The 144,179-nt window shown below is 41.6% G+C and overlaps 2 protein-coding genes across 3 annotated transcripts; both read right to left on the reverse strand.

Annotated features, from left to right (window-relative positions):
• Nucleotides 1-57,284: 57,284 nt before the first annotated feature.
• KAT14 (lysine acetyltransferase 14) lies at nucleotides 57,285-111,577 on the reverse strand. Of its 2 annotated transcripts, XM_064275751.1 has the most exons (11): nucleotides 111,318-111,577; nucleotides 109,343-109,461; nucleotides 108,998-109,087; nucleotides 95,466-95,587; nucleotides 89,399-89,580; nucleotides 87,172-87,588; nucleotides 86,469-87,037; nucleotides 65,504-65,640; nucleotides 64,137-64,312; nucleotides 62,639-62,829; nucleotides 57,285-60,494 (listed from the first exon to the last, which is right to left on the reverse strand). In XM_064275751.1, exons 1-11 carry the CDS (start codon nucleotides 111,574-111,576, stop codon nucleotides 60,321-60,323), a joined length of 2,436 nt encoding a protein of 811 aa, XP_064131821.1. In that variant the 5' UTR covers nucleotide 111,577; the 3' UTR covers nucleotides 57,285-60,320. The 2 variants fall into 2 exon arrangements, with proteins under 2 accessions (XP_064131821.1, XP_010589817.2); XM_010591515.3 differs by lacking the exon at nucleotides 108,998-109,087.
• A 290-nt stretch (nucleotides 111,578-111,867) lies between these two features.
• Nucleotides 111,868-116,045, reverse strand: LOC100676511 (protein PET117 homolog, mitochondrial). The gene is made up of 2 exons (XM_003411403.4): nucleotides 115,910-116,045; nucleotides 111,868-112,026 (listed from the first exon to the last, which is right to left on the reverse strand). The coding sequence occupies exons 1-2, from the start codon at nucleotides 116,003-116,005 to the stop codon at nucleotides 111,877-111,879; spliced, it is 246 nt and encodes an 81-aa protein (XP_003411451.1). The 5' UTR covers nucleotides 116,006-116,045; the 3' UTR covers nucleotides 111,868-111,876.
• Nucleotides 116,046-144,179: the final 28,134 nt, after the last annotated feature.

Below are 144,179 nucleotides of genomic sequence, written 5' to 3' on the forward strand. Positions count from 1 at the left end.
AACGATGCAGAAGAGAAACCAGACAACTAGGAGCTCCTAAAAATCAAACACCAATGCTCATCCAAAGACTTCACCAAAAGTGTAAAAATATTACCTACAGACTGGGAAAAAGTTTTTAGCTATATTTCCGATCAGCGTCTGATCTCTAAAATCTACACGGTACTGCAAAAACTCAACCACAAAAAGACAAATAACGCAATTAAAATATGGCAAAGGATATGAACAGACACTTCCCTAAAGAAGACATTCAGGTAGATAACAGATACATGAAATGCTCATGATCATTAGCCATTAGAGAAATGCAAATCAAAACTACAATGAGATTCCATCTCACTCTACAAAGGCTGGCATTAGCCCAAAAAACCCAAAATAATAAATGTTGGAGAGGTTGTGGAGAGACTGGAACACTTATACACTGCTGGTGGGAATGTCAAATGGTACAATCGCTTTGTAAATCAATTTGGCACTTCCTTAAAAGACTAGAACTACCATATAATCCAGCATTCCCACTCCATGGAATACATCCTAGACAAATAAAAGCCTTTACACAAAGATATATGCACACCCATGTTCATTGCAGCACCGTTTACAATAGCAAAAAGATGGAAGCAACCAAGATGCCCATCAATGGATTCGTGGATAAATAAATTATGGTATATTCACACAATGGAATATTATGCATCGAGAAGAACAGCAATGAATCTGTGAAACATTTCGTAACATGAAGGGATCTGGAAGGCATTATGCTGAGTGAAATTAGTCAGTTGCGAAAGGACAAATATTGCATAGGACCACTATTATAAGAACTTGAGAAATAGTTTAAACAGAGAAGAGAATATTCTTTGATGGTTACGAGAGTGGGAGGGAGGGAGAGGTTTTCACTAATTAGTAGATAAGAACTATTTTAGGTGAAGGGTTCTCTGTTGGAGCACCGATCTTATGGGTAAGAGCCTTTATTTTGTTTGCTGCTCTGCTATTTTGCTAAAGGGTGATCTCAGGGCATAGGCTCCAGTCTAGGTTTTAAGGGTGCCTCAGGGTGATAGTCTCAGGCAGGGTGATAGTCCTCTGTTCTCTAATGTTCCAGTTTTTCTAGCTTTTTTTTTTTTTTTTTAATAAGAATTTGAGTTCTGTTTCACAGTTTTCTCCTATTCTATCTGGGACCAACTATTGTGACCCCAGTTAAAATGGTCAGTGGTGGTAGCCAGGCACCATCTATTTCTTCTGGTCTCAGAGTAGATGAGGTTGTGGCTTGTTTCTCCCCTGAGCTTTTGAACTGCTGTTATTGTTAATAGACCAAGAAAGAACACATATCACCTGCTATTAAAAATAGTTTCCTTAAAAATAGAAGGATTCTTTGAAAAGTAATCCTGAAACACACTCAAAAGGTAAAAGCAGGGACTACTCAGCTCTTTTCAATCTCTCAGTTAAACCGATCGATGTCCTAGGGCGCTTCGTTTCATGGATGCAGTACAAAAGGCACCATCGGAATTTCCTGCCGTTGGTTACTGTGATTTTCATAACCCTGATGACCTGCAAACCTTTCTTTTACTTGAAATTTGATTTTTCTCTCAGAAGGGCATACAGTTTTGTAGAGAGGGAGAAATGCCTTGTTCTTTATTTTCCTTCCTATTGACATGTCCCCATAACCAAAGTCTTGCATTAAGGTATAAAGTCTTTTTGGACTTGGTCGGAGGACCCCAGTGTACCAATGTGAGATCAGAAGTTATAAGGCAGATGTGACATCTGATTCAGGCAAACAAACATCATACCAGCTGTTTTTTAGTATTGATTCAATTTTTACAGCAAAGTATTGTATGAGCCATATTACCCCAAGCAAACAGTAGTAATTACTTGTAACACTCATGAGCTAGGAACAAACCTGGGAAACCAAGATGACCTGGTAACACTGAATCAGCAGTGGGTGAAGCAAGAACATAAGTCTCAGTTACTTTGACAGGCAGTTTTTGTTCCTTCTCTGTAGACACACAGGTTGTCTCTCGCAATGTACATTCAGTTCATGATGAACAGGTGTTTTATAAAACCAGATCATTCTGAACCTTTAAAGGCACATCTTTTTCTATGGAACCTAAAATAGACCTGCTTTAAAATGTCACTTAAAAAAAAATTTAGACTTACAAAGTTGTAAAAATAATACTGAGGGCTCCCATTTTCCCTTCACCCAGCCTCTCCTAATAGTAACATCTTGCATAAACAAGTCAAAATTAAGAAACTGACATTAGCACAATACTATCAACTATCTAGAGACTTTATGTGGATTTCAACAGTTTTTCCACTATTGCATTTAGATGTCACGTATCCTTCTCATTGAGACTCATAGCCACCCTATAGGACGGAGTAGAACCTCACCATAGGGTCTCCAAGGCTGTAATCTTCACAGAAGCAGACTGCCACATCTTGTCATGAAGGGCACCTGGTGGGTTCAAACAGCCCACATTTCAGTTAGCAGCCAAGTGCTTTACTGCTGCACCACCAGGGCTCCTCAAGTATCCTTAACTCCTCAAATCTGACAGTTTCTGAATCTTGTCATTTCTGACTTTGACACTGTTGAAAACGACTGGTCAGCTATTTTGTAGAATATCCCTCAATTTGGATTTGTCTCAAAATTAGACTGAGGTGAAGCAATTTTGGCAGAACACCCCAGAAGGGATATTGTGTCCTCCTAAGTACATCAGGGGAACATCATGTTGACAGGTCTTCCTGCTGATGTTACCTTTGATCACTTGGTTAAGGTGGTATCTGCTGGATTTCTCCACTGTAAAATTACTATTTTCCTCTTTGTAATTAATAAACATCTTGGGGATCTACATGACAGGACTAAAATTATATCCCAGAGCTCTATCTTACCACCATTTAGGAACACTGTAATTAGGTATAACGGTTTTATTTTACGTTTTTGTTCATTTAAGTAACACCTAGAACAATGCATGACAAATAACTGCTTATAAATATTTGTGGAATCAATGACAACTTGTACCAAACACTGTATTATGCTCAGTGTTTTCTTAACCCAGTACGTAGTTGAGATTCAGGAAGTAAAACCGTCACAAAGATTGGCAAAGGAAAATAACCTCTCTGAGAACACATATGCTCTGTGCTATCATTTTTCTTTCTTAGCCTCAGAGGAATTATCCACATGGCTAAATCTGGGGTTCTCTTCTTCCTTTAGGACACTGGAGAAAACACATCGCTGTTGAATCACATTGCTGCTCACCTCAGGTCTTCTGCTCAGAACAACCCTAAATTCCAGACCTTAATTGCAAAAGCCAAGATGGAAAAGGTAAAGAAAAAGATGCATGGCACTGGGGCATTAGAAAGAGGGTCAGAAAGTCACACCTCAGGAGGGCTGCCAAGCCTGCTGGCCGGACCTTGCTAGCTCATTTTCCAGGTTGGATTTTTTGCCCCCTCGATGGGCTCCATCTCAACCCCAGTGCTGCTTAGATCTCGAAGAGAAAGAGCAAGAAAGCAAAGCAAGTGAACATAGGGATTTTCCATGCCAGTATTCCCTAGTCTCAGTCCAGACAAGAAAAACATCTGATCCAAGGAGTCATCATCGTTTGGCTCAGAGGTTTTCTTATATTGCAGGCAGGGGTAACAAAGTTAGAGGTTTTGGTTGAATCCCAGTCTTTGGGGTCCTCAGTCTACAGCTAACTGCTAACTCATCTGAAGTTTGGGGTGGGGCAACACCAGGCCTATCTGCCAAGGGAGCAGGTAGGAAAGCCAGGTGGTGTTCAAGAAAAAGCAAAGCAAAAACAAAAAGCCATGAAGACTGAAGCAAGAGAACCCTCCACATGAGTCAGCATAGAGCTCAGAGGCAGCATAAAGCCAGGCTAATGCAAAGACACCACCTACTCTCTGGGTCCTTAAAATTGATTTTGTTGGTTCTATTAGCCAATAGGAAACCCTGGTGATGTAGTGCTTAAGAGCTATAGCTGCTAACCAAAAGGTCAGCAGTTCAAATCCACCAGCTTCTCCTTGGAAACCCTATGGGGCAGTTCTACTCTGTCATATAGGGTCATGATGAGTTGGAATAGACTCGACAGCAATGGGTTTGGTTTTTTATTATTAGCCAATACAAAATGGCATAGCAATAATATTAATCCCTAGGGTCATGCCATCAAATGTAGTTAAACATGGGGCTCTTGGTATAAATACAGTTTTTCCAACCATCAATAGCGACTGCTGCAAAGAAAGCGTTTTTTTAAATATTAAGAAAAAAGCAGGTGAGTAATGTTTAAGAAAATTCTTGTATTTCTTTACTTGTCTATAATTCCTGGTCTCTGGTCGGGGAAACTCAGAGGCATAACGTACACTCTTGAGTTCCCCACGGGAGCTAGTTGAAACTGCAGGACTTTGCCTGACATCACAATTTTGCTTAGCTTCTCTCTCTTCCTTCTTTTGCTTTTCTTACTTCCACACCAGCTTTCTGAGTGAGATGTTCTTCATTAACCACTTGCACTCAAATCCTCAATTCAGAGTCTGTTTGTGGGGCACCTAACGTAAGACAATAAACTTCTAAACATCTCATGCAGAGATACCATAGAATATTGAAGTTCTGACGGTCAGAGGTAAAAGAATTGACTAGATTATGCATTTAAATCATTCACTATTTTAACATCTATAATAATGATAATGTTGTTATCGGCCATTGAGTCGGCCCCTGAATCATGGCAACCCCACATGCAAAGGAATGAAATACTGCCTGGTCCTGCATCACCCCCATGATCAGTTGTAGATCAGACCATTCTAATCCATAGGGTTTTCATTGGTTGAGTAGGTATCCAGGCCTTCCTTCCCACTCCATCTTAGTCTGGAAACTCTTCTGAAACCTCTTCAGTGTTACAGCAACATGCAATCCTCTGCTGATAGACAGATGACAGCTGTGCTTGAGGTACATTGTCCAGGAATTAGATTCATGGATGTTGATTTTATTCTGTGATTTATAATCCAGCATTGTTATTTATTGAACTCAAGTCTTCTGCATGGAAGGCAAGAATTCTACCATTGAACCACTGCTGTGCCAATAATCGTAACAGCAACTACTTATTCATACACCTAATATCTGCATAATGCTCAACTCTAATCTTTATGATCAACATACAAGATAGGTAGCTTTATCCTTGTGATAGTTTAAAAATTTTTACTCTCTCCCATCAAGAGGTGAGGTTTATGTCCCCTTGAATTCTGCTACTTTTAGAAAAACCTGCTTGATGGTAATAACTTATCCCTCAATTGCCAAGACCTGGCCACCCTAGGATACTCTTTCCTAGATGAGGACATCCAGCCATATGAGTTGATTAAATTTAAATAAATTGCATCTCTGTAGACAGGATGAAGATGAGTCTTGCTTTTGTATCTAATCTGACATTCTCTTCCTTTCGATTGAAGTATTTAGTTTGTTTATATTTAATGTAATTATTAATAGAGTTAAAATTGGGTTCTACCATTTTATTTTTTATTTGTCTCATTTTGCTTTTGTTTCTTGGTTCCTCTTTTTGTGCATTCTTTTGGTTTAATAACATATTTTACTAAACTTAGAATTTAGAATCTCAAATTTTCTAGGCTATTGCTCAGGTCAGTGAGCCCAAAACCCAGGGTTGTGAACTCTCCTTACTTATTTATTTATTTTTTAAAATAACATGTTTCCTTACATATTGATGTTTTTGAAGTCAGCCTCCGGTTGAATTATATTCAAGCCTTAGACAAAGTAGATGAAATCTTCAGAAGTTACTCATTTGGGAGTTGAATGAAACCGTAATTTGTGGGTTATTATTGCACAGAAATGCTTCCATCTAATCCACAGAAGGTAGAAGTTACATAGCATAAGATAAAAAAGAAATGGGCTAAACCTTAGGAAAGGCAGCTTGAGGACAAGTGAAAATGCAGAAATAACGGAAATTACCACCCACTCTGTTGGTACTGTATATTTCAGGTTTATTAGTGCTCTCCACAGCCATATGGCATGTCGGTAATAAATTTGATTTGGGGATGGACTGACAAAATTGTTTGCTGATACATACTTTGATCTATTTACCTTATATAAATAAATCAAACTTTTTGGCCATGTGTGATGGCCTTGACCTATGGAAGCAGCAGTCAAGAAATCAAATGAAGTATTCCATTGGGGAAATCTGACGCAAAAGACCCCTTTAAAACTTTAAAAAGCAAAGATGTCACTTAAATGACTAAGGTGTGCTTGACCCAAGCCATGGTGTTTTCAAACGCCTTATATGCATGCAAAACTGGACAATGAAAAAGGAAGAAAGAAGAATTGATGCATTTAAACTGCGGTGTTGATGAAGAATACTGAATATATGGGGTGCCAGAAGAATAAACAAAGAAATACAACCAGACTACTCCTTAGAAGTGAGGATGATCAGACTGTGACTCACTTACTTTGAACTCATCAGGGAAGACAAATAACTAGAAAAAACGTCATGTTTGATAGAGGGACATCAAAAATGAGGGAAACTCTCAATGAGATGGATTGACACAATAGCCACAACCATGTACTCAAACGTAGCAACAATCATGAAGATGGCACATGACAGGGCAATATTTCATTCTGTTATACATAAGGTTGTCATGAGTCAGAGCTGACTCAATGGCAACCAACAACAACAACATCCCTTGATCTTCCCTCTTATAGGGTGGCTAGGGCATTGCCACAAAGCCCAAAAGTGTCTAACAAACATGAATTGATTGATATTTGCAGCTTTAGTTCTATTGGATAAAATGTAGAATACGCAAAAAATTAATTACTGCAACTTGGTGATCGAGTAAACATGGGAAAGGAAAGTAGTAAAATGAGGACAATTAACATTTTCAGGTCCTAGATATGTTTCCAGCAAGATGCTAGGAGTGTCTATAGAATGAGGATAGATATGAGGGGGGCTAAGAATATTAAATAGGAAAATGCATGTGAAAGCTCTTTGAAAACTATTAAAGTGGTAAATCCTCAGACTTTGGTTGGGGTTCCCAGAGCAGACACTGAGTCAGGGAGTCAGGAGCATGGGATTTACTGAGGAAGTGAACTCAGGAGAAAGAAAGGGAGGGAAGCTCTGGGTCTTTATTTTCTCATTTGTATTTTAGGGACAAGTATCAGAAATTATTCGCTTGTTTGATAAATGTTTTTGAGCACACTGTATCCCAGACATGGTGTTAGGTAATGGAAAGAAAACAAACAAAAGAAGCAAGGGCCTGGCCCTCACGGAGCTGACATTCTCATAGGTTCTATTACTTCCGGGTATATTCTTCTTTAAAGAATAGAATTAAGCATAAACAGAGTCTGCCTACAACACTCCCTGGTGGATTAATGACTAAAGTACCTTGTTCTGAGGCACTCTACCCTAGAGCAGGGAGGCCACAGCCTGGACCTGGCATCTTCTTCTGAAAGGCTCAGAGTCCTTGACTGATGTCCTCATCCACATGGCTTCCCAGTCAGCTAGGGAGGAGGTAGGTATTATATCTGCTTTACAAACTGGGAAGTGGTGGTCTTGTGGTCTCCCCACAGTCATCCCTGGGATCCAATGGCAGGAACATACTAAAAGTAATGTCTCCTCCATTGGAAATTACAATTGAACTACTTAGACAAATCACATAGAATCTGCTTTAAGTGATAATTCTCTGGGACCCAGTCATTATTATGACCACAGAGAACAGTTTGTGGCATTATTTGGCCAACTCATGTTACTGAACCCAGGAAGGTGGGTCCTTGTCCAGCACACTCGGAGTTGCCAATTATCTGGACACCAGTCTTTGAGAAAGTAACTTTATTGCAATGTGCAGAGCAAGGAGCGGAGACAAAGTTCCTCAGATTTGACTCCCCAAGTTATGGGGAAGTAGGGCTTATATGTGATTTGGCAGCAAGATGGCAGCCACACAGGCATACTAAGGAGGAAAAATTCTAGAAGGTGGCCAGGAAACAGAAGGTCATATGGTTCTTGTCAGACCTCTCGCTTTGGAATAGAGTCCAGGTGATCGTTTTCCTTCTGATTTGCTCCACCTGCTGCTGCACCTCTGTTGAGGCCAGTTAGTGGTCACGGCTGGCCCTTCTTCTCATGTGGGGTGGGCCAGATCTGGCTTGGGCTGGTTTAAGAACTAATGGAAATTTCGTAGGGTCTGGTTACCACTTGATAACTAAAATGCTTAAGTCTCCAGGCAAACCTGCTGAAGGAAGTCAGACCTGCAGGGGGAGGAAGAGCCTCCACAACTGAACAGCTGCATGATGAAATGACTGTAACAAAAGGCATGAGTCTCTGAGGATTTTTAACCTGCATTGCACGTATATCTCTTTCAGGTGGAAGTTTTGTTCAATAGTGTGATAATCACTCAAAACTCAAACCAGTAGCTGTTGAGTCTTATTTTGACTTATGGTTATCAATCCCATGTACTTCAGAATAGAACTGCACTCCACAGGGTTTTCTTGGTTGTAACCTTATGGAAGTAGATCACCCGGCTACAGAGGCAGATTGCCAGGCCTTTCTTCCTCAGATGCTGGGAGGATTTGAACCACCAATCTTTCAGTTAGTACTAAGAGTAAACAATTTGTACCAGCCAAGGACCTTGTGATAATCACAGTGCCATTTAATTAAAAACTGTTTGAAATGGATTAAATGACTAGTCAAAAGCTTTACGTTACCTGAGGAAGAATAGGGAGTGGCTGCTGAACTACTAATGTATACAAGGTCCCTTTGGGGGATGATAAAAATGTTCTGAAATTTAATTATGGTGATGGTCGCACAACTCTGTAAATATGCTTGGAAATTGAGTTGTAAACTTAAAATGGTAAACGTTATGGTATGTAAATGATAACTAAATAAAGCTGTTGGGGGAAAAAAGCTTTTGTTAATTGCCCCAGCTTTTCCCTGTGGAAATATGCCTACAATGTTAATGCAGAAAGAAAATGTTTTACAGTTGTCTCCAGGTTATAACACTGCTGGGGAGGAGGCTGATATATCTGAGTTCTCCCCAGTTTTCTGGTGCCTGGGTTCTCCAGCTGAGAGACGATTGAGAGACACCAGTCATGTTGGATGTTTTGTTCCTAGCCTTGTCCTGCCTTCTCACCTTCTCTCCCAGCCTTGTGATTTCATAGCACATAGTATTCACTTCATAAATGGCACCTACAACTATTTGTAGCCAGCAGTACTCCAATTTGGGTGGAGAGATTAAGATGGGAACATTATTATTATTATTCATAGTGAGCCCAAAGATGTATCATATGCTTTATTTATATTTCTCATTTAATCTTGATAATAACTATAGATATGGGTGTAAATATTGCTCTTGTGCATACTGGAAACTGAAGTTAAGCAAGGTTAAGTAAATTTTCCAATGTCACACTGCTAATAAACAGCTGGTAAATAGTAAAAAAAAAAAAAAAAAAAAAATTTTTTTTTTTTTAAATAGTAGGCATCAAACTCAAGTCTTTTGACTCCACATCCAGTCCTTTTTCCCACTACACCTCAATGCACTAGAGGGAAGAGTGTCATGGATTGAATTGTGTCCCCCAAAAATATGTGTATCAATTTGGCTAGGTAATGATTCCCATTATTTACGATTGTCTACCATTTTGTTATCTGATGTGATTCCCCTATGTGCTGTAAACCTTATCACTATGGCATTAATGAGATGGGTTAGTGGAAGTTAGATTGATGAGATCTACTACATTAGATAGTGTCTTAAGCCAATTTCTTTTGAGACGTAAAAGAAAGAACCAGGCAGAGAGACATGGGGACTTTATACCACCAAGAAAGCAGTACCAGGAGCAGGGCGCATCCTTTGGATCCAGGGTCCCTGCACCTGAGAAGCTCCTTGACCAGGGGAACATTGATGACAAAGACCTTTCTCTAGAGCCAACAGAGAGAGAAAGTCTTCCCTTGGAGCTGATGCCCTGAATTTGGATTTGTAGCCTGCTAGACTGTGAAAGAATAAATTTCGCTTTGTTAAAGACATCCACTTGTGGTATTTCTGTTAGAGCAGCGGTAGATGACCAAAACAGAATTTAGTACCAGGAGAGGGGTGCTGCTCTAACAGATACCTAAATGTGGAAGTGGTTTTGAAACTGTGAATGGATGGAGGGCTCAGAAGGAAGCAAGGATAACTCTTAATACCAGAGAAAGTGCAGATGGTGAGAAGAAGCAGCAGAGGACCGGCATCAACATAACCAGGAGATTAGCAAAAGAGCGCTGGAGCTGACTCACAGAGTGAGAGAGCCGAGTGCTTTTGTGCTGGAGGCTTCCTGGTGGAATGGGGTGCCACTGAGCACTTAATGGTGGAGCTAGGCTTGCCAAACCACAGAGCAAGAGAGCTGAGTGCCTTCTGGCCGAGTTTACTGGTGGAGTGGGGGTGCCTCTAGGCACTTATTGGTGGAGCTACAGAGCTTTGAAACACTTGTCCCAGCAGAAGAGATGTGGGCATGAGGCCAGAGAGGCCAAGAGGCCAAGGAACCAGGGACCAGAAGCTAGAGAGAAAACACAGGAAGCCGAGCTGCCTTAGTCTCAAAGGTAAGGCCAGGGGGTGGGACCAAGACGGCGGAATAGTCAGACACTTCCGGTGATCCCTCTTACAACAAAGACCTGAAAAAAACAAGTGAAATGATTATGTTTATGACAAGCTAGGAGCCCAGAACATCAAAGGTAAAGTTAGAAAATGGACTGAGCAGCAGGGGGAGGGATAAACAGTTCAGAAGCAGAGAGGAGTTGCCGGACCTGAATCACCGGAATCCCTCAGGCACCATTCCCTGGAGTGACTGTGAAAGGCTGGTAGTAGCATTCGGCCTCAGTTTCCTCAGGGAGAAACAGTCAGCTGCACAGCCTAATCACACCTCTGGAACCAGAGAAGAATGGTGCTCTCGGCAAAAGCTAAGTACTTGCATATATTTAACTGCTCTGCCCATCCCCAAGCTGGCTTCAGTGGCTGTTGATTTCCCTGGGCCTGACATATGCTTTGCTGAGTACCTTGAGCTATTCTCCCAGCTTCAGAGAAGGAATAAATTCACAGTTAGGAGAAAAGATAATCTGCCAACTCCACTAAGCTAGGGAGCTCAGGACAGAAGCCGCTCCTGTCCAGGCATAAATGGTCTGTAGACTTTGAATACCATTTCACCCTTCATGGACCTGTGTAGGCCTATTTCAGGAGAATAGGCCCTTGCTGGCAGACTGCAACTGCTTCAACTGTGCAGTAGAGAGGTGGGTGTTTGATGTTTGACACTGCTTTGCCTATTAAACAGGGTCTTCACCTACCCACATCAGGGGCCAGAGGACTGGTGGCTCCACTGATGTCAACCAGCCACCCATGACAGGGGTCCAAGGATAACTGGTACCGCCCAGTCCTTACAACCAAAAGCACTGGGTGCCTATGGTCTGTCTGCAGAACCCACGCACCTGTGCACTCTAGAAAACAGAGACATGCTTCCCTCACAGACATTAGGGGGATGGTTGTCAGCCCCCTTCCTTGTTGACAGCATGAGCCACTGCTGCAACCAGATACCTGTACCTACACCAATCACCCCTGCCCCTCTAAGACTATAGGACAGAGCCTGTACTACACACTTGATGACCAACAAATTGGACAGCTGAGCTGAATCCATACAAGAAAATTGAATGGACTCCTAGGCTTATATACCTGATAACAACTCTGGCCACCTGGTGACAGGATGTTAGAGCTTCAAAGGCGAAAATAATCAAGCTGGCTAAACGCAAGAACCTATTTGGGCATATCAAAACAAAACAAAGAATGAAACTAGGATACAGTAAGCAAACATAAAATAAACTAATACAATAGCCTATAGATGGCTCGGAGACAACAGTCAATATCAAATCACATAAAGAAGCAGACCATGATCACTGCACCAAGCTCTCAAAACAAAGAATCAAGGGATCAAGGGATGAAGGTGCATTCCTGGAATTACCAGCTGCAGAATACAAAAGATTAATATACAGAACTCTTCAAAACATCAGGAAAAAGATCAGGAAGATCAGCGAATATGCAGAACAAGCCAAGGAACACACAGATAAAGCAGTAGAAGAAATTAAAAAGCTTTTTCAAGAACATAATCAAAAATTTAATAAGCTGCAAGAATCCATAGAAAGCAATCAGAAATTAAGATTAACAATAAAATTACAGAATTAGACAACCCAATAGAGAGCCAGAGGAGCAGAACTGAGCAAGTGGAAGCCAGAATTAGTGAGATTGAAGATAAAACACATGGCACCAATATAATTGAAGAAAAATCAGATAAAAGAATTAAAAAAAAATGAACAAACCCTAAGAATCATGTGGGACTCTATCAAGAGAAATAACCTATGAGTGATTGGAGTACCAGACCAGGGAGGGGTAACAAAAGTAGAGAGAATTGCTAAAGATTTGTTGGCAGAAAAATCCCCTGATATCATGAAAGATGAAAAGATATGTATCCAAGATGCTCATCGAACTCCACATAAGGTAGGTCTTAAAAGACAGTCACAAAGACATATTATAATCAAACTTGCCAAAACCAAAGATAAAGAGAGAATTTTAAGAGTGGGTAGGGATAAACAAAAAGTCACCTACAAAGGAGAGTCAGTAAGAATAAACTTGGACTACTTGGCAGAAACCATGCAGGCAAGAAGGCAATGGGATGACTTATATAAAGCATTGAAGGAAAAAAAATGCTGACCGAGAGTCATATATCCAGCAGAACTGTTTCTCAAATAACGTGAAATTAAGACATTTCCAGATAAACAGAAGTTTGGGGGTTTCATAAAACCCAAACCAAAATTATAAGAAATACTAAAGGGAGTTCTCTGGTTAGAAAATCAATAATATCAACCCAACACTAGAACACAGGACAGAGCAAACAAATGTCAACCCAGATAGGGAAGTCACAAAAATAAACCAAGACAAAAAACACTCAAAACAGAAACAGCAATGTCATTATGTAAAAGAAAACAACACTAAAACAATAAAGGGGAACTAAGAAATGAGTCATAGATCTTTCATATGTAGAGGAAGACAAGGTGATATAAAGGAATAAAAGTTACGTTTAAACTTAGAAAAATAGGAGTAAATATTAAGGTAACCACAAAGGAGACTAACAATCCTACTCATCAAAATAAAATACAAGAAAAAAAATAAAGACTCTGCAGAAACAAAACAACAGGGAATAAGAGGAAAAGGCAATATATAAAGATAAACTACTCAGCACAAAAAATTAAGTGGGAAAAAGAAAGTGTCAACAACACACAAAAAAAGACATCAAAGTGACAGCACTAAACTCATTCCTAACCATAATTATGTTGGATGTAAATGAACTAAATGCACCAATAAAGAGACAGGGAGTGGCAGAATGGATAAAAAAAACACGATCCATCTATATGCTGCCTACAAGAGACATACCACAGATTTAGAAACAAAAGTAAACTAAAACTCAAAGAACAGAAAAAAAATGTATCAAGCAAACAACAATCAAAAAAGAGCAGGAGTGGCAATATTAATTTCTGACAAAGTAGACTTTCAAATTAAATCGACCACAAAGGAAAAGGAAGGATACTACGTAATGATTAAAGGGACAATATATCAGGAGGCTATAACCAGATTAAATATTTATGCACCCAATGACAGGGCTGCAAGTTACAGAAAACAAACTCTAACAGCATTGAAAAGTGAGATAGACAGCTCTGCAATTACAGTAGGAGACTTCAACATGCCACTGTTGGTGAAAGACAGGACATCCAGAAAGAAGCTCAATAAAGACACAGAAGATCTAAATGCCACAATTAACCAACTTGACCTTATAGACATATACAGAACACTCCACCCAACAGCAGCCAAGTATACTTTCTTTTCTAGAGCACATGGAACATTCTCTAGAATAGACCACATATTAGGTCATAAAGCAATTCTCGGCAGAATCCAAAACACTGAAATATTACAAAGCATCTTCTCTGACCATAAGGCCATAAAAGCAGAAATCAATAACAGAAAAAGCAGAGAAAATAAAACAAACACTTGGAAACTGAACAATACCCTGTTCAAAAATGACTGGGTTATAGAAAACATGAAGGATGGAATAAAGAAATTCATAGAATCCAATAAGAATGAAAACACTTCCTGTCAGAACTTTGGGACACAGCTAAAACAGTGCTCAGAGGTCAATTTATGGCAATAAATGCACACATCCAAAAAGAAGAAAGGGTCAAAATCAAAGAATTATCCCTACAACTTGATTGAATAGAAAGAGAGCAGCAAAAGAAACCCTCAGGCACAAGAAGAAAGCAAATAATAAAAATTAGAGCAGAATTAAATGAAATAGAGAACAGAAAAACCACTGAAAGAGTTAACAATACCAAAAGCTGGTTCTTTGAAAAAATTAACAAAATTGATAAGCCATTGGCCAAACGGAGAAAAGAAGAACTGGAGAGGAAGCAAATAACCTGAATAAGAAATAAGATGGGCGATATCATAATAGACCCAATTGAAATTAAAAGAATCATATCAAATTATGATGAAAAATTGTACTCGAGCAAATTTGAAAACCTAGAAGAAATGGATGACTTTCTAGAAACACACTACCTACCTAAACTAACACAAACCCGTAACAAAAGAAAATATTGAAAAGGTAATTAAAAACCTCCCCCGCCTTCCAAAAAAAAAAAAAAGCTCTGGCACAGACGGCTTCATTGGAGAGTTCTACCAAACTTTCAGAAAAGAGTTAACACCACTACTACTAAGGTATTTCAGAGCATAGAAAAGGATGGAATACTCCCAAACTCATTCTATGAAGCCGGCATATTCCTGATACCAAAACCAGGTAAAGACACCACAAAAAAAGATAATTACAGACCTATATCCCTCATGAACTTAGATGCAAAAATCCACAACAAAATTCTAGCCAATAGAATTCAACAACATATCAAAAAAATAATTCGCCATGACCAAGTGGGATTCATACCAGGTATGCAGGGATGGTTCAACATTAGAAAAACAATCAATGTAATCCATCATGTAAGTAAAACAAAAGACAAGAGCCACATTATCTGATCAATTGATGCAGAAAAGGCATTTGACAAAGTTCACCACCCATTCATGATAAAAACTCTCAGAAAAATAGGAGCAGAAGGAAAATTCCTCAACATAATAAAGGGCATTTATACAAAGGCAACAGTCAACATCATCCTAAATGGAGAGAGAGTCTGAAAGCATTCCCCTTGAGATTGGGAACCAGACAAGGATGCCCTTTATCACAACTCTTATCCAGCATCGGGCTTGAGCTCCTAGCCAGAGCCATTAGGCTAGATAAAGAAATAAAGGGCATACAGATTGGCAAGGCAGAAGTAAAACCATCTCTATTTGCAGATGACATGATCTTATACACAGAAAACCCTCAAGAATCCTCAAGAAAACTACTGAAACTAATAGAAGAGTTCAGCAGAGTAACAGGATACAAAATAAACATACAAAAATTAGTTGGATTCCTCTACACCAACGAAAAAACATCGAAATCACCAAATCAATACCATTTACAGTAGCCCTCAAGAAGATAAATACTAAGAATAAATCTTACCAGAGACATAAAAGACCTATACAAAAAAACTACAAGACTCTACTACAAGAGATCAAAAGAGACCTACATAAGTGGAAAAATATACCTTGCTCATGGATAGGAAGACGCAACATTGTAAAAATGTCTATTCTACCAAAAGCAATCTAGAGATACAATGCAATTATATTCCAAATTCCAATGACATTTTTTAATGAGATGGAGAAACAAATCACCAACTTCATATGGAAGGGAAAGATGCCCTGGATAAGTAAAGCATTACTGAAAAAGAAGAGCAAAGTGGGAGGCCTCGCTGTACCTAATTTTGGAAACTATCATACTGCCACAGTAGTCAAAACTGCCTGGTAACTGGTACAACAACAGATATATAGACCAATGGAACAGACTTGAGAATCCAGACATAAATTCATCTGCATATGAGTAGCTGATATTTGACAAAGGCCCAAAGTCAGTTAAATGGGGAAAAGACAGTCTCTTTAATAAATGGTGCTGTCATAACTGGATATCCACCTACAAAAAAAATGAAACAAGACCCATACCTCACTCCATGCACAAAAATGAACTCAAAATGGATCAAAGACCTAAATATAAGATCTAAACCAATAAAGATTATGGAGGAAAAAATAGGGACAATGCTAGGAGCCCTAATACATGGCATAAATGTATACAAAACATTACTAACAATGCACAAACACCAGAAGAGAAACTAGATAACTGGGAGCTCCTAAAAATTAAACACCTATGCGCACCCAAAGACTTCACCAAAAGAGTAAAAAGATTACCTACAGATTGGGAAAAAGTTTTTAGCTATGACATTTCCGATCAGCATCTGATCTCTAAAATCTACATGTTACTGCAAAAACTCAACCACAAAAAGACAAATAACCCAACTAAAAAATGGGCAAAGGATATGAACAGGCACTTCACCAAAGAAGACATTCAGGCAGGTAGAGAAACATGAGGAAATGCTCACAATCATTAGCCATTAGATAAATGCAAATCAAAACTACAATGAGATTCCATCTCACCCCAACAACAACAAAAAAAAAACCCAACAAGGCTGGCATTAATCCAAAAAACACAAAATAATAAATGTTGGAGAGGTTGTGGAGAGACTGGAACACTTATACACTGCTGGTGGGAATATAAAATGGTACAACCACTTTGGAAATGATTTGGCACTTCCTTAAAAAGCTAGAAATAGAACTACCATACGATCCAGCAATCCCACTCCTTGGAATATATCCTAGATATATAAGGGCCCTTACACCAACAGATATATGCACACTCATGTTCATTGCAGCAGTGTTTACAATAGCAAAAAGATGGAAGCAACCAAGGTGTCCATCAACGGATGAATGGATAAATAAATTATGGTATATTCATACAATGGAATACTACATATTGATAAAGAACAATGATGAATCTGTGAAACATTTCATAATATGGAGGAATCTGGAAGGCATTGTGCTGAGTGAAATTAGTCAGTTGCAAAAGGACAAATATTGTATGAGACCATTATTATAAGAACTCAAGAAACAGTTTAAACAGAGAAGAAAATATTCTTATATGGTTACGAGAGTGGGGAGGAAGGGAGGAGAGGGGTATTCACTAACTAGATAGTAGACAAGAACTGTTTTAGGTGAAGGGAAAGACAAGACACAATACAGGAGAAGTCAGAACAACTGAACTAAACTAAAAGCAATGAAGTTTCATGAATAAACTGAATGCTTTGAAAGCCAATGTAGCCAGGGCGGGGGTTTGGGGACCATGGTTTCAGGGGACATATAGGTCAATTGGCATAACAAAATCTATTAAGAAACCATTCTACATCCCACTTTGGAGAGAGGCATCTGGGGTCTTAAACACTAGAAAATGGCCATCTAAGATGCACCAATTGGTCTCAACCCACCTGGTGCAAAGGAGAATGAAGAAAATCAAAGATACAAGGTAATTATGAGCCCAAGAGACAGAAAGGGCCACATAAATCAGAGACTGTGCAGGCAGCTCCTGTCTAGATGGGAGATGAGAGGGCAGAGGGAGTCAGAAGCTGGCTGAATGGCCTGGAAAATATAGAGTGGAAAGAGGGAGTGTGCTGTCTCATTAAGGGAAGAGCAACTAGGAGTATATAGCAGGATGTGTATAAGTTTTTATATGAGAGACTGACTTGATTTGTAAACTTTCTCTTAAAGAACAATAAAAATTAAAAACAACAACAACAATTCAAACAAATAAACAAACAAAGGTAAGGCCAGGACCTCTGGGTTTGAAAGGATAGAGCCATGGCCTCTGATGTTTCTAAGGGTGGACCAGGAGAATGGTGCACCTAAAGCCGAGGGAGCAGAGTTGCCATCCCGGTGGATCTGGAAGGTGGAGCTGAAGCCCAGGCTGATGGGCCTCCATTCAGAATCCAGAGACTGTGGCCAATACCTAGAGTCTGGAGGGCAGGGCTATTGTGTGAATGGTCTCAGAGAACAGAGGATTATTTTCAAGCCTTGAGGACTAAAGTAATGTGTTTTGCTAACTTGCTTGGTGCCTGTTATGCCTTCTTTCCCTCCAATTTCTGTCATTTGAAATGGAAATATCTAACTTGTGACTGTCCATTGCACCACTGTACCTTTGGAAGTAGATAACTTGTATTTGAGATTTCACAGACGAGAAAGAATTTTTGGACTTGGAGTTGATTTAAGACTTTTGTTATGATACAATGGGGTGAATGTGTTTTACATGTGGCAAAGACATGAATTTTGGGGGGCCAACAGATAGAATGTCATGGATTGAATTGTGTCCCCAAAAAATACGTGTATCAATTTGGCTAGGTCATGATTCTCAGTACTGTATGATTATCTACCATTTTGTCATCTGATATAATTTCCCTATGTGTTGTAAATCCTATCACTATACTGTTAATGAAATGGATTAGTGGCAGTTATATTGATGAGATTTACAACATTAAATAGTGTCTGAAGCCAATCTCCTTTGAGATATAAAAAAGTAAAGTGAGCAGAGAGACATGGAGACCTCATATCAGCAAGAAAGCAGAACTAGGAGTAGAGTGCATACTTTGGACCCAGGGTCAATGTACCTGGGAAGCTCCTTGGCCGGGGAAGATTGACAAGGACCTTCCTCCAGAACCAACAGAGAGAGAAAGCCTTCCCCTGGAGCTGATGCCCTGAATTTGGACTTGTAGCCTACTAGACTGTGAGAGAATAAATTTCTCTTTGTTAAAGCTATCCACTTGTGGTATTTCTGCTATAGCAGCACTAGATGACTAAAACAGGAGAGTATCAGTCAAGCAGTCAGGAAAACTAGAACAGCCAGTTTATGCCTTATGGATTTACTCAAAAGTTCTCTCTCTATGTCTCATCAACTTCTGAAATAATTCAGAATCCCTGCCCCCACCAGCTAAATTGGGAATATTATTAAGCTATACAAAATGTATTTTCAATGAAGTCCAGTATATATTTTCTTTTTCTAATGGTCAATGATTTTTGCCTATTTCAAGATTATCTTATAGAAGCTTTGTTGTTTTTGCTTTTTACATTTATGTCTATAATTCACCTGGAATTGATTTTTGTGTATGGTGTGAGGTAGGGGAACAAGATTCTTCTTTTTTTCTATATGGCCATACAATTGACTCCGCAGCATTTATTGAAAAGTTGATTGTGGTGAGATGAGTTTCATTATGTAGCCTTTTGCCTTGGTTCTGTGAAAAACAGAAAAAGAATACAGCTTGGGAGATATTTCCCCTGGGTCCTGAGGAGTTGTTACAGTTGCCCTTGTTATAGTTGCCCAGGGAAGAAGCCAGTTCCTGCTGGCAGAAAATGTCAGCTGTTATGCAAATAGATGGGAGCCACTTGTGAGGGATTTGGCCAGCTGAGTCCAGAGAAGGGGATCGGTGAGTTATTATACAAATATAGTGCATAAAATCCACCCAATAGGATTGAGCCATATGCCTATATAAGTAACCATTCCACAAAGCTTGAGGGAGGACCTCACTACTATCAAGAAGAACAGCCTGGATTTTGTTAAAAAGACTGTCTTGCTAGAGGCCAAGATGGCTGACTAGGTAGAAGCTGCCTCGGATCCCCCTTGCAACAAAGACTCGGAAAAACAAGTGAATTGATCACATACATGACAATCTATGAACCCTGACTATCAAACACAGATCTAAAGAGTTGACAGAGACTCAGCCAGTGCAAACAGACTGCACACTGACGCGGCTATGGAGAGAACGAGCAACCACAGGGAAGCAGCGACTGTTTTCGGAGCCTGGAGCCAGCGTCCCAGTCAGAAAACCTTGGCACCAGGCTTTGGACTGGGAGCAGCAGAGCTGAGCACGGCATCCTGAGATGGCGCAAACACAGGTCACAGCCCTAGCCCCCAGAAGTGACCTCAGGGGAAGCCCAGCCAGTGTACGCAGGCAGCGCAGTGATGCAGCTGACAGGAGGAGAAGCCACCAGGAGGCAGCGACTGGTTTTGGAGCCTGCAGTGCGGCGTCCCAGCCAGGGAACCTTGGCGCTGGGCTTTGGACTGCGAGCGGAGGAACTGACCACAGCTTCTGAGACAGCACAAACACTGGACGTGGGCCTGACCCTCGGGGACAATCTGGACCCAGCCAGCACACACAGGTGACACGCCCCACTGGAATCTCAGAAAAAACAGTCATCGTCAAGCAAGATAAGTAACTTTGTCTATACTCCTGGGTGCTACTCTCTCCTATCTATCTGATCCCTCCCCTCCCCTTCCCAGGCGGCTTCATTAACATTGGAATTCCCTGGGCCAGAGAGTGAAGTGCTCTGTGTTTTTTTTTTCTTTTCTTTTTGTCTTTTCCTAACCCATTCTCCTGGCCTGAGAGAAGCAGCTACAAAAACCCAGGGACCAAAAATCTTTCCCTGACTTCCTGAAATTGGACTAAAAATACAGAACCAGCTCCAGCCAAGCATATGAGATCCACGGTCTAGGGCTTTCATCCCTACAGGGAACAAGGTGGCTATTATAATGCAAAGGCAATTCTGATAGTGATCTGACTGTAATTGTTTTAGCCAATTACTGGAAAGACAGGTTTCCCAGGTCTGATATCTCCACCTATTAAACAGAGCCCTCACTGACCCACAATGGGGAACTGAGGGCTGAAGCTCCACCCAAACCACTTAGCCTCCTGCCATAGGGGTCTGAGGATAGTGACACCTACCAATCTGTAGAGGTACCTGCATTGGGTGCCTAAGGTACATCTGCAGAGCCCACCCACGAAAGTAATAGAGAAACACCTATCTCACTGGCACTTGGGGGAAGCCTGTCAGCATCCTGCCTCCCCTGGAGTGTGACCCCCTTCTGCTACTAGAATCTGCTGCACACAACTATCACCACTACTCCTCTAAGTGAATAGGTGACAGTCTAAACCACACACCTGGTAACCCAAAATCAGATTCTACTCCAGAATAATGAATGGACTCTTAGGCTTATATATCTGGTAACAGCCCAAACCCACATAAGTGATTCAAAGCCTACAACAATCAAGACAATGCAATCTAGTAGCCCATCTACGTATATTGAAAGAAAACAAAACAAGATAAGACTCAGTGAGCAAATATAAAATAAATCATTACAATATACATGGTTCGGAGACAGCAGTCGATATCAAACCACATAAAGAAGCAGACCATGATTGCTTCTACAAATCCCCAAATTAAAGAATCAAAATCTTTCCCAAATGAAGATACAATCCTGGACTGGCCAGATGCAGAATATAAAAAAACTAATTTAGAGAATGCAAAAAAAAAAAAAAAGTTTTTTTTTTCAAGACATTAGGGATGACCTCATAAATGAAATATAGCAATCTACAGAAAAAGCCAAGGAACACACTGATGAAGCAGTTGAAGAAGTCAAAAAGATTATTCAAGAACATAGTGGAAAAATTAATAAGCTGCAAGAATCCATAGAGAGACAACATTCAGAAATCCAAAAGATTGACAGTAAAATTACAGAATTAGACAACTCAATAGGAAGTCAGAGGAGCAGAATCGAGCAATTGGAATGCAGAGTGGGGGACTTGGAGGATAAGGGAATTGACACCAATATAGTTGAAGAAAAATCAGATAAAAGAATTTAAAAAAATGAAGAATCCCTAAGAATCATGTGGGACTCTATCAAGAAGAATAACTTGTGTGTGATTGGAGTTCCAGAACAGGGAGGAATAACAGAAAATACAGAGAGAATAGTTGAACATCTGTTGGCAGAAAACTTCCCTGACATCATGAAAGACGAAAGGATATCTATCCAAGATGCTCATCGAACCCCATATAAGATTGATCCAAAAAGAAAATCACCAAGACATATTATCATCAAACTTGCCAAAAACAAAGATAAAGAGAAAATTTTAAAAGCAGCCAGGGATAAAAGAAAGGTCTCCTACAAAGGAGAATCAATAAGTTCAGACTACTCAGCAGAAACCATGCAGTCAAGAAGACAATGGGATGACATATATAGAGCACTGAAGGAGAAAAACTGCCAGCCAAGGATCATATATCCAGCAAAACTCTCTCTCAGATGTGAAGGTGAAATTAAAACATTTACAGATAAACAAGAGCTTAGAGAATTTGCAAAAACCAAACCAAAGCTACAAGGAATACTAAAGGAAATTGTTTGGTCAGAAAATCAATAATACCAGATACCAACACAACACAAGGTCACAGAACAGACCATCCTGATATCAACTCAAATAGGGAAATCACAAAAACAAATTAAGATTAATTTTAAAAAGAAAAAAATGCTCAAAACAGGGAATCATTGAAGTCATTATGTAAAAGAGCACAATAATAAAAAAGAGGGACTGAATACAGAAGGCATAGAAATGCCATATGGAGAGGAAAACAAGATGATATACGACAATACAAGTTAGGTTTTTACTTAGAAAAATAGGGGTAAATATTAAGGTAACCACAAAGAGGTATAACAACTCCATAACTCAAAATAAAAACCAAGAAAAACATAACGACTCAGCAAACATAAATTCGACTACTATGAAAATGAGGAACACACAATTTACAAAGAAAAAAGTCTCAGCACAAAAAAACTAAGAGGAAAAATGAAATTGTCAACAACACACAGAAAAAGGCATCAAAATGACAGCACTAAACACATACTTATCTATAATTACGCTGAATGTAAATGGACTAAATGCACCAATAAAGAGACAGAGAGTGGCAGAATGGATAAAAAAAAAAAAAAACACGATCTGTCTATATGCTGCCTACAAGAGACACACCTTAGACTTACAGACACAAAGAAACTAAAACTCAAAGGATGGAAAAAAATATATCAAGCAAACTACAATCAAAAAAGAGCAGGAGTAGCAATATTAATTTCTGACAAAACAGACTTCAAAGTTAAATCCACCACAAACGATAAAAAAGGACACTACATAATGATTAAAGGGACAATTGACCAGGAAGATATAACCATATTAAACATTTATGCACCCAATGACAGGGCTGCAAGATACATAAAACAAACTTTAACAGAACTAAAAAGTAAGATAGACACCTCCGCAATTAAAGTAGGAGACTCCAACACACCACTTTCGGAGAAGGATAGGACTTCCAGTAAGAAGCTCAATAGAGACACGGAAGACCTAATTGCTACAATCAACCAACCTGACCTCATAGAATTATACAGAACACTCCACCCAACAGCTGCAAAATATACTTTTTTTTTCTAGTGCACACGGAACATTCTCTAGAATAGATTACCTATTAGGTCATAAAACAAACCTTTGCAGAATCCAAAACATCGAAATATTACAAAGCATCTTCTCAGACCACAAGGTCATAAAAGTGGAAATCAATAACAGAAAAATCAGGGAAAAGAAGTCAAATACTTGGAAACTGAACACTACCCTGCTCAAAAAAGACTGAGTTATAGAAGACATTAAGGAAGGAATAAAGAAATTTATAGAATGCAACGAGAATGAAAACACTTTCTATCAAAACCTCTGGGACACAGCAAAAGCAGTGCTCAGAGGTCAATTTATATCAATAAATGCACACATACATAAAGAAGAAATAGCCAAAATCAGGGATCTGTCCCTACAACTTAAACAAATAGAAAGCGAGCTACAAAAGAATCCATCAGGCACCAGAAGAAAACAAATAATAAAAATTAGAGCTGAACTAAATGAATTAGAGAACAGAAAAATAATTGAAAGAATTAACAAAGCCAAAAGCTGGTTTTTTGAAAAAATTAACAAAATTGATAAACCATTGGCCAGACTGACTAAAGAAATACAAGAAAGGAAACAAATAACCCGAATAAGAAACGAGATGGGCAATATCACAACAGACCCAACTGAAATTAAAAGAATCATATCAGATTCTTACAAAAAATCGTACTCTAGCAAATTTGCAAACCTAGAAGAAATGGATGAATTCCTAGAATAACACCACCTACCTAAACTAACACAATCAGAAGTAGAACAACTAAATAGACCCATAACAAAAAAAGAGATTGAAAAGGTAATCAAAAAAATCTCAACAAAAAAAAAGCCCTGGCCCGGACGACTTCACTGCAGAGTTCCACCAAACTTTCAGAGAAGAGTTAACACCACTACTACTAAAGGTATTTCAAAGGATAGAAAATGACTGAATACTACCTAACTCATTCTATAAAGCCACCATACCCCTGATACCAAAACCAGGTAAAGACACCACAAAAAAAGAAACTTACAGACATATATCCCTCATGAACATAGATGCAAAAATCCTCAACAAAATTCTAGCCAATAGAATACAAGAACATATCAAAAAAATAATCCACCATGACCAAGTGGGATTTATATCACGTATGCAAGGTTTTTTTTTTTTTTTAATGCAAGGTTGGTTTAATATTAGAAAAACCATTAAAGTAATCCACCATATAAATAAAACAAAAAGCAAAAACCACATGATCGTATCAACTGATGCAGAAAAGGCATTTGACAAAGTCCAACACCCATTCATGATAAAAACTCTCAGCAAAACAGGAATTGAAGGAAAATTCCTCAACATAATAAAGGGCATCTATACAAATTTTTTTTTTTTTTTTTATTCAAAGCCAACAGCCAACATCACCCTAAATGGAGAGAGTCTGAAATCATTTCCCTTGAGAACGGGAACCAGACAAGGATGCCCTTTATCACCGCTCTTATTCAACATTGTGCTAGAGGTCCTAGCCCGAGCAATTAGGCTAGACAAAGAAATAAAGGGCATTCGGATTGGCAAGGAACAAGTAAAATTATCTCTATTTGCAGATGACATGATCTTATACACAGAAAACCCCAAGGAATCCTCCAGAAAACTACTGAAGCTAATAGAAGAGTTTGGCAGAGTCTCCGGTTATAAGATAAACATACAAAAATCACTTGGATTCCTCTACATCAACAAAAAGAACATCGAAGAGGAAATCACCAAATCAATACCATTCACAGTAGCCCCCAAGAAGAGAAAATACTTAGGAATAAATCTTACCAAAGATGTAAAAGACCTGTACAAAGAAAACTACAAAGTACTGGTGCAAGAAACTAAAAGGGACCTACATAAGTGGAAAAACATACCTTGCTCATGGATAGGAAGACTTAACATAGTAAAAATGTCTATTCTATCAAAAGCCATTTATACATACAATGCACTTCTGATCCAAATTCCAATGATATTTTTTAACGTGATGGAGAAACAAATCACCAACCTCATATGGACGGGAAAGAAGCCTCGGATAAGCAAAGCATTACTGAAAAAGAAGAAGAAAATGGGAGGCCTCACTCTCCCTGATTTCAGAACCTATTATGCAGCCACAGTAGTCGAAACAGCCTGGTACTGGTACAACAACAGGCACATAGACCCATGGAACAGAATTGAGAATCCAGATATAAATCCATCCACGTATGAGCAGCTGATATTTGACAAAGGCCCAGTGTCAGTTAATTGGGGAAAAGAAAGCCTTTTTAACAAATGGTGCTGGCATAACTGGATATTCATTTGCAAAAAAATGAAACGAGACCCATGCCTCACACCATGCACAAAAACTAACTCCAAGTGGATCAAAGACCTAAACATAAAGACTAAAATGATAAAGATCATGGAAGAAAAAATAGGGACAACCCTAGGAGCCCTAATACAAGGCATAAACAGAATACAAAACATTACCAAAAATGATGAAGAGAAACCCGATAACTGGGAGCTCCTAAAAATCAAACACTTATGCTCATCTAAAGACTTCACCAAAATAGTAAAAAGACCACCTACAGACTGGGAAAGAATTTTCAGCTATGACATCTCCGACCAGCGCCTGATCTCTAAAATCTACATGATTCTGTCAAAACTCAACCACAAAAAGACAAACAACCCAATCAAAAAGTGGGCAAAGAATATGAACACCCACTTCACTAAAGAAGATATTCAGGCAGCCGACAGATACATGAGAAAATGCTCTCCATCATTAGCCATTAGAGAAATGCAAATTAAAACTACGATGAGATTCCATCTCACTCCAACAAGGCTGGCATTAATCCAAAAAACACAAAATAATAAATGTTGGAGAGGCTGCAGAGAGATTGGAACTCTTATACACTGCTGATGGGAATGTAAAATGGTACAACCACTTTGGAAATCTATCTGGCGTTTTCTTAAGTTAGAAATAGAACTACCATACAACCCAGAAGTCCCACTCCTCAGAATATACCCTAGAGAAATAAGGGCCTTTACATGAACAGATATATGCACACCCATGTTTATTGCAGCTCTGTTTACAATAGCAAAAAGCTGGAAGCAACCAAGGTGTCCATCAACGGATGAATGGTTAAATAAATTGTGGTATATTCACACAATGGAATACTACGCATCGATAAAGAACAGTGACGAATCTGTGAAACATTTCATAACATGGAGGAACCTGGAAGGCATTATGCTGAACGAAATTAGTCAGAGGCAAAAGGACAAATATTGTATAAGACCACTATTATAAGATGTTGAGAAATAGTATAAACTGAGAAGAACACATACTTTTGTGGTTACGAGGGCGGGGAGGGAGGGAGGGTGGGAGAGGGTTATTTACTGATTAGTTAGTAGATAAGAACTACTTTAGGTGAAGGGAAGGACAATACTCAATACAGGGAAGGTCAGCTCAACTGCACTGGACCAAAAGCAAAGAAGTTTCCGGGATAAAATGAATGCTTCGAAGGTCAGCGGAGCAAGGGCAGGGGTTTGGGGACTATGGCTTAAGGGGACTTCTAAGTCAATTGGCAAAATAATTGTAGTATGAAAACATTCTGCATCCCACTTTGAAGTGTGGCGTCTGGGGTCTTAAATGCTAACAAGTGGCCATCTAAGATGCATCAATTGGTCTCAACCCACCTGGAGCAAAGGAGAATGAAGAACACCAAGGTCACACGATAACTATGAGCCCAAGAGACAGAAAGGGCCACATGAACCAGAGACCTACATCATCCTGAGACCAGAAGAACTAGATGGTGCCCGGCCACAACCGATGACTGCCCTGACAGGGAACACAACAGAGAACCCCTGAGGGAGCAGGAGAACAGTGGGATGCAGACCCCAAATTCTCATAAAAAGACCAGACTTAATGATCTGACTGGAACTAGAAGAATCCCTGCGGTCATGGTCCCCAAACCTTCCGTTGGCCCAGGACAGGAACCATTCCCAAAGACAACTCATCAGACATGGAAGGGACTGGTCAATGGTTTGGAGAGAGATGCTGATGAGGAGTGAGCTACTTGTATCAGGTGGACACTTGAGACTGTGTTGGCATCTCCTGTGTGAAGGGGAGATGGGAGGGTAGAGAGGGTTAGAAACTGGCAAAATGGTCAGGAAAGGAGAGACTTGAGGGAGGGAGCAGGCTGACTCATTAGGGGGAGAGTAATGGGAGTATGTAGTAAGATGCATATAAGCTTATATGTGACAGACTGACTTGATTTGTAAACTTCCACTTAAAGCACAATAAAAATTATAAATAAAAAAAAAAAAAGCTAGAAATAGAACTACCATATGATCCAGCAATCCCACTCCCTGGAATATATACTAGAGAAATAAGAGCCTTTACACGAACAGATATATGCCCCCCATGTTCATTGTAGCACAGTTTACAATAGCAAAAAGATGGAAGCAACCAAGCTGCCCATCAACCGATGAACGGATAAATAAATTATGATATATTCACTCAATGGAATACTATGCATCGATAAAGAACAGTGAGGAATCTGTGAAACATTTCTTAACATGGAGGAATCTGGATGGTATTATGCTGAATAAAATTAGTCAGGTACAAAAGGACAAATATCGTATAAGACCACTATTATAAGAACTTGAGAAATAGTTTAAACAGAGAAGATTATATTCTTTGATGGTTACGAGAGGGTGAAGGAGCGGGGCTGGGAGAGTGGTATTCACTAATTAGATAGTAGATAAGAACTACTTTAGGTGAAGGGATAGACCACAGGAAATACAGGCGAGGTCAGCACAAATGGACTAAACCAAAAACAAAGCAGTTTCCCTAATAAACTGAATGCTTCGAAGGCCAGAGTAGCAGGGGAGGGGGTTTGGGGACCATGGTTTCAGGGGACATCTAAGTCAATTGGCATAATAAATTCTATTAAGAAAACGTTCTGCATTCCACTTTGGAGAGTGGTGTCTGGGGTCTTAAATGCTAACAAGCGGCCATCTAAGATGTATCAATTGGTCTCAACCCACCCGGACCAAAGGAACGTGAAGAACACCAAGGACACAAGGTAATTATGAGCCCAAGAGACAGAAAGGGCCATATAAACCAGAGACTACATCATCCTGAGACCAGAAGAACTGGATGGTGCCCAGCTACAACTGATGACTGCCTTGACAGGGAACACAACAGAGAACACCTGAGGGAGCAGGAGAACAGTGGGATGCAGACCCCAAATTCTCATAAAAGACCAGACTTAATGGTCTGACAGAGACTAGAAGGACCCTGGTGGTCATGGCCCCCACATCTTCTGTTGGCCCAGGACAGGAACCATTCCCAAAGCCAACTCTTCAGACAAGGATTGGACTGGACAATGGGATGGAGAGGGATGCCGGGGAGGAGTGAGCTTCTTGGACCAGGTGGGTACTTGATACTATGTTGGCTTCTCCCATCTGTAGGGAAGATGAGAAGGTAGAGGGGGTTAGAAGGTGGCGGAATGGACATGAAAAGAGAGAGTGGAGGGAGGGAGCGGGCTGTCTCATTAGGGGGTGAGCAATTGGGAGTATGTAGCAAGGTGTATGTAATTTTTTGTGTGAGAGACTGACTTGATTTGTAAACTTTCACTTAAAGCACAATAAAAAAAAAAGAACAGCCTGGAGTGGAGAGTGTCTTTTGAACCCAGGTCCCTGTGCTGAGAACCTCCTAGACCCAGGAGACAGAGAGAGGTGTGACACTGGAGCAGCAGCAGCAGCAGAACCAGGAGAATGGTGCAAGACAAGCATGGTGGGCTTCCTGGTCCACAGAGCAAGGAAGCTATGGTGGGCTTGCTGACCCACAGAGCAAGAATGCTGAGCTCCTTCAAGCAAGAAGTTTGCTGGTGGAGTGGGATGGCTCAGGCGCTTGTTGGCAGAGCTAGATTGTCTTCTTGATGCATGGTGGGAGAGGGCTTAGGGCCTTTAGGCAGAAGGCTTACTGGCAGAGTGGGATGCCTCCAAGCACTTGTTGGCAGAGCGGAAATAGTTGTGATACTTGCCTTAGCGGGGCAGGGGCTGAGAGGAGGCCTGTACTGAGGGGGCCGAGAGGAGGCTTGGATGGCCACTCGAGAGAGAGAGAGACAGAGAGAGAGAGAGAGAGTGGGGAGGGGGTGGGCAGGGAAAAGGAGAGAGAGAGAGTTGTCCTACACTAAAGAAGGGAGGGTTGTGCTCTTCACTTTGGGGGAGACTTCCAGACCTTGCCTGTGTGCTTTCTGATACTGAATCTGTTCCTGTTACTTCCAAGTTAACCCTGATCCCATGTTATTTCCCTAATCAACCAGGTAACTGTGAATATAATCTTTGAGTTCTGTGTGGCCATTATGATGAGTTATCTAACCCATCAGAGAAGTAGAGGGTGCCATGGAGAGGACAGCTGACGTCAGAATTGCTAAAAAGGTTAGAAGTGGCGGTATGTCTGACCTCCAGCTCATTGGGATCCGCTTTGAGTTGATGCTGATTCTCATTCTGCCTGATGTTAGACAAGCTCTGACATTGTTGCTACCACATCACGACAGTCCTTTCCTTATTGCTTTGCGAGTGCCACCTCTCTCATGAGTCAGCTGTCCACGTACGTGTGTGTGTCCATTTCTGGGCTCTATTCTGTTCCACTAATTCTCTGCCTATCCTTGTCCCATTACCATTCTTCCTAAATCGCTGTAGCTTTACAAGTTTTGATGTCCAGTGACGCAAGTCCCCCAACTTTCTTCTTCTTCCAGATTACTTTAGCTATTGTTGGTCCTTTGCCTTTCCATTTAAGTTTTAATTCACCTCATCAACTTACACACACACACACTCAAATTTTTATTGAAATTACATTGAATCTATAGGTCACTTTAAAGGAAATTGGCATTTTTACAATATTGAGTCTTTCAATCCATAAACACTGTATCTCCATTTATTTAGGTCTTTTAAAAATTTCCCTGTTTCTTAATATTATACTGATGGAATCATATAGATTGTTCTTTTTATGCTGGCTTCATTTGCTCAACATTACGTTTGTGAGATTCATCCAAGTTGTTGTTTTTAGGTATAGTTGGTTCCTTCTCATTGTTAAGTGTATTCCATGTGTGAATAATTCACAATTTATCTATCCATTCTCCTGTTGTTGATGTTTGGGTAATTTCCAGTTTGGAGTTATTACAGAGCTGTTATAGACATTGTAGTATGTGTCTTTTGATGAATATACTGACACATTTCTGTTGGATCTATATCTAGGAGTACAGTTGCTGGCTTAAAGGATCTATGTATGCTCAGGTTTAAGTAGATACTGTCAAACTTGTTTCCAGAGTGGTTGTACAAATTTACATTTCCGGGACCCCTGGGTGGCACAAATGATTAAGCACTGAGCTACTAACTGAAACGCTGGCAGTTCACACCCATGCAGAGGCTCCTCAGAAGTAAGGCAATTTGCTGCTGAAAAGTCACAGCCTTGAAAGCTCTATGGAGCCGTTCTACTCTGCACCTGTGGAGAGACCATGAGTCAAAACCGGCTCAACAAAAACTAAAAGTAACCAGCAGAGAATGAGAGTTCTGGCTGCTCCACATTCACTTTGTTTTCATAAGTATAGAATTTTAGATTGGAAGTTATCTTCTTTCAGAACTTAAAGCATTTTTCTCATATTATCATAGACTCTTTGTAAACATAATTGTAAATGGTTCCATTTTATAATATTTACTTTGCCCTTGTATTTAAATGTCTTTTTCTTTATCATAAATAATGCTGTAATGAACATCATTATGCCTATTTCCCATTGCTTAGAATAGTGACAGATGTAATTATAGTTCAGCAAATAGTTATTGCCCTCCTGCTCCTCTTAGGAAGAAGTATGCTTCTGGCTCTATTGACTTTGAGTTTAGCTATACAACTTCCTTTTGTCCATGGAATGTCAGTGGTGTGACACAAGCAGAGAGTTTGAAAAGCTCATGTTTGAAGGAACACAGTCTCTACTGCTCCCATGATCCCCCATGGTAAGAGCATGCCCTAGGCAGCCACTGGTCCCAGAAGAAAGTGGAAACGATGAGCAGCTGATATCTGACAAAGGACCAGTGTCAATTAATTGGGGAAAAGAAAGCCTTTTTAACAAATGGTGCTGGCATAACTGGATATTCATTTGCAAAAAAATGAAACAGGACCCATACCTTACACCATGCACAAAAACTAACTCCAAGTGGATCAAAGACCTACACATAAAGACTAAAACGATAAAGATCATGGAAGAAAAAATTGGGACAACCCTAGGAGCCCTAATACAAGGCATAAACAGAATACAAAACATTACCAAAAATGATGAAGAGAAATCCGATAACTGGGAGCTCCTAAAAATCCAACACCTATGCTCATCTAAAGACTTCACCAAAAGAGTAAAAAGGCCACCTACAGACTGGGAAAGAATTTTCAGCTATGACATCTCCGACCAGCGCCTGATCTCTAAAATCTACATGATTCTGTCAAAACTCAACCACAAAAAGACAAACAACCCAATCAAAAAGTGGGCAAAGGATATGAACACACATTTCACTAAAGAAGATATTCAGGCAGCTAACAGATACATGAGAAAATGCTCACGATCATTAGCCATTAGAGAAATGCAAATTAAAACTACGATGAGATTCCATCTCACACCAGCAAGGCTGGCATTAATCCAAAAAACACAAAATAATAAATGTTGGAGAGGCTGCAGAGAGATTGGAACTCTTATACACTGCTGGTGGGAATGTAAAATGGTACAACCACTTTGGAAATCTATCTGGCGTTATCTTAAACAGTTAGAAATAGAACTACCATACAACCCAGAAATCCCACTCCTGGGAATATACCCTAGAGATACAAGAGCCTTCATACAAACAGATATATGCACACCCATGTTTATTGCAGCTCTGTTTACAATAGCAAAAAGTTGGAAGCAACCAAGGTGTCCATCAACGGATGAATGGGTAAATAAATTGTGGTATATTCACACAATGGAATACTACGCATCGATAAAGAACAGTGACGAATCTCTGAAACATTTCATAACATGGAGGAACCTGCAAGGCATTATGCTGAGCGAAATTAGTCAGAGGCAAAAGGACAAATATTGTATAAGACCGCTATTATAAGATCTTGAGTAATAGTAAACCTGAGAAGAACACATACTTTTGTGGTTAAGAGGGGGGGAGGGAGGGAGGGAGGGTGGGAGAGGGTTTTTTATTGATTAATCAGTAGATAAGAAATGCTTTAGGTGAAGGGAAAGACAACACTCAATACATGGAAGGTCAGCTCAGTTGGAATGGACCAAAAGCAAAGAAGTTTCCGGGATAAAATGAATGCTTCAAAGGTCAGCGGAGCAAGGGCGGGGGTCTGGGGAACATGGTTTGAGGGGACTTCTAAGTCAATTGGCAAAATAATTCTATTATGAAATCATTCTGCATCCCACTTTGAAATGTGGCGTCTGGGGTCTTAAATGCTAACAAGCGGCCATCTAAGAGGCATGAATTGGCCTCAACCCACCTGGAGCAAAGGAAAATGAAGAACACCAAGGTCACACGACAACTAAGAGCCCAAGAGGCAGAAAGGGCCACATGAACCAGAGACCTACATCATCCTGAGACCAGAAGAACTAGTTGGTGCCCGGCCACAATCGATGACTGCCCTGACAGGAAGCACAACAGAGAACCCCTGAGGGAGCAGGAGATCAGTGGGATACAGACCCCAAATTATCATAAAAAGACCAAACTTAATGGTCTGACGGAGACTAGAGGAATCCCGGCGGCCATGCTCCCCAGACCTTCTGTCGGCACAGGACAGGAACCATCTGCGAAGACAACTCATCAGACATGAAAGGGACTGGTCAGCGGGTGGGAGAGAGATGCTGATGAAGAGTGAGCTAATTATATCAGGTGGACACTTGAGATTGTGTTGGCAACTCTTGTCTGGAGGGGGGATGGGAGGATAGAGAGAGAGAGAAGCCGGCAAAATTGTCAAGAAAGGAGAGACTGAAAGGGCTGACTCAAGAGGGGGAGAGCAAGTGGGAGTAGGGAGTGAGATGTATGTAAACTTATATGTGACAGACTGTTTGGATTTGTAAACGTTCACTTGAAGCTTAATAAAAGTTAAAAAAAAAAAAGAAAGTGGAAACGTGGAGCAGAATGACTTCAACCCACAGCTGGAATCAAATTCAGCTGACCCACAGCTTGAAGCTGAGCCTCAACAGCTGATCTTCAGACCTGTTGCTGGGAAGCAATTTTCCAAGGGTATCTTGTATTTGCATGTCTCAGGAGCAAGACATTAATTGCCCTTTGTACTGAGCTCTCTTTTCAAGGATGTTTGTATAACAAACAGCCTCAGAAAATAGAGATAATGTCTCTCTTTGGAGCAAAGAACAGGCATGCTTCCAAAAAACACCGGTTGCTGTGGAGTCAATTCTGACTCATGGCAACCCCGTGTGGGTCAGGGTAGAACAGTGCGCCATAAGGTTTCCAATGGCTGATTTTTCAGAATTAGATCACCAGGCCATTCTTCTGAAGCACTTCTGAGAGTACTCAAACCTCCAACCTTTCAGTTAGTAGCCAAGCATGTTAACCATCTACACCAACCAGCGACTGGATCCAAGGCATTCTTAAAACCAAAACAAATGAAACCCATTGCTGTTGAGCCAATTCCAACTCAGCAACCTTGTAGGACACAGTAGAACTGCCGCACAGGGTTTCCAAGGCTGTACATCTTTACGGGAGCAGCCTGCCCCATCGTTCTCTCCGGGAGCAGCTGGTGGGTTCAAACCACTGACCTTCGGGTTAGCAGCTGAGTGCTTTAACCACTAGGACTCGTTCATGGCATGCTTACTGCCCATTATAAAAAATGTGAGTTCCTCAAAGTCAGGATTCCTTTCCTGTAATGCCACCCACAGCACCTACAGGTATCACCTGGCTGTAATCGTGTTGCCTGTGGGAAATGGAACTTGGGGAACTAGTGCAAATGCTGAATCTCTGGCCATTGCTGTCTGTGACTAATAAACTCTCCTCCGTCTCAGACCCAGGAGACTGATGTCTTCTACCAGCCTCCAAGGAACACAGGCTAACTTAACCTGCAAATAGGATTAAATTGCAGACTCTCACAGTTCTTGAGACCTCTGCGCAAGAAAACTGTTCATTACTGTAAACCACTGAGTTTCAGGTGTTTGTTACACAGCACAATTGTGGCAATAGCTGACTCATTTCATTAGTGTGATTTGGCAGATTTGGTCAAAAGCTATCACTGTTTTTTAAAGCTTGATACATATTAGCAAGTTGCCTTCCAAAACGGTTGCCACGCTCCAGTGATATTTGAGTGGATTTTTCCTAATAAATTGTTGTGGTCTCTGTCCTTCCCCATGCCGCTCCCCCATATATAAGTTTTGCCTTCCTGCCTTTTATTTTTTTTGGTTGGTAATAGGACCCAAGTGATGTTTACATAATAATGTGTTCACTTTGGACATGTCATCAGGAAAGACCAATTGCTAGCTAGGAAAGGACATCATGCTTGATAAAGTAGAGGGTCAGCAAAAATGAAGGAAATCCTCAATGAGATGGATTGAAACAATAGCTGCAACATGGACTCAAACATATCAATGATCATGAAGATGGTGCAGGATTGGGCTATGTTTCATTCTGTTATACATAAAATTACCATGAGTTGGAGTCAACACACCGCACCACAACTAAGGACAAGAAGTAGGAATCAGGAAATAGAGCAACACCCTGAGTGTGTGGGGCCCAGGGCCTGTTAAGTGGCTTGCAGACTGCGTGGGCAGGGCAGTTCCCACAGAATAGCATTACTGGGAGCCTTCGCTGGAGCCCTAGTCAACCTACGGTCTGCTAAAACCAGCCCCAGATTTACATAATAAATTAGATCTCATTATCTTCTCTGTGGCACCTTCCTGAGTAATCGCCAACACAAACTTGGTGGAAAGTGCTAGATGAAACGACAGGCTTGCCAGAGCTTGGCCCTGAGGCCAACACGGAATAACCCACTTCAAACAAGACTGTTCCGTGAATGTACTGGGTTTGTCGGGAGAGCAGGCGGCTTCTCTCTGTGTGGGCAGGCCTCTAATTCTCAGAGGGCACATCTGCTCTATTCTCACCTGTCCCACTCTTAGCAATCACGAGTTCAAACCCAGCCCACCTCCCCCCAGCAAAAGGCCACCAAAGGCTCAGCCCATAGGCAACCCTCCAGGACAGGGATGAAGGCAAAGGAAGTCCTTGGGAGTAAGGTCATTTTCGTGCAGAGAGTTGAGCCATTTAAACATCTTGCAGCATCCACAGGAACCATGCCTCCCCCTCCCCACGTCAGAGCAGTTTGCATTAAAACTGCAGCACAGCCTTGTAGGTGGGGGGATTAGAAACCTCAGGGCAGGGTCAGCAACCTTGTTCTGGGAAGGGCCAGATAGTAAACGTTTCAGGCTTTGGGGGCTGTATGGTCTCTGTTGCGACTACTCAGCTTTGCCATTGTAGCATGAAATGAGCCATAGGAAACATAAACCAACCTGTGTTCCAATAAAACTTTATTTTTAAAAGCAGGTGGTGGGCAGGCTGTAATCTGCTGACCCCTGACTCGGGGTGGTGGTTAAAAAAGAAGGCTAAACCCCGCTGTCACTGCTGAGGTAGAAAATATATATTTTCATGTCTTCATTTAATAAACATTCATGCAGCACCACTACGTGCTAGAAGTCTTAAAGAGCTTTATAAACATTGGTGCATTTAATTACCACAATGACTCTATAGAACCACTGGGTGGTGCAAACAACTCACTCAGCTGCTAGCCAAAAGGCTGGAGGTTCGAGCCCACACAGAGGTGCCTTGAAAAAAAGTCCTGGCAATCTCCTTTCAAAAAATCAGCCATTGAAAACTCTACAGAGCACAGTTCTACTTTGACACATGTGGGGGTCTCCATGAGTTGGAGTCAACTCAAACCATGATTTAAATGCAGGCAGCTGTTCCTTTCCCATCACCCATGCTGTGAAGAGAGGGCTTTCTCTTCCAGTAATGAACACTTACTCTGCACTTGTTCTGCCTTAGCCTTTGGGATGGGGGCACAGAGGTGATTAAGACCTAGTCCCACCCTCAAGGAACTGCCAGCCCTGTGGGGAAGAGAATACACAAATAAGCAATTAGTGTAACTATAGAAAATGATGGGATCCCATAATGGTCCCCTTTATATGAAAGTCAAGAATCGGTAAAACTCATCTATGAGGGTAAAGACCAGAAAGATGGTTACCTTGAAGGATAAGGACTAGGAGAGGCGCAGGGAACCTTCTGTAGCACTGGAAAGAGTTTACATCTTTAGCTAGGTATCTGGCACACAGGTGTATACCTAGATAACAAATCATCAAGCTGACTCAATAAAATATAAAAAAATAAGATTAAAAAAAAAAAAAAAGAGTACATGGAGAGTATTCAGCCCTGTCTGATGGCCTCCTGAGGAGAGTCTGGAGTCTTGTTGGAGGAGTTCCCTGGAGTGGAAGCAGTGCCCAGGTAGGGGACTACATGGGTAAGCTCTGGAACACACTGATGAGAAAGGCCTTGTCCTTGCTTTCAAAGCTCTTGCTGGGCCAGGAGCTGAGATAAGGGGAAACCAGGCCCAGGAAAGTCTACTGTGACCCACCTGTTTCTTCAACCACAAACCATTACAACACTGGGCTTCTTGTTCCTGCTGAAAAGGAACCAAGAAGCAGCTTTGCCGGTGTGGCGAATATTTCAGGTGCCTCTGCTGCTTCTCCAGTAATGGGATATGTCAGTGGTGCTATGTGATGGCCTTCTCTTCCCGTCCCCTGGCTGCATTATACATCCCTGGTTCTGAAGATAAGAACTGTGGGCAGATGCTGGGAGGAACCTGGCAGATGTGGACTTAGGTGGAGAAGCAGCTGCTCAGGCTTCAACTCCTGAAACTTCACCTGGAAAGCTATCGCAGCAGCCCATCTGGGTGCTGGAGGGCTCCTCTGCCTGCTCCTATCTCCTCAGAGCTCTATAGGATAGAAATGGAGTCATGGACCATGGCCTGATGAGCTATGGACCAGTGCATTTAGGGGTAACATTGATGGCCTCACTTGGCAGGCAACCCCAGCTGGGGGCAGAGGGTGGGGAGCTTCCAGGCCAGAGTAGAGGTCTTTGCCACAAACCCCTCAGGTTGGGCTGGGCCCTTAACACAAAGCCTGGTAATAGACGTGGGGTCCACAACAAAGTCATCTAGGAGATCCCATGAGGAAGGATGGAGAAGGCCTCTATTTGGCCACCAGCCAGGACTTGAGCCTGCAAGGTGTGTTCCTGACCTTCATGAGGCCCTGTAAGGGGGGACAAAGATTGCAGACTTCTTTAGGATAAGAATCCTCTTGGTAATTCCTGCACATTGCACAGGCATGGGAAATGATCGGCCCAAATCCTGAAACTGAATAACACCTTTTAAAATGGTCTGTGTTCATTCTCTCCTCTGAAAGAAGGTAGGCTCAGCACTCAAGATCCCCAGCTTAGAGGTCCAAAGTTGCTCACATCCTCTTGATTGGAAAGGCTGTCTCGCCCCAGTGCTGACCTCAGACTTTTAGCCCAGCCTGAAGTCCCTAAGGGAGGCCACATGAGGGCTCAGATTTCTTTACTTCCTATTCCTCAACTTCAGCAAAACTCAAGCAGATATGAGGTTCTGTACTTGTCAAAAATTCATCCACCCATCCATCCATGTACCCAACCACCCATCCATGTACCCATCTACCTATCCAAACAACCATTCATCCATGTACCCATTCACCCTTCCATTTACCCACCAACTCACCCACACATCCATCCAATTGTTCACTCAACCACCCATTTACCAAACTATCCATCCACAAATCCACTAGCACACCATCTCCAGTGTCTGTCATACATATCTCCTTCAAGGAGCTACTGGTCTTTCAAAGGAATATCTTCTTGAAGTCAACTGTGTGTGCTGGGGATTTTCAGAGAGGGAGAGATAATTGAGAGCTGCAGTGGTCAGGAAGCTTTCACAGACACAGAAATACCGGAGGGCGGAGGGACTGAATGCTTAGGTGCTAGTGTCTGACTGCCCAGCTCAAATCTGCCACTGACAGGCTGTGTGAGCTTGGGCAATTTAAGTAACATCTTGGTTCCTCATTCTTCTGACCTATAGAAGCAGGTGAGGTGAGTACAAAAATGTCCACAGACTTTCACTTCTCCTTGTATTCATGCCCTTTTCAATGTAACTTTGCAGGTCCTCCCATCAAAATGTGGAGTCTATTTTCCTATTTTGAAGGGCTGGCTTTGTGTCTTGCTTCAGCCAATAGAATGTGGCAGAAGTGATGTTGTGCCAGCTTTGACCCTTTGTATTTCCCCCAACTCTCTTTTTCCCTTTCCTTCTCTCCCCCCTCCCCAAGCCCCTCCCCTGCCCCCACCATGAGAGTAACTGTGGGCTAGCTTGTTGGGCGTCTTATCGCTTGCTTTGGACATGTTATTAGGAGGGCCCAGTTCCTGGGGAAGGACATCATGCTTGTTGGAGGATCAGCAAAAGAGAGGAAGACCCTCAACAAGATGGACTGACACACTGGCTGCAACATGGGCTCAAACATAGCAATGATTGTGGAAGATGACGCAGAACCAGGCAGTATTTCACTCTGTTGTGCATGGAGTCGCTATGAGTTGGAAATGACTTGATGGCACCAACAACAGCTCGTTGGAGGATGAGAGGTCACATGGCTCAAAAACCCTCATTGCTCCAGTCCAGAGTCAGCCCACTCCCCGAAGTAGAGCTGCCTGGCTGACCTGTAGCTGACCACAGACACAGAGAGAGCCCAGCTGAAACCAGAACCGCCCAGTTGAGCCCAGCCTAAATTACCCACCCACAGGATCACAAGTAAATAATTGGTTGTTGTTTTAAGTCACTAAGTTTTGGGGTTGTTGGTATGCAGAATTATTGTAGCAATGGGTAACTGATAGGGTTACGAAAGTGTCCCACTAGCAACTTGCAGAGTTGGGGAGGGAATTAAATGAGACAGTCCATGTAAAAGTGCTTCATTAAGTGCCTGGCATGAGGCACCATTCTATGCATATTAACTATTATTCTTGGTGCGAGGCATTGTGTCCCACGTGGAGATCAAAACTATAATCTCAGGTAACTGTGCTATATAAATGGACTCCACCTGAGCATACAATCAGCTGCTTAGGGACCGTATGTGGCCCCACCTACAGAAGCCTGGGTGCTGCCTAAATTTCTAGCAAAATCTTTTTTAAGTCGTATAATTAGCTGGCACCAATGAACTAGCTGAGAAGCAATGGATGAAGTTTGGCCGATGTACAGAAATGTTGGACTCACCTGCCAAATATGGGGCACCTGCCAACAAGATAGCAGACAGGTTTTGACAGTTTCTTCATGTCCAAAGAGAAACTTGGTGCACCCAGCTTCCTAGTGGATGTTCCAGCATCATCTGGAAAATACTGGGCTCATATTCAACTAGACCTGAGTGTGAGCATATGGCCTTGGGACATCAGCCTTACTCCTACGGCAGAAGAATTTGTGGTGCTACTTGATGCTGATTGAAATTCTAATTTTAGAAGCAATTCACAGGTTTTGCACCAATACTACAGACTATATGTACAAGGACTCTTTTTGCTGCCTTGTTTATAGTGCAAAAAACCTGGAGACTGCCAGATTATCCATCAGCAGGTGGAGGGTTGAAGAATTGTCACACATAGACAGCATGGAGTATTATGTAGCTCTGTTTAAAACTAAATTAAATCTATGTCATTTGATCTGGAGGGATGCCTATGATGTATGCCTAAGAGAGAAGATCAAGCTCCACAATAATTAATGTCTAAAGAATGATCCCATTTGTGTAAAACAACAAAATCCCATCTAAGTGTATAGATATTAGTATATGTTTGTGTAGGCAACATAGCCATGGAGAAGGGGTGGAGGGACACACATCCAGAGGAACGGAGTGGGGGAAGATTATTACCTTTTCCTTTCTTTTTATTTTTTGTTTGGAAATAATTTCAAACAAAGAAAAGCTGAAAAATTAAAATAGTACAAAGAACACCTCTAAATTCTTTACCCAAATTCACCTACTGTTAACATGTTACTCCAGTAGCTTTATGAAGTGTGTTCTCTGTCTCTCTCTCCCCATACCACCACACACACACACACATTCTGACCCACTTGAGGGTAAATGACATGATCATGGCAATTTAACCATAAATACTTCAACATGTATTTCCTAAGAATAGAGATATTCTCTTACTAAACCACAACACCTTCGTCAACTTCAGTGAATTTAACACTGATACAAAGTATGCTTTCTGATTAAATGAGAATTAAACTAGAAATCAATAATAGAAGAATATATGGAAATTAAATGACCCACTTCTACTAACCCATGTATCAAAGAGAAAGTCACGTGGAAATCTGAAAATATTTTGAATGGAATTTAACAATGTTAAATAATAAAATACTTTAAACAAAAACCAAATCAATTGCCATTGAGTCAACTCTAACTCATAGGGACCCCATGTGTATCACAGTGGAACTGTGCTCCATAGGGTTTTTTTTTTTTTAATTAACTTTTATTAAGCTTCAAGTGAACATTTACAAATCCAATCAGTCTGTCACATGTAAGTTTATATACATCTTACTCCCTTCTCCCACTTGCTCTCCCCCTATTGAGTCAGCCCTTTCAGTCTCTCGTTTCGTGCCAATTTTGCCATCTTCCCTCTCTCACTATCTTCCCATCCCCCCTCCAGTCAAGAGTTGCCAACACACTCTCAAGTGTCCACCTGATATAATTAGCTCACTCTTCATCAGCATCTCTCTCCCCTCCGCTGACCAGTGCCTTTCATGTCTGATGAGTTGTCTTCGGGGATGGTTCCTGTCCTGTGCCAACAGAAGGTCTGGGGAGCATTGCCGCCGGGATTCCTCTAGTCGCAGTCAGACCGTTAAGTATGGTCTTTTTATGAGAATTTGGGGTCTGCATCCCACTGATCTCCTGCTCCCTCAGGAGTTCTCTGTTGTGCTCCCTGACAGGGCAGTCATCGATTGTGGCCCGGCACCAACTAGTTCTTCTGGTCTCAGGATGATGTAGGTCTCTGGTTCATGTGGCCCTTTCTGTCTCTTGGGCTCTTAGTTGTCGTGTGACCTTGGTGTTCTTCATTTTCCTTTGCTCCAGGTGGGTTGAGACCAATTGATGCCTCTTAGATGGCCGCTTGTTAGCATTTAGGACCCCAGACGCCACATTTCAAAGTGGGATGCAGAATGTTTTCATAATAGAATTATTTTGCCATTTGATTTAGAAGTCCCCTCAAACCAAGTTCCCCAGACCCCCTACCCTGCTCCGCTGACCTTTGAAGCATTCATTTTATCCCGGAAACCTCTTTGCTTTTAGTCCAGTCCAATTGGGCTGACCTTCCTTGTATTGAGTGTTGTCTTTCTCCATAGGGTTTTTGATGGCAGATTTTTTGGAAGTAAAATGCCAGGAATTTCTTCCCAGGAGCCTCTGGGAGGACTTGAACCTCAACATTTGGCTTAGCAGCTGAGCGTGTTAACTATCTGCACCACCCAGGGACTCCTTCATCTAATCTAGTGACTAATTTTTCCTTTATGCGCTGTTTACAATTCTCCACGTGATCTTTGCCACGTGACTTCACACTACCACCCCTTGGATCTGGGGAGGTTCCTTCCCCTCCTTGCTAATATTAGGCTGAGAACATGACTTGCTTTGATCAAAGGAAAGGGGGCAGAACTGACAACATGCTGGTTCCTGACCCAGGCCTTGTGCTCTTCCATTATCTTGCCCTTGCCATGCGAAGAGCTTTCCTTGTGTCTCCCCGCATCACCCTGAGACCCAAGAGAAACACATGTGGAACAGATCTGAGCCCCCCAGCACAAGGAGCTACATCCAGCTCAACTCTGTCTGAGACTGTATCTCACCCTTCCTGTTCCATTCCTTTTTGTAGACTAGCCCCCACTCAAAACAAAATCAAAGAACAAGTGTACCCCCCCCCCCCACCAAGCTGTGCACTCTGGCCACTCGTAGTACCCTTGCTTTAATTTCCTAGCATGGATGAGGTGTCCACCCACTTCCCCCAGGGGGAGTCCAAGCTGGGTAGCTGCCATCTGGGAGACAGAACTTCAGATGACTCTTCTGTGATGGTCCCTGTGGCTGACTATACTTTGGTAATCCCTGTAATGAGTCACAAATCATTGTATTCATGCCTGTTGTACCCCTGGACAGTGAGGCATTAGTAAGCATGTTTCAAACAAAGACTCGATACCCGTTGCCATCGAGTCAACGCTGACTCACAGCCACCCTATGGGACAGAGTAGAGCTGCCCCATATGGTTTCCAAGGGTGTATTCTTTATGGGAGTCGACTGCCACATCTTTCTCATGCAGAGTGACTGGTGGGCTAGAACTGCTGACCTTTTGGTTAGCAGCCAAACACTTAACCACTGCGCCACCAGGGTCCCTTAGAGACTTGATAAGCACTTGCAATCAGGGCTAGTCCTCTTGGAATGCCATGAGGCCGTCCAAGAGCCACATGGACAGGCCCTCCTGGAAGAGAACTGAGAGCCCTGGGCCAGCCCCCGCTGAGCTCCCAGGCACTTCCAGATAACTGCAGCGACCCCAGCGCCCCAGCCCATATGAGAACCTTTAGAAAATAAACTGTTGTGGTTTTTAAGCCATTAGATTTTGTGGTGGTTTCTTGTGTAGCAACAGATAATGAAGACTTTCTCTATTCTTTTTCTAATTGGGAAAGTTCCGGTAAGTGTTGAGGGGCACACCTCATAACACGCACTGTCACTGGTACTGGCGCTGAACTGGAGGGCGCTTCTAGGTACTTCCGCCCTCCACAGCACTCCTGTTCTACTTTTGCAGCGGCAGTCAGAATGCAGGAGAACTTGCTGGCATTTTACTAAAAAGTAACACATGTGAAAAACTCACTCGGTGTGCTGGACGCTCACTCAAATTCCAAGCACTGCAATACCAAAGAACTGGATATTGCTGACCCGGTTCTAGAAGCACCTTCCTCAAAGAGGCCTGTGACGCTCTTCTCTTCAAAAGTGACAAGTGCATTGTTTAGAAGCTAAAACTAGTCATCAAAAGTTTGAAGAGTATCATGATATCTAAATAACCTCTGTTAGTTGCCCTTGAGTCAGAATTGGCGACCCCATGTGAACAGGGTACAACTGCTCCACAGGGTTTACAAAGCTACCTTTCAGAAGCAGATCGCCAAGCTTGTCTTCCTAGGCACCTCTGGGTAGGTTCAAACTGCCAACGTTTTGGCTAGTAGTTGAACACTTACCCGTTTGGCCACCCAGGAACTCCTGTCTTCCGTAGTATAGAGGCAATTATAGAACCACCTAAGGGGGTGTTGGGAGAAATAAGGGCTCAGAAATGGGAGCTCCATTATTTTTGTATTCTTAGTGGCTGGTATGTGTCTGCTCAATGCCGTGTAGACTGCCTGTTCCCAGCAGAGCCCAACCTAGATCGGCTAGGCAATGCTGGGTAATGTTCCACTCCTCCACTGCATGCAAACACTCAGGGTGAGGCCACAGCATGAGACTCAAGCCCCAGAGGCCTGAGTTGCCAACCATCCTTGCTTTTCCAAGAAACTTGGCAATCAGGCCTTTGCTTTTCACCCCACTTGAAGCTTAATGCTCTTCCCTGGGCATGCCTTTTAATTTAATTTAGCCTTGAGCCACCTTCGATTTAACTAGAACACTAGACATTTGGCCACATATGTACATACTAGTAGTATGTTTGCTTTTAAGCTGCCTCTCATCTTCACCTCCAAGTTCTCTCAAAGTGTCATTCAAAGTGAAGGTAGTTCCTGAACTCCCTGAGTTACTGAGGGAAAGAATGAGAGTTCATTTCTGTGGGGCACACACATACCCTGAGAGCTGGAGACTAGTCAAAACAACAGGTTTAATCTGATCCATCTCCCTGGAGTGTCAGTCCACCTAAAGCTTTGGGGTGAAAAAAAATCATTATTTTTATATTTAAAAACAAAAAACAAAACAAAAAAACAGATACATTTAGAGTAGAATATAACATACTTGTAATTTTTTAAAATAATATTTTATTGTGTTTTCGGTGAAAGTTTACACAGCGAATTAGGTTCCCATTTAACAATTTCTACATAATTTGTTCAGTGACATTGATTACGTTTTTCACAGCCTGTCAAGTTTCTCATTTCCGTTCTGGTTGTTCTCTTTCCAGTAATCTAGTTTTCTTGCCCTCTTGCCTTCTCATCTTTGCTTTAGAGTAAATATTGACAATTTGGTCTCTTATAGGTGATTTTTAAAAAAACTCTATTGTGCTTTAAGTGAAAGTTAACAAATCAAGTCAGTCTCTCATACAAAAATTTATATACACCTTGCTATATACTCGATGGCAATGGGTTTTTTGGTATATACTCCCAGTTGCTCTCCCCCTAATGAGACAGCACACTCCTTCTCTCCACCCCCTGTATTCCTGTTCATTCAGCCAGCTTCTGACCCCCTCTGCATTCTCATCTCCCCTCCAGACAGGAGCTGCCCACATAGTCTCATGTGTCGACTTGATCCAGGAAGGTCACTCCTCACCAGTATCATTTTCTATCCCATAGTCCAGTCCAATCCCTGTCTGAAGAGTTGGCTTTGGGAATGGTTCCTGTCTTAGGCTAATAGAAGGTCTGGGGACCATGACCTCCGGAGTCCTTCTAGTCTCAGTCGGACCATTAAGTCTGGTCTTTTTAGGGGAATCTGAGGTCTGCAACCTATGGCTCTCCTGCTCCCTCAGGGGTTCTCTGTTGTGTTTCCTGTCAGGGCAGTCATCAATTGTAGTCGAGCACCATCTAGTTCTTCTGGTCTCACGCTGATGTAGACTCTGGTTTATGTGGCCCTTTCTGTCTCTTGGGCTCATAATTACCTTGTGTCTTTGGTGTTCTTCATTCTACTTTGCTCCATGTGGGTTGAGACCAATTGAGGCATCTTAGATGGCTGCATGCTAGTGTTTAAGACCCCAGACGCCTCTCTCCAAAGTGGGATGCAGAATGTTCTCTTAATAGATATTATTATGCCAATTGACCTAGATGTCCCCTGAAACCATGGTCCCCAAACCCCTGCCTCTGCTACACTGGCCCTCGGAGCATTTGGTTTATTCAGGAAACAGCTTTTGGTTTAGTCCAGTTGTGCTGACCTCTCCTGTATTGTGTGTTGTTGTCTTCCCCCTCAACTAAAATAGTTCTACTATCTAATTAGTGAATACCCCTCTCCCTCCCTCCCTCCCCACTCTTGTAATCATCAAAGAATATTTTCTTCTGTGTTTAAACTATTTCTCAAGTTCTTTATAATAGTGGTCTCATACAATATTTGTCCTTTTGCAACTGACTAATTTCACTCAGCACAATGCCTTCCAGATTCCTCCATATTAGGAAACGTTTCACGGATTCGTCATTGTTCTTTATCGATAGGTAGTATTCCATTTTTTTTAGTATTCCATTGTATGAATATACCATAATTTATTTATCCATTCATCTATTCATTGGCACCTTTGTCACTTATGTCTTTTTGCTATTGTAAACACTGCTGCAATGAACATGGGTGTGCATATATCTTCGTGTAAAGGCTCTTATTTCTCTAGGATATATTCCAAGGAGTGGGGTTTCTGGGTCATATGGTAGTTCTATTTCTAGCTTTTTAAGGAAATGCCAGATTGATTTCCAAAGTGGTTGTACCGTTTTACATTCCCACCAGCAGTGTGTAAGTGTTCCAATCTCTCCACAACCTCTCCAACATTTATTATTTTGTGTTTTTTGGATTAATGTCAGCCTTGTTGGAGTGAGATGAAATCTCATTGTAGTTTTGATGTGCATTTCTCTAATGGCTAATGATCGTGAGCATTTCCTCATGTATCTGTTAGCTACCTGAACATCTTCTTTAGTGACGTGTCTGTTCATATCTTTTGCCCATTTTTTAATTGGGTTATTTGTCTTTTTGTAGTTGAGTTTTGGCAGTATCATGTAGATTTTAGAGATTAGACGCTGATTGGAAATGTCGCAGCTAAAAACTTTTTCCCAGTCTGTAGATAATCGTTTTACTCTTTTGGTGAAGTCTTTGGGTAAGCATAGGTGTTTGATTTTTAGGAGCTCCCAGTTATCTAGTTTCTCTTCTGGTGTTTGTGCATTGTTAGTAAAGTTTTGTATACTGTTTATGTCATGTATTAGGGCTCCTAGCATTGTCCCTATGTTTACTTCCATGATCTTTATCATTTTAGATTTTATATTTAGGTCTTTGATCCATTTTGAGTTCGTTTTTGTGCATGGTGTGAGGTATGGGTCTTGTTTCATTTTTTTGCAGATGGATATCCAGTTATGACAGCACCATTTGTTAAAGAGACTGTCTTTTCCCCATTTAACTGACTTTGGGCCTTTGTCAAATATCAGCTGCTCATATGTGGATGGATTTATGTCTGGATTCTCAATTCTGTTCCATCGCTCTATGTATCTGTTGTTGTACCAGTACCAGGCTGTTTTGACTACTACGACAGTATAATAGGTTCTAGAATCACAAAGTGTGAGGCCTTCCACTTTGTTCATCTTTTTCAGTAATGCTTTACTTATCCAGGGCATCTTACCCTTCCATATGAAGTTGGTGATTTGTTTCTCTATGTCATTAAAAAATGTCATTGGAATTTGGATTGGAATTGCATTGTATCTATAGGTTGCTTTTGGTAGAACATTTTTACAGTGTTGAGTATTCCTATCCATTAGCAAGGTATATTTTTCCACTTATGTAGGTATCTTTTGGTTTCTTGCAGTAGTGTCTTGTAGTTTTCTTTGTATAGGTATTTTATCCTAAATATTTTATCTTCTTGGGGATTACTGTAAATGGTATTGATTTGGTGATTGCCTCTTCGATGTTCTTTTTCTTGGAGTAGAGAAATCCAACTGATTTTTGTATGTTTATCTTGTATCCTGATGCTGTGCTGAACTCTTCTATTAGTTTCAGTAGCATTCTTGAGGATTCTTGAGGGTTTTCTGTGTATAAGATCATGTCATCTGCAAATAGAGATACTTTTACTTCTTCCTTACCAATCTGGATGCCCTGTATTTCTTTATGTAGCCTAATTGCTCTGGCTAGGACTTCCAGCACAATGTTGAATAAGAGCGGTGATAAAGGGCATCCTTACCTGGTTCCCATTCTCAAGTGGAATGTTTCAGACTCTCTCTATTTAGGATGATGTTGGCTGTTGGCTTTATATTAAAAAAAAATTTTTTTTATAAATGCCCTTTATTATGCTGAGGAATTTTTCTTCTATTCCTATTTTGCTGAGAGTTTTTAACATGAACGGGTTTTGGGTTTTGTCAAATGCCTTTTCTGCATCAATTCATAAGATCATGTGGTTCTTTTCTGTTGTGATGGATTACACTGTTTTAGTGTTGAACCATCCCTGCATACCTGGTATGAATCCCACTTGGTCACGGTGAATTATTTTTTTTTTGATATGTTGTTGAATTCTATTGGCTAGAATTTTGTTGAGGATTTTTGCATCTAAGTTCATGAGGGATATAGGTCTGTGATTTTCTTTTTTTTGTCTGGTGCCTTTACCTGGTTTTGGCATCAGGGATATGCTGGCTTTATAGGATGAGTTTGGGAGTATTGCATCCTTTCCTATGCTCTGAAATAACCTTTAGTATTAGTCGTGATAACTCTTTGAAACTTTGGTAGAACTCTCCAGTGAAGCCCTCCGGGCCAGAGTTTTTTTGTTGGGAGTTCTTAAATTGCCCTTTCTATCTCTTCTTTTGTTATGGGTTTATTTAGTTGTTCTAACTCTGTTTGTGTTAGTTTAGGTAGGTAGTGTGTTTCTAGGAATTCATCCATTTCTTCTAGGTCTTCAAATTTGTAAAGAGTACAATTTTTCGTAGTAATCTGATTCTTTTAATTTCAGTTAGGTGTGTTGTGATATCGCCAATCTCATTTCTTATTTGGGTTATTTGCTTCCTCTCCTGCTTTTATCAGTTTGGCCAATGGTTTATCAATTTTGTTAGTTTTTTCAGAGAACCAGCTTTTGATCTTGTTAACTCTCTCAATTGTTTTTCTGTTCTCTATTTCATTTAATTCGGCTCTAAGTTTTATTATTTGCTTTCTTCTGGTGACTGAGGGTTTCTTTTGTTGCTCTCTTTCTATTTATTCAAGTTGTAGGGACAGTTCTTTGATTTTGGCCTTTTCTTCTGTTTGGATGTGTGTATTGAGATAAATTGACCTCTGAGCACTGCTTTTGCTGTGTCCCAAAGGTTCTGATAGGAGGTGTTTTCATTCTCATTGGATTCTATGAATTTCTTCATTCCATACTTCATGTCTTCTATAATCCAGTCGTTTTTGAGAAGGGTATTGTTCAGTTTCCAAGTGTTTGATTTCTTTTCCCTACTTTTTCTGTTACTGATTTCTACTTTTATGGTCTTATGACCAGAAAAGGTGCTTTGTAATATTTCGATGTTGTGGATTCTGCTAAGGCTTGCTTTATGACCTAATATGTGGTCTATTTTAGGGCATGTTCCATGCACACTAGAAAAGAATGTATACTTGGCTGCTGTTGGGTGGAGTGTTCTGTATAAGTCTATGAGGTCAAGTTGGTTGGTTGTGGCATTTAGATCTTCTGTGTCTTTACTGAATTTCTTTCTGGATGTTCTGTCCTTCACCGAAAGCTGTGTGTTGAAGTCTCCTACTATTACTGTGGAGCTGTCTATCTCACTTTTCAATGCTGTTAGAGTTTGTTTTATGTATCTTGCAGCCCTGTCATTGGGTGCATAAATATTTAATATGGTTATATCCTCCTGGTATACTGTCCCTTTAATTATTATACTGTGTCCTTCCTTATCCTCTGTAGTAGATTTAACTTCAAAGTGTATTTTGTCAGAAATTAATATTGCCACTCCTGCTCTTTTTTGACTGTTCTTTGCTTGATATATTTTTTTCCATCCTTTGAGTTTCAGTTTGTGTCTCTAAGGTGTGTCTTGTGGGCAGCATATAGACAGATCATGTTTTTTATCCATTCTGCCACTCTCTGTCTCTTTATTGGTGCATTTAGTCCATTTACATGCAGCATAATTATGGTTAGGTATGAGTTTAGTGTTGTCCTTTTGATGTCTTTTTTTGTGTGTTGTTGACAGTTTATTTTTCCCACTTAATTTTTTGTGCAGAGTAGTTTATCTTCATATATTGTCTTTTCCTCTCATTCGTTGTTGTTGATTTTGTTTCTGCTGAGTTTCTATTTTTTCTTGTATTTTATCTTGATGAGTAGGATAGTTAGTCTCCTTTGTGGTTACCTTAATATTTACCCCTATTTTTCTAAGTTTAAACTTAGTTTTATTTCTTTATATCGCCTTTTCTTTCTCTCCATATGAAAGATCTATGACTACATTTCTTAATCCCTCTTTATTGTTTTAATGTTGTCTTCTTTTACATAATGACATTGCTGTTTCCCTCTTTTGAGCATTTTTTTAATCTTGATGTATTTTTATGATTTCCCTATCTGGGTTGACATCTGGTGGCTCTGTCCTGTGTTCTAATCTTGGGTTGATATATTATTGATTTTTTAACCAGAGAATTCCCTTTAGTATTTCTTGTAGTTTTGGTTTGGTTTGTACAAATTTCCAACTTCTGTTTATCTGGAAATGTCCTAATTTCACCTTCATATTTGAGAGACAGTTTTGCTGGATATACGATTCTTGGTTGGCTTTTTTTTTTTTTTAATTTCATTGCCTTCTTGCCTGCATGGTTTCTGCCAAGTACTCCGAGCTTATTCGTATTGACTCTCCCTTGTAGGTGACTTTTCATTTATCCCTAGCTGCGCTTAAAGGTCTCTTTATCTTTGGTTTTGGCAAGTTTGATTATAATATGACTTGGTGACTTTCTTTTAACATCTACCTTATGTGGAGTTCGATGAGCACCTTCAGTAGATATCATCTCATCTTTCACAATATCAGGGAAGTTTTCTACCAAAAAATCTTTAACAATTCTCTGTATTCTCTGATATACCCTCCCTATTCTGGTACTCCAGCCACTTGTAGGTTATTTCCCTTGCTAGAGTCCCACATGAATCTTAGAGTTTCTTCATTTTTTAAAATTCTTTTATCTGATTTTTCTTCAAATATATTGGTGCTAAGTGCTTTATCTTCAAGTTCACCAGTTCTGCCTTCCAGTTGCTCAATTCTGCTCCTCTATTGTCTAATTCTGTAATTTTATTGTTAATCTTCTGAATTTCTGATTGCTGTCTATGGATTCTTGCAGCTTATTACATTGCTGATTATGTTCTTGAATAACCTTTTTAATTTCTTCAGCTGCTTTATCTCTGTGTTCCTTGGCTTGTTCTGCATTTTGCCTGATCCTCTGCCTGATGTCTTGAAGAGTTCTGTATATTAATGTTTTGTATTCTGCATCTGGTAATTCCAGGACAGCACCTTCATCCAGTAGATCTCTTGATTCTTTGTTTTGAGAGCTTGTTGAACTGATTATGTCTGCTTCTTTATGTGATTTGATATTGACTGTTGTCTTCGAGCCATCTATAAGTTATTGTATTAGTTTATGTTTGCTTACTGTATCCTACCTTCTTGCTTTGTTTTGTTTTGGTATGCCCGAATAGGCTGCTTGAGCGAGCTAGTTTATTTTCACCTTTGACACCCTAACATCCTGTCACCAGATGGCTAGAGCTGTTATCAGGTATATATATGAGCCTAGGAGTCCATTCACTTTTCTTGTATGTATTCAGCTCAAGTGTCCAGGTAGCTAATCATCAAGTGTGTGGTACAGGGTCTGTCCTACAGTCTTAGAGGGGCAGGGGTGATTGATGTAGGCACAGGTATCTGGTTGGAGGAGGGGGTCACATTCTGAACAAGGCAGGGGTGCTGACAACTGTCCTGAGTGTGAGGAAAGTGCGTCCCTGTTTCCTAGAGTGCACAGGTGGATGAGTTCTACAGACAGGTCATGGGCACCCAATGCTTTTGGTTGTAAGGACTGGGGCGTACCAGTTATCCTTGGACCCCTATTGCGGGTGGTTTGGTGACGTGGGTGGGGCCACCAGTCCTTAGGCCCCTGATGTGGGTGAGGACCCTGTTTAATAGGCAAAGTGGTGTCAAACATCAAACACCCAGCTCTCCACTGCACAGCTGAAACACTTTCAGTCTGCCAAGGGCCTCTTCTCCTGAAATAGGCCCACACAGGTCCATGTAGGAGGGAAAGGTATTCAAAGCCCATGGACCTTTTATGCCTGGACGGGAGCTGCTTCTCTCCTGAGCTCCCCAGCTTAGTGGAACTGGCAGAATATCTTTTCCCGCAATTGTGAATTTATTCCTTTTCCAAGGACAGGAGAACGGCTCAGAGTGCTCAGCAGAGCCTATCTCAGGCCCAGGGTAATCAACAGCCACTGAAGCCAGCTTGGGGGCTGGGAATGTGGTAAATTATATGCAAGTTCTTAGCTTTTGCTGAGAGCGCCGTTCTTCTCTTGTTCCAAAGGTGTGAGTAGGCATTTGGCTGGCTGTCTCTCCCTGAGGAAATTGCGTCCTGAACGCTACTGCCAGCCCTGCTGCGGTCCCTTCAGGGAATGGTGCCTGCGGGTTGATGGCAACTCAGGTCCAACAACTCTCCACTTCTGAACCGGTTCTCCCTCCCCCTGCTGCTCATTCTGTTTTCTAACTTTGCCTTTGATGTTCAGGGCTCCTAGCTTGTCATAAATATAATCATTTCACTTGTTTTATCATGTCATTGTTGTAAGAAGGATCACCAGAAGTGTCTACTTCGGCAACTTGGCCCTGCCTCTATTGGTGATTTTTTAAAGAAGCACAGTACTCAAGAGTGATATTGTCTATGAGCCAATCTGTTATTTAGCTAAAAAAGATGGCCTCATGGAATAATTTCAGTTCAAGTTTTAAAGAATATCTCAGGGCAATAGTCTCGAGGAGTCTGCCAGTCTCAACTGGTCCAATAAATCTGGCCTTTTTAAGAATTTGAGTTCTGTTCCACATTTTGATCTCATTCTATCAGGATGTATTGTGTTCCTGATAAGAACTGTTGTTATTAGTGGTAGTTGAGCACCATCTACTTTTTCTACATGGTGCTCAGTGTGGATGAGGCCGTGGTTGGTGTAGACTATTCCTCCTGAAACCTAGTTTCTTCTGAGTCTCTGGTTTCCTTCTTTCTCTTTTACTCTGGATGCGGACAGATCAATAGTTGTATCTTAGATGGCCACTTGCAAGCTTTTAAGAACCCACACACTACTCACCAAACTGGGATGTAGGACACAGACTTTATGTATTATACTATGCGAATTGACTGAGTTGTCTGATGAGACTAAGAGCCTAAGACTTCAGACCCAGTAAACCAATGTTTGTCTTATGTGTTTTATTGTATATATGAATATATATGAATGCATACACTTACATATTTACACCTGCGTATAGATACATCTATATGTCCGCATCCTGGCGGCGCAGTGGTTAAGAGCTACATCTGCTAACCAAAAGTCTGCAGTTCGAATCTACCAGGTGCTCCTTGGAAACTCTATGGGGCATTTCTACTCTGTCCTATAGGGTTGCCATGAGTCAGAATCAACTCAATGGCAATGAGTATATGTCCACAGACACATATACATACCTATACATTTGTATGTATACATACATACACATGTAACCACACGTATTTTTTAGTTGCTGCACAGTTGTATTTGTCACAGCATTTACCCAGAATGGCCTTTTTTCTTGTGTACTTCTTATTAACATCATTTACCTTGGTCAAGCTGTGCACACTTCACCAATATTTGGTGTTAACCTTTCCCACCACCAAAAATAACAAGCATCTACCATCTAGACAGTGATCCCCCTCACCCCCCACCAATTCCTGGTAACCACCAGTGAACACTGGTTTCAGTATGTATACCTATATTTGTCTTTTTATAATAGTTAGATCATAGTATTTGTCCTTTTGTGACTGCCTTATTTCACTCAGCATAACGTCCTTCAGATTCATCCACATTTTGAGAGCTCATCATTATTCTTAATGGCTGCATAGTATTCCATCATATATGCATGTACCACATTTTGTTTATCCATTCATCCACTGACAGGCACTTAGGTTGTTTCCATCTTTTTGCTATTGTGAATAGCGCTGCAACGAACATAGATGTGCGTATGTCTGTGTCTTTAGTATTAGATCTCTAGGGTATGTACCTAGAAGTGAGATTGCTGGACCATAAAGTAGTTCTACTTCTAGTTTTTTGAGGAAGTGCCATATTGTTTTCCATACAGTGCTTGTGTATCATTTTACGATCCCACCAGCAGTGGATAAAGGCTTCAATTCCCCACATTCTCACTGGCATTTGTTGTTGTTTTTAAATCCGTGTCAATTCAGCAAGGGTGAGATGGTTATCTCATTGCAGTTTTGATTTGCATCTCTCTAACGGCTAATGATCTTTTCGTGTGTTGGCCACTTGAACGTCCTCTTTTGTGAAATGTCTGTTCATTTCCCTTGCTCTTTTTTTAATTGGGTTCTTTGATTTCTGTCATTAATGCATTAATATTTGTGTTTGATAATCAAAAAAAGAAAATTAGGTGCCATAGTTTTGTCCCTATGTTTTTTCCCAAGAACTTTACAGTTTTAGCTTTAACATTTAGTTTTGATCAATTTTGAATTTGTTCTTGTGCATGGTCTTAGGTCTGGGCACTGTTTCATACCCAATTTTGTCAGCACCATTTGTTAGAGACTCTTTGTTCCCCCACTGAATGCATACCTGTAAATTTTTTAAAGCTAAACCTTACAAGACTTGAGTGTGTGTCTGGTTATAGCTGGTTCCTCCTTTTTTGGAGTTCTTTTTGTAGGGCAAAGCTGGGATGTGCTGGTTTAGCTTCAGTGACAGGAATCCTTTCATGTTTCTCCGATGCACTGGATGACTCGCAGCAAATCACTTAACCTCTCTGAGTGTCTTTCTCAAAATCAAATCCAACTTTCTTCATTTCTATAACAACCGTTCCCATACAGGCTGCTTGACTCTTTGGGAAGGGAATAATCTGCCCAGAGGACTCAGTCTCTGGCAGTCAGCCATCGCTGCTTCAGGAAATTGGCAACCAGGGTCTGCCCAGCCCTAGGCCAAGCACTGGGAGGACAAGACTAGCACATGGCTCCCAGGGAGCTCCAAATCTGGCTGATAGGGACAACAGTGCCCGCCCCAACTCAATACGCGGTACAGGTACTGATACAAACTAAACTTTACAAAGCAGAGGCTATTAGTAATCCCCAAATGAAATGTAAGTTGGGGAGTCCTCCAGCACATGGCCTCTCAAATAGTCCCTTAAATCCAGTTTTTTTTCTGATGTAAGCTGTGTCCATTTTTAAAGATATGCTAAAAACAAATAGCTTGTTGTTGTGTGCTGTCAATTCCAACTCATAGTGACCCCCACAGGACAGAGTAGAACTGCACCATAGGGTCTCCTAGGCTGTAATCTTTATGGGAGCAGATTGCCAGGTCTTTTTCCCCCGTGGAGTAGCTGGTGGGTTGAAACCCCAACCTTTCTGTTAGCGGCCAAGGACTTAACCATTACACCACCAGGGCGCCTTACAAATAGCTTACAAATGCCGTAAAACAAGTAGAAAACAGAACGCTCCCTCTGTAGCTGTTGCCAAGCCTAGGTGCTACTATCTAACCACTAGCCCTACCTGGCTGGCTAAGACAACATGGTCTGGGATTTTTTTTTATGCTGACTGGATGGATGTATCCAGAGGTCCCCTGTCAGGCCCCACAAAAACCCACCTAAGCAGGGTCATCTGAGAATGCTTTTCCACACTTTGGAGCCCTGTTGGCGCAGTGGTTAAGAGTTTAGTTGCTAACAAAAAGGTCGGCAGTTTGAATCCACGAGCTGCTCCTTGGAAACCCTATAGGGCAGCTCTACTCTGTCCTGTAAGGTTACAATGAGTCTGAATTGACTCAATGGCAATGGGTTTGGTCTTTTTCTTCCATACTTCAGCCCCTGATTGAAGTACGTTTTTTTGGTTTACTTCAGCCCCTACCCCCTGCACTGTTTACCATCACCTTTAGAGAACTACTTAAGGGTTTATTACAGGGCTAACTTAGGGGAAAGGCCAGAAAGGAGGGTACATCAAGACTTGCAACTGTACTACCTATCCTGGCAGCCAAGCCCCCTCTTGGGAAATGGCCCTGCCCCTAATTTCCAGGCAGGAACAGGTGGGATGCCAGGGAAAGGCAGGGTGGGTGGGGTAGGGAAAGTCAGCTTCTGCCATGCCTCAGGCTAAGGGAGATGAAGGCTACTTCCACTTGGTCTAGCCCTCTCCATAAGGGACACTACAGAACAACAGACAGACCCACAAGGTGGGAGGTTCTATAAGGCACGGGATTTGGTTTCTGTAACCAATCAATGTCGGGGAAAAAAACAGGGGCAACATTACTGCTCCAGATTACTAGACTTTGGAGACACAACAACCAATCACTGGGTAGTCCCTGCTTGGATGCTGATCCAAACGCACCACCGTGGCAGTATTTGAGACAATATGGAAGACTTGATGGAAACCCTGGTGGCGTAGTGGTTAAGAGCTACGTCTGCTAACCAAAAGGTCTGCTGTTTGAATCCACTAGGCACTACTTGGAAACTCAATGGGGCAGCTCTACTCTGTCCTGTAGGGTCACTATGAGTCGGAATTGACTGGATGGCAACAGGTTTCTTTTTTTTGGTTTTGGAAGATTTGACTACAGGTTGAGTAGTAGATGATTCCCCCAAATTTGTTCATTCTGTTAAGGGTGATAACACGCATTCAGGTTATGTAAGAAAATACCCACATTTTTTAGAAATACCTAATTAGGTAGGGGTGAAATTATATGATATCTAAGGCTTACTTTACAACACTTTAGCAAAGAAACGAATGTGTCAATATCTTGATAACTGCTGAATATGGGTGGTGGGTAATGAGGCTTCTTGCACCATTTTCTGAATCTGTGAATGATTTAAATTTTCATAACTAAAAAATGTAAAACAAAGAGTCAATTAAGGCCATGATGGTTTTCTTTAGTTCTTTAAGTTACGGGTACAATGGCTTTAGCCACCCTTTGCAACAACAAATGCTTTATGTTCACGTACAATAATCACAAGTCATTTCCAGATTTGGAAAAAATCTTGTTTCCTTAATTTTATTTAATGGGTTGCAATCTATTTTATCTACCAAAAACCTTTAAAAGGTGGAAAAACTTTTCCAAAAAAGAAAGGAAGGAAAGAAGGAAGAAAGGAGGGAGAGAGGAAAGAGAGAAAAAATGAGGCAGTGCCATGACAAGTTCTTCACACAAAGTGAAATGGAGCCTGGACTCAGTTTCCCCAGTCAACAGAATAAATTTCATATGGTTTTCATGTGGGAGCACAACACATTTCCCTTTAAATCGAGGGCCACGAGCTGCAAGTACTGCCTCTAGAACAGAGGTTCTTAACTTACGGTCCACAGATCCCTGATGCAAAATTTTGAGTGTGCGTGGAGTTTTCTACAGTGAGTGTTCGCCTTTCTTCAGCTTCTCAAAGGGATCCATGCTCCAAAAAGAGGCTAAGAACCATGCTCTTAAGTAAAGAAGGAAGGAACTGACTAGATTGAAGCTTCGGCAATAAACTGTCACAAGGAAAGGTTTCTATTTGCCGGTATCTGATAATTTGGGAAACGTTCTTAACAGAAAAAAAAAGAAAAACCTGACAAAATTATCAGCTGCCCATCTCTAACACCCACATGCACACCCAACAACGCTGTCCCGGGAACAGACACAGCCTGTGTCCACGGCCAGATTTGCTTGCACCACCCCACACCTCCACTCCGGCAGCTCAACTGTCCTGGGCATGAGCAAGTGCCATGGGCAGCAATCTACATGGCAGGCTGCTCAATCTCTCCAAGTCAACTTCCAGACACTAAAACGAGATCCTCCATTCCCAGGCCTAGTCCCTGTCAGGGAGCCGCAAACAGGTACAACAGATGAAGCAATGCAGAGACACAAATGTTTGGTTTATTTTCACTGGCTATGGTCAAAGTTAGCAAGAGAGACATCAGAATTTCCACACCCTAAAACTCGTCCTAGATCCACGGATAACACACTGCCAATAGCTGGACAGGGCTGGAATCTCTTTACATAATCATCTCATGAGCTGCTTTCATCACAGCAGGACACAGGGTACCTTCTACAGGCAAGTGCCTCTAGCCACTACGTGAATCTTTAACAGCTACACATTTTCTACTCTTTAGATTAAGAGAGCTGGATTCTCTCTCACCACAAATATCAAAACAAATGCTCTTTTACAAACTCTCAGGTGAAAGAACTGCTGCATCATTGGGTTTTAGCTAACTAAGGTATCAGAACTGGTGGAGAGGGTGGGGGTGAGAGCATGTCTGTCCTCAGCCTTGGGCTGTTGATGTTGATGATAACTCTTCCAGCCTTGTGAAGTCAGAGGAGGTCAGATGCCCCCACCACACCATTTTACAGTTGGTGTCGGAAGGGATTCGTTGCAATGGCTCCAGGCTCATAGGTGTGCAGGACTTTATAACAGAAAGAACAAAGCGGTGTAGGAAGTGAAACTTTTGATTCCTGGGTGATTCCTTTGGCTGTTGTTATCTTTAATGGCTAAATGGAAAGTGAGAGATGGCAATGCTAAAGCTGAGGGGAGAGTGGCTTGGGGCAAAAGCTGGACAGGTTAAGCAAGATGATTGATAGTGGGTCAGTCCTCTGGTTCCACCAAACCAGAGTCCCAAGGCCATATACATACAAATCATACAAATGGGTAGATAGTCAAGGTGTGGAGAAGATGAAACTGCAATGTTTTAAAAAAGAACTGTGTTTACTGAATATTTCTCCTACCTAGCGCTATAAAACAGACCTAAATCTATGAGGAAGGCTCATTAACAACCCGTGATAAGCAGATGACACAATCCTACTTGCTGAAAGTGAAGAGGATTTAAAGCACTTACGAAGATCAAAGACTACAGTGTGGATTACACCTCAACATAAAGAAAACAAAAACCCTCACAACTGGACCAAAAAGCAATGTCATGATAAACAGAGAAAAGACTGAAGTTGCCAAAAATTTCATTTTACTTGGATCCACAATCAATTCCCACAGAAGCAGCAGTTAAGAAATCAAACGATGTACTACATCAGGCAATTCTGCTGCAAAAGACCTCTTTAAAGTGTTAAAAATCACAGATGTCACTTTGAGGACTAAGGTGTGTCTGACCCAAGCCATGGTGTTTTCAACTGCCTCATATGCATGCGAAAGCTGAACAATGAATAAGGAAGACCAAAGAAGAATCGATGCCTTTGAACTATGGTGTTGGTGAAGAATACTGAATATACCATGGACTGCCAGAAGAATGAACAAATTTGTCTTGGAAGAAGTACACTCAAAATGTTCCTTAGAAGCGAGGATGGCATGACTTCATCTCATGTACTTTGGACATGTTATCAGGAGGGACCAATCCCTAGAGAAGGACATCATGCTTGGTAAAGTAGTGGATCAGTGACAAAGAGGACGATCCTCAACGAGAAACACTGACACAGTGGCTACAACAATGGGCTCAAGCACAGCAACAACTGTGAGGGTGGTGCATGCCTGGGCAGTGTTTCCTTCTTTTGTATGTAGGGTCACTGTGAGTTGGAACCGCTAGATGACACCTAACAACAATAACGGATTACTCTGCCTTCTGCTAATACTTGACTGGATATGCTCAAAGGGGAGCTAGGAAGAAATACAGGCTGTTGATTTGAAAACCAGAGCCCCACCTTGGAAATTTGCATTGAAAAGACATGCAGACCTACCCTGCTGGGAGAGGAGGAAATCTGCATTTGAAGGAAGGATGTGCAAGGAAAAAAAAAATTACTGTTTTGCTTTTTTAACTTTGAGCAAGTAGTTTGCCTTTGGGTACATGGAAGCAGGAAAAGTCTGTGTGCACCAGAAGAACGCACTTCTAGGACTGGAAGTTAAAGGGAGCTGGTGAGTAGACAGCCTGGTATGTTCACTTATGGTGACAACCTGGGTCCACTAGATGAGTGGAAGTGGGGGAGGTACAGCAATGCAAAGACGGCTGAGCTTGGACATGTCCCATTGGCACCCACTGACCTAGCCCAAAGAGGCTAGGGGTGACAGAAAGTGAGAAAGTACTGGCTGGTCTGAAGTGCAGCGAGTTGTGTGAACTTCTGAGCCTGTGGGTGGTGCCCCCTGACCTAGCCCACAGAGGCTGGGGTGAGAGAGAGAAGGTGCTGGCTGATCTGAAGTGCAGGAAGGTGTATGGACTCGTGAGCCTACGGCTGGTACCCAGTGACCTAGCCCACAGGGGCTAGAGATAAGCTGACCAGAACCTGACCAAATGAAGGGAAAGATGTTTCACATGGTGAGCAGGTGTAGACTGCTGCAACCTGGACTTTGCTTATGGATGCAACCAGACCAGCAGGAGACGGCATGGGCATAGGGAGGGCCGAGGGGCCGAGGGCCAGAGAGAGGCCTGCCTGTGGGCATGGCGGAGAAAAGGATGTCCGGATAAAACTGTATCCTGAATTGTAAACCTGTTACTTCCTTAATAAATCCCTTAATTGTAAGTATGGTCTGCGAATTCTGTGTGGCCATTGTAAGGAATTATCGAACCTGGCAGAGAAGTAGAGAGTGCCTGGGAGGAACGGCTGGTGTCAGAATAGGTAAAGGCGCTGGAGGGAGGATGCATGTCTGACACCTGCCCCCTACACAGCATTCAGCCTCAGGCTGCTGACGCTGATAACGACTCCTTGTGAAGCCAGGAGCCCATTTTTCCATACAGAGTCCTAAGACACCGGATGAAACAGAGGACTGGAGAGTTACTCTGCTGCAGGCCTGCTCCTACTGCTTCCCCGCCCACCACCCTTCTCACCTCAGTTCAGAGGTCTGAATGAAGTCTAACTGCAGCCAGGATGGGTACCCACAATGAAAGGAAGAGCTGCCTCTATACAGACGCTCCTCTCACAGCAGATGCATCTCTCTGTGAAGAGCCGTACTCCCGTCAGCGACGGAGCCTCAGAAAGAATGCATGTTTACACTCCTTACTCTCCAGGGGGTAATATTTATCGTAAAAATCTAAGACATATTCTTCCGTCTTGAATCCAAATTTCTGGTAGAGCAGCATTGCAGGGTTGCTTGCTGAGACGTGAAGGGTCACATCCTTGCCCATGCAGGTCTGCCAAAAGAGTGGAAAAATACAAGGTGAGAATGAGAAGGCCTGAAGGGAAAATGAGTAGGTGAGGAAACCCTGCTACGTGTAGGCAGCTGGTTATGGAAATAGAGAAACAAAGCACTGAGGCTGAGACATTGCAACACCCAGCAACAGCTGCAGTCCAATGACATTTGCTGCTTATCAAAACACTCACAGGATGGGTACCTGATGGCATTTTGGGTGTTTTTTTTCCCCCTGTGAAGCAATGGGCCAAGAGGAATATTTTATTGTTACCTTTATTATTTATAACTCAATTATATTTAAATATATTAAGCATACCAATGTCAAACATTTAGGACAAAGAACAGAGAACAAGTAAGTTCTGCTTTTTAAAACTGGATGCTCTCCTGCAGCTCCAAATGTGTAAAAACTCCTTTCTCAGGCCTACTAGGAAAGATGCTAAATTAGCTGCACAGATACCAGCTATTAAGACTTTAGTTAAATTATAAAAGCTGAGGACCCTGTATCGACCTCCTGAATCCCAAAGTCCACCTTTCACCCCCTAAAGCTGATAGAATTAGCTTCTCAGAACTGAGATTTAAAGTATGTTTCTCTGTATTTAGCACTGGCCTAATCCTGGGGGAAAAAAGTAGTAATTGTTATATTAATGCAAGGCAAGTTCTTAGGCTCTTTAATCAGCCACACAGAATAAGGTACGCCAAAAGTTGTATGAAGTAAGAACTTGTTTTTTGATAAGGAAGGCACTGAAATATTGAAGTAGGTAAGGCCCTGGAGATTTTATGATCAATGGTTCCCCAACGCTTCTATTCAAGAACCCCTCTGCTGAAGGCCATCTTTTCTCTGCTTAACTCATATAATGCATCCAAAGGCATTTTCAGGACAGGAGCAAACTACTAGTACACCAGGGATGAGAACGTGTTACGAGCGTACAGAGCAAATTTTGTGGGGGTGACAACAGTGCTCTTTAAACTGCAAATATACACAATCTAACCACGGCCCCCTTCAAGTTCTACTGACTGAGGGTGCTGGTCTGGGCAACCACATACAAGGACAGCAGTCCTCTGCCAACCAGGTAAACACCCAGTGAGGCCTGACCCTGCGCCAGGCCTCATCCAGGCCCTGAGGACACACACATCACAACACCATCCCTGTCCTGCCCTCAGGCCCTCACCAGTGAAGCAAAGGGAGAAAATGCTGTAAATTCTCTGCTAAAACAGAAGAGTAAACAACGATCCTGTGGGTGGGCTGGGGCCTGAGAGAGTGGGAATGTATGGCAGAAATAACTGCGATGGTCTCAGAGGTAAACGATGCAAGGTAGCACATATTAACCAAGGTCGATGATTTACACAGTCACTGCCTGAGGAATAAGAAAGCAATTCCTGGTACGACAGTTCTCAAGGTCCCTGCCAATATTTTGGAATTACTGAACACTGTTCATTAAAAACTGGAAAAACAACAATTTTATCATCTCCATCCTCTCTTAAAAAGGAATCTTGCCCACATAACGCACACTCCTCCAAACACCCATACTTCCATCTTTGATTTCTAGATAAGAGTTATCAGAAAAATTCTGGAAATAAAGGTTCTTGCATGTTTTTCTGATACTAGTTACAAAAATACGGTATTTCTTCTTCAAAGGCGATGCCTCCCTATCAGGATTAAGAGCCTTAGATATCAGAATCGATCCTGGGAGGCTCATACCGGTTCACAGGGCGATAGTAGCAGCAACAGAATATGGACTTGCTGACAGGGTTTTGCTAAGATGTTTAAGAATACTTAACAACTGAAAGCCATGCAGTTCCATTTCTATGTCCCAGAGTTGAGGCAGCGATGACTCTAAGCGCAGTTGCATGTAAAAGTACAGCGTTTTAGGATCTGGTTCCAGGATTTCCTTGTTTTATTTACTCTACACATTCAAAAAACAGGTTTCTTGGACACCTGGGTCTGAACAGTAACCTCATCTTGGAGGGCTGGAGATTTCTGTCTGTGTGTAATAACCTCATGAATACTGACTGGCTGGCTTTCACTTGGCTGTAGGGCAGCCCATCCCACTGGGTAATGCTGGGAGGGACCGGCTCAGCCTCGTCACGGCCCCTAAATCTTCCAAGGAGCCCAGACACAAGCTGAAACAAGCCCAGGTGACTGACCTGAATCAGATGGTAAATCATGAAAGTCGCAATGCCTGCTCTTCTCCATTCAGGATGCACAAACAGAAAGGAAATGTAAGCTTCATTGTATTTCACATCGGGAACCATGAAGCCAAAGGCAATGATGACTTTTTTATAAAGGACGACCACACTAAAGTCTGGATACTGTAGGCACTCAGACAGGTCGATGCCTAAAGAAAAGAAACAATCGGAGATTCAAACCATGTGCCTTCTGGAATGATGCAACACCATGCTGCCTAGTCTGAACTTACAGACACGCCTGTATGCTAAAAAACCCAAACATGAGGACAAAGATATTACCATAGACACCACACATTTGGACCATAAAAATAGAAATGAATTTTAGAAAATATCAAAATTAACATAGTCTTTTCTAAGTATGTATGTTAACAGAGCGGCAGGAGAGGACGGGTAGCAGAGCGTGCAGGTTCAGGATGGACAAGTGTGTGACCGCAGACACAGTGCTGAATGTCCCAGGGACTAAGCTTCTGCAACACCTAAGGCAGGCGCATAGCCAGGCCTCACAGCTTCGTGTGAAGATTCTCTGAGCGCTCAGGTCCGTATGCTTTACCCCATACACACACAATTTATATGCTCTTTTGCACAGATGCTACATTTCACAATAAAGAAGTTAAAAAAAGATTCCAGGAATAATGTATGGGAGACACCTAGCACAAGGGTGGGGAGTAGCAGGTGTTCCCAGAGTGTTCCTTTCAGCCCCAGTACCGCTCCCAAAAGGAAGAGCCCAGCTCTGCCACCACAGGCGCTTTGACACGATTATCAGCCAGTAAAAGTGACACAGTGCTAATCTCGACGAAATCTTAGCTAACATCCGGAGAACAGCTATTATTTCTTTAAAAAAAAAAATACTTTGTGTTTTTGGTGATATTATTTCCTTTACGTTTCAAAGCACCATGATGAAGCAGGTCCACAAAGAAATGTGCTTACACTCAGCAGTTAAAGTGCGTCCCTTTAATTGACGGCTTTCGTCTTCTGAAAACAATTTGCTAAGGCTGAAAAGATGACAGATCATATGGGTTTATTCCTATTCTCAAAGTCCGTGGGATCTCGCTGCACCACCACGCTCTGGTGGCCAGTTAAATAAACGAAACACAGAGAATCATCAAGCAAAAAGCGCAAGTGTCCAAGCACGCCCAAGCTACCAGTCTGTCTCAAAAGACGTTACCTGGTATCTAAACGTATGTAGAAGCAAGACAGAATGAGTCTTTTATTCTGGGAGCAGAAACACACAGTGAAGAGAAACAAACAAAAACACTGTTTATTACTTTGTCAGCTTCTTCTTGATTTGACGAAAAGAGGTATTTATATTTTCATATTTCTATGTTAGCAGAGACAAACGAAATGAAATCGTATGAGCGAAGGTTTTGGGTTAGATGACATACACCAGTTATAAGAATCAGAGTGAACTATACAGAAAATCGATCTGCCTAGGGTTAGGGTGGGAGGGGGAACATACCTGGCCAGAAAAACTCATGACACATAGAGTTTATCGTTGGGATGTGGTTTGGCCGAACATAGCAGTAATCAAGAGGCGCGTCGGGCTCAGGTGTCCAGTGAAGGTCACTCCTGTGCAGGTGGGAGCGAATCTGTGACAGGAGCTGTAGTTTGGGTGGCTTTGTTTCATAGTCACGCCTCCGGTGCCACAGAAAATAAACAAACTCAAGTCAAGAAAAGTGCCCAGTATTATTCCTACTTGATTCACATAAACTCTCGACCTACTTGAAATCTCAAATTCATTTGTGCTGCTTTATATGGTTGCTAGCTTGATAACAGCTCAAATACTTTTCCAGTATGGGATTTGAAATTCACTCTATAAACATTCACTAAGCCAAATCCCTCTGTACCCATCAGGAGCTGTACTAGGTGCTGCTGAGCCTTTAATGAACAGGGAGAAAACAGACAGCATCCTCCTTCCACCACGATGCTCTGGTACAGAGCCACACTCCAGTGCTGTTGGAGCCCGGAAGAGAGAACACCCAGCCAGGCCAGGGCAGCTGGGGTGCAAAGAGACGAGGGGACATCTGAGCAGACTCGTTAATGGCCCTTCAGTGTCTGCCCAGGAACAAGCGCTGGGCAAGGAGGATCAGTGTGACTATGGAGCGAGCATGGCTCCAGAAGACAATGTACTCTCTGAATCCCAGGGTAAAACACCACAGGGGTTCCTCTAGTAAGCTCAGCTCCCATTTCACCAGTCAGACAACAAGACTCATGATTAGACACCATCCCAGCATGCAGTCCTGGTTACAAGCTTGATGAAGATGTCACTCCCAATTCTCCCATTTCTTCGTCTTATAGCGTACCGTATGTATATACCCACGCACACACACACACACACACATATATAACTAAACTCCTTCCCATCGAGTCGATTCCGACACATAGCGACCCTACAGGACAGAGTAGAACTGACCCACAGAGTTTCCAAGGAGCGCCTGGTGGATCTGAGCTTCTGAGCTGCTGACCTTGTGGTTGGCAGCTGTAGCGCTTAACCACCGCCAGGGTTTCCATATATATATATATATATATATATATATATATATATATATATATATATATATAAAGAGTTTAAAATAAAACAATTATGACAATCACATGAGATCTAACAGTTAACTTATCCTTGCTTTTTATTTTTCTTTCCAAGGATCGCCTTTTCTGCAAAAAGTACAGTTGAAACAAGTAAAGGATGAAACTGGGCACGAAGCACAGAGCTTAGTCCTTGCCCATGCTGCTTACATTTACTGACCCCAACAGGGGCACGCAGTGCAGAAGCTGCAAACGTTATCCCTCGTGACACACTCGACATCACACCTCTTCTCCGTGTACCTGATATAAGGCTTCAAGATCCGAGAAGTGTAAGGACTGACGATACTCTGGTCCACAGCCATGTCTTCTGACCCCACCAAACGATACAAGAATTTAGTGGTCTGGTGCCGAAATCCTCTCCTGGATGGCAAGGCAGTCTATGGGGAAGAAACACTGATTACATAAAAATAAAACTACACAGAGGACTAGTGTCATTTCCACATATAATTAGTACTTACAGTATTTCTGTGTGTCAGAAAACAGGTCTTTCTGCATTATTCATCTGGAAAACTCAAGGCTCAATACGATCTTTGCAGGTTATCTTTGCATAAAACTAGATATGAAAAACTAATCCCCAGTTGTAATAGTGTAAAATCAAAATCATTTAAAAATTTTTTATAGTTGTTTTAAGTTTTTTTTTTTTTTTAAATAATATAATAATTATGTTTTCGGTGAAGGTTTACACAGCAGTTTAGGCTCCCATTCAACAACTTCTACACAAATTGTTCAGTGACACTGGTGACACTCTTCATAATGTGTGAACATTCTCATTATTTCCATTCTGGTTGTTCACATTATGTTTTTCAGTTGTTGCAAAATTATATATGCCATAGCAATTACCAACAGGTCCTTTTTTCTTTGGTACTTCTTAGTGACATCGATTCCCTTGGTCAAGCTGTGCACATTCCACCCTCATTCGGTGTTATCTTCTCCATCGCCAAAAATAACAACTGTCTATTCTCCCGACAGTGAACCTCCCTCCCCATCCCTAGTAACCACTAATGAACATTAGTTTCTATGTATGTACCTGTTCATGTTATTTCATAAAAGAACATACAATATTTGTTCTTTTGTATGACTGACTTATTTTGTTCAATATAATATCCTCCAGGTTCATCCATGTTCTAAGATGTTTTGGGAATTCATTTTTCTTTATTCCTGAGTGATACTCCACTGTCTGTATGTACCACCTTTTATTTATCCATTCATGGATTCATGAGCAATTAGGTTGTTTCCATCTTTTTACGACTGTGAATAGTGTTGCAACAGACATAAGTGTGCATATATCTGTTCGTGTCACTTCTATTAGACCCCTATGGTATATGCCTAGGAGTGGAATTGTTGGGTCCTATGGTAGTTCTGTGGAAACCCCGGTGGCAGAGTGGTTAAGAGCTATGGCTGCTAACCAAAAGGTTGGCAGTTTGAATCCACTAGGCGCTCCTTGGAAACTCTATGGGGCAGCAGTTCTACTCTGTCCTATAGGGTCGCTATGAGTCGGAATCGACTCAATGACAATGGGTTTGGATTTGTTTTGTTTTATGATAGTTCTACCTCTAGTTTTTTGAGGAACCACCAGACTGTTTTCTAGAATGACTATACCACTTTGCTTTCCCACCAGCAATGGATAGAAGTTTTAATTTCTCCACATTCCTTCCAACAATTTGTAATTTTCTGTTTGTTTTTAAATCTTAGCCATCCTAGTGGGAGTGAAATGATATCTCATTGTGGTTTGGATTTGCATTTCTCTGATGGCTAATGATGTTGAGCATTTTTTCGTGTGTCTGTCAGCCATTCGAATGTCTTGTTTGGTGAAGTTTCTGTCCATACCCTTTGCCCAGTTTCTGACTGGGCTGTCTTCTTGCAGACATTTTCTATATATTTTAGATATTAGACCCCTATTGGTTATATCATTCCCAAAGATTTTTTTCCCAGTCTTTAGGTTGTCTCTTTACTCTTTTGGTAAAGTCTTTTGGTGAACACAAGTATTTAACTTTTATGAGGTCCTAGTTATCTATTTCGTTTCCTATTGCTCGTACATTCATCGTTGTTTGATAATCTATCACTGAATCAGGTCCCAAAATTCTGCTCCCATGTTTTCTTCTAAGAACTTTATGGCTTTAGATTTAACTTTTAGGTCCTTATATACTTTGAATTCATTTTTGTGTATGGCATGAGGTATGGATCTTGTTTCATTTTTCTGCATGTGGAAGTTCAGTTTTCCAAGCACCGTTTGTTGACGAGGCTGTTCCTTCTCCCACTGTGTGGATTTGACCCCCTTGTTGATCGGGTTTTTTTTAAGTGAGTAAAATGCAGGATTGAGCATTGGGTTTACAGCTTCTCTAGGCTTCATTTAAAATATTTAAAATATCCAGCCTTCGTTTAAACAATGTGGTGGCTTGTGTATTGCTATGATGCTGGAAGCTATGCCACCAGTATTTCAAAAACCAGCAGAGTCACCATGGTGAATAGGTTTCAGTGGAGCATCCAGACTAAGACTAGGTAGAAAGGCCTGGCAATCTCCTTCTGAAAATTAGCCAATGAAAACCCTCTGCATCACAACAGAATATTGTCCAATACAGTGCTAGAAGATGGCATGGGGCTGGGTGATGTTTCGTTCTGTTATACGTAAGGTCACCATGAGTGGGAACCAACCCAATGGCAACTAACAGCAGCGACAGTAACGAGCAGGCAACATACCCATGGGTCATATAATATGAACACTCTGTTATCCAAAGAGCCACAGTGGCCAGTTATTGCTGTCCCTGCAGAAGGATTTTTGAAACATGTCTCTATTCCAGTAAGAAAATCTGACAAAACTGGGACTGCAAAGGTGCCCTATCAGATGGTTCAACAAGGATGTGGCCTTTGTTCCCATAAGATGTGGGTTCACGTCCCTCCTTCTGAACCCGAGAGCCAGACTGCAGACGTGCCGCTCTTCGACGAGCACACCAGGCCCTTAGTCGTGTACCAACAAAACATGTGCAATCGGGGTTTTAGAGAAAGTGCTCAGACAGAAGATTAAAAGGCACGCTTACAATGTGGTTTGCCAAGGGCTGGATGAAGTTTAGAGACCTGAGCTGTTCTGTAGAATCAGTTTGCTCTTGGCTGAGAGAACCACTGTGCTGGAAGAAGAGCAAGCAGTCCTTCTTTTATAATATACTCTCATTACTTTTCCAAATTGGACATCAAAATTTTCAAAGGCCAACTCTGGAATCCTTCCAGGGCTTTAAGATCAGTTTCATGTGAAAATCAGGGCTGTGGCACAGCTTCCAGATATGGGCAAACATGTCCTCCCACCCCGATAGCCTCCTGTGGCTCCTCACACCAAAGGGCAGGGCCTATTTCCCCTCCCCCTGAATAGGGGCTGGCCTTGTGATGGCTTTCACCTATCAGAAAGAGGCAGAAGAAAGATCCTAGCAGCTGACAGCTTCCACTTCCGCCTCTTGGAGCCCAGCTGCCACGCTGCCCAGGCTAGATCACTGGATGACTCGAGGCCACATGGACAGCTCTGGGGGAAGAGAGACCACCATGGTCATTCCAGTCTCAACCCAGCTTCCAGATGAATGTAGGCACAACGAGTAGCCCCAGCCTTCAGTACACGGAGCAGAAGAACTAGTCGAGCCACAGAATCAGAATAAACATTAAGTAGTTATTGTTTTAAGCCACTAAGTCTTAGAATGGTTTGTAATACAGTGATAGCTAACTGAGACACCAGCTACTGAACCATGAGATACCACGACCCTCACTATCTGGCTAATGTCTCAAGGTGGGCTCTGTGGAACTCTACACATTACCCTGTACCCCTCTGCTTCTTTCCACCTCCTCCGCTTTCACCCCACTCCAACTCCCACTCAGCTTCTGCCTGGACCACTGTCACTGCCTCCTGTGGTCTCCCTGCTGCCACTCCTACCCACAGCATATATTCTCCACTCAGAAGCCAGTCTTTCCTTTTTTAAAAAAAAAAAAAAAACCTGATAAATTCACTTTCTTTGATCAAAACTTGAGTGTGGCTTCCCACTTCCCACTCCAGCTCCTGACCTGGGATCTGCAGGCCTGATCCGGTCCCTGTTAACCTCCCTCACTTACCTCCCACCATGTTCCTGCTACACACACCAAGTGTGCTCCTGCCCTAGGGCCTGCACCTGGGCTGGTGCGTCTGAAACTTTCTCCGCCGGCTCCTTTCTGTGCATCAGGACTAAGCTCCGTGGCACCTCCTCAGAAAGGCCATCTTTAACCATCAGGAAGGAAGCAGCACCACTGCCCTCTATTCCCACTCTGCCTCAGCTTCACTCACATTACAGAGGCTATCTTGTTTGTTTACTTAATTACTATCATCTCCCTGCTCCACAAAAGCAGGGACCTCTCAGTCTCAGTTTACTGCAGTAGTTCCAGCTAGATGAGTGCTGCTTGGCACACATTAAGTACTCAATTTGCATCTGTTGATGTGGGAAAAAAGAAAAGGCATCCCGAAGTCAAGTAAGTTTAGAAAACGTTAAATGAGTTTCTTGAAACATCAAGTTCTAAACAAAATGGAGAACTGGGTGGGCTGCTGGCTCCTTCCCCCTTTCCCCCAAGCCCAGCCTGAGACATGTCACAAGTGAGAGGGAAGGTAAAATGACAAAAAGGCTATGAGAACCTGGGGAGACCCGACGTGGCTGGATACCAGTGAGGCGGCACAGGTGGGAATGGAGGCTTCCTGGTCATGCCACTTCCTCTCCCGCTCTGCTCTGGGTGGATTACTGACAGTCGACTAGGCCAGCCAGGTGTGAGCTCACGGGGTCACGTCAGAGCAGCACTGGAGGTGGAGAAAAGGCCAAATTCGGGACAACCACTGAGCACGCCATAACCCCAGGCAGTAACAGCAGAGGGAAGTAAGCAGCGGCACCTAGGTCAGAGGTCCTGGGAGGTTCCCTGGGAGATGAGGCTGCCTGATTGTGGGAAAACGTGAAGATGGGAAATAGTTGAGCTCAAACCAAAAACCCATTGCCACTGAGTCGATTCCGACTCATAGCAACCCTGTAAAACAGACTGGAACTGCCCCATAGCGTTTTCAAGGAGCGGCTGATAGATCCAAACTGCTGACCTTTTGGTTAGCAGCCAAGTTCTTAACCACTGTGCCACCAGGGCTCCAGAGGTTCCCATTTTACTAAACTTTACTAAACATGATAGGAACCAGGCTTTGCCTCTCCCTCAAGGTGTACACTACCAGCAAAGGAAGCTGGTAAGCCTAAGAGAAGGAGCTCACAGATAAAAAATAAAAAAGACATGTAAGTAAGGAGCTCAAGAAATAAAATAACAAACTAAATAAACTACACTGGAAAAAGTAGAAGTAATTTACCAGACAGACAAGACTTCTTAAAAAGCGCAGAATCAGGGTGATAGAAAAATCTGGAACTGGACCGTGGTGATGGTGTCACAACGTGATAAGCATGATTAATGTCATTGAATTACACACGTAAAAAATACTGAAATGGTAAATGTTCTGTGATACATATTTTTACCACAATTTTAAAAAAAGGCACAATATGAAGTTATCAGAGAAATGCAAATCAAAGCCACGCTGAGATACCACTTCACACCCGCTACAATGACTATAATAAAAAAGACCAATAGCAAGAATTGGTAAGGATGTGTGGAGCAACCGGAACCTCCATAAACCACTGGCGGGAATGTAGAATGGTGCAGCCCCTTTGGAAAACAGTCTGGCAGCTCCTCAAAAAGTTGAATATAGAGTTGCCATAACCCGCTGCCGTCAAGCCAACCGTGACTCATAGTGACCCTCTAGGACAGAGCAGAGCTACCCCATAGGGGCTTCCAAGGCTGTAATCTTTATGGAAGCAGACTGCCACCTCCTTCTCCTGCTCAGCAGCTGGTGGCTTCAAACTGCCCATCTTTTGGTTAGCAGCCAAGTGCTTAACCACTGCACCACCAGAGCTCCTTAGAGTTACCGTATGACCCAGCAATTCTAGTCCTAGGAATATACCCTGGAGAAATGAGAACATAACATTCACAGAAAAACCTGCACATGTATGTTCACTGCAGCATTACTCATAGCAAAAAGATGGGAACAAGCCAAGCAACCATCAGCAGATGAATGGACAAACAAAATGTGGTATATTCATACAATGGAATACTATTCAGCCACAAAAAGGAAGCTCTGATACATGTTATAATAAGGAAGAACCTTGAAAACACGCTAAGTGAAAGAAAGCAGTCACGAAACATGACATTTGTAACTCCATTTATATAAAATGTCCAGAATAGGCAAATCTAGAGAGGCAGAAAGCCGATTTGTGAGAAAGATGAGGGACCGGGCAGAGACAGCTAGAAGATTCAGATTTTCTGGGATGATGAAAATGTTCTAAAATTGACTGCGGTGATGGTTATGCAACCTGTGAATATACCTGTTAGCTGCTGTCAAGTCTATTCAGATTCATGGCAACCCCATGACTGTATATTTTAAATGGGCCAATTGTATGGTATGTGAATTATATTTCAATAAAGTGTTACCCAAAAATCATCAAAGAGAGACTCCAAGGTAATGAAGAATACTGGGAGCAGAAATGAATAGTTATGAAGAGGACTCAATTAGAGATCCCCGATATTAAAAATATGATTACTGAAATAAAGCACTCAATGAATAACATTAGGGACAGGTCAAGGGTCTCTTCAAAAAGGCAAAGAAGAGATAAAGGAAAGAAGTAATGGTGTCAACATTCATGTATTAGGAGTCCAGAAGGAGAGAAAAAAGAATAGAAGGGGATATATTTAAGGAAGCAATGATGAGGCCTGGTACTGGTTCAATAACAGACACATAGTCCAGTGGAACAGAATTGAGAACCCAGAAATAAATCCACCCATCTACGGACAACTGATTTTCAACAAGCAGTCAAAGTCCATTCAATGGGGAAGAAATAGTCTCTCTGATAAATGCTGCTGGCAAAACTGGATATTCACTTGCAGAAAAACGAAATAGGATCCAAACCTCACACCATACACAAAAACCAACTAAAAATTAATCAAAGACCTAAAGGTTAAACCTAAAACTATAAAGTTCCTGGGAGAAAACTATGGGACCTAATCTTTTTAAAACAGGCCAACAAACATACCTACAAATGCATGAATAGCAGAAGACAAATCAGATAATTGGGACCTCATAAAAGTTAAATACTTATGTTCATCAAAAGACTATCAAAAGAGTATAAAGACAACCTGCAGACTGGGAAAAAATCTTCAGAAACACCAAATCCAATAAAAGTCTAATCTCTACAACACACAGAAAACTTGAACAATTCAATAACAGAAATACAAACAGCCCATTTAAAAAATGGGCAAAGGATATGAATAGACATTCTGCCAAAGAGGGCGTTCAAGCAGCCCACAAAAACAGGAAAAGATGCTCACCATCATTAGCCACTGGAGATGCAAATCGAAACTACAATCAGATACCATCACACCCTTGCTAAAATGGCACTGGTTACAAAAATAGAAAAATGTTGGCAAGGATGTGGGGAGATGAGAGCCCTTATTCCATTGCTGGTGGGACTGTAGAATGGTACAACTACTATGGAAAAGAGTATGGTGGTTCCTCAAAAAAAAGAAATAGAAATACCTTGTTGTTAGGTGCCATCCAGTCACTTCTGACTCATAGCGACCCTATGCACAACAGAACAAAACACTGCCCGGTTCTGTGCCATCCTTACAAACGTTGTTATGTTTGAGCCCATTTCTGCAGCCACTGTGTCAATCCACCTCATTGAGGGTCTTCCTCTTTTCCACTGACCCTGTACTTTACCAAGCATGATGTCCCTCCTGACAACATGTCCAAAGTATATAGGACGCAGTCTTGCCATCCTTGCTTCTAAGTAGCATTCTGGTTGTACTTCTTCCAAGAAAGATTTGTTCATTCTTCTGGCAGTCCATGGTATATTCAACATTCTTTGCCAACACTACAATTCAAAGGCATGAACTCTTCTTTGCTCTTCCTGATTCATTGTCCAGCTCTCATATGCATTTCATGCAACTGAAAACACCATGGCTTGTGTCAGGTCAGGCGCACCTTACCCTTCAAGGTGACATCTTTGGTTTTCAACACTTTAAAAAGGTCCTTTGCCGCAGATTTGCCCAACAAAATGTGCCTTTTGATTTCCTGACTGCTGCTTCCATGGGTGTTGATTGTGGATCCAAGTAAAATGAAATCCTTGACAACTTCAATCTTTTCTCCGTTTATCATGATGCTGCTTATTGGTCCAGTTGTGAGGATTTTTGTTTTCTTTATGTTGAGTCATAACCCATACTGAAAGCTGTAGTCTTTGAGCGTCATTAGTAAGTGCTTCAAGTCTTCAATTTCAGCAAGCAAGGCTGTGTCATCTGCAAAACGCAGGTTGATGAGTCTTCCTGCAATCCTGATTCCCTGTTCTTCAGCATGTAGTCCAGTTTCTTGGATTATTTGCTCACCATACAGATTGAATGGGTGTGGTGAAAGAATACAACCCTGACGCACACCTTTCCTGACTTTAAAGCACACAGTATCCCCTTGTTCTGTCTGAACAACTGTTCTGGAATTCCGATTCTTCGCAATGTTATCCATAATTGGCTTTGATTCACATAGTCGAATGCCTTTGCGCAGCCAATAAAACACAGGTAAACATCCTTCTGGTATTCTCTGCTTTCAGCCAGGATCCACAAGACATCAGCAATGATATCCTTGGCTCCTCTTCTGAATCCAGTCTGAATTTCTGGCAGTTCCCTGTTGACTTACTGCTGTAGCTGCTTTTGAATGATCTTCAGGAAAATTCTGATGGCATATGATATTGTTTGATAATTTCTACATTTGGTTGGATTACCCTTCTCGGGAACAGGCATAAATATGGATCTCTTCCAGTCAGTTGGCCAGAGAGCTGTCTTCTAAATTTCCTGGCATAGACGAGTGAACACTTCCAGAGCTGCATCTGTTTGTTGAAACATCTCAATTGATATTCTGTCAATTCCTGGAGACTTGTTTTTCGCAAATGCCTTCTGTGCAGCTTGGACTTCTTCTTTCAATACCATCAGCTCCTGATCATGTGCTACCTCTTGAAATGGTTGAACGTCGACTAATTTTTTTTGGTATAATGACTCTGTGTATTCCTTCCATCTTCTTTTGATGCTTCCTGCGTTAATATTTTCCCCATAAAATCCTTCACTGTTGAAACTCAAGGCTTGAAATTTTTCTTCAGTTCTTTCAGCTTAAGAAATGCCAAGCATGTTCCTCCCTTTTGGTTTTGTATCTCCATCTCTTTGCACATGTCATATAATACTTTGTCTTCTTGAACTGCCCTTTGAAATCTTCTGTTCAGTTCTTTTACTTCATTTCTTCCTTTTGCTTCAGCTGCTCAACATTTGAGGGCGAGTTTCAGAGTCTCCTCTGACATCCATCTTGGTCTTTTCTTTCCTGTCTTTCCTGTCTAATGACCTCTTGCTTTCTTCATGTATGACGTCCTTGATGTCATTCCACAACTTGTCTGGTCTTCGGTCATTAGTGTTCAATGCATCAAATCTATTCTTGAGATGGTCTCTAAATTCAGGTGCGATATACTCAAGGAGGTCATATTTTGGCTCTCATGGACTTGCTCTGATTTTCTTCAGTTTCAGCTTGAACTTGCATATGAGCAATTGATGGTCTGTTCCACAGTCGGCCGCTGGCCTTGTTCTGACTGATGATATCGAGCTTTTCCATTGTCTCTTTCCACAGATGTAGTCGATTTGATTCCTGTGTTCCATTTGGTGAGGTCCATGTGTATACTTGCTGTTTATACTAGTAAAAAAAGGTATTTGCAAAGAAGAAGTTGTTGGTCTTGCAAAATTCTATCATTCGATCTCTGGCATTGTTTCTATCACCAAGGCCATATTTTTCCAACTACGGATCCTTCTTCTTTGTTTCCAGCTTTCACATTCCAATCACCAGTAATTATCAATGCATCCTGACCACATGTTTCATCAATTTCAGACTGCAGAAGCTGATAAAAATCTTCAGTTTCTTCATCTGTGTGGCCTTAGCGGTTGGTGTGTAAATCTGAATAATAGCCGTATTAACTCGTCTTCCTTGTAGGCATATGGATATTATCCTATCACTGACAGCATTGTACTTCAGGACAGATTTTGGAATGTTGCTGCATTATTCACAATAGCAAAAAAAAAAAAAAAAGGAAAGAGCCTAAGTGCCCCTACCTTCAACAGATGCATGGAGAAGCAAAATGTGGCACATAAATACAATGGAATACAACTCAAACCATAAAGAACAATGATGAACCCATGAAACATATTATAACATGGAGGACATAATGCTAAGTGAAATAAGTCAATCACATAAAGACAAATATTGTATGATACTACTTTTATAAGAAGAACAGATATATATACAAAGACCAATGTTCATTGTCAGTTACCAGGGATTGGGGGATAGGGAGGGAGAATCACTCTCTAGGTTGTAGATATTTGTTATTTTTGGTGATGGGAAAAGTAGCACTGAATGTGAGTGTAACGAGCTTGACCAAAGTAAACAATGGCATTAAGAAGTGCACAAGGGTGGGCCCAAGATGGCAGAACAGATGCTTCCGGCAAGCCCTCTTTACTACAAAGACCCAAAAAAACAGGTGAAACGAGTATATTTATGACAAGCTAGGAGCCCTGGGCATCAAAGGGAAGCTTAGAAAATGAACTGAGGGGCAGGGCAAGGCAGAGACGGTTCAGAGGTGGAGAGGAGTTATCGGACCTGAATTATGGAGAGCCCTCAGGCACCATTCCCAGGAGCAGTGGTGGCGGGTGGTACTAGGCTTCGGCTGTAGTTTCCTTAGGGAGAAGCAGCCAGCCACACAGCCTACTCACACATCCGGAACCAGAGAAGAATGGCGCTCTTGGCAAAAGCTAAGTACTTGCATATATCTTACCACGCCCCCTCCACCTCCCCCACTCCCAAGCCGGCTTCAGCAGCTTACTTCCCTGGGACTGAGATAGGCCCTACTGAATGCCTAGAGCCATCCTCCCGGCCTTGGAAAAGGAATAAATTTGCAATTGGGGGAAAAGATAATTTGCCAGCTCCACTAACTGGGGGAGCTCAGGACAGAAGCGGCTCCTGTCCAGGAATAAATGGTCCATGGAATTTGAGTGCCTTTCCTCTCTGCATGGGCCTGTTTCAGGAGAAAAGGCCTTTGTTGGCACACTCCAACCACTTCAGCTGTGCAGCGGAGAGGTGGGTATTTGATGTATGACACTGCTTTGCCTGTTAAACAGGGTCCTCACCTACCCACATCAGGAGCCTAAGGACTGGTAGCTCCACTTAGATCACCCAGCCACCTGCGACAGGGGTCCAAGGATAACTGGTACCTCCCAGTCCTTAAAACCAAAAACACTGGGTGCCTATGCTCCGTCTGCAGAACCCACCCACCTGTATGCTCTAGGGAACAGGGACATGCTTTCCTCAGAGACACGTGGGGGATGATTCTCAGCCCCCTGCCTTGAACAGAATGTGACCCCCTGCTGCAACCAGATACTGGTACCTAAACCAATTACCCCTGCCCCTCTAAGACTGTAAGACAGACCCTTTACCACACACTTGATGATCAGCTACCTGGACACCTGAGCTGAATTCATACAAGAAAAGTGAATGGACTCCTACACAGATATACCTGATATAGCTCTAGCCACCTGGGGACAGGATGTCAGAGCTCCAAAGGTGAAAATAATCAAGCTAGCTTACTAAAGCAACCCATTTGGGCATATCAAAACAAAACAAAGCAAGAAGCTACGACATGGTAAGCAAACATAAAATAAACTACTACAATAACTTACAGGTGATGTGGAAACAACAGTCAATATCAAGTCACATAAAGAAACAGACCATGATTGCCTCCACAAGCTCTCAGAAAGAAGAATCAAGGGATCTTCTAGATGAAAGTGCATTCCTGGAATTACCAGAGGGAGAATACAAAAGGTTAATATACAGAAATCTTCAAGACATCAGGAAGGAAATGAGGCAATATACCGAACAAGCCAAAGAACACACGGATAAAAGAGCTGAGGAAATTAAAAAGATTATTCAGAACATAATGAAAAATTTAATAAGCTGGAAAAATCCACAGACAGCAATCAGAAATTCAGAAGATTAACAATAAAATTAGAGAAGTAGACAACTCAGTAGAAAGTCAGGGGAGCAGAATTGAGCAAGCGGAAGGCAGAATTTCTGAACTTGAAGATAAAACACTTGGCACTAATAAGTTTGAAGAAAAATCAGATAAAAGAACTTTAAAAAATGAAGAGACCTTAAGAATCATGTGGGACGCTATCAAGAGAAATAACCTACGCGTGATTGGAATACCAGAAAAGGGAGGGATAACACAAAATACAAAGAGAACTGTTAAGATTTGTTGGCAGAAAACTTCCCTCATATTGTGAAAGATGAGAAGATATCTATCCAAGATGCTCATCGAACTCCACATAATGTAGATGTTAAAAGAAAGTCACCAGGACATATTATAATCAAACTTGCCAAAACCAAAGATAAAGAGAATTTTAAGAGTAGCTAGGGATAAATGAAAAGTCACCTACAAAGAGAGCCAATAGGAATAAGCTTGAACTACTTGGCAGAAACCATGCAGGCAAGAAAGTAATGGGATGACTTATATAAGAAACTGATGGAAAAAAATTACCAGTCAAGAATCGTATACCAGCAAAACTGTCTCTCAAATATGAGGGTGAAATTTCAAGATAAAGAGAAGTTTAGGGAATTTGTAAAAACCAAACCAAAACTACAAGAAATACTAAAGGGAGTTCTTTGGTTAGAAAATCAATAATACCAGGTATCAACCCAAGACTAGAACACTGGGCAGAACCATCAGAAGTCAACCCAGACATGGAAATTAAAAAAATAAATTAAGATTAAAAAAAAAAAAAAAAACGCTCAAAAGAGGGTAACAACGATGTTATTATGTAAAAGAAAACACATTAAAACAATAAAGAGGTACTAAGAAATGTAGTCATAGATCTTCCACATGGAGAGGAAGATAAGGCAATACAAAGAAATAAAAGTTATGTTTAAATAAAATAGGGGTAAATAATATTTTTGTTTAAATAAAATTATGTTTATGTTATGTTTAAATAAAAGAGGGGTAAATAATAAGGTAGCCACAAAGGACACAAACTATCCTGCACAACAAAATCAAACACAAGGAAAAAACAGAGACTCAGCAGGAACAAAATCAACAATAATGAATATGAGGAAAGGACAATATATAAAGATAATCTACTCAGCACATAAAATTAAGTGGGATAAAGAAACTGTCAACAACACACACAAAAAGATATCAAAATTATAGCACTAAATTCATACCTATCCATAATTACCCTGAATGTAAATGGACTAAATACACCAACATTGAGACAGAGAACAGCAGAATGGATTAAAAAAAACATGATCCGTCCATATGCTACCTACAAGAGACACAACTTAGAGACACAAACTAAAACTCAAAGGATGGAAAAAATGTATCAAGCAAACAGCATTCAAAAAAGAGCAGGAGTGGCAATATTAATTTCTGACAAAATAGACTTTTAAGTTAAATCCATCAAAAAGGATAAGGAAGGACACTATATAATGATTAAAGGGACAATATACCAAGAAGATACAAGCATATTAAATGTTTATGCACCCAATGACAGGGCTGCAAGATACAGAAAACAAACTGTATCGGCATTGAAAAGTGAGATAGACAGGTCCACAATAATAGTAGGAGACTTCAACATGCCACTTTCGGTGAAGGACAGGACATCCAGAAAGCTCGTTAAAGACACAGAAGATCTAAATGCCACAATCAACCAACCTGACCTCAGACATTTACAGAAGACACCACCCAACAGCAACCAAGAATACTTTCTTTCTAGCGCACATGGAACATTCTCTAGGCTAGGCCACATATTAGGTCATAAAGCAAGCCTTACCAGAATTCAAAACAATGAAATATCACAAAGCATCTTCTCTGACCTTAAGGCCATAAAAGTGGAAATCAATAACAGACAAAGCAGGGAAAAGAAATCAAACACTTGGAAACTGGACAATACCCTGCTCACAAAAGACTGGATTACAGAAGACATTAAGGATGGAATAAAGAAATTCATAGACTCCAACGAGAATGAAAACACTTCCTATCTGAACCTTTGGGACACAGCAAAAGCAGTGCTCAGAGGTCAATTTATATCAATAAATGCACACATCCAAAAAGAAGAAAGGGCCAAAACCAAAGAATTAGCCCTACAACTTGAACAAATAGAAAGAGAGCAACATAAGAAACCTTCAAGCACCAGAAGAAAACAAATAATAAAAATCACAGCAGAACTAAATGAAATAGAAAACAGAAAAACAATTGAAAGAATTAAGAAGAGCAAGAGCTGGTTCTCTGAAAAAAAATCAACAAAATTGATAAACCACTGACAAAACTGACGAAAGAAGAACAGGAGAGGAATCCAATAACCCACATAAGAAATGAGATGGGCGATATTCCAACAGACCCAACTGAAATTAAAAGAATCATATCAGATGACCATGAAAAATTGTGCTCTAACAAATTTGAAAACCTAGACGAAATGGATGAATTCCTAGAAACACACTACCTACCTAAACTAACACAAACAGAGGTAGAACAACTAAATAGACCCATAACAAAAGAAGAGATTGAAAAGGTAATCAAAAAACTCCCCACAACAACAACAAAAAAAAACCCTGGCCCAGACGGCTTCACTACAGAGTTCTACCAAACTTTCAGAGAAGAGTTAACGCCACTACTACTAAAGGTTTTTCAGAGCATAGAAAAGGACGGAGTATGCCCAAACTCATTCTATGAAGCCAGCATATCCCTGATACCAAAATCAGGTAAAGACACCACAAAAAAAGAAAATTACAGACCTATATTCCTCATGAACTTAGATGCAAAAATCCTCAACAAAATTCTAGCCAACAGAATTCAACATATCAAAAAAAATAAATCACCACGACCAAGTGGGATTCATACCAGGTATGCAGGGATGGTTCAACATTAGAAAAACAATTAATGTAATCCATCGTATAAATAAAACAAAAGATAAAAATCACCTGATTTTATCAATTGATGCAGAAAAGGCATTTGACAAAGTTCAACACCCATTCATGATAAAAACTCTCAGCAAAATAGGAATAGAAGGAAAATTTGTCAACATAATAAAGGGCATTTATACAAAGGCAATAGCCAACATCATCCTAAATGGAGACAGTCTGAAAGCATTCCCCTTGACACTGGGAACCAGACAAGGATGCCTTTTATCACCACTCTTAATTCAACATTGTGCTGGAAGTCCCAGCCAGAGCAATTAGGCTCGGTAAGGAAATAAAGGGCATCCAGATTGGCAAGAAAGAAGTAAAATTATCTCTATTTGCAAATAACATGATCTTATACACAGAAAACCCTAATGAATCCTCCAGAAAACTACTGAAACTAATAGAAGAGTTCAGCAGAGTATCAGGATACAAGATAAACATACAAAAATCAGTTGGATTCCTCTACATCAACAAAAAGAACATTGAAGAGGAAATCACCAAATCAATACCATTTACAGTAGCTCCCAAGAAGATAAAATACTTAGGAATAAATGTTACCAGAGATGTAAAAGACTTATACAAAGAAAACTATAAAACACCCCTGCAAGACACCAAAAGAGACCTACATAAGTGCTCAGGGATAGGAGGACATAACATTATAAAAATGTTTATTCTACCAAAAGTGATCCATAGATTTAACGCAATTCCAATCCAAATTCCAACGACATTCTTTAATGAGATGGAGAAGCAAATCACCCAACTTCATATGGAAGGGAAAAAGGCCCCGGATAAGTAAAGCGTTACTGAAAAAGAAGAACAAAGCGGGAGGCCTTACTCTACCTGCTTTTAGAACCTATTATACCACCACAGTAGTCAAAACAGCCTGGTACTGGTACAACAGATACATAGACCAATGGAACAGAATTGAGAATTGAGACATAAATCCAACCACACATAAGCAGCTAATATTTGACAAAGGCCTCAAAACAGTTAAATGGGGAAAAGACAGTCTTTTTAACAAATGGTGCTGGCATAACTGGATATCCATCTGCAAAAAAAAGAAACAAGAACCCATACCTCACCCCATACACAAAAATGAGCTCAAAATGGATCAAAGACTAAATATAAAATTTAAAATGATAAAGATTATAGAAGAAAAAGTAGGGACAAAGCTAGGAGCCCTAATACATAGCATAAACAGTATACAAAACATTACTAACAATGTAGAAGAAAAACTAGATAACTGGGAGGTCCTAAAAATCAAACACCTATGCGCATCCAAAGCCTTCACCAAAAGAGTAAAAATATTACCTACAGACTGGGAAAAAGTTTTTAGGTATGACACTTCCGGCCAGTGCCTGATCTCTAAAATCTACATGATCGTGCAAAAACTCAACTACAAAAAGACAAACAACCCAATTAAAAAATGGGTAAAAGATATGAACAGACACTTCACGAAAGAAGACATTGAGGTAGCTAACAGATACATGAGGAAATGCTCACGATCATTAGCCAATACAGAAATGCAAATCAAAACTACAATGAGATTTCATCTCACTCCAACAAGGCTGGCATTAATCCAAAAAACACAAAACAATAAATGTTGGAGAGGCTTTGGAGAGACTAGAACACTTATACACTGCTCGTGGGAATGTAAAATGGTATAACCACTTGGAAATCGATTTGGTGCTTCCTTAAAAAGCTAGAAATAGAACTACCATACGATTCAGCAATCCCACTCCTTGGAATATATCCTGGAGAAATAAGAGCCTCTACACAAACAGATACATGCACACCCATGTTCACTGCAGCTGTGTTTACAACAGCAAAAAGATGGAAGCAACCAAGGTGCCCATCAACGGATGAATGCATAAATAAATTATGGTATATTCACACAATGGAATAATATGCATTGATAATGAACAGTGATGAACCTGTAAAACATTTCATAACATGGAGGAATCTGGAAAGCATTATGCTGAGTGAAATCAGTCAGCTGTAAGAGGACAAATACTGTATAAGAGCACTATTATAAGAACAGGAGAAACAGTTTAAACAGAGAAGAAAATATTCTTTGATGGTTACGAGGGGGGAGAGAGGGAAGGTGGAAGAGGGGTATTCACTAATTACATAGCAGATAGGTGACCGGAAAGACAACACACAATACATGTTAGGTCAGCACAACTGGACTAAACCAAAAGCAAAGAAGTTTCATGAACAAACTTAATGCTTTGAAGGCCAGCGTAAGAGGGGCGGGTGTTTGGAGACCATGGTTTCAGGGGACATCTAGGTCAACTGGCATAATAAAATCTATTAAGAAAACATTCCACGTCCCACTTTGGACAGTGACATCTGGGGTCTTAAACACTAGCTAACGGCCATCGAAGATGCATCAATTGGTCTTAACCCACCTGGATCAAAGCAGAATGTAGAATACCAAGGACACAAGATAATTACAAGCCCAAGAGACAAAAAGGGCCACATAAACCAGAGACTACATCAGCCTGAGACCAGAAGAACTAGATGGTCCCCGGCTACAACCGATGAGTGCCATGACAGGGAACATGACAGAGACCCCCTGAGGGAGCAGGAGAGCAGTGGGATGCAGACCCCAAATTCTCATAAAAAGACCAGACTTAATGGTCTGACTGAGACTAGAAGGACCCCGGTGGTCATGGCTCCCAGACCTTCTGTTGGCCCAGGACAGGAACCGTTCCCAAAGCCAACTCTTCAGACAGGGATTGGACTGGACAATGGGTTGGAGAGGGATGCTAGTAAGGAGTGAACTTCTTGGATCAGGTGGATACCTGAGACTATGTTGGCATCTCCTGCCTGGAGGGGAGATTAGAGGGTAGAGGGGGTTAGAAGCTGGCGAAATGGACATGAAAAGAGAGTGGATGGAGGGATCAGGCTGTCTCATTACAGGGAGAGCAACTGGGAGTATGTAGCAAGGTATATGTACGTTTTTCTCTGAGAAATTGACTTGATTTGTAAACTTGCACTTAAAGCACAATAAAAATTAAAAAAAAAAGAAGTGGACAAGGATAAAGGATGTTTGTGCTAAAGTATGACATACCATATTTTTACGCAAGTAACGTGCACCTTTTATGTTTGTTTGCTAGCCGTGCCCATTTCCCACGAGTTATTTACTGCAAGGGCACTATGCTAATTTTTTTTAACAGCAACACGTTAAAAAAAAAGAATTGGCAGAGCGGTTCTTACGAAAATACCTTGTAGGGGGAGGGCATGGCTGACAAGCAAACGCTATCTGTGTAAAAAATATGGTATATAATTTGGCAACACCACCAGCAATAACCAAAAAACAAGTGTATGGCATGTATGTAAGTGTACAGGCATGTATGTGTACAGGGAGGTACAGGCACATACATATGTATGCATACACATATCTATTATGTACATGTATGTACAGATATGCATGTGCATGCTTACATATTCATAGAGGACACAGTTTCGGGTACTTCTCAGACATAAGCAAACAACTTGCAATATTGATTTTCTAGGTTTGAAGGCTTAGGGCCTTAATCTCGTGGGACAACTCAGTCGACTGGCATAAAATAGTTCACAAAGTTCATATTCTGCATTCTAGCGAGGTGAATAGCATCAGCGGTCTTCAAAGCTTTCAAAGAGCCATCTAGATACAACTCTTGGTCTCTATTCATCAGGAGCAAAAGGAAAAGAAGGAAACAAAAGTCTTGGAAAGAAACTAGTCTACTGGGCTAATAGCCTACATAAGCCACAGCCTCACCTATCCTGAGACCAGAAGAACTAGATGGTATCCTGACCGTTCTGATCAGGGCCATCACAGATAGACCCGAAGAGGAGAAAAACACAGAGCAGAACTCAAATTCTTAAAAAGTCCAGACTTACTGGATAAGTTGAGACTAGAGGACTCCCTGAGACTATCGCCCTGAGATACTCTGTAAACCTTGAACCGAAGCCATCCCGAGGTTACCTTCCAGTGGAGTAACAGACTGGCACACAAAATAAAGGATATTACCTGTGAGTACGGTGCTCCATTAAAAAACCATCTACATGAGACCAAAAGGTCAACATTTACTCTAAAGCAAAGATGAGAAGATAGGGGCCAGGGAAACTAGAGTACTGGAAAGGAAATAACCAGAACACAATTAATGAGAATGCTGACACAGTATAAAAAATGTAACTAATGTCAGTGAACAATTTGAACAGAAACTGTTAAATGGGAACCCAATTTGCTGTGTAAACTTCCACTGACAACACAAAATATTATTTAAAAAAAGACACGATGAGGAATTTCCCAGACTAACAAAGCACATGATACCTCTGAATAAGAGTCCAGAGTTGTCAAACAAGATAAATGAGAATAAAAAAACACCACTTAAAGGTACTTATATTAATCAAAGATCAAAAGCAGAGGAATCTGTAAAAGTTCTCAGGAGATGGAACAATAAAAAAGGCCATCTACAGAGAAACAACAGGAGTGACATGGGGCTCTCAGGAGTGACACTATATGCCAGACAATAATGGAGTAATAATTACAAATGCTGAAGAAAACCAAATTACAATTTTGTATCCAGCTATACTGGCATTTTAATCCAAGCGTGAAGTGAAGATATTTTTAAACATAATAGTTTTCAAATTTAACAACAACAAAACTACCATATTTTAAAGAACTGTTAGACAATGTCCTCTAGCAAGAAATTAATCCAGGAAGAAACACTGGGAAGTAAGAGTCAACACACATTTTACTGAGGTTTACTGTTATCGAAATAAGTAACACAAAAGAAAAAAGGATGAGAGCGTTCTAAGGTATTTTTTGTTTGAGAGGAAGACTACGTGATAGTATCAAGAAACTGACAGATAAAAATAAATATAACTTTTTCTATAGAAAAGAATCAACATTATATAGACTATTTCCTCTGACCACAATATACTTCGATTAGAAATAAAGTTAATTCTTAAAAGGTTACTTTAAAATTTCCAGGTTTCGAAACTAAAAAATAGCACTAAATAACTCTTGGGTTAAAGAGGAAATAATGAGAAAAATTACAAAATGCTAAGTACTGACCGACAGTAAAATCTCATCATTTCAAGAGTCGTAAGTCAGCGCTAAAGCAGTATCTACAGGGCAATTTACAGCTGAAGGCTACGAACAGTACGTGCACTTACAGCTCCTCTCCTCTGTAGCCACATTAAAACAATTCGAAAATTCCAGGTTAAGACGGAGAATTAGACAAGTATCCAACATTATCCCTTCCCCCAAACCTCACTAAAGCTACTGAAAGACTTAATCTAAAACAAACAAAAAGACAAGCATGCAAGAAATATAAGAACAGAAAGACCAGGAGAAGAAACAACAGCCAACCTGGGAGGCAGATGGACAAATGCTAACTGATTTAAAGCCAAAATCCCAAGGTGGCATTGGGAAAGGTAAGAAGCAACCCAATTTATGCTGCCGAACCTTCCCCCTAAAGCCCAGGTGGCAGCCCCAGATTCCTCCAGAGCCGGGGCTAAGTGGGGCAGTAAAATGAGCACCAGGTGAAAGTCAGTGTGAGAAGGAGTCAGATCCCTCACTGCCACGCCGCCAGGTGACTGCCCTCCTCCAGCAGAAGTCTGGAGGCTGGGTCACTAAGGGTGGAACAGCGGGTGTCTGAGTGGGGCAGCTCAGAGAAATCCCAGGTGCGGGTGCCTTTCACTGAATGCTAAGATCCCTCTTCCCCTACTTGAGATGTTTCCCCATCTGCAGACTCTCCTCAGCACAGTGTCTATTATAATGTACATTCTCAACAAACCTGCTGACCAAGTTAGGGCACGAACCATGTACAGCTACCCTCAGGGACTCTCTTCAACGTCCTCAGTGAAGTCTTTAATGTCCAAGAGGGGAAAAACCCCAGATGCATTAAGGGGTGTTCATAACGAACAATTAAAAAAAAAAAAAAAAAAATCCCAGTAATGCTTTGCATTTTTCTTTCTTGCTCTTTTCTTCTCTCTCCCAAAATCACTCCGGATTTTAAGTCACAGCATCACCGCTCTCTGCTCCCCAGTGCTGCCTGCCCCACCTCCACCCCTACACCCTAGCTCTGGGCACGTGCTAGCATTTACCTGGTATCGGTCAAGGATTCTGAAGTCCTGGCAGGTTGTTCTGTACGTGGCATGGCCAGCTGGGAGCCTAGAGACACCTCCTTCTTTGGCTCCATAAATCCCGTCAACTAACAGAAGAGCGGCATTAACAACCTGGTCCAAGTCAAAAAGCGGTAATCCCCTATCTCTTTTTGCTTGTCTGACGAGCAATTTCCGCTTCAGTCTCCGAGCTTCTGGTGTCATAGCAACAGCACTGGGACAAGCTTCCAGCCTCTTCAGAAGCAGCTTTTCCTCATAGATGCTCACAGGTGTATACTTGGGACCTTTGGGTCTCGTGTCCTTCTCCAGTTGAGGCTTCCTCTTTTCTCGAGTCCTTGTTTGCAAAGATGTGTTGGAATCCGTATCTTCGCTGTCAATGTCCATCCTGTCAGGTTTTTCCTCCTCACTCTCTACCTCCTGCTTTATCTGTTCAGGTGCTCTGACCTTCTTTCTGCCCCCGACCACTGTCCCAGAAGCTGCTGACCCGGCAGGGGGTGGGACATACTCCATTCCTGGGTCTATGACTCCATCACCTTCCATCTCATCATCATCTGCACAGAGCACAACACAGTATGATCAAGACATTGGAAAGAAGGAATGCAGAGCCCGCAGACCCACAGAGGAAAACTCCCACGTTCCCATACGGCCCATACATAAAACATGTACCTCGAGAGGTAAATCTCACCATGAAACAGGGCTTGTGGGGGCATCACATCTGGAATGAGATCTGCCTCTGACAGCAAGCTAGGAGTGGCTGAATGAGAGGCGGGTGTTCCAGGGGCAGAGAAATCCAGAGAAGGAGAAGGAGACGGGCTTGTCAGGGGAGTGCGATCAGAGGAGCTCAAGGAGGAGAAGTCAATCACTTCTCCTTTTTCCAGAATCACATCTGGTCTGCGGCCTCGGCTGATGAACTTGACAGGGGTAGAAGAAGTGCTTCTGTCAAGGAAGCCCGCTGCCTCCTTCTGGGCTCTTCTAATGTCTTTTGCTTCCTGAGTACGAGACCTTTTCTCTTTTAATTCCATGGCAGATTCCACAGGATTCCGACTTACCCGTTTCCTAAGTCCCTCGACAGTAATGATGGGATCTAAAGTTGGTTTTGAGGCTAGCAAAAAAGAATAAATATTTAAATTCTTAAATAACTATTCAACTTCTCTTTTGCTAATTTATTACTATGAACCTGGAACTCTATATTCTACATAGAGAAAATGGTCAATGAATGCCCTAAACCAAAAGACTTAAATAACTCTTAACGAGAACAAGGCAGTTACCATGCAAATTTAAACAATTAAGTACTATTTTTTGTCTACTGGAAGAGTAAACCTTAGAAATCTGATAATGCTTAGCAAGAGGCATTTGCACGCATTGTTAAAACCAAATAAACCCAGTGCCATCGAGTGGATTCTGACTCATAGTGACCCTAAAGGACAGAGTAGAACCGCCCCATAGTTTCCAAGGAGCAGCTGGTGGATTTGAACTGCTGACCTTTTGGTTAGCAGCCGAATTCTTAACCACTACGCCACCAGGGGTTCCGAGGGCTGGTTAGTAAGACATAAATCTTAATAAAAAATTTTGGGAGGGGCATTTGGTAATAAAGATTAAAGTTTTGAATGAATATGCCCTTTGATACAGGTATTCTATTTCTAGGAATTTATCACAAACATATTTGCACATGTATACAAATTTGTATAACTGTAACATTGTTTAAGACAACAACCAAAAAAAAAAAAGGTAGAAACAACCAAAATGTCCATCAGTAGAGGAATGGTTTAATAAATTATTGTACAGTCATTCAATTAAACACAATAAAATAAGGCAGACCTACATGTGGTGTTCTGGAAAGATGTCCAAGGTATACTGATAAGGGGGGGGAAAATGGAGTTTCACAGTATAATTCCATTTAGGTTCTTGAAAAGAAAATGCGTCTGCTTAAACATGCAGATGTGACTTCTACAAAGCCGTAGCAGGAGAGACTGATGGTTATTCTGGGGAGGGAAACCGCAGGCAGGGGCCGGGGGATGAGGAGCTTTCAGACTTTATACCCTCCAATATGCTTTGATTTTTTTTCCCAATTATATTTAAAAAAATTTAAAAGCCTGTAACAAAAAAACTCTTTAGAAAAAAGAAATTAATAGTAAGGAACTATTGTAAATTTCTTTAAAGGGTGAAAATGGCATTATGGTTGGGTTACAAAAAAAGAAAGAGTCCTTACAGCACCGAAACACTGAAACGCTTAAGAATGAAATGTTGAAGTCTGGGGATTTACTTCTGAATAACCTGGGGGTGGGGTGGGTGGAGGGCTGGGAGAAAGTACCCAGGGGTCTAGATAAAGTGCTACCACCAGGAGATCACCATGGAAGTGGGTGAGAAGTTCCCGGGAATCGACTATGTTATTCTGTCCACTTTTGTTATGTTTAAAATTCTCCATAATAAAAAGTTTAAAAACAAAATGAGATTGATAATAGAGAATCTTTCAGATACCAAAGGATATTTATAAAACTGATAACCTTATCAAAACCCCAAAACCCACAGCCGTCGAGTCGGTTCCAATTCATAGCGACCCTATAGGTACGGGCAGAACCGTCCCCTAAGGTTTCCAGGCTGTAAGCCTTTACAGAAGCAGACTGCACATCTTTCTCCCACAGAGCGGCTGCCGGGTTCAAACTGCTGACTTTTTGGTAAGCAGCTAAGTGCTTTAACCACTGCACCACCAGAGCTCCTGATAACTTCATTAGGAAATGATAATTTTTTTTTAAAACAAGGTTTACTTACAGCATACAAAAAATGTGCCACAATGAAGTCATCAAGCAGAGTGGCTCCAGAGATACCAGTGAGCTATGCCTGGGAAAAGGAGGACTGTCTCCTAAGCTTTATGGGCTGGGCTTTGGTCTAGCCGGCACCTCTTCTATCAGTACCTTTTACTTTCAGAGTAGAGGCAGACAGCTTCTCTGCTTCGGGTTTCATTGTGGGGGGCTTGTTGTGGACAAGTTTCCACCATCCTGGTTCTCCAAATTCCTGCGCACCTGAACGGAAGTACATGGGACTTCCCACACTGAGGCAACCCGCTACTGTGCTCCACCAGGTTGAAGTCTTTTTCCTGAAGAAAATGAGAGTTTAAAATTATTGGCTTCTCAACTCCATCATACAGAAAACATGTCCTCTCTATACCCTCTGGAAGCCCTGGTGGCATAGTGGTAAAGAGCTACGGCTGCTAACCAAAAGGTCTGCAGTTTGAATCCACCAGGCACTCCTTGGAAACTCTATAGGGCAGTTCTACTCTGTCCTACAGGGTTGCTATGAGTTGGAACTGACTCGACGGCAGTGGGCTTTTTTTTTTTTTTTTTCCTATACCCTCTATGCTTAGTAAGGCAGGGAGTCAGCAAAGGAGAGGAAGACCCTCAATGAGATGGATTGACACAGTGGCTCCAACAATGGGCTCCAACATGGCAACAACGGTGAGGATGGCGCAGGACTGGGCAGTGTTTCCTTCTATTGTACACGGGGTCACTATGAGTTGAAACTGACATCACCTAACAGAACAACAATACTCTCTATGATTCCTACCCTGTGATACGCTACGGAACCTCTCATTTTTCAAGGAATTGAACGTTAAGAGTCCAGGGAGAGACTCTGGAGTCTGCCTGCCCAGCTTCAAGTCCCGGCTCCACCACCAGACGGTGTTCTAGCTGTTTCACCTTCTTCATCTGCAAAACCAGGATAACAGAACTTACTCTGAGATAATCCAGTCAAGGCACATACACTCTTCTCCTTACAATCATCCTGATTATGGAGTTCTACAGGCTAATTTCAATGAACCTGAGTTGTTTTGCTAAGTATATTAGGGACAACTCTCAATAAATAAAACGAAGCAGCATAATTCCAAGACTGGGCATTCTGTAATGTGGGTGCATCATTAGCCCTGGGAAACGGTTCACTTTGCCTAAGGAGTCGAACGTACCTCTGGGTCTAGCTCCTGTTTGCCTTTACCTACTGGGGAGGTAATAACGCTACGTGCTACACTGCACAAAGCTGAACCTTGGGGGAATAACCAAGATTGGCTAAAAGGGAAGAAAAGTAAAAAATAAAAAAATGAGCTTTTCAAAATACACAAGACTGTATACAACAAAATATGTAAAACGTCAACTATTCACACTTATGTGCCAATTTTTAAAAAGGCAACTGTTATATTTCCATCTTGAAAGCATAAATCAATTACCATAAATCCTAAAAAACAGTCTTTCACAAGAAGGCAGTCTAGCAGTTGGAAACTGCTAGGGAGGCAAGAGAAAAAGCATTTTTAGGAACAAGGACACACTAAAAAAACGGAAAAACCAAAAAACTTTAGTAGTCTAAGTACTATCCGAGACTAGAACAAGACCTTAGCTCCCACCCCCACCATTCTGGCCCCAGCCCACCTCCCCCATCCCCACCTGTCTCCAACCTCTCCAAGGCCCTCTCCTCTCGCCCAGAGGATAGGACCAAGGCAGAGGCCATTGCACTTGTCTTCCCACCCCACCCATCACCTGACCCACCTATCACCTGAAGATCATTCTGCTCAGGAACAGTTTTCTCTAATTTGCCCATCAGGGCTCTGAGAAACATCAAAAAAAGAAGAGAAGCACCATGTCTCTAATACAGCTGAAATACACATCCTCAGATCTCCTACACCAGCAAAGCTAACAGTTTGGTCCAGGGACCGCTGGGAACCAACTCCTTTTCACGGATCTGTGAGGTCAAAACTATTTTCATAACAATACTTAAGATGTGTCCTTTCCACTTTCACTCTCTCACAAGTACGCAGCAGCGGAGTTTTCCAGGGGCTACGTCACTTTGAAGGCTAAGGGGCGCCTGACCCAAGCCATGGTGTTTGCAATGGCCTCATATGCATGCAAAGCTGGACAATGAATAGGGAAGCCTGAAGAAGAACTGATGCCTTGGAATTGTGGTGTCGGCAAAGACTTTGAATATACCATGGACTGCCCAAAGAATGAACAAATCTGTCTTGGAAGAAGTACAACCAGATTGCTCCTTAGGAGCAAGGATGGCGAGACTCTGTCTCATGTACTTTGGGCGTGTTATCAGGAGGGACCAGTCCCTGGAGAAGAGCATCACACTGGTAAAGCAGAGGGTCGGTGAAAAAGAAGATCCTCAACCAGATGGACTGACACAGTGGCTGCAACAGTGGGCTCAAACATAGCAATGACTGTAAGAATGGTGCAGGACTGGGCAGAGTTTCATTCTGTTGTACACAGGGTCGCTATGAGTCAGAACTGACTCAATGACACCTAACGACAACAACACGCATGTGATGTTTGATGATCAACTGACTGGATGCTAAAGCATATATAAGAATCCAACTGTCTTCTATCAACCAGACATCAAGAGATTTGTTAAAACAGGAAACACTGCCATTTTTCTTGCTAATTTTTTTGTTTTGGATGATATGGTTTTTTATTAAAAATATTATATTAACATGAAACGGGTTTACTACTGTTATTTTGAAACAAATTATATGACACTTTTAAATTTTTTTGTTTTAATGTCTAAAATGATGAATATCAATAGCAACCCTGGTGGCGTAGTAGTTAAGTGCTATGGGTGCTAACCAACGGTCAGCAGTTCGAATCTACCAGGCACTCCCTGGAAACTCAATGGGGCAGTTCTACTCTGTCCTATAGGGTCACTATGAGTCAGAATCAATTCAACGGCGCTGGGTTTGGTTTTTTTTTCTGGTTATAACCAACATAAACAGCAGCTCTTTGGGTGTCCTCAATAATGTTTAGGAGCGTAAAAGCGTCCTGAGACCAGAAATAAGAATCACTCCCCTTCCTGTGTCTTTTAGGAAGAGGGGACAAATGGCCCAGGAGAGAAACGTTTTGCCCCACAGATGAATGGGGGTAGGGTGGGTTGGAGCTACTAAGTAAGAAAAGAAAAAGAAGCAATGCTTTGGAACTAGCCAAATTGACAAGGATTGAAAAGACTTAAAAAACCACCATGTTGCTAAAAAAAAAAAAAAATTTAGCAGGAGTGTATTTTCGGAGGTTATTTTCACAACATGCATTGAAAATACATGTATCCTCTGACCCCACAGTGCTACTTCTAATCACAAAAACACAAGAGGAGGTATACACATGAATATGCACCTCAAGACTGATTTAAATGAAAGGTAACTGGAAATAACCTAAAAGTTCATAAGATTAATGACCAGTTAAGCAAAAAAAAAAAAAAAAATGGCACAGGCATACAACAGAACATTATTTGTATAGAATGGAATACATCTGCTGCCAGAACATACACAAACACTGTATTTATGAACGTCTCATATGGCTTTTTGAAGTTTAAAAGCTATGTGAATATGTTCTATTACATATCACCAAAGCTAAGATCCACTGACTTTAAGATACACTATTATTTTATGAACAACTAAAAAAAAAACTTATGACATCAATTGTAAAAGATGTATCCTGATTTTAGACATGTCAAAATCTGAACAACTGCATTTTAAAATCATGAAATACGGTAATACAAAAAACATCCACACTAGTCTTCACTAATCAAAAATATACCTTCTGGAGAAATTAAAGGTCAGGATTATCAAAGCAGACTAAATGGTCACTCACACAACGGGAATTAATTAAGCTTACAACACAGAAGTCCTAGGTTACAAAATCTGACTTATAGACAACTGGTACTTGTCCTTTAAAGTTATGTAAATTTGTTCTCACTTTGAAATGATGGACCCAACACCTAAACCAAAAAAACCTACTGCCGTATAGTCAATTCCGATTCACATCTCTCTCCCTCAGAGTGGCTGGTGGGTTCGAGCCACTGACCTTTTAGTTAGCAACTGACAGCTTAACCACTGTGCCACCAGGACTTTTAGTCATTTAGGTTAGAACTAAATAAACCTTTACACATTTAAACTTTAATAACACATTAAAAGCATAAAAAAAAACAACCAATGAACATCTGATAGAAGACGTATTCAAATTCAGAACTTCACTATACACTTTATTCTTCTCTTAGATTAACTAATGAGAAACAGTTACCATTGTTAAGAAATTGAAGTACGTCCCGGTACTAGCAGCCATGAAAAACACTGAACTTAAACGTAAATGCTCTTTGTAGACTGCTTCTTTAGCATGTATGCAGGATCGTTCGTTCACAGATACTGACCATGTGCTTGTCAAACGCCCTGGCTGTTTCAGCTCTAGGACTGGCTCTGTGTGAGTTTATCAACCACTGATGCTTAAAGCAGAAATCCCAAAGTGAAGGACAGCACTAAGATAATTGTCGGCAGGACCCTGAGTGACAAGGAATCACAGAGTGATTTTTAATTCTCTCTCATTCCTCTGGCTAGATCAAAGAGGAAGTTTATTGTTTTGACATCTCACTAACACTTCCGGAGAGAGGCCTCAGGTTTCCCTTGACAGGCCGTAGGATCCAGCTATAATTTAATAGCACTATTTTATTTTTAATGCTTTATTTTTAGAGTTACATTCTATTTACAGCAAAGGACATGGGTTTTCTACTTACCATGGTGGTGTGAAGTTTCTTTTTAAAATAAATGTACTTAAAAATAAAAATGATTTGATTTAAATAACAAGATTAAGTAATTAACAATTCAGATGATACACCAGTGTGGCCAAAAAACAATAGTTTAAAGTACCGAAAAGGTAGACAGTAATTAATGCCTTTCAGGAGTATTAAAAAAAAAAAAAAAAGTCTCAGCTGAGTCCTCTCAGAACACACCCAAGAAATGAACAAATGAAGCAACTGAACAGCTCTGTTAAAATCTGGCAATACCCTTAAAAGCCAGCAATTTAACTCCAAGTTCTTTCAGAAGATAACCTCCTACACAGAACAGTGCTCAGTGATCATGAAAACATTCTAAGATCTAATTTTACCAGCTTTTTCCTTATTGTCCCTTATAAATATAGAGCATATTAAATTCCCTAAATAGTTCTAAATCATTAAACTAAGAACAGATTTCTTCTCTTCATGAAAAAGAACCAGTTATGCTGTCAATTCCTTTCTTAGCTCCACTAAATAACTGGAGAACTAAAATAGCCCTTTTGTACAATGTCCTGCATCTCTTCTGTTTTCCTCACAGCCAGCCTTCCAAAGGTCGCCCGCACTCCTTCCCACCTCTCTCTCTGTGCCCTTGTCACGTCAGCAAAGCTGTGCCTCCTCACTCCCGGAGCAAACAGAGGCTGCGGGGAGCTCATGTGGACAGGCCTGAGCACCCTGCTCAGACACGGACAGAGCCTTTGTCACATCTACACCGACCAGACCGTGCAACATCCAGGAATCTCACACAGCACTTCAGACGACAAGTAACCACCAGAATCTCAAACAAAATTCGCCCATGTAGTAGCGAACTCACTATTCCCTGATACCAATAAAAATCTTCTTAGACTCACACGGGACTTCCATTAAAACGTACGGTCTCAGTATCTGTGCACTCGGTATCCGTAAGTCTGATGAACCAACCGAAGCAGCCGTGGCGGAGGAGGGTCCAACGGCAAAACGAAAGCACTATTAGGAAAAGCAATCAACGAATACACCAAACGTGTACTGATGTGCCTGGACTTTGTTAAGCGCTGTGGATAATACCAAAAAGTATAAAATAATCTCTACTTCCAAAGTTGTCGTTTGTTGCCGCGAAGTTGATTCTGACTCACGGCAATGCCATGTGAGCAGGGTAGAACTGCTCCATAGGGTTTTGGGGCTGTGACTTTCCAGAAGCAGGTTGCCAGTCCTGTCTTCTGAGGTGTCAACCTTTCAGCTAGTAGTTCTACTTTGATTTCTCATTTAAAAAATTTAATTAAAAAAAACATTTTTTGGAATTTAAAACTTCTTCAAAATGGTACAAGTTAATTCAATAATTCTCCAAAGTGGCTACCTTACGCTGTCTCAAATTTCGTATACTTCGTTTTTTACACCTTCCATCAAGCATAAGGTTTTTAAAGATCACATTACCTATTCCCTAGTAAAAAAGTCCAATGTTTCTCAATAAAAGCACAGATATCTTCTTTCCATCTGAAGTAACCTTGGCGTCCACTTCCTTCCAGAGATAAGTTGTACATTGCCAACATGACAACCTGAAACACAACAAAACAAGGGCTGGGAACACGGTGATTAGGGATGCTCATCTTTAAGGGGAGAATTTGTTGTTTTATATTCTGAGTAGGAGTGATGGGAGTGGGAGGTAAGGGAAGAACAACGTTCCGGAATATTCTTGGTATAGAATTTCACTTAAACTAAATCATTAAATATTTAGTTTAACAATTTTGCACGATTTACTGTGACAGACCTTTCATTAGATGAATACCACTAATTCACTTAATTATGTGCAACTGTTCCTTCTGTGCTACAGGCGCAGGCTGACATCTGACTGACTGACTGGTAACAACAGAGTTATCTCTGAACCAGCTGGTGAAGGGCCGCTCTCCTAAGCTTCCCTGCCTCACACAATCCAGAGCTAAATAAAGGGTTCACCACTGGCCCGTTCTTATTAGATTTAAAACATGGTTTTGAACAGCCTGTATGGTTTTGCCCATTTACATGAAGTTGCGTGTATTAAATACCTATGTACGTACACATGTGAAGAGAAATGTCTGACGGGGCAGTCACCAAAAATGTTAAAGTGGTTGTTTCTGGATGGTGGGATTTCAAGTGCTTTTAACTTCCTTCTTTGCTCTCTTCTGTTTTACTGAAGTTTTTTTTTTTTTACAACGAGCAAATATTATTTACATTAACATTTTGGAAAACAAAGTGTTTGGGGCCATGAATTCCTCATCTGTAAAACAGCAAGGTGGGCCTAGACTAGGGCTTTTCAACCTGACCTCAGGGTGTCCTGGTGCCCCTGGGGGGCTGACAGCCAGGTCTTGCAGAGCCCTGCCCCTTGTCTAACCCAATTTCATCGAAGAAAGCTTTCTACAGTTCAAAATCGCTGCCTCACTGAGGAGATGGTTTCTAACATTATCTTCGGCTCTGAAATTCTAAGTCTTTGGTTTCTGCCCTCTAAAGAGCTTAGAAAAATATACATGCAGGAGTGATTACCAAAATATTTAATGAAGGGTAGAAGAGCTCCATAGTTGTGTCCATTCCAAAGAAAGGTGATCCAATAGAATGTGGAAATTATCAAACAATATTATTAATATCACACGCAAGTAAAATTTTGCTGAAGATCATTCAAAGGTGGCTGCAGCAGTACATCAACAGGGAACTGCCAGAAAGTCACGCCAGATTCAGAAGAGGACATGGAACAAGGGACATCATTGCAGATGTCAGATGGGTCTTGGCTGAAAGCAGAGAATACCAGAAAAATGTTTACCTGTATTTTACTATGCACAAAGGCATTTTTCACTGTGTGGATCACAACTAATTATGGACAACAGGATGAAGAATGGGAATTCCAGAACACTTAACTGTGCTCACGTGGAACCTGTACATAGAGGTAGTTGTTCAAACAGAACAAGGGAATACTGAGTGGCTTAAAGTTAGGAAAGGAGTGCTACAGGGTTGTACCCTTTCACCATACCTATTTAATCTGTATGCTGAGCAAATAATCCAAGAAGCTGGACTATATGAGGAAGAATGGGGCATCAGGATTGGAGGAAGACCTATTAACCTGCATTATGCAGATGACACAACCTTGCTTGCTGGAAGTGAAGAGTACTTGAAGCACTTACTGATGAAGATCAAAGACCACAGCCTTCAGTATGGATTACACCTCAACATAAAGAAAATAAAAATCCTCACAACTGGACCAATAACCAATATCATAATAAACGGAGAAAAGATGGAAGTTATCAAGGATTTCATTTTACCTGAATCCATAGCCAATGTCCATGGAAGCAGTATTCAAGAAATCAAACGACATATTGCATTGGGCAAATCTGCTGCAAAGGCCTCTCTGAAGTGTTGAAAAGCAAAGATGTCACTTTGAAGCTAAGGTGCACCTAATCCAAGCTACAGTATTTCCAATCATCTCATACATACATGAAAGCTGGACAATGAATAACGAAGACCAAAGAAGAACTGATGCCTCTGAATCATGGTGTTGGCAAAGAATATTGAATATACCCATGGACTGCCAGAAAAATGAACAAGTCTGTCTTGGAAGAAATACAGAATGCTCCTTGGAAGTGAGGATGATGAAGACTTCATCTCACGTACTTTGGACATGTTATCAGGAGGGACCAGTCCTTGGAGAAGGACATCATGCCTGGTAAGGTAGATGGTCAGCAAAAAAGAGGAAGGCCCTCTATGAGATGGACTGACAATAGGCTCAAACATAGCAATGATTGTGAGGATGGCATAGGACCAGGCAGTGTTTTTTTTCTGTTGTACAAAGGGTCACTATGAGTCGGAACCAAATGGACGGCACCTAACAACAACAATCCCATCAGTCAGAAGCCGCTGGCTGGAGCAGAACCTTTCAGAAGCAGATCGCCAGGACTGTCTTCCAAGGCGCCTCTGGGTGAGTTTGAACCGCCAGCCTTTTGGCCAGGAGTCAAGCACATAACTGTATGTACCACCCAGGGACTTTCCATAAAGATCACAGCCAAGGAAAGCCTATGGAACAGTTCTACTCTGCGACACATGGGGTTGCCGTGAGTCAAAATCGACTTGATGGCAATGAGCTTGGGTTTTTTGGGGGGGTTATCTTTCCCAAACTTTTGATAAAGTTTCCCTTATATATCAAACTGTGGTTCACAAATCACCAACAGGAAAGAGAGGGCACAAAAAGAAGAGGCCACTCAGTCGGGAGTCCAGGCCTCCATCTGTATCACTGTTTGTATTAGAACTATCTCTACTTATTCCTTTGGTAAACCAACGAATACCAAGTGTAAGATTTAAAAAGAAACAGCCCAGATTCCAAATGTGCTAAGTATTTGGAGAGGTCAATGGAGCCTATTCAAAAACAGCTGATTCTCTTTCAGGTCTTCAATGAGGCTTTGTTTCAGACGCAACTAGAAACACTGGTCAGTGGTTTACGGAGAACCAGCTACGTCTGATCTGAGGTACCATGTGAACGTCATTATATCATGGTACTATCCACTACCCGTATGTCTTTTGGAAGTGAAAAAATAATTTTCAAGGGAGGCTAGTCTAATTGAACATGCAAATTGAGCCAATGGCTTTGGCTATTCTACATTCTGAACAATATACTCAAAAGTCAGTTTTTCATTTAAAAAGAACCTCCAAAGAAAATTCACATTTTTGAAAATAACAAATTACAAATAGTTGTTCTTTCATTTCACAGCTTTTATGAGAAGCTACTTGCAGGGGAAATTCAAATCTGCCTGTGCACATAAAATCCAGCTGCTGACAAGCTGATTCCAACTCATGGTGATCCCATGTGTCAGAGCAGAACTGTGCTCCACACGGTTTTCAATAGCACATTTTTCAGAAGTAGACTGCCAGGCCTTTCTTCTGAGGCACACTGGGTAGACTTGAACCACCCTTTCAGTTAACAATCTAATACCCAGGGATATGCAAACATCAGAATAACCTATTAATGTCAGTCTGACCTTGCCCAGACACAGTATCCCATGTACATTTTAAGAAAAATATCTCAATTACAATATTCATGAGACAGCAATAGGTTTGTTTTTTTGATATCCTCAATATAAACTTCTCTTCATGCTGTACTTCTATATTTTCAAACAAGTAGAAAAAGACTCCCTAAATATACTGATGACCGATTTCATTAGGAAGTGTCCTGATGAAGCACTAATAATTAAGACAATACTCTAAGGCTGCTAAAGCAACTGCAATTACTGGGAATACTACACCCCCTGCTTGTACAAAGAGACAGGACCCCAGGCTTCCGTTCTGAAATCAACAAGGCAGACCTTCCTGGGTGTCTGGAGTGTGCCGGCACCTCCCCCACCCAGACACTGTCGGCTGCAAGCCTACTGTGAATTGCGACAGAAGGCCCTCTGAGTGGAGTCTGCTCTCACAGTCAACACCCTACCTGCCTCCCTGTGCACTCCATCGCTTAGGCTATTGAAACCAACAGGACAGACCTCCCGGGGCATCAGCGTGGGTTTGCCTGGTCCCCTTCCAGTTGGTGCTGAGGGCTGCTGACTAGGGCTGCCACGTACTAGGAAGCAGGCATCTTAAATGGAGCTACATCCACAGTCAACATATTACAGCCAACATACTACAAGACAGACCACCTCCCCCCCCGGGGTCCATTCAGAGTATGACAATCCCTCCCCGACAGGACACTGTCACCTGCAAGCATGCAGCAAACTGCCACAGAAGGCCCCTGGCAGTGGAATCTGCTGTCGTAGTCTCTGGGCACCGCATAGGTCAAGCCTCTGAAACTAACAGGGCAAACATCCCTTGGGGGTCAATTTGGGTTAGTCTGCCCCCACTTCCGGTTGGCACTGAGGAGTGCTGTGTCATAGGAAGCAGGCATCATGAGTGGAAGCTGCATTCAAAGCCATGGGGGGTACTGACAGCAACAAGGAAGACCACTGTGGGGAGCTAACCGGAGCATAACACCCCCTTCCCCACCTGGAAATTGTTAGTTGCCAGGCTGTTGCTAACTGCTACAGAAGCCCAATGCAGTGGAGTCAGCCGCCATAGTCAGCACCCTACCTGCCTCCCTGTGTACTCCATAGCTCAAGCCTCTGAAACCAGCAGGACAAACCTCCTGGGGATCAACCTGGGTCTCTATGCATCCATCCCCTTCCAGTCTGCACTGAGGACTGCTAAGGCTGCCGTGTGTCAGGAAGTAGGTATCTTGATAGAGGCTACTCCCACAGTCCACATACTACTGGGCGGGCTCAGATAGCAAAAAAGGTAGAACTCCCTGGGGTTCATTCGGAGCCTGACAATCCCGCCCCTACCCAGTAACTGTTGACTGCTTGACCGATACGAACTACTACAGAAGGTCCCCTACAGTAAAGCCAGGAGGACGCTGACCTAAGAGGAATCTGCCCCCACTCCCAACCACCACGGGGCAGCTGGGCTCTGAAGCCAACAAAACAGATCTCTTGGAGGTTCTTCTATGCAGTGCCAGCCCATCCTCCTCCAGAAACAGAAGAAAGTCTGCTTGTGCTTTCCCTGAAAGCCAACTCAGACAGAAGCAGCCCTCGAAGAGCAGGGAAAGAAGCCTCAGGCAAAACCAGAGGGTAACACCCAGCTCAAAAGGGGCTCACTGGACGTGAGGTCTCTGTCTGAAAACATGGTTGCAGAAACAGAGAAGGGAAGGGAGTAAAACAGAGAAGGAAAGGGAGAGGACTAGGCCTGCAGGTGGACAGGTTGATTAGTTCACCATATCTCGCCGGAGTTACGGTGCTGTTTGGTGGATGGATTGATCATAGTATGTTTTTTGGTGTGGCTGGGAGAGACTGAAAGTTCAAAACCGAGGTCTGGAATTTCTGAATCCTAATTAAACCAGAGAAGGAGAAGGAGCTATCATGGACAGGGAGAGGAAACGGCAAGAAGAGGTTCAAGGCGCTGCCCACCTAAGAGTTTTCCACAGAAAGTAGGGCAGGAAGAACCAGCGAATACTTTCAATACTAGACAGAACATCTAGAAAGAAGATCATCAAGGAAACAGAGGACCTGAATGAATTACAAACCGACTAGAGTTAACAGACATGTATAGACCACCCCACCCAAAATCAGCACAATATACATTCCACTCCAGTGCACATGCATCGTTCTCCAGGACAGAGCCCCTTCTAGGTCACAAAGGACGGCTTGATAAATTTAAAAGACTGAAGTCATACAAAGTGTTTTCTCTTACTACAACGGAATGATGCTAAACCAAACCACACCCATTGCCATCTAGTCAATGCCGACTAATAGCAATCCTACAGGACAAAATAGAACGGCCCCGTAGGGTTTCCAAGGAATGACCGGTGGATTCGAACTGCTGACCTTTTGGTTCGCAGCTGTAGCTCCTAACCACTGTGCCACCAGGGCTCCAGAGTGGAGCTACAAATCAATAAAAGAAGAAAACCTGGAAAACACACAAACATATGGAAATTAACCAACACACTATTAAACTACCAATGGGTCAAGGGAGAAATCAAAAGAGAAATCACAAACTTCTTACAGTCAAACGAAAATGAAAGTACAACATACCAAAACTCATGGGCTGCAGCAAAAGCCTCAGAGGGAAACTTATAGCAATAAATGCCTACATAATAAAAAAAAAAGACAAAAGATCTCAAATTAACAGCCTAACTCAACAACCCATGAAACTAGAAAAAGAAGAGTACACTAAGCCTAAACCTACCAGAAGAGAGTAAATCACAAAGATCAGAGCAGAAATAAATAAAGTCAAAAACAACAAAACAACAGAGAGAATCAAGAAAACCAGAAGTTGGTTCTTTGAAAAGATTTAAAAAATTGACAAGGCTTTTGCTAGACTGACAAAGAAGAGTAAAGATGCAAATAACCAACAAAAAATGAAAGAGGGGACGTTACAACTGACCTGACAGAAATAAAGAGAATTATTACAAAATACTACAAACAACTATATGGCAACACACTGGATAACCTAGGTGAAATGGACAAATTCTTAGAAGGACACGCCCTACCCAAATTGACTCAAGAGGAAACGGAAAATTTCAACAGACTGAGAAAAAGTGAAGAGATCAAATCAGTGATAAAAAACCTCCCAATAAAGAAAATGTCCTGTATCAGATGGCTTCACTGGGGAATTCTACCAAACATTTAGAGAAGAATTGACACCAATACTGTTTAAGCTCTTCCAAAAGTTAAGGAAGGAAGGAATACTCCCTAATTCATTCTATGAGGCAAACAGAATCCAGATACCCAAACCAGAGAAAGAGCACAACAAAACTACAAGCCAATATTTATGAGCATAGATGCAAAAATCCTCAACAAAATACTAGTAAACAGAATCCAACAGCACATTAAGAGTCATACACCATGACCAAGTGGGATTTATTCCAGGAATGCAGGGATGGTTCAATATTAGAAAACCAATCAACATAATACATGACATCAATAGAACAAAGGAAAAGAACCACTTGATCATCTCTATGGATGCAGAAAAAGCATATGATAAAATCCAACACCCTTTCTTGATGAAAACCATCAAAAAGATAGGAATAGAAGGGAAACTCCTCAGTATGATTCAGGGCATATATGAAAAGCCAATAACCAACATTATATTTAATACAGACTGAGAGCTTTCCCCTTGAAATTGGGAATAAGACAAGTGTGCCCACTCTCACTTCTATTCAATATTGTATTAGAAGTTCTAGCCAGAGCAATAAGACAAAAGGAAATAAAAGGTATCCAGATTGAAAAAAAGGAGACAAATTATTTCTACTTGCCAACTATATAATCCTATATAGAGAAAATCCTATACATAAGTGTTCCAGAACACTTACCTGTGCTCACAAGGAACCTGAACATAGATCAAGAGGAAGTCGCTCGAACAGAACAAGGGGATTGTTTTAGGCTGGGCTCTCTAGAGAAGCAAAACCAGTAAAGCATATAAATATATGTACAGAGAGATTTATATCAAGGAAATAGCTTGCATGATTATAGAGGCTGAAACGTCCCAAGTTCGTGGATCAGGATAGCGGCTTCTCTGGATTCACGTAGCTGCAGGAGCTGGTGAACCCAAGATTGGCAAGTCGGAGAGCAGGGCTCCCACTCTCAGGCTATGAAGATTGACAAATCCCAAGATCTGCAGATAAGCTGATAGCTCAATTCCCAAGAGCTAGAGGTCAGACAAACAGGAGGCAGTCGCAGTATTCAGAGTGAGCAAAAAGCCAGAATGTCCGCTTATGTTTAGATGCAGGCCACACCCCCAAGGAAACTCCCTTTCAACTGATTCACTAGTCACAGCAGATTCCATCATGGAGGATCACATATAAACACTGAGAATTACAATATTAACCATCAGAGGGCTACTGCATGATTTAAAGTCAGGAAACGTGTGCATCAGGGTTGTAACTGTTCACCATATTTATTTAATCTGTATGCTGAGCACAAAATCTGAGAAGCTGGGGTATATGAAAAAGAAAAGGGCACTAGGATTGGAGGAAGACTCATTAACTACCTGCATTATGCACATGACACAACCTTGCTCGCTGAAAGTGAAGAGGACTTGAAGCACTTACTGATGAAGATCAAAGACTACAGCCTTCAGTATGGATTACACCTCAACATAAAGAAAACAAAAATCCTCACAATTGGACCACTAAGCAACATCACGATAAATGAAGAAAAGACTGACGTTGTCAAGAATGTAATTTTACTTGGATCCACAATCAACACTCATGGAAGCAGCAGTCAAGAAATCAAACGACACACTGCACTGAGCAAATCTGTTGCAAAAGACAATTTAAAGTGTTAAAAAGCAAAGATGTCATTTTGAGGACTAAGGTGCCCCTGACCCAAGCCACGGTGTTTTCAATCACCTCATATGCATGTGAAAGCTGGACAATGAATAAGGAAGACCAAAGGAGAATTGACACCTTTGAACTGTAGTGCTGGCGAAGAATACTGAATACACCACGGACTGCCAAAATAACCAATGAATCTGTCCTGGGAGAAGTACAGCCAGAATGCTCCTTGAAGTGAGGATGACAAGAGTTCGTCTTACATACTTTGGTCATGTTATCAGGAGGGACCAGTCCCTGGAGAAGGACATCATGCTTGGTAAAGTGGAGGGTCAGTGAAAAAGAGGAAGACCCTCAATGAGATGGACTGACACAGTGGCTGCAACAATGGGCTCAAGCATAACAACGATCTTGAGGATTGCACAGGATCAGGCAGTGTTTTGTTCTGCTGCACACAGGGTTTATATGAGTTGGAACCGACTCAACAGCACCTAACAACAAAGAGTCCACAAGACAACTTCTAGAGCTAATAGAGGAATTTAGCAAAGTTGCAGGGTACAAGTTCAACAAACAAAAATCAGCTGGGTTTCTATACACCAGCAATGAGAAGTCTGAATGGGAAATTAGGGAAATAATTCTATTTATGGCAGCATCTAAGGGTATGAAATACCTAGGGATAAATCTAACCAGGGACGTGAAGGACTTATACAATGAAAACTAAGAAACACTGCTGAAAGAAATTAAAGAAGATTTAAATAAACGAAAAGATGTTTCATGTTTATAGACTGGAAGACTTAATATTAAGATGTCAATACTATCCAAAGTGATCTATAGATTCAAAGCAATCATAAACAAAATTCCTACAGCCTCTTTACAGAAACAAACTAATCCTCAACTTTATATGGAATGGCAAGAGGCCCCAAATAGCTAAAGCAATGTTGAAAGAGAAGAACAAAGTAGGTGGACTCACATTTCCTGATTTCAAAACATACTATACAGCTATCATAATCAAAACAACCCAGCACTAGCATAGCAATAGACACACACAGACCAATGAAATAGAATTGACAGTCCAGAAATAAACCCACACATCTATGGTCAACTGATTTTTAACAAGAGTGCTAAATCCATTCAGTAGTGGAAACAAGAGTATCTTCAATAAATGATGCTGGAAAAATTGAATTTTCTCATGCAGAAAATTGAAACAGGATCCACGCCTCATACCACACACAAAAGCAAATTCAAAATGGACTAAGGACCTAAATGTATACACTAAAATCATAAATTTCTTAGAACAACAAGCAGGGGCAAAGCTGTAAGGCACAGCTTTCAACAATGGATTATATAATAACAAAAGCAAAAACAGCAGAAGACAAAATAAATAAATGGGACCTCATAAAAATTTTAAAAACCTTTTTTTCATCCAAAGACTTTACCAACAGTGGACATCTAGCTCAACTGGCGTAACATAGTTTATAATAAAATGTTCTACACCCTTCTTTGGTGAATAGTGCCTGGAGTCTTAAAAGCTTCTGAGCGGCAAGAGAGAATGAAGAAAACCAAAGACACAAGTGAAAGATTAGTCCAAAGGACTGATGGACCACAACTACCACAGCCTCCACCAGACTGAGTCTAGCACAACTAGATGGTGCCCAGCTACCACCACCAACTATTGTGACAGGGATCAGAATAGAGGGTCCTGGACGGAGCTGGAGAAAAATGTAGAACAAAATTCTAACTCGCAAAAAAAAAACCAGGCTTACTGGTCTGACAGAGACTGGAGAAACCCCGAGATTACGGCCTCCGGACATTGTTTTAACTCAGTACTGAAGTCACTCCTGAAGTTCACCTTTCAGCCAAAGATTAGACAGGCCCACAAAACAAAATGGCCACACCAACCATGGGGCAAGGACGAGAAGGCAGGAGGGGACAGGAAAGCTGGTAATAGGGAACCCAAGGTCAAGAAGTAGAGAGTGATGACACGTCATTGGGTTGGCAATGTTATGAAACAATACATGTATTAATTATTTAATGAGAAATTAATTTGCTCTGTAAAACTTCACCTAAAGTACAATAAAAAAAAAAAGACTTTACCAAAAAAAAAGTGAAAAGACAAGCAACCGAGAGAGTATCTTTAGAAATTGTATATCTGACAAAAGAATCTAATAACCAAAATATATATAAAATTTCAACAACATAACAACAAAAAGACAAATAACCCAATCACAAAATGGGCAAAGGACTTGAACAGACATTTCACCAAAGAAGACATTCAAATGGCCACCAAACACAGGAAAAGATGCTCAGTGTCATTAGCTATGAGAGAGATGCAAATCAAAGCCACAATGAGATACCATTTCATTTCCATTAGGATGGCTAAGATTTAAAAACAGAAAATAACACATGTTGTCAAGGATGTGGGGAAATTGGAATACTTATCTATTGCTGGTGGGAATACAAAATGGTACAGACCTACCATATGACGCAGCAATTCCACTCCTAGGTATATATCCAAAAGACTTGAAAGCAGAGACTCAGGAAGAGACTTATATACCAGTGTTCACTTCAACACTATTTAAGATAGTCAAAAGGTGAAAACAACCTACATGCCCATCAACAGAAGAATGAATGAACAAAATGTGGTACATACATACAATGGAATACTACTCAGCCAGTAGCAGAAATGAAGTCTTGGGACATACTACAGTATGGACGGATCCTGAAGACATCGTGCTAAGCGAAGTAGGCCAATCACGATAGGACAAATATTGTATGACCTCACTTACATAAAAAGACAAGAAAAGGCAAACGTATACACCATAGTTTATTACTGGTTACCAGGAGCGGGGGGGAGGGGGAAAAGGGGGTTAACAGTGATGGAAAAATTGCATGTGATTAAGGGTAAGGTTGAAAAGCCGATTATTGCTAACTGCTGTCAATAGTTGTACACTTACAAAAAGCTGAATTAGCACAAGTTGTGTGATAGCTATATTTACAACAATGACAAAAAGAAAGGAGTAGCAATCGAGGCTGCCTGTGTACAACCAAACACCTCATGGAATTTGGTTCCTTGTTTGGGAAGTTTAGGGTCATGTTTTCATAGGACTTGCCAGTGAAAAACCTTTCATTGGAATACATCCTTACTAATTGAGTGTGCTTAAACTTTTTGGTTGGTAATATGGACTTCGAAAATATCAACTGTTAATACAATCCACCAATGAGGTGAGCAGCATTCTGGCACCTCTGATCTTGGCATGACAGTCTGTCACTGAGTACTAAGCAAATAATTTATTTCTGGCGCCTTTACATTAGGTTACGTGTGGAACCTCTGATTTTCCAAATACGACACAGACACCAAAACAAACCTATCAGGGCTCCCTATCACATAAGAAAGCCATAATTATGCTTGCAAGCCTTATCTTACAGAAATAAAGGAAGAATAAGCAAAAGCTTACAAAACTAACACATCCAGGAAGCATCATCTAATAGAATGCTAAACCCATACAACGAGGCACCAACTCTGGTCTGCTGAGCTTCACACATGTCAGAAAGGACCCACTTTGACATTACATGCATTACAACCAGAACAGCACGTTACCTCTGAGTTCCAAAGGTATAAAAAGTGGCTGGCATACTGTTTATGACCATAGTGTCAAGAAGATTTTAATTGGTCTAATAACATGTTTAGTGCTTCCATTCTACCTCCTAGTTTGTTGTGCAGTGAAATAAGCTTGCAAGCAACCATCCAAGGCACAAGGTCTCTATTCACCGGAGCAACAGTGTAAGAAGAGTCAGGAATAGGAGGAGGATACGGAATGTGTGGATAATTGCCTCCATGAACAACTGCCTCTTTGCCGTGAGACCAGAACTGGACAGTGCCTGGCTAACATTACTGAACATTTTGATCAAAGACTCCATAAAATTATCCTGATCAAAAGAGGGAAAATACAGAATTTCATTCTCATGGACTCTAGACTTTCTGGAGCTATGGAGGGTGGGTAAACCTCTGAAACTATTGACCTGAAATGTTCTTTAAACCTTAAACGAAAAATATCCCCTGAAGTCTTCTTAAAATCAAACAATAGTTCAGCTTAACTAGCAAAAAAGGCCTGCCTTGAGCATTATGTTTTTTTTAAGAACTATCTATAGGTCGCTATGAGTCGGAATCGACTCGACAGCACTGGGTTTGGTTTTTTTGGTTATTGTTTATATGGGATCAAACTGACAATAACAAATTGAAAGATGAAACAGGAACCTTGGAGTACACTCAGTTTATGCTAATGAAGAACAACTCAGAAAAGGAGGGTGAGAATGGTTGTACAACTGAAAAAGGTAATCAATGTCACTAAATTGTACATGTAGAAAACTTCTGAACTGGTGTATGCTCTGTTGTGTATATTCAACAACACCAAAATAAATAAAATTTAGGAAAAAAATATACATATAAATAAAACTGAGTAATGTATCATTCACTGTTTCTTGTACTTAAGGAGTGTTTGTGTGTATATATACACAGTGATGCCTTGTTAGTGTACATATCAATATAAAAAAACCTAAAAAATTAATATAATCCAGGAATATGTAAAAAGCTATCATTTAGGGTATAGCTGGCTCGGATTAGGGTGCTAGAATCGGAGACTATTAAGAGTAGATATAGGTATTCATCAAACAAAAAATACTCAAATATCTGAGTTGAAATGCAGAAAAGCCAGGTTATGTCGGTTCTTGCAATCTGCCGCATTACTTCTTCCAAATATATTTCCAATCTGGCTAATCTTAACATTTTCAGAAATGCTTTTATTGTTCTAAAAATGGCTGCCATAAAAACATAAACCTATTATCAATTAAAATCAGAGCCTGGCATTACATACAAATGTAATTTTGAGAGATTTTCAAGAATCTCAAGCCCAGTTCACAAAGTTAGCAGCAAGTACTTTACCAAGAGCTCCTTTACCCACATACTCAGTATCCAAGTCTTCTTGTGAAATAAAAATTATTCTCTTTCTGAGTTAACTAGAGCTGCCATAACAGGAATACCACAAACGGGCAGCCCTAGAGAACGGAAGTTTATTTTCTCACAGTTCGGGAGGCTAGAAGTCTGCCCTCGGAGTGTGACTCCAGGGGGAGGTCCTTCCTTGTCTATTTCAGCTTCTCGTACCTGACAGCACTCCTTGGTACTCCCGAGCTTGTAGATGCATCTGTCTCTTTCATCTGTCTTCCTCTTCCCCGTGTGTGTGCCTGTTCTGTTCTTTTTATAATTAAAAACTGGTTAGGTTTAGGATCTGCCCTATACTGGTACGACCTCATTAACATAACAAATGAAGGACCCTATTTCTAAAGGATCACATCCACAGGTACAAGGGTCAGAAATTCAATACCTATTTTTGGGGGACACAATTCAATCCATAATATCCCTCAAAACAACATTTTCTTTAGATACTTATCCAAAGAAGTCTCTTGGGGAATCCACCACATGAATTCTAGAAAAGAACTTTTTGCTCACCTGCTGCCATGTTAGCTTCAGCCTTTCGTACTGCTCCTTGCCACCTTCGGAACAATCGGAACAAGTAAACCTAAAAAAGTTATCACCCTTAAGGTAACTGATCTGTTCCCTCAGCTGACCTAGGAGAAAACAAACAGTCACATTATAGGGTTACCTGGATGGCAGCAGTAGCCCAAAGGGTTCAACAATTTATCAGCCAGGTCTTCCACGTTTCCCGTGCTGTGTTTTTTCTCTTTTCATGCAACTCACAACAGCAGAAGGAAGGAGTGAGAAGAGGGTGGAGGAGAAGGATTTTATTTTTCTAGCATCAAGGGCATGCCCAGTAATACCTGCTGTTTCTTAACTTCAGGGTTAAGGTACTGAAAAGGCAGGTAATATTGCTCTAACTGGACTTTCCAACTGTTACCTTCCAGACTCCTCTAAGTAGGTCTCTTCACGCATTCTTTCCAAAGCATCTGAGCTCCATGGTGCCAAGCGCTGGACGAGGAGCCAGGAATACAATGCACAGGACAGCGCCTGCTCTCCCTCCCGGGTTTACAAACTCCATGAGGCCTACATTCAAGCAGGTGATCACAGTAGCAGGGTGGGTCTCCATCCTCATTGAGCAGCAGTCACCAGGGAGTTACTGTTTGTTTTTAATGTGCCTAGGCCCTCCCTCCCACCCCCAGATGAACGGACACCATCTCCAGGAGCAGGGCTGGGCTGACACTCTGTAAGAACCAGAATGTGGTTATGTGTCACAGAGCAGTGTGAGACACGTACTAAGGGTGCCCAAACTATCCCAGGGAGACAGGAAAGCTTGGAAAAGTGAGGTTGGTGGGGACAGAGGGATAACTAGGAACCGGTCAGATGAGGACGGGTGCCTGTGGGCGGGGGGAGAGGGTGGGAATGGCATGGAGGCTGTGGAGCTACAGAGTTGAGGAAATAAAAATGTTCCAAGTCCTAGGGATAACAACTGTGTATGGAGAATTAAAAGCTCAGCCTGACTGCAAAGTTCTACTTACGCCTGGGGTGGGGAGGATACCAAGGAGAGAGATTAAAGAAAGCAGCAGGACCTGAACACCCTATAAATTCAATAAGGCAGTTTAAAATGTATCCCGTGAGGACAAGCGGAAAGTCATGTTTAGGCAAAATAATTAATAAGCAGTGAGAGCTCAGAAGCAAAAAATGAGCTAATAAGTAGTAAATTCTAGGTTTGTTTTCTGTGAAAGTGTTACTATTAACTTCTTAACAGTAACAGTTAAATTTACTTCAACACAAATAGTTCCACCCACCAGGAAATTATCTGCTTCACAATAAAATATGTATAAATGTCTCTGACCCAGGTACAGAATCTACTGCACAAAGAATTTCTCCAGCACATATTACAAAAATCCAGTTTTGGTAAGAATCATACGATGGCAGGCAAGGCCCGCTCTTGAGAACCAGGAACTGGCAGGTGGCCCTCTCAAGACTGGGGAAATCAGGGGAGCACCTATGTGTATCTCTTGTCAGCAAATCAAGGAGGCCAGCAAGAAATGGAAAATAAGACTGCTTCTAGCAATAGGGAACAAAACACCTTTAACCTAATTCTGACCTCACTTCAGCATATAATAATTCTCCATTTAGGTTATACAGTAACAGAGCAATTTTTAAGAATCTGAACTTTAATTCTACACTGGGAAAATCTGGCTCCAATTGCAAACATGATCTTCTTAGAAAAATGTGGCTAATTCTTTAGGAACACAGGATCTCCAACTTTCTAGTTTTGATGGGTTACCATCAAGTGTGCTAACTTAAAAATGTGACAAGTTGACAGTAATTTTTATTAGTACAAATATGCCTCTGTTTTACACAAATTTATGGTCAGTTGACTAAATGATAAATAATTATCCTTTTATCCGGATCTATTCTACATTCATGTTACTTGCACAGGTTGGAAAAACACAGCTTCACATAGAAATCGATAAATCAAAGAAATTGAGAAGTTCCTTACTGGCCGGGATCCACTTTTGGCACTTGTCACAGAAGAAGGACAGCTGTTCCTCCATCCAGGACATGTCTCCTTCATCACTGTTGAGGGAATCCCCGCTCTGATCATGAGATAAGTCCACCGATGCCTGGTCTTCCGACTCTACGATCAGGAGCGTCTCCCCCTCCACTTCACCCTCCTCCAGTCCTTCCGAGGTAGATGTTCTTGTGGCTTCATCATCGTGTCGGCTTATCAGACTACCCAGGTGGATATTACTATCCATCTCTTCTCACCAGTTCAGGAGCGCTTTCCAGAAACAATCCCACGATCTGGACACTGAGCTTAAAGAGGCTGCCGCCAGGACCACACAAACAGAAACTCTTTAGTAGAGCATCTGCCCACAGACAAGAGGGTTTTTTAAGCACCAGTTTAGAATATGTGATCCACTGTTTGTTATCTGATCGAATTTCAAAGAATAGTGACCACAAAAAGGTCGAAGATGCTATCAAGCTGTTTACCATCCAAACAACATACACACATGCACGCTCAACACTGTCTGCCCCATCAGGATTTCATATTCAAGTCATGTTTTTTGAGGTCCTTTTGCCAATGACACCTCTTCTCTTTCAGCTTCAAGTTGCTCAGTCAAAACAATCTGTTCTGCCAAAAGACGGATGTTTTCTTTTTTCCGATTTTGCCGCTCAATATCTCTGATCACTCCATCACGAAGTCTCTAAAAATATAAAAAAGATCTCAGTAACACCTTGAACTGGTGGTTCCCATCCTCTGCCATTCAAATCCCAAAACAGTGTTACCAAAATTCACTTAAAACCTTCAGATTTCAAATACTAAAAACCCGATTTTAACTTTCTGTACAAATGTAAAATGTAATTTTTAAAAAATCATCAAATTAATTTGGCAATGTGGAACTACTACTCATCATATTTGAAGACATGCCTGAACAAGAAATTTAACTGATCTTGATGCTTCACATACTTGACAGAAGTTACTACAGTAACTCTGTGAACTGCTTTCCCGTTAGCAATTTTTCTAGCTGAATTATAAACATCAAAAGAAAAAAAAAATTACTAAAATCTGCAAGAAAGTGAAGAACCCGGCTCCCTCTCTATGCAAACAGAGAAAGTAAAAATTATACACAATTTACTAGTCAATTACATAACAGGGAGGGACCAAAAAAAAACCAACCCACTACTGTTGAGTCGATTCCAAGGAGCGGCTGGTGAATCTGAACTGCCAACCTTCTGATTAGCAGCCATAGCTCTCAATCACTGTGCCACCAGGCCTCCATAGAGAGAAAAAGGGGGGGACGGGGGGAAAGACTGCTATTACCACAGGAAAAAATAAAAGCCTATCAACAGTAGTTACCTTGATAAGCACTAAAAAGACAGGTAGAAAATTCCAGAATGTAGACCTGGTATCAAAGACAAGACTTTTTAAAACATCAATTCAGTCATTACTAATGACTAACACAACATGTGGTTTATAGATCACAAATATTCTATTCACTTTTTAATAGTGGCCTTGTGAGGTAGAATTACTGGGGGTGGGGCCCAGGTTGTGGGTTTTTAAAAAAATCACTATTGTATCTACTAAAAAAAACTCAACAAGTACCTACTTGCCGGACCTCTTCTGGGGCTACAGTGTCTTTTCAATTACACGAGAAGTGATAAATTTAAGAGTCTTCAGATTGATAAGTCAACTAGAAACTAACTTTTCTAAACCCTGTGCCTTTGAATGATCCCTCTAACTGAAACAAGAAATACAGCTATTCTACCCTCTCACAACACAGTTCTTCCTGCCCAGTGCTCTTACACCACGACACACTTACACACCCCAGCCCTCCCCACCCCTGAAGTCTACACCGTCCTCTGGAATCATTCTTTCCTCACCTGCCTCAGAAAGCCTATCCTTCTCTGAGACTTTAGCATATGGCTTATGGTCTTGCTCTCCACGCCATCATTTGCATCTTCCTCCAGGTTTCTATGTCTATGCTGCTGGCCTTACACATCCTATCCCTTGACCTCCACCCTCTCCCTTAAAAAAAAAACAGTTGCCTTCCAATCCACTCCGACTCATGGCAACCCCATGTCTATCAGTAGAACTGTGCTCCATAGGGTTTTTGATGGCCTTTTATAAGCAGATCACCAGGCCTTTCTTCCAAGGTGCCTCTGGGTGGATTTGAACTGCCAACCTTTTAGTTAGTAATCACCCAGCAACTCTGTGAGGATTAAAGATGATGTGTATAAAGTGCTTAGCACAGTGCCTAGTATATGGCAGACAGTCAAGAAACAAACAAAAACAGAACAATAGGAAACAACAGTCATTATTATATTTCTTGCTTTCTTAAACTTCAGACACACACCCCTTGCCAATCATTTGACCTCGTCTAGAACATAAATTCATAATAAATGATCAGATGTAAAATAAACACAGGTTATTCTGGTCAATCGTCTCTCTGTCTCTAACTTCCAAGTATCTCACAGGAGGAATTCTAAATAGCTCTGCTCTTCCACTGTCTAACACGGTGGCTCCTGACCCTGGATGCAAGCTAGAATCCCTTGGGTCACTTTTAAAACATACCTAAGCCAGCTTCCCATTCCCCATTCTCGTTTGTCAGGTATGGGGTGGGGTCCAAGCCCCAGTCATACTGTGAAAACTTCCCAGGGACATCTGATGTGTGTGCAGAATCAAGCTCTAACCCATTCTTACCCCAGAAACCAAAACCAAAGCCACTGCCATCAAGTCAACTCTGACTCATAGAGACCCCGTAGGACAGAGCAGAACTGCCCCACGGAGTTTCCAAGGAGCGGCTGGTCGATCCAAACTGCCGACCTTTTGGTTGGCGCTGAGCTCTTAACCACTGTGCCACCAGGGCTCCCCTTCCCCCATACTCTGAAACTGACTTCAATGACCCCAGAACTACATCTGACATACCCACACTATCACTATCCTCTACTCCATCTTGTATTTTCTCACCATCTTTTCATCACCATCTTTTCCTTTTCCTTCTTAGAGGGAGTCCCTGCCTCTACTCCAAAACCTATTCCTCAGGCTCCCTACTTTAATCCCGTCTCTCCAAGTCTCTTCCCTGCCCTTTCATCATTAATCACCTCATCCCCTCCTCAAAATGCTCGAGCCAGCACTCCCTCTGATTTCTACAGTGTGATCACAGAGAACAAACATCTCATCTGCTAGACTCTGTAAACCTAGCACATAGCACAGTCCAGGGGCAGACAATTCCAGAGAAGACCAAACTCTTCATTCGCTCATACTCCCATCCTTGGCAAACTAGGGTCAACCCCAACACATGCGAAAGTGTTATCTGAAAGTCTGCCAACGACCCAGTCGCGGGGTCATCACACTCCACACCCAGCACTGTTGCGAATTTCACAGACATTCAAGCAGCTGTTTCCTTACCACCGTTTTCCCAAAACGCCTAGTGGCATGCGTGACACACACGGGTCATGAAACGTTTGCCAACTTGAATAAGACGACACGAAGTGAGAGAAACAGAAAGACAGTCAGTCCACTGATGAGAAACTCATACATATTTCCAAAAACAAAAATATCAAGAAGAAAATGTGGAGGTTAGTATCTCTATCGCTCCCAGAAATCTAGTTTCCACAGCAAAACTGCCCCCTAAAAAAAAAAGAAAAAGACAAACATCTCAACAAAGTTCCCAGGTTAAAGGTGAGTTCGGGGGAGTCTCCTTTATCAAAGGACCGAATCATTAACGTTTCAACACATAAGTTTTAGCCCCATTCTGGGGCCTGCGGGTGGAGAGACCAAGGAAACCTCCCTCCTGCCCTCCACTTTGAGCTAGCCCAAAGGAGACGCTGAAAGGTCTGTTTCACTGCAAACAGGTCGGCCGCCCATCCAAGAGCCCGCCTGCGGACAGCAAGCCAACGGTTGCCCAAGGGCCACGGATCCAGGTGGAGACGCGTACTGGGGTCCCCGGGCTTCCAGGACGCACAGGGGCCGCGGCGGGACCTGCAGTGAGGGGGCGGAGGCTGGGCCGCGCCCTCGGGGAGGAGAGGTCAGAACGAGGGGAGATGGGGGGGGAGGAGAGAGGGGGAAGGGGAGGGGAGGAGAAGGGGAGGGGGAGAAAAAAGGGTAGGGGGAGGGGAGGGGAAGGAGGAGAGGAGGGGAGGTCGGGGCGAGGGGAGACGCGAGGAGGGGGAGAGGGAGGAGGGGGAGGGGGAGAGGGAGGAGGGGGAAGGAAGGAGAAGTGAAGCGGAGAAAAAAGGATGGGGGAGGGGGAGGGGAGGGGAAGGAGGAGGGGAGGGGAGGTCGGAGCGAGCGGAGATGCGAGGGGGAGGGGAGGGGAGGAGAAGGGGAGGAGAAGAAGAAAGGCGAGGGGGAGGGGAGGAGGACGGAGAGAGGGAGGAGGGAGAGGGGGAGAGGGAGGGGAGGAGAAGGGGAGGGGGAGGCGAGGTCGGGGCGAGGGGAGACGCGAGGAGGGGGAGGAGGAGCGGAGGGGGAGGAAGGCACGGAGGACGGCGGAGCAGGAGGAGGGAATCGCGCCGAGAGGCGAGCGGAGGCCCCAAGGCCGCTGTCGCGCGCCGGCCCCGGAGGAGCTGGCACGTGACACCGACCTGCTGGTCCTGACGCTGCTTCAGATGCACGCCGACCACGGTGGCCGCCGTCAGCAGCACCGAGAGGCCTAGCACCGCCTTCGAGCTCCTCGACATGCCCGCGCCAGCGGTCGCCGACTCCGTCTCCCGGCCCGACGCGCCCCGGCAGCCGCCAAGCGCGCGTCACTGCCGGTTCAGGCCAGGCTCGACCCCTCGAGCGCAGAGCCCCGGTCGCTCCGCACGGCCCCCGCCGCCGCCAGGCGCGAGCAATCGAGAGCAGAGCACCGCGCGGCGCCCCGCGGGTGGCGGAGAGGCTTCCGGAGGGCGCGCGGGGCAGGACGGGCTCGGTTCCCGGGGCGGGGGCCGTAGGAAAGGAGGAGCCCCCCCCACCGCCCTCTCCCGCGGGCGACAGTGCCTCGCCGGGGCGGAGATCTCAGGGCCGAGCAGGTCTCAGTTCTGAGCACGACCCCCAAGGCGGGGAGTACGGGGCGCAGGCAGGACCCCCACTGAGGCACCTTACTGCCTCTCTCCCACCGCATCGCGTCTGAGCGTCGGGCTGACCCTGGCGCTTTGCTCCATACCGGATTTCACCTAAACGCAGCCCCTCATTGTCCCTTTGTCAGGAGCGGTGCAACCAGGAGGCCCATCGCTTTGTTTGGCAGCTTTGGGGGCGCGGGCTGGGAGTCCTCATGGAGTTTTTGCTTCGGGATCCATAATTAAACGTTGCAGACATGGTCACCTGCTTTCACCTTGCCGCTTTAAATGCCAGAGACTTCTGGCTAAAGAGCATGCTGAGCAGGGGCACCTCGCCTTCACATAAAAGCGCTGGGTTAGAGGTCAGGAAATCTGCCCTGGTCCCCGTTGCCCGTGGAATCCTTAGAGTTCACTTCGACACCCTTGGAGACTCAGTTTCCCCGTCAGTAAAACAAGATTCCTAGTGCCCACATTACTGGGACAACAAATGTTAGCGTGAAGTAATGCGCTGGGAATAGGACTGTACAAGCCCAAAACGGCTTGTTGGCAAGGGGCTTTTTGGTGCAAGGAAGGTGTCTTGTTCACTTCTCAGTAGGATAGAAAGAGGTGTGGCCTCCCCTAAACATTAAAGTAACTGATAGAGCAGTCCATGAAGAGGTCATCAAATCGTTCAGAGACAGAGCCCCCATAGCGTTGCATTAAAAATCCTGTTTTCTGGGCGTCCTACCCCCAGCTTTGCATTTGAATCCTACTTTTGCTTACAGGTTACATGTAAACCCCATTGCGCCTACAGAGTATGATTAAGAATGTTGGTGGCGATATCATGATAAATGGAGAAAAGATTGAATTTGTAAAGGTTTTAATTTTATTTGGATACACAATCAACACCCATGGAAGCAGCAGTCAAATCAAAGGACTGACTGTGTCGGTCAAATCTGCTGCAAAAGACCTCTTTAAAATGTTCACAAACAATGCTGTAACTTTGAGGACTAAGGTGCACTTGATCCAAGCCATGGTATTTTCAGTCGCCTCATATGCATGCAAAAGCTGGACTGTGAATAAGGAAGACCGAAGTAGAGTTGACAACTTTGAATTGTGTTGTTGGTGAAGAATATCGAATATTCCATGGACTGCTGGAAGAACAAACAAATCTGTCTTGGAAGTATAGATGGTATGCTCCTTGGAAAAGAGGATGGCCAGGCTTCGTCTCATGTGCTTTGGACATGTTATCAGGAGGAACCAATCCCTGGAGAAGGACATCACGCTTGGTAAGTGGAGAGTCATCAAAAAAGAGGAAGGTCCTCAGTGAGATGGATTTACACGGTGTCTGCAACAATGGGCTCAAGCATATGGCTATTCTATAGGCACGATTTCAAAATGCAATAGGATTGATTCCTGCCAAGAACAGCTAACAGAACTGAAGGTCCATTTAATCTGGAGAAGTTTGGAAGATGCCCTGGACCTAGAAAGGCAATACACTGAGTCTGGAGAATTGGCTAAGGGTTTTCACTGGTTGATTTTTGAAAGTAGATCACCAGACCTTTTGGGAAGCTCTGCCGAAACCTGTGCAGCATCATAGCAGCATGAAAGCCTCCACTGACAGACTGGTGGTGTCTGTGTATCAGGTGCGTTGGTCTGGAGTTGGACTCGAGTCATCGGAAGGTAACGGTCCCTGGATCATCAGAAGGGTCTAAGTGTTGCAGAACCAGTTCCCTTATATTTCCTTTGAATATAAATTTTACGTATCAGGATAGTGAAGATTTGTTGCACACTCACTTTGTTATTGATCACTCAGTGGAATTTTAAGCATAAAGTGATCCTGCTACATACGGGAAGCTTGTTGCTGGCTCTGCTATCATTTTTTTTTTTTTAATTGGAAGGGCTAGGTAAACCTGACCCTAACCATTGTGTTTTCAATCATCTCATATGCATGTGAAATCTGGACAATGAAAAAGGAAGGCTGAAGAAGAATTCATGCATTCGAACTGTGGTGATGGTGAAGATTATTGAACATATGGTGGATTTCCAGAAAAGCAAACAAGTCTCAGAAGAAATACAAGCAGGATCCTCCTTAGAAATAAGATGGCTACACTTTGGCTCTCTTGTTTTGAATATATCACCAAGAAAGACCAATTGCTAGAAAAGGACATCATTTTTTGGTTAAGTAGAGGGTCAGTGAAAACGAGGGAAAACCTCAATGAGATGGATTGGCACAATAGCAGCAACAATGGACTCATACATATCAACCATCATGAAGACGGCATAGGGCTGGGCAACGTTTTGTTCTGTTACACACAAGATAACCATGAGTCAGAGCCAAGTCAATGGCAACTAACAACAACGACAAAGCTATGCGCTCTTGGGCAAGTAAACTTGGTTTTACAAATTTTCTTCCATGAGTATAAAGTGGGGAAATTGTGGTTGTCTTCCTTTATTACAGAGGATTCTAAATTAATGAACAACCATTTGTTTGCTCACATGAGTCTCACTACAACCTCTGAAGGTTTGTGAGGCTCAAATGACATAATATATATGAAAGTGTTTTCTAAATGTTAAAGTGTAATAAAAATGCTCATCGATACAAAAAAAAAAGAATGTTGCTGACATAACTTATATGAACTCCCAACTTGTGGACCCCTTAAAAGTAACTTGTCTTCTCATCCTTGGGGAGCAGCTTTGGCGGCAGCAGCTCGTCAGTACAATGAAATAGAAGTGCCTTTTCTGTTCGCCCACCTCCGCCTGTCGTTTACTGAACAATACAAGTCACACCCGGTAGCATTTTTGGCAAGCCAGCCAGGAGTCTTCTGCTTGGTTCCTGAGGTGGATCAGACAAGACTGGCCCCAAAGTCTGGTGCCACTAGGAGATTTCTCTGGGAGACCTTGGAGCAGCTCTGAAAGCTGATCCACCCAGACCCAAAAGATGGCTCTGTGGGAGACACGAAAAACACACTTGGGTTGTTCGGTAAGTGCCTAGGTAAGGCCTTAGAAGAGTCCCAAGGAGCAGGAGGAATTGACCACTGAGGGCATAAAAGGCTTAGGTGCCTGTTACGTTAGCGCACCATGTAGGCTGTGTTAGCGTATAAGTGTGTGTATCCAGAGAATGGGGCACATTCAAAAGTTCGAGGAATGCAGTCCACTTAGATGCGTCCTTAAGAACAGGGAACAGAGACTCAAACAGGCATGGCTCTGGCAGCATGCTTGTCCCTTTCCTACTTTTGCCTCCTTAAATATATGCCTGATAAAACCTTTTTTTTTTTTTCGCTTTACTAAACTTTGTAGTGTTTTCACCCTACAAGAGTTAGTGGTGTAGTCATTGCAGGGATTCTAAAGCCACAAATCCAGTCGACCTCGAGGAGATCTGGAAAGTAGAGCAGAAGCCGGCAAAAAAGAGATCCTAACTTCTGGACCCATGAGTTCACACTCCATGTCCTTTCGACACCGACAGGGTGAGTGCCCTTGGAAAACAAGCCTTTGCTTGTTCTTTTTGTGCTTTTTCTCATGTTTTCTTAAGTTTTGTTTGGCATATGTGTTTTGTAAACCAGCTGTTTGATTAAAGAGAATCTTTCTTAGATTTTTTTGCTTGATCGTTAGGTTAAGAGGGATGTTTACTAACTCTTTTGGTGAACTGCAGTTTACTGTCCGGATTCAGGTGCTTGAAACATTATAGAGACAATTCTATTTCCAAAGAGCTCTGGGTCACTATAAGCTGCAAAATTCAGGCGTGGGTCGGCCAGTAAAAGCCACTAAGGCAGTCACCAGCACTCATCACAAGCATTAAAAACTCCCGTGACAGGATGAAGTGGTCGTGAGACAGGCCGGAGCACTAGAGAAAACCTGGGAAACAGTGCTCCGTTTTGCCAGATTCTCAGGGAGAAGTGGTAACTGCATACCTGTTTTATGATACAGTTTCTCAATAAAAAATCACAATGTTAAAATTAAAATCATTAATAGCTACTTTAAAATACTTTCCAATTAAAGAAACTAGTATGTTTAAGGTCTAAAATAAGGTCTCTAGCCAACAAAATGAATTAAGTTAAAAAAAAAGGGAAAACTAAAAGCTTGAACTTTAGAGCTTAACATTTTTGATAAATGAGCCTGGATATCCCCCCACTACTGAGACATCGGTTTAGGGTTCATATTTAAAAACATTATAAACCAAACACACTAGAAGCAATTTAGAATTTCAGTGGCCACTTTGGGAAAATAAGCTTCCATTTGTGCTGTCTTTTCCTTTTTGGGGAGCTTTTGCTTGATGCTTAGTTTTTGTCAAAAGGTCTAATATTCCTCCATCTGAGTCTCTCCAAGTTAATAAGTTTTATTTGAAACTTGTTTTTTTGTTTTTTCTGCAAATTGAGTCAAGAGAGTGAGGCAGGGGCAAGATTAGGCCTCCCCAGCCCCCAGCGAAGAATTGATGGATTCATTTACAAAATTGCTAAAGATCTTTGGTGTTTACTCAGTAGATAGTCCTTCAAAATGTCTCGGTCAACTTAAACATATGTAAGTGAATGGGGATGACTCAATTTTGTCTTCCCTGAGTCAAGAGAGTAAGGATGAGACAGGATCAGGCCTCCCCAGCCCCCAGTCTCTTAACTCATACAGCTCCAAGGAAGCTTTTAAAGGCCCCTTCCAACTATGTAGAAACTTTTTAAGAGAAAATAAATGAGAACAAATTGCTGCTTTCATATAGTTACCAAAACTAGATAGATTTCAATCATAAAAGAACTGTAAACAGGTTCTCTCTATTGTAAGAGAACTCTAAAAGGCAAAAAATAAAAATCACAATGAGACATACCTGAAATGGCCTAGAAAAATGTTACCACCCCTAGCCACAGACTTAAGGTGATATCCATCTCAATGAATCAGTCAGTTGAACAGAAATTTTGTGATTTCCAAAGCTGGTTGATAAAATCTCTAAGGGCTAAAACTAGACCGAGAAAAATAGTAAAATTTAAATAAAAGCTTGAAATGTGTGAACAAACTTCAACAGTTATGTTTTATGGTATACAAGCTTAAAAGAATTTCCAAGACCCTTTAGGTAACTTACAGATATTATATTGAGTAAATAGATATTTGTCATAATTTAAGTTTATATACTTTTGCTTTTTATAGCATGTATATATAAAATCTTTGGGTTTGCTAATGAGTGTGTTCATTTTGAGACAGATAGGGTTAACTGTGCTGGTGGAACAAAAGAGCTGTTAAAAGATTACCATCTAGAAGCTGGGTAAACAGAAACCACACCCTGTCAACATGAGATAAGGTTGAAACAACTTGAGAATTACTATCTCCTTCTTAGTGTTTTTCTAGACCCTTCCCTCTTTACAGGCTTCCGCATGTGCAGGAGAACACAGTATGACCTCCGTTTAACCTTCCTTAGCCCTCCGAAGATGGCAATGTAGTACCAAAGATCAGTGCGCTTGGACTATATCCCATAATAAGTGATGCGATGGGCTGCCAAGAGAACTCCATCTTGAATATCAGCGGGTTCCATCTTGGATTCCAGATGCACGTGCAACCTAATTAACCACACCGCCATTCTGAGAAGCACCCGCCCCTTGAAAGAAGCCCACTAAATATTCATTACTCTGTTGTCTCCACCGAACGCATATAAGCCCTAGCCTTGCTTCTCTTTCCAAGTCAGTCTTTTGGAGAGGATTAGTCCCCCACTGACTCCTTTTGCTTGACTCAAGCAAAATAAAGCTTGCTGAAGATAAAATTTGTCTTTTGCATGTATTCTTACTCTGGAAAAGACAAGGACCCTTTGTGTCCAATTGATAACAATTTTGCCATTTTAAAAGGATGGACTATGAGATATAGAACAAAGACAACATTTAAGAGGTTTATTAAAAAGAAATCATTTAACATGATCAAAAGTTTGTCTGACTAAAGTTTAATGGTTTAATTTTTGAGATTTTTAGGAGCTTTAACATTAAATAATGGAGCCCTGGTGGTATGGTGGTTAAGTGTTTGCTAATCAAAAGGTCAGCAGTTCAAATCCACCAAGCGGCTCCTTGGAAACCCTGTGGGGCAGTTCTACTGTGATAAAGTTTTATCTGTCTGACTAAAGTTTAATGGTTTAATTTGTGAGATTTTTAGGCACTTTAACATTAAATAAGATATAAAACAAAGAATTGGGTTTCTCACTGTTGAAATAAAAAAAATTTTCTTTGATTTCTGAGTTAAAGGGTTAATTTGTTCCTTGTATAATCTACCTCAAAGACAAAAGTTCAGCCTTTCATTAGAATAAAATTCCTGAGTCAAAAACCAAGCCACAAGAGGAAAAAAAAATTTTTTTTTTTCGTGTAAAGGAACGGTTTATTTAGTATGTTATAAATTACATAAAGTGTGTAGTCAAAATCAAGAGATAACAACTGATTCTCCTGGGCCAAAATTTATATGTTAGTATTTCCTCTTATGTTTTTGCCTAATATTAGACAACAGATGCATAATATTGTGCCATAATTTTAGTATTATGCCTTTTATGCTAACTTGGCCACACACTTTATTTTCTTTTAATCTAACTCCAAAGTCAGTGATTTGACTGGGGCATTCACAATGTTTACGTATGAAGTCTTTTTATTACTATTCAGGTATTTAGAGGCTTGATAATCTTGGCATATTCTGACTATATGGTATTATGTGTCAAAATTATTATACAGTGTATTATATTTGAAGCTCTTTAAAAATAAGGTTAATCATTTAAAAATATTTTTGTCTAAAACTTTTTTTAAACTGATTTTATTAGGCTCTGAATTTTTATAGTTGAGTATTATGTTTATAAATTAATCATGGCCATATTAAGATTTGTTGTCTGCAGATAAATTTTTACTTTGCTGACTTGCTGAAAATGTTCGACCACAATATCTCAACAAAAAGATGGACTACATTAGACTTACGAAAAGAACTGTGACTAGTCTGAATCAAGATTTCTAAAACTCTTATATAGAAGCTGATGGGTTCACAGACCATGGCTGATCCAGAATCACATGGAACAGAAATTAACTACATAAGACTGAATGAAGGAACACTATGTGTTCTATGTCGGAATACTGCTGATGTTTTAAGGTCCTCCTTTCTGGATATAAGAAACCATTTTCCTTTCTCTTAAATTATTTAACTAATGTGTTAACTAAATTATCTAACTAATATTGTAACTCTTACAATATTAACATTTCTTATTGGTATACTTAGCACCGTTGTAAATATCATAACCAGAGAAGTGTCTGAAATTCATTTGAGTTATGATTTTACAAAATAGAATAGCATTAAATTTCCTATTAGTCCTCTCAAAAAAGCAGTTTTGTGACACTTCTGCTTCTAAGAAAGTGACTCATGACTGGTAATAGGTGAACCAAGGCCCCTTGCACTTGGGAAGAACACTTAGTATGTTTTAAACAGATTAACTGAAGACCTCCAACAGGAGAGGTTCATCCTGTATTATCTTGCTAATCATGTATTCTCTAATGAAAATTTGGTTGTCGTATGTGAATTTTTCCATACCTTCTGTTTCCCCTAGACAAACTTTGTGTGCTCTTTATGGACATATGTTTTTGTGTAGTGGATCCAACTATACCGGTTTAAATGATCCCTTTCCAACTGACAGTGAATTTACAGGGGCATTCTCTTGTTTAGATTCCCTGTGAGTGCATGGACAACACATTTTGAGAATTTTAAGATTACATTTAGATATTCATAGTTATCATGCTAGTAAATATTGAAAAGGTAATCCTAAATTGTTACACATTATAAAATGGGAGTCAAAAAAAAAAACAAAACATTGGTTCAATTCTCAGGGTGTGGTTGGTAGCTTTATTTCTTATTTTGGTATAGTTAAATTGAAAAAATATTTCCCAAGAAAGGGTAATCTGTACTGTGGCAAATACCTCTTGTTGTATTTAGAAAAATAACACAAGTGAAATAAAACAGGATGTTCACAAAATTAGAAAACAATCTACTTGGGTACACACTGTAACACCCTTGCAAACGCCAGATTTATTTGTCTAGTTACCGTCAAGAATAAATACATGAGCTAAATCACTATTGCAAGATATAATAATACTCTTAATCTGTACCCTGTTAGTAGTAGGCATAAATAAAACTTCTCTTCTATTGGTCTTACACACTTAAAAAAGCCTCAGGCTAAAATTTTTATGTACATTGAGTCTGCTCACTTCTGCAGTGTGATTGATAGGGAATGTTACTTTTACTTAAGATCCTGGTGAAAAACAGCACCATGAGTTTAAAGAGCCTGCCATGGCCACTATCTAGGGGCTTGACTAAGTCCAGGTATTAATCATCAATGCGTTATCTCCCATCTCCAATCAAAAGAAAAGATTGATTTAGGAGCTAATATTGGAGTCATTATTCTCTGTCCTTGAGCATAAATAGTGTGATTCAGCTGGAGCTGGACTCACACGGACTCATAAAGACATATCAATTGGGCCCTGAGGTATGAAGACAATAGCTAGAACAATCTAAAAAAAAAAAAAAAATCGTTTGAGAAAACATTCACATATACAGAACATAAAAACCACTCTTTTTCTTTTAATATTTACTAAATAAAACCCAAAACCAAACCCATCCAATATATGTGGACTTTCTGGCAAAGTTTGCTGGCTTTTGCTTGGTCTGGATCCTCATCTGACCTCCAGTTCTTTGGACTTGAACTAGCAACTTAACCTGCTGATCTTCGAATTCCTCAGCCTCCACAGCCTGTGAGCCAGAGGCCTGCTGTCTGATCTGCCAATCTTGGGTTCACAAGCGTCTGTAGCTACATGAGTAAGGAGAAGCCTCCAGCCTGGCCCCTGGCCTTGGGACTTTCCAGCGTCTATAACCACATGAGCCATTTCCTTGATATAAATCTCTCTCTCTCTCTCTTAATATGTATATATGTTCTATATACACACACACACACATACTCTTAACTTGTTTTGCTTCTCTATAGAACCCAGCCTAAGACATTTGGTACTGAGAGTGGTTCTAGAGAAACAAAATTGTAGGGATGAGTTTTCTAAATTGTTTCTCAAATCTGGTTAGTCTTAAAGATGTTGACGACTCTGCTTCCAGCAGTAAGGAGGGCAATACTAATCTGTGCTGTGAGGAGGCAATAGAGATACACAAAATATCACCACGAATAGATCAAGTATTGGTGAGAGGCAAGGCTCTGGGTGATCACACGTTTGATACTCCTCTACAATTTTGCCAGAAGGAAAAGTATACGGAAAGTAGGATCGTTGGTCTTACTTTTGCTGGACAAAGTGGTGAAAGAAAGAGATGAGCTTAGGACTTAAGACTCACAGCTGAAGTGCTGCATAAATGACCTAAAAGTTACCACTTGCACCTTAAAAAAAGCCTTATTTCTTGTAGTAACAAAGCTGATATTGCTGAAAACCAAAACCAAGAGTCTTATCATAAGAGTGGCTGAATTACAACACCAATTGAATTACCAACCTCAAATCATGTCTGGAATTAAAGTGAGGGCATTGATTAGGAAGACAGGGGATCCTGAAACTTGGGATGGGGACATAAAGGCAGATAATCAGGAAGCTGGGAACACTGAGCCCCTAAATTCTGTTGAATCACTCCTGCCAGCAGAACCGGTCCTCTCACTCCCATCTGGAGAGATTACTCCATCTTTGTCTGCTAATCCACCCTCCCAGTAAAACCATTAGTTCCTCCACCCCCATATGATGAGATCAACCTAGCTGTGTCTAAAGAATCATCCATTGGCAAGGTACCTGAGTCATTGCCTAGGGCATCACCTGAGGCCAATGCCTTACAAGATAATGCTGAATGTTCTCAAAATACATCCCCAACATCCATTTTGGCACTTAGACCTATAATTAGACTTAAGTCCCAGCAAACCCCAAGTGATGAAGTACAAAGGATGACCCAGGAGGAGGTACGCTACACTGCAAAAGAACTGCTTGGCCTTCCCAATATGTACAAAAAAACTGGGAAATATGTGTGGGAATGGCTATTAGGGGTGTGGAATAATGATGCAAGGAACCTAAGATGGATTAGTCTGAGTTTATTGATATGGGCCCAGTAAGCACAGATTATTCATTTAATGTTTCTGCTCAAGAGATTAGGAAAGGATGTAATAGTTTATTTGGCTGGGTCTCTGAAGCATGGATTACACGGTGGCCCACACTAAATTGAGTTGAAGTGCCAGACCTACCTTTGTATACGGTAGAAAAAATCCAAAGGCTTAGGGAAATTGGCAGGTGTCATGGTTTGAATTGTGTCCCCCAATAATATGTGTCAACTTGGCTAGGCCATGATTCCCAGTATTATGTGATTGTCCACCATTTTGTCATCTATATGATTATCCTATGTGTTGTAAATCCTACTTCTATGACGTTAATGAGGCAGGATTAGAGGTAATTATGTTAATGAGGCAGGACTCAATCTATTAGATTAGGTTGTGTTTTAAGCCAATCTCCTTTGAGATATAAAAGAGAAGCAAGCAAAGAGACATGGGGACCTCCTACGACCAAGAAAGTAGAGCCAGGAGTACATGTCCTTTGGACCCAGGTTACTTGTGATGAGAAGCTCCTAGAGCAAGGAAAGACTAATGACAAGGACCTCCCCCAGAGCTGACAGAGAGATAATTCTTTCCCCGGGAGGTTGCACCCTGAATTCAGACTTCTAGCCTCCTAGACTGTGAGAGAATAAATTTCTCTTTGTTAAAGCCATCCACTTGTGGTATTTCTATTACAGCAGCTCTAGATAACTAAGACAGCACGGTAGAGTGGATTTATCAGGTTAGACCCACAGACCCACACATGGAGTGCCCAGAGGACACACTTTTTACCATGACAGTGAGAAACAAACTTGTGGAGGGATCCCCAGCATCCTTGAAGGCTGATGTGATTATTACTTTATGGAGTCAGATGTGACAGTGGAAACTGTCCTAACTGAATTAAGACACCTAACTACAATGGGGTTGATTGGATCCTGTACTAGTAGCGGCCAAGTGGCAGCACTCAATCGACAAAGACAAGAAGGCATGGTTACAGTAATGGACAGGGGAGTCAAAGCAGTAATCAGAATAGTCTGATTCATATGGACTTACAGCACTGGTTACTTAGTCATGGTGTCCCTAAGAGTGAATTAGATAGGAAATGTACTATTTACTTGATCTGTACAAAGGGATGAATTCTAGGTCAGGTGAAGAGCAGTCTAACTCTAATCGCCAGAATAGTCACAGTACCTCAATCAACTCTCAGTCTTGAGTGAGTTTAAAGACCCACAACCCCTTGGATGAAAGGGAGGCCTAGTCCCCTTGAGGAAGGACCTCAATACACTGCCAAAAATTTATACCATTAATCTTTCTCCCAGCCTCCCCCAAAAGGATCTATGGCTTTTTACAAGAGTGATTGTTCATTGGGAAAAGGAAGTAACCAGACTTTTCAGGGATTACTGGATACTAGCTCTGAACTGACAGTAATTCCAGGAGACACAAAACTTCACTGTGGCCCACCAGTCAGAGTGGGGGTATATGGAGGTCAAGTTATTAATGGAGTTTTAGCTCAGGCTCAACTCACAGTGGGTCCCCAAATCCACCCTGTAGTGATTTCCCAGTTCCAGAAAGCATAATTGGAATAGATATATTCAGCAACTAGAAGGACCTCCACATTGGATCCCTGACATGTGGAATAAGGGCTATTGTGGTAGGATAAGTCAAGTGGAAGCCATTAGAACATCCCCTACATAGGAAAACAGTAAACCAAAACCAATATCACTTTCCTGGAGGGATTCCAGAGATTACTGCAACCATCAAGGACTTGAAGAATGCAGGGATGGTGATTCCCGCCACATTCCCATTCAACTTGCCTATTTGGCCTACTCAAAAAAGCAGATGGATCTTGGAGAATGACAGTAGACTATTGAAAGCTTAACCAGGTGGTGACTCCAATTGCAGTTGCTGTTTCAGATATGGTTTCATTGCTTGAGGAAACGAATACATCTCCTGGTACCTGGTATGCAGCTATTGATCTAGTCAATGCCTTTTTCTCCACACCTGTTTTGAAGGACCACCGGAAGCAGTTTGCCTTCAGCTGGCAAGGCCAGCAATACACCTTTATTATACTACATCTAGGTATATCACCTCTCCAGCCTTATGTCATAATTTAGTCGGCAGGGGCCTTGATCGCCTTTCCTTCCACAAGACATCACGCTGGTCCATTACATTGATGACAATATGCTGGTTGGACCTAATAAGGAAGAAGTGTCAATGACTCTGGACTTATTGGTAAAACATTTGCATTCTAGAGGCTGGGAAATTAATTCGACAAAAACTTAGGTGCCTTCTACCTCAGTGAAATTTCTAGGGGTCCAGTCGTGTGGGGCATGTCAAGATAGTCCTTCTAAAGTGAAGGATAAGTTATTGCATCTGGCCTCTCCCACAGCTAAAAAGAAAGCACAATGTCTGGTGGGCCTCTGAATTTTGGAGGCAACACATCCCTAATTTGGGCGTGCTACTCCCACATATTTGTTAAGTGACTCAAAAAGCTTCTAGTTTTGAGTGGGACTCAGAACAAGAGAAGGCGCTGCAACAGGTTCAGGCTTTTATGTAAGCTGCTCTGCAGCTTGGGCCATATGATCTGGCTGACCCAATGGTGCTTGAAATGTCAGTGGCAGAGACAGATGTTGTTTGGAGTCTTTAGCAGGCCCCTATTGCTGAATCACAGTGCAGACCATTCAAATTCTGGAGCAAAGCCCTGCCATCCTTTGCATATTACTATGCTCCTTTTGAGAAGCATAGTAATATGCTTGTTACTGGCCCTTAGTAGAAACTGAGCACCTAACATGGGTCACCAAGTCACCATGTGACCTGAGCTGCCCATTATAAATTGAGTGTTGTCTGACCGACAGAGTCGTACATTTGGATGTGCACAGCAGCGCTCCATCACTAAATAGAAGTGGTATATACAAGATCAGGCCTGAGCAGAACTTGAAGGTGCAAGTCAGTTGCATGAGGAAGTGGCCCAAATGTCCATGGTCTCCACTCCTGTTGCATTATCAGCCCTCTCCCAGTCTGCACCTATGGCCTCATGGGGAGTTTCTTATGATCAGTTGACTGAGGAAGAGAAAACTCATGCCTGGTTTACAGATGGTACTGTGTGGTATGTAATCACCACTTGAAAGTGGACAGTGGCAGCACCATAGCCCCTTTCTGGGACCTCCCTGAAGGACAGTGATGAAGATAGATCCTCTTAATTGTCAGAACTTCAAGCAGTGTACCTGGTTGTTCACTTTTCTTGGAAGGAGAAATAGCCAGACGTACAATTGTTTACTGATTCACGGGCTGTGGCCAACCATTTGGCTGGATAATCAGGGACTTGGAGGAAACATAATTGGAAAATTAATGACAGGAGTTATGGGGAAAAGACATGTGGATAGACCTCTCTGACTGAGCCAAAGAAGTGAAGATATTTGTATGTCATGTGAACGCTCACCAAAGAGGAACCTCAGCAGAGGTGGATTTTAACAACCAAGTGGATAGGATGATGTGTTCTGTGGAAACCAGTCATCCTCTTTCCCCAGCCACTTCCGTTATTGCTCAATGGGCTCATGAACAAAGTTGCCATGGTGGCTGGGATAGAGGTTATACATGGGCTCAGGAACATGGACTTCCACTCACCAGGGCCAACTTGGGTACAACTGCTGCTGAGTGCCCAATATGCCAGCAGCAGAACCAACACTGAGTCCCTGATATGGCACCATTCCTCCAGGTGATTAGCCAGAAACCTAGTGACAGGTTGATTACATTGGATCACTTTCATTGTGGAAAGAGCAGTGGAAAGAACAGACACAGATTTGCCTTCCCTGCACATAATGCTTCTGCCAAAACTACCATCCATGGACTTACAGAATGCCACATCCACCCTCACAGTATCTCACACAGCATTGCCTAGGACCAGAGGACTCACATCACAGCAAATGAAGTGTGGCAATGGGCCCATGCTTATGGAATTCACTGGTCTGACCACGTTCCCCATAATCCTGAAGCAGTCGACTTGATAGAATGATGGAACGACCTTCTAAAGATACAATTATGCCTCCAGCTAGGTGGCAATACCTTGCAGGTTGGGGCAATGTTCTCCAGGAGGCTGTATATGTTCTAAACCAGCGTCCAATATATGATGCTGTTTCTCGTATAGCCAGGATTCATGGGTCTAGGAATCAAGGGATGTCAATGGGAGTGGCACCACTCACGATTACCCCTAGTGATCGACTCACAGAATTTTTGCTTCCTGTCCCCACAGCCCTATGTTCTGCAGGTCTAGAGGTCTTAGTTCGAAAGGGAAAAATGCTTCCACCAGGAGACAATACTGATTCCATTGAACTGGAAGTTAAAAATGCTACCTGGCCACTTTGGAGCCCTCTGCCTCTGGATCAACAGGCAAAGAAGGGAGTTACCATATTGACTGGTGTGGACTGATATCACATAATGGAAGTAAAGAAGAGTATGTCTGGAATACAGGAGGTCCCTTAGGACACCTCTTAGTACTACCATGCCCTGTGATTACAGTCCATGGAAAACTACTGCAACCTAATTTCTGCATGACTACCAATGGCCCAGACCCTTCAGGAATGAAGGTTTGGGTCACCCTACCAGATCAAGAACCTCAACTAGCTGAGATCCTTGCTGAGGGCAAAGGGAATATGGAATGGATAGTGGAAGAAGGTAGTTCTACCTACCAGCTATGACCATGTGATCAGTGGCAGAAACAAGGACTGTAGTTGTTATGAGTATTTCTTCCTTGTATGTGTGCATGAAATATTTTTGTTTTCTTCACTTATAAATTATAAGGTGTAAACAGGGCTAGTGCATTTTCAGTTGTATGCATGTTAGTTGTATCATGTTAGGCACAGATGTGACTTTATAATTGTCTTTAGTGATTGTGTATGGTTTAGGGAGTTGTGTATCAGTGTCAACTTGACAAGGGTTGGACTGTAATGGTTAATGTTGTGTGTCAGCTTGGCTGGGCAATGAATCTCAGTAGTATGGCATCTATGTAATAATGTAATCACCTCCTTGATGAGATTTGACATAACATAATCACCTCCATGGTGAGGTCTGCTATGAGCAGCCAGTCAGTTGGAAGAGAGTTTCCTTGGGGGTATGGCCTACGTACAATATACATGGACTTGCTGGAAAAGCTCGCTGGTTTTTCCTTGCTCTGGATTTTCATTTGATCTCTGGTTCTTGGGACTTAAGCTAGTAGCTTACCTGCAGATCTTGGGATTCATCAGCCACCACAGCCTGCGAGTCAGTGGCCTGCCATCTTACATGCCAATCTTGAGATTCGTCAGCCTCTGCAGCCTGTGAGCCAAAGGCCTGCTGTCTGACCTGCTGATCTTGGATTTGCCAGACCTTGCAGCTATGTGAGTCAGGAGCAGCCACCAGCCTGACCCACATACTTGGAACTTTGCAGCATCTAGAATGATGTGAGCCATTTCATTGATATAAACCTTCCCCCCTTCCCTGCCATATATATATACACACTTCAATGGTTTTTCTTCCCTGGAGAATCCACCTTAAGACAATAGGAATTTTTTTTTTTAATGTGGTTGGGTTGGGGAGAAGGAAAGGCATGAGAGGGAGAAGAGGATAGAAGAGGAGAGAGAGACATGACTAGACACAAAGATGAGAGAGAGGAGGGAGGGACAAGCCGAAGAGAACAGAAAAGCCAACAGAGGTGTTCAGTGGGTTTTGAAGAGCAGATGCCTCACAGGGTTGCTTACGGGAAAAATGGACTTCAGAGGGATGTGCCTGATTCATCCTGGCCCTTTGAAATTCTGTTTTCTGGTCTTAGATTCCTCTCTTTGAACAGGAGAGCACAGCAGCCCTCCAGTGGGATGTGATCCTCAGAAGTTTGCCTCTATGAACAAAGCTCTGTAGCAGTAAGGTGGTGGCAAGCTGGGTTTCTGGCTTCACTTAGCCACTTACTTACAGTCTGATGCGGGACAATCCAACATCTTTTAGGATCTCAGTTTCCTCCTCACTTATCTCCTATGGGGGAATAATATGTCTTCTACCTTCTTCATGTGCTGGTTGAGATGATTAATTAATACCAAAGTGAAGCATGTAGCAATAATTTGTGTTCAGAGGGTCCCAATCAGTAAGGCTTCGTGGTTTGGGGTGAGTCATAGAAATGGGCCCCTTGGCCCTGGGAAAGGGGAATGGACAGGACAAAGAAGGGGCTCCTGTCATCATGACCCCTCCTGGCAGTCACCCTGAACCCCTGTCTTCACACATTTTGAAAATGTCTGTCCATTTGCAGCTGAGTAAGCTTTGAAGTGACATCCTAGCTGGCCTCAGGAAGACTGCTCCAGTGGTGCATGTCCAAGGTGTGAAGAGGAGCTTCCTTATTGCTTGGAAATACGTGGTGTGACTACGTTCTATTGGATTAAAAAGTTATTCATATTATCGGAAAGAACTTCAACATTATCATCAATGGAGAAAAAACCTGTTAGAACCTTTAAATATATTTTTACTGCCATAAATTCGTGTATCATTATTAAAAAGCAGTGGCCTTAACTGATAATACCATATGTGGTGAGGATCCGGAACAGCTGGAACTCTCTGGACTCGTGGTGGGAGCGTCAGTTGGAACCACTTCGGTGGTATCCACTAGAGCTGATCATGTTTGTACCCCAGGACCCAACAACTTCACCCACAGATATATACTCCACAGACTGTGTACACATGTACACCAATAGACACAAAAGTGTGCATAGCCACAAGACGACGATAGACAAATACTGGAAACCACTCAAACGTTCATCAGCAGGAGAATGGACAGATAAATTGTGGTATTTTCATACAATAAAATTGCTTAAGATCTTGCGAATGAATGAGCTGTTGCTATACACAGCAATGTGTGATGAATCTTGCAAACATAATTGTTGAGAGAAAGAAACCAGACACAAGAGTATGTTTGCAGAAATTCCACTTACAGAAGTTAAGGTGGTGGCCACCTTGGCGAAGGAAGGAGGGGAGTATTTGGTGGCATGAAAGGGGCTTCTGTGGCATACTGTTTCCTCATCTGGGTCCTGGTGCTGGGTGTGAGAATCAAGTGGCACATCTATGTTTTGTGCTCATTTCTGTACGTATGATATACAAAATTTTACTTAAAAATACAAACAAAAAAATGGCTTTATATTTTATCATCATTTCTGTTCCAAGAAGTTTCTTCTTCATGATGTTGATCAAGAATTGAAGAAGCTAGGGGGTGGAGGCAACATAGCACTATAGACAGAAGCCACAACGTCCCTCCACAGCAAAGACCTGAAAAACTAAGTAAAACAGAGACAAATGTCAATCCTGAAACCCTAGGTGTCAAATGAAGGAATAAAGAACTCAACCAACCATCAAATGGAATAAGAAACTGACAGAGAACAGAAAGTGAGGAGAGATATGGAGTGGAGGTCCCCTATCAGCTAACTGTTGCATGGATTTGCCTTCTTGGACTCCTCAGCCACTGAGAACAGTGGATAGGGAGTACAGGAAGGCAGCTTCATGGAGCTCCCAGCAGGACAAAAAGCACCCAATAACCAATGATACACGCTTTTCCACCCCCCCCTTCTTCCCCCTGCTTGTTCTCTGCTGCTTTCTGGGGGGCTGAGTTCCCTCAACCAGGGAGATGCCAGCTCCTTGCTGCTTAGCTTTGCCCTGCCCACAACCACCCAGCTCCTTTGTTGCCATTTTTTTCTTGCTGTTGTTTCTTTTTTCAGTTTCTTTTGGTTTCTCCTCTCTCTCCCACCTCCTTCCTTTCCTTTGCCTTGAACACCTGGCTCTGTATGCCATCTCTGCTCCTTTTTGACAGGCTGTGAAGTGCCACCTGGCTGTGGAACCACTTCCCCGGTTCAAGCCACCATGCTGGTGGGATCCCTTGGGGACATTTTTTCCCCCTTTCTTCCTTTTCATTCTTCTTCGTTTCTTGGTTTCTTGTCTCTCTCTACCTTCCTTTTTTTCCTATCTCCTGAATACCTGGCACTGTGTGCCATCTCCACTCCTTCTAGATGGGCTGTGCAGTGCTGCTTGGCTTGGGAGCCACTTCCCAGGTCCATACTGCCAAGCCAGTGAGCTCCCTTGGGGACTTTTTTGTTTTTTTCTTTTCTTGGTCTCTTGTCCCTCTCTACCATCTTTCTTTTCTCCTGAATACCTGGTGGTGTGTGACATCTCTGCTCCTTCTAGTTGGGTTGTGCAGCACCCCTCAGCTGGGGACCCACTTCTGGTGGGCTCTTGGAACACTTTTTTGTTTCTTCTTTTCCCTCAGTTTATTGTCTCTCTCTACCTTCCTTACTTACCCTTCTCCTGGACACCTGGCACCATGCACCATCTCCGCTCCTTCTTGATGGGCTGTGTAGTGTCACTGGGCTGGGGACCCACTTCTGTGGGCTCCCCTGGGGCATTTTTTTCTTCTTTCTTTTTCCCCAGTTTCTCATCTCTCTTCCTTTCTTACCCTTCTCCTTGATACCTGGTGCCATGTGCCACCTCCGTTCCTTGATGGGCTGTGCAGCACCACTCATCTGGGGACTTGTTCCTTGTGTGCTCTCCTGGGGCATTTTTTTCTCTTTTTTTCTTGGTTACTTGTCTTTATCTACCTTCCTTCCTTCCCTTAGTCCCAACCACCTGGCATCTTTTTTTTTTTTTTCTTAGTTTCTTTTCTCTCTATATATCCCTTCCCTTCCTTTCTCTCAACCACCTGGCCACATGTGCCTTTATCTCTCTTTTTAAATCTAGTTTTTTATCTCTTTCTCCATCCATTCCTTTCCTTTCTCCCATCCACCTAGCTGCATGTGCCATATCTGTCCCTTCTTGACAGGCTGTGCCTCACCACTCACCTAGAAAGCCACTGGCACATGGCTTCCCTGTGTCTGTGTTACCCCAATGGCAAGCTCCCTCAGCACTTTTTCTGGCTCCTGCTTCTCTCCTCTTTCTCTTCTTTCCCAGTTAGCTCCACGCATTGCAACCTCTCCCTTCCCTCCTGCCTATATGCACCTTGTGCTGAGCTTGCACCCCCAAGCAGCACCGGCACTGTCTACTGGAACCTGGCCTGCACTGACCCCTGGCCCCACCCTATTGGCACCAGTAAGTGCCACAAATGACTCCTCCCAGCCCCTTCCCCTCAGCAGGACCTGTCCTGCTGCACCATAGCTGAGCAACTGGCCCTGCCCATGGACAAGGTAGTGAGAGGTATCATGCCCAGAGATGGGCAAACAACAAAGAACACCCAGCCTGCCTGCTCGGACATAACCAAATAAAAAAGCAGGATGAAACAAAAAAATCCGCAATCAATAAATGAAGAAAATAAGTACAGAATGTCCTGAAGACAGGAGACAATAGAAAAAGATATTTTTAAAAAGGACATAATGGTTCCAGTAGACATCCAAAATACAATACTAGATGTCCTTCCAGTAGAAGAAAAGGCACTGGAACTACCTGATAGGGAATTCAAATCTCTAATATTCAGGGATATCCAAAAGTTGAAGGAAAAAGCAGACAAAAATGAGGACAAATAGACAAAATCATGGAAAATACTGAAAAATCATGGAAAAGACAGACAAAACAATGGGATAATTCATGAAAATAATACAGGAACAAAATGTCAAAATAAATTCACTAGAAATCATGAAAAAACAGCAATTAGAATTTGAAAATATAACAACAAGATTTCAGAAATGGGCAGTGTCATAAAGGTTTGAGGAGCAGTTTTGAAACAATGGAAGACAGGATCAGCAAAACTGAAGGCAAATACTTGTATACCACTTTGGTTGAGGAAAAACCAGAGAAAAGGACAAAGAAAAATGAAGAAACCCTGAGAATGATGTGGGATAAAATCAAAAGCTAAAATTTGTGAGTCCTCAGAGTTCCAGAACAAGGGGAGAAAACAGAACACACAGAATCACTGAAAAATCACTGACAGAAAACTTCCCCAATATCATGAAAGATGAAAAGCTGACCATCCAAGAAGCTCAATGAATCCCGTATAGGAGAGACCTCAAAAGAAAATCACCAAGGCACATTATAAGCACACTCGCCAAAACCAAAAACAAAGAAAGAATCCTGAGAGAAGCTAGAGAAAAACAAAAAGTCACATACAGAGGGGAAACAATAGGACTAAGCTCTGATTACTCGGCAGAAACCATGCACCAAGAAGGCAATGGTGTGACATATATAAAACCCTGAGAGAAAAAAATTGCCACCCAAGAACCAAGAATAATATATCCTGCAAAACTCTCGCTCAGATATGATAGTGAAATTAGGACATTTTCAGATAAACAGATATTAAGGGAATATGTAAAAATGAAACCAAACTTACAAGAATTATTAAAAGGAGTCCTTTGGCTAGAGAACAAACAACATCAGATGACAGCCTGAATCTAGGATGCAAGACTGCATCAGCCAGATACCAACCTAGGTGATGAACACTGAAGGATAAATCAAAGCTAAAAGATTTAGAATGGGGAACCAGAGAGGTTAATCTGTAAATGACAACAATGTCAGAACAATAAAAGAGGGAATAAACGGGGTGGATACAGAACTTTCAAACGGAGAGGAGGTCAAGGTGATACCAAGTAATAAAAGACTGGTTCAAACTTAAGAAGATAAGGATAAATTTCAAGGTCACCACAAAGAAAGTTAAGAAACCTGCTCATCAAAATAAAGAAGAAAAATATAAAGCCTCAGTAAACACAATATCTGCAAAAAATTCACAAGCAAAAGGGGTTCAGCACAAGAGAGTAGAGGAACAAAGAAAACATCAGCACCATACAAAAAAAAGCACTGCAAAATGACAGAAATAAACTCACACCCATCGATAGTTACACTGAACATAAATGGTCTAAATGTACCCATAAAGAGACAGAATGGATAAAAAAAAAAAAAAAAAAAAAAACAAGACTCACCAATATGCTGTCTACAAGAGACACATCTTAGAAACAAAGACATAAATTTATTAAAAAATCACGGGGAGGAAAAAAAATACATCAAGTATACCAAAAAAGAGTAGTATCGGCAATACTAATCTCAGATAAAATACACTTTATAACAAAATCCACCATAAAAGACAAAGAATGGCATGATGTAATGATTAAAGGGACAATCCATCATGAAGATATAACCATAATAAATACCTACACACCTGTCTTGGATTGAATTGTGTCCCCCCACCCCCCCAATGTATCTGTCAACTTGGCTAGGTCATGATTCCCTTGTATGATTGTATGGTTGTCTACCATTTTCTCTCCTGATGTGATTTCCCTATGTGTTGTAAATTGTAAAAAAAAAAAAAAAAAAAAAATTGTATTACTATGATGTAATAAAATGGACTACTGGCAGTTATATTGCTGAATTCTACAAGATTAGCCAACCTCTTTTGGCTAAAAGAGAGAAGTGAGCAGACAGACATGGGGACCTCATACCACCAAGAAAGCAGCGCTGGGAGCAGAGCATGTCCTTTGGACCTGAGATTCCTGTGCTGAGATGCTCCCAGACCAAGGGAAGACTGATGATAAGGACCTTCCTCCAAAGCTGACAGAGAGAGAAAGCCTTCCTTTGGAGTCGGTGCTCTGAATTCGGAATTCTAGCTTATTGGACTGTGAGAGGATAGAATTCTCTTTGTTAAAGCCATCCACTTGTGGTATTTCTGTTATAGCAGCACTAGATGACTAAGACAACACCCAATGACAGGGCTTCAAAATATGTAAAACAAACTCTAACAGGACTTAAAGGAGAAATTGACAGTTCCACAATAATAGTTGGAGACTTCAACACACCACTCTCGGTAAAGGATAGAACATCTAGAAAGAAACTCAACAAAGATACAGAAGATCTAAAGGCCACAATAAGCCAACTTGACCTCAAAAACATATATAGAACACTCCACCCAACAGCTGCAAAGTACTCATTCTTTTCCAATGCACATGGAATGTTCTCCAGAATAGACCACATCTCAGGCCACAAAGCAATCCTCAACAAAATCCAAAACACTGAAATAATACAAAGTATCTTCTCTGATCACAATGCCATCAAAGTAAAAATTAACAAGAGCGAGGGAAAAAACTCAAATAAGTGGAAACTGAATAGCACCTTGCTTAAAAACCACTGGGTAACAGAAGAAATCAAAGATGGAATAAAATATTTCCTAGAATCAAATCAGAATGAAAATACATCATATCAAAACCTTTGGGTCACATTAAAGGGAGTGCTTACTGGTCTATTTATAGCAATAGCTAAACACATCAGAAAAGAAGAGGGGAACAAAAATCAAAACATTAGCTACACAACATGAACAAATAGAAAGAAAACAGCAAAAGAAGCCCACAGCCACCAGAAGAAAGGAAATAATAAAGGTTAGAGCAGAAATAAACAGAGAATAGAAAAACAATAGAAAGAATCAACAAACCGAAAAATTGGTTCTTGTGAAAGGATCAACAAAATCAACAAACCATTGGCCAGACTGACAAAAGAAGAACGGGAAAGAATGCAAATTACCGAAATAAATGAAATTGGGGACCTTACAACAGACCCAAATGAATAAAAATGATCATAACAGAGTACTACAAAAAACTATACTCCAACGAATTTGAAAACCAAGAGGAAATGGACAAATTTCTAGAAAAACACTATCTACCCAAACTAACATGAACTGATGTTGAAAATCTGAACAGACCCATAACAAGAGAAGAGACTGAAAATGTAATAATAATAAAAAAAACCTTCCCAACAAAAAAAAGCCCTGGCCCAGATGGCTTCATTGGAGAATTCTACCAAACATTCAGAGAAGAGCTTACACCAGTACTACTCAAACTATTTCAGAACGTAGAAAAGGAAGGAATACTTCTGAATTCATTCTACGAATCCAGCATAACAGTGATACCAAAATCAGGCAAAGACACCACAAAAAAAGAACATTACAGACCAATATCTTTCATGAATATAGATACAAAAATTCTCAACAAAATTTTGGCCAATAGAATTCAGCATCATATCAAAAAAATAATACACCACAACCAAGTGGGAGTCATACCAGATATGCAAGGATGGTTCAATGTTAGAAGATCAATCAATCTAATCCACCACATAAACAAAAAATAAAAGAATCACATGATCATCTCGCTGACACAGAAAAGGCATTCGATAAAGTCCAACACCAATGCCCGATAAAAAACTCTCAATAAAATAGGTATGTTGTTGTTTTTAGGTGCTGTTGAGTCAGTTCCGACTCATAGCGACCCTATGCACAACAGAACTAAACACTGCCCAGTCCTGCGCCATCCTTACAATTGTTGTTATGCTTGAGCTCATTGTTGCAGCCACTGTGTCAATCCCCCTTGTTGAGGGTCTTCCTCTTTTCCACTGACCCTGTACTCTGCCAAGCATGATGTCCTTCTCCAGGGACTGATCCCTCCTGACAACATGTCCAAAGTATGTAAGATGCAGTCTTGTCATCCTTGCCTCTAAGAAGCATTCTGGCCACACTATTGAAGAAGAAAAATAAAGTAGGAGAACTTGCACTATCTGACCCCAGAATCTAGTATACAGCTATGGTAGTCAAAACAGCCTGGTACTGGTACAATGACAGATACATTGACCAATGGAACAGTATTGAGAACCCAGATGTAAATTAATCCTCCTGATCTTTGATAATGGCCCAAAGTCCAGCAAGTAGGGAAAAGACAGTCTTTTTAACAAATGGTGCTGGCAAAACTGGATGTCCACATGCAAAAAAAATGAAACAAGACCCATACTTCACACCATACAAAAAAATTAATTCAAAATGGATCAAAGACCTAAATATAAAACCAAAACTATAAAGATCTTAGAAGAAAAAATATGATCAAGGCTAAAGGCCCTAATACATGGCATTAACAGAATACAAACCATAACTAACAACACGCTCCAGAAGATAAGCTAGATAAGTGGGATCTTCTAAAAATTAAACACTTAGAATCATCAAAAAACTTCACCAAAAGAGAACCTAAAGACTAGGAAAAAAGTTTTGGCTGTGACAAATCTGACTAAGGTCTAATATCTAAAATCTACAGAAAAATCCAACATGTCTACAATGAAAAGACAAATAATCCAATTAAAAAATGGGCAAAGGAAATGAACAGACACTTCACCAAAGAAGACACTCAAGCGGCCAACAGACACATGAGGAAATGCTGGTGATCACTAGCCATTAGAGAAATGAAAATCAAAGCCACAATGAAATACCATCTCTCCCCAGCATACTGGCACAAATCAAAAACCAGAAAATAACAAATGTTGGAGAGGCTGGGGGAACACTGGAACTCTTATGCTGTGCTGGTGGGAATGCAAAATGGTACAACCATTTTCGAAAATGATACATTGCTTCCTTAAAAAGCTAGAAATAGAAATACCGTGTGCTCTAGCAATTCCACCCCTAGCAATATATCCTAGAGAAATAAGAGCCGTCACATGAATAGACGTATGCACACCCGTTTTAATTGCAGCATTGTTCACAGTAGCAAAAAGATGGAAACAACCTAGATGCCCATCAGCAGATGAATGGATAAACAAACTATGGTACACACACACAATAGGATATTAAGTAATGATAAAGAACAGTGATGAATCTTCGAAGCATCTCATAACATGGATGAATCTGGAGGGCATTTTACTGAGTGGAATAAGTCGATCACAAAAGGACAAATATTGTATGAGACCAGTACTATAAAAACTCTTGAAAAGATATACACAACAAAAAGAAACAATCTTTGATGGTTGCAGAAGAAGAGAGGGGTGGGGATGGAAAAACACTAAATAGACAATAGGTAAGTGGTCACTTTGGTGAAGGGTAAGACAGTACACAATACCGGGGAAGCCAGCACAAGTTGTCCAAGGCAAAGTCACAGAAGCTTCATAGCCACATCCAAACTCCTGAGGGACCAAATTACTGAGCTAAGGGCCGTGGGGACCATGTTATACATTCTACCTTGGCGAGTGGCATCTGGAGTCTTAAAAGTTTATGCGCAGACATCTAAAATACTCCACTGGTGTCACTTAGGAGCAAGGGAGAATGAAGAAAACCAAAGACATAATGGAAAAATTAGTCCAAAGGACTAATGGACCAGAAATACCACAGCCTTCGCCGGACTGAGTCCAAAACAACTAAATTATACGCGGTTACCACCACCAACTGCTCTGACAGGGATCACAATACAGGGTCCCGGACACAGCTGGAGAAAATGTACAACAAAATTCTAACTCAAAAAAAAAGAGACCAGACTTACTGGTCTGATAGAGACTGGAGAAACCCCAAGAGCATGGTCCTTGGGAACCCTTTTAGCTCAGTAATGAAGTCACTCAGGAGGTTCACCCTTCAGCCAAAGATTGTTGTTGTTAGGTGCAATTGAGTTGATTCTGACTCATAGCGACTCTATAGGACAGAATAGAACTGCCCCATAGGGTTTCCAAGGAGCAGCTGGTGAATTTGAACTGCTGACCTTTTTTGGTTAGCAGTGGAGCTCTTAACCACTATGCAACCAGGACTCCCAGCCAAAGATTAGATAGGCCCATAAAACAAAAGGAGACTAAATGGACACACCAGGATGAGAAGGTAGGAGGGGACAAGAAAGCTAATGCCACAAAACAATATGTGTATTAGTTTTTTAGAGAGAAGCTAGTTCGCTCTGTAAACCTTCATCTAAAGTACAATTAAAAAAAAAAGAATTTGAGAGGTTATCATTTTAAATGTCTTGATCAGAAATCCTGTGTAAACATTGTAAATATAAAGCTTGATATAAAAACGTTAGAAAAGCACGCTCTAGTTTTTCATTTTAAAAAATCGCAGGCATGTTATCAGGAAGTTTTACACAAATACAATATCTAAATCTGCCCCAATATTTTGTTTTTATCTTTCTTTTCATAATTGTATGTTGCTGTTGTTGTTGTTTTTAGGTACCGTCGAGTCAGTTCCAACTCATAGCGACCCTATGCACAACAGAACGAAACACTGCCCGGTCCTGCGCCATCCTTACAATCGTTGTTATGCTTGAGCTCATTGTTGCAGCCACTGAGTCAATCCCCCTTGTTGAGGGTCTTCCTCTTTTCCACTGACCCTGTACTCTGCCAAGCATAATGTCCTTCTCCAGGGACTGATCCCTCCTGACAACATGTCCAAAGTATGTAAGATGCAGCCTCGCCATCCTTGCTTTTAAGGATCATTCTGGTTGTGCTCCTTCTAAGACAGATTTGTTCGTTCTTTTGGCAGTCCATGGTGTATTCAATATTCTTCACCATCACCACAATTCAAAGGCATCAATTCTCCTTCAGTCTTCCTTATTCACTGTCCAGCTTTCACGTGCATATGATGCAATTGAAAATACCATACCTTAGGTCAGGCGCACCTTACTCTTCAAGGTGACATCTTTGCTCTTCAACACTTTAAGGAGGTCCTTTTTTTTTCTTTTTGCAGCAGATTTACGTCTTTGGATTACTTGACTGCTGCTTCCATGGCTGTTGATTGTGCATTCAAGTAAAATGAAATCCTTGACAACTTCAACCTTTTCTCTGTTTATCATGATGTTGCTCATTGGTCCAGTGGTGAGGATTTTTGTTTTCTTTATGTTGAGGTGCAATCCATACTGAAGGCTGTGGTCTCTGATCTTCATTAGTAAGCGCTTTAAGTCCTCTTCACTTTCAGCAAGGGAGGTTGTGTCACCTGCATAACGCAAGTTGTTAATGAGTCTTCCTCCAATCCTGATGCCCCATTCTTGTTCCTATAGTGCAGCTTCTCGTGTTATTTGTTCAGATACAGATTAAATAGGTATGGTGAAAGAATGCAACCCTGATGCACACCTTTCCTGACTTTAAACCAATCAGTATCCTCTTGTTCTGTCCAAACAACTGCCTCTTGATCTATGTAAAGGTTCCTCACGAGCACAATTATGTGTTCCGGAATTCCCATTCTTCACAATGTTATCTATAGTTTGTTATGATCCACAGAGTTGAATGCCTTCGCATAGTCAATACAACACAGGTAAACATCCTTTTGGTATTCTCTGCTTTCAGCCAGGATCCACCTGACATCAGCAATGATATTGCTGGTTCTACGTACTCTTCTGAAACCAGCCTGAATTTCTGGCAGTTCCCTGTCAATGTACTGCAGTAGCTGTTTTTGAATGATTTTCAGCAAAATTTCGCTTGCCTCTGATATTAATGATATTGTTCTATAATTTCTGCATTCAGTTGGACCACCTTTCTTAAGAATAGGCATAATTATGGATCTCTTCCAGTCAGTTGGCCAGGGAGCTGTCTTCCATATTTCTTGGCATAGATGAGTGAGCACCTCCAGAGCTACATCTGTTTGTTGAAACATCTCAATTGATATTCCATCAATTCCTGGAGCCTTGTTTTTCGCCAAGGCCTTGAGAGCAGCTTGGACTTCTTCCTTCGGTACCATCAGTTCCTGATCATATGCTACCTGTTGAAATGTTTGAACATCAACTAATTCTTTTTTGGTATAATGACTCTGTGTATTCCTTCCATCTTCTTTTGATGCTTCCTATGTCATTTAATATTTTCCCCATAGAATCCTTCACTATTGCAACTCGAGGCTTGAATTTTTCTTCAGTTCTTTCAGCTTGAGAAACGCTGAGCATGTTCTTTCCTTTTGTTTTCCTTTTTCCAGCTCTTTGCACTTGTCATTATAATACTTTACTTTGTCTTCTCGAGCTGCCCTTTGAAATCTTCTGTTCAGTTCTTTTACTTTATCAATTCTTCCTTTTGCTTTAGCTGCTCAACGTTCAAGAGCAAGTTTCAGAGTCTCCT

Source organism: Loxodonta africana, chromosome 24 (genome assembly GCF_030014295.1).
Source record: "Loxodonta africana isolate mLoxAfr1 chromosome 24, mLoxAfr1.hap2, whole genome shotgun sequence".
Taxonomy (NCBI): Eukaryota; Metazoa; Chordata; class Mammalia; order Proboscidea; family Elephantidae; genus Loxodonta; species Loxodonta africana.

What these genes read in the sequence shown, in the direction of transcription:
- KAT14 (XM_064275751.1), bottom strand. Translation starts at nt 111,576, where the DNA reads ATGGATAGTAATATCCACCTGGGTAGTCTGATAAGCCGACACGATGAT. An exon ending in CTCTACTCTGAAAGTAAAAG is followed by an intron (nt 87,589 to 89,398) that starts GTACTGATAGAA and finishes CTTTTTTGCTAG; the next exon opens with CCTCAAAACCAACTTTAGAT. An exon ending in CCCACAAGCCCTGTTTCATG is followed by an intron (nt 87,038 to 87,171) that starts GTGAGATTTACC and finishes TGCTCTGTGCAG; the next exon opens with ATGATGATGAGATGGAAGGT.
- LOC100676511 (XM_003411403.4), bottom strand. Translation starts at nt 116,005, where the DNA reads ATGTCGAGGAGCTCGAAGGCGGTGCTAGGCCTCTCGGTGCTGCTGACG. An exon ending in AGCAGCGTCAGGACCAGCAG is followed by an intron (nt 112,027 to 115,909) that starts GTCGGTGTCACG and finishes TTATATTTTTAG; the next exon opens with AGACTTCGTGATGGAGTGAT.